This window comes from Dermochelys coriacea, chromosome 27 (genome assembly GCF_009764565.3).
Source record: "Dermochelys coriacea isolate rDerCor1 chromosome 27, rDerCor1.pri.v4, whole genome shotgun sequence".
Taxonomy (NCBI): domain Eukaryota; kingdom Metazoa; phylum Chordata; order Testudines; family Dermochelyidae; genus Dermochelys; species Dermochelys coriacea.
In genome coordinates, this window is record NC_050094.1 from 2411605 (window position 1) to 2526610 (window position 115006).

The 115006-nt window shown below is 50.0% G+C and overlaps 5 protein-coding genes across 6 annotated transcripts in view; 2 read left to right on the top strand and 3 right to left on the bottom strand.

The window, feature by feature from the left end:
• The window catches only part of LOC119848900 (glial fibrillary acidic protein), a 25262-nt gene extending 24298 nt beyond the window's left edge, over positions 1–964 (top strand). Inside the window, exon 9 of the mRNA XM_038385265.2 lies at positions 711–964. Within this exon, the coding sequence (XP_038241193.1) occupies positions 711–746 (36 nt within the window). The 3' untranslated portion in view covers positions 747–964. The remainder of the gene's footprint in view (positions 1–710) is intronic.
• An 8574-nt stretch (positions 965–9538) lies between these two features.
• Positions 9539–16283, bottom strand: FAM187A (family with sequence similarity 187 member A). The gene is given in 5 exon segments (XM_038385266.2): positions 9539–9989; positions 9991–10407; positions 10409–10588; positions 10591–11029; positions 16212–16283. Coding segments are annotated over 4 exon segments (1245 nt in total). The 5' UTR covers positions 10924–11029; positions 16212–16283; the 3' UTR covers positions 9539–9674.
• On the bottom strand, positions 15295–48639 carry CCDC103 (coiled-coil domain containing 103). Its single transcript, XM_038385267.2, has 4 exons — positions 48511–48639; positions 35125–35276; positions 17762–17894; positions 15295–16314 (listed from the first exon to the last, which is right to left on the bottom strand). Exons 2-4 carry the CDS (start codon positions 35265–35267, stop codon positions 15814–15816), a joined length of 777 nt encoding a protein of 258 aa, XP_038241195.1. The 5' UTR covers positions 35268–35276; positions 48511–48639; the 3' UTR covers positions 15295–15813.
• Positions 48640–48665: 26 nt separating this feature from the next.
• EFTUD2 (elongation factor Tu GTP binding domain containing 2) lies at positions 48666–85463 on the top strand. Of its 2 annotated transcripts, none has more exons than XM_038385264.2 (28): positions 48666–48805; positions 50249–50357; positions 51940–52105; positions 52525–52603; positions 56892–56967; positions 61818–61883; positions 62166–62201; positions 63815–63905; positions 65423–65505; positions 66015–66181; positions 67263–67387; positions 69141–69204; positions 69843–69933; positions 70461–70596; positions 71346–71473; positions 72816–73009; positions 74022–74133; positions 74496–74636; positions 75216–75317; positions 77005–77087; positions 77837–77923; positions 79312–79438; positions 79978–80065; positions 81560–81678; positions 82308–82402; positions 82803–82956; positions 84304–84411; positions 84688–85463. In XM_038385264.2, the coding sequence occupies exons 2-28, from the start codon at positions 50253–50255 to the stop codon at positions 84781–84783; spliced, it is 2919 nt and encodes a 972-aa protein (XP_038241192.1). In that variant the 5' UTR covers positions 48666–48805; positions 50249–50252; the 3' UTR covers positions 84784–85463. The 2 variants fall into 2 exon arrangements, with proteins under 2 accessions (XP_038241192.1, XP_043359472.1); XM_043503537.1 differs by having other exon boundaries at positions 48755–48805; positions 50249–50444; positions 50550–52105.
• Positions 85464–88100: 2637 nt separating this feature from the next.
• On the bottom strand, positions 88101–91980 carry HIGD1B (HIG1 hypoxia inducible domain family member 1B). The gene is made up of 4 exons (XM_038385724.2): positions 91846–91980; positions 90414–90517; positions 89715–89849; positions 88101–88314 (listed from the first exon to the last, which is right to left on the bottom strand). Exons 2-4 carry the CDS (start codon positions 90508–90510, stop codon positions 88250–88252), a joined length of 297 nt encoding a protein of 98 aa, XP_038241652.1. The 5' UTR covers positions 90511–90517; positions 91846–91980; the 3' UTR covers positions 88101–88249.
• Between the last annotated feature and the right edge of the window lie 23026 nt (positions 91981–115006).

Consider the following 115006-nt stretch of genomic DNA (forward strand, 5'->3'; position numbering starts at 1 on the left):
GGCAGAGGGAGCATGTCCAGGGGGGCGCCTGCTGGGGGTGTGAACTGTCTCTGGTTACAGTGAGTCCACTCTACCCCCTAGGACACGGGCACATTCCGGCTTGCCAGATAACTGCCCCACACAGACCCACAGAGCCGGTGTCTTGGAGCCTACAATGCCACACCCAGCAGCCTGGGGCTGCACTTTGTTTCCCAGACACTCGGTGAGCCTCGCTGAAGGACAGGAGGAATTTTCAAGCCCCACAGGCCAGACCCACCCTTGCTCTGTGGCGTAGCAGGTACAGATGGACCATGGGGCTGGTGGAAGGACCCCACTGATGGAGTTCACCAGCGCAGGGGCCTCTCCACCAGCTTTGCACTGCCCACACAGTAGCTCTGGGGGCAGGCCAGGGAGACAGGGAGTAAACCTAGTGCAGGCAGTGCTGTGCACAGCGATTCTGCACTGCTGCTAGCCCCCGGGTGCCATGGCGGCAGGGCCCGGGTTCAGGGAGCCCCGAGGTGTATGTGCTAACCCACCACCCCATCCACGTGCAGCCCTGGTTCCACACAGGGACAAACCCCTGACAGGAGAATGGGGCTTGCTAGGGACTTGCCTCCTGGCCTCCCAGGGGTTGGGGGCCCCTTGGCTGGCTCCGAGCCAAGGAAATCCCACCAGTGGAGGGGGGCAGTGACTGGCCATGACGGTAACATTCACCCTCTGTTTGCCCACAGGTGACCAAGGAATCCACCCAGGAGCACAAGGACTAAGGCGGGTGGAACGCGAGGGTCGGCTAGCGTGTAGCTGTAGATCACTAGCAGCGTAGATCCCGTCTGACACTTGGCCCCTCTGATGTGGAACTAGGAGGCCCAGCTGCTGCGAGGGACCCACACGGAGGGAGCGTGTTTCGCTTGCCAGGGAGCGGAGCTAACGCGCCTAACTGAGGAGCTAGAGTAATCAGTGCCCCTTAGAACTGCTGCACACTGTTCCGGTGGAGGCCACAGGCTAGCGCTTCGGCCGAGCCCCATCTCTGCCTCCCACTGCCCCTGCCCCGTCTCCCATCTGCCTTGGTCCGCGGCAGTCACGCCTCTGTGGGAGAGGCCTGCTGAGCTGCTCCAGAGCCTGGTGGTGTTTGAGGCCCTGCTGAGGCTGCCAGAGCTCACCTAGGGATAGGGCTGTGCTGGGCCCACCCAGAAACCCACGAACGCCGGCTCCCTTGGGCGGGCTCTGCAGGAGGCCGTCTGCGTGGGGAAGGCAAAGCAATGGAAGGCCCAGCTCATGCCCACAGAAAGGGGCAAATCCCCAGCCCGGGGGCTGCAGAGTTTCCATGGCCTACTGGAGCCAAGGGGTGGGATTTGGCTGCACCCCACCACCTGCCCCAGATCTCAAAGCCCCTAGGATGGCTGAGGCCCTGACCCTGGATCAGGCCAGGCACCCCCAGGAGAGGTAGGAGAGGCCCTGAGTGTGAGTCTGCCCAGGGGTAATGCTGACAGCGCCCAGGATCTGGCCCAGGGAGACCCCCATGGAGTTGTAGGGGGGTGATGCTGTGGAGAGCAGCTCTCCTTCAGCACAGCCCCTCAGTCCCCCACCAGCCTCCTGGAGATCAGGCTGAAGGGCTTCCAGGGCGGGAGATGCTGCTGCCCTCCCTGTGATGGGCTTGGGCCCAAAGGAGCAGGGTTTCTGCTCCCTGGCCCCTGCAGTGGGATGGTGCAGCAGCACCTGCTCCCCAGTGCACCGGCGGTGGGCCTGGGGGAGGCAAAGGCACTAGGCAGCCGCGCTGCACCGAACGCCCTGGCCGGCCCAGGAGCTGCGGCTGGGCTAATACGGAGGAGAGCTGATTGAAACTGGAGGCAGGAGCCCTGAACACAGGGGGAGGGGCGGCGGGGGGGGCTGGGCTGGGCTGGCTGATGTCCCCCACTTTGTGCTGCGGGCTTGGAACTGATGTTTCCTGCTCACTGAGCACCAGGCAGATTAGCCAGAGGAGCGGAGGGGACGGGAGGGACAGAGCCTCACAGCGAAACAGCCTCTGGGGCCGGGAAGCCTCTGCAGGGGGCACTGAGGACATCAGACCCATCGTGGGGGGAGGGGTGCGGGCCGTAGCCTCCTGGCAGCTTTGTGGTTTAATCCAGGCCTGTTCCCAGACCCCGGGCTGGCCAGCTGCGAGGGGCATGAGCGGCGGGGCCCTGCCGAGCAGTGAGGCACAGGGTTTGCCCTGCTTGGCGATGGCAGCATCCAGCCCTCGCTGTCATGGCCCCTCCAAGCGGCATGGCAGAGCCAGGGAGCTGGTGAGCTGACTGTGCCCTGCTTGGCTACAGCCTGGGCCAAGGCCAGCCAGGTCAGGGGCCCAGGAGCTCCGGACTGGGTCAGGCGCTCCCTGCCATTGGCTCCCCTGGGAGCAGAGTAGGCCATTAGCTCCCCCATCTTTGGGGGGGGGGTATTTCCCTCCCTCCCAGACAGGCTGAGGGGAGCTCACTGGTGTTTGGGAGGGGGCAGAGCCATCACAGAGCAGGCCCTATGGCAGGACGGGCTGGTGGCATGAGTTAAAGCCCAGGAGGGTCCCTGCACCCTCCCAGTGCAAAGGGTTTGTTACTGGGTCCCCTTGTCTCCCTGTTTCCTATGGGGTTGCTCTAACACGCTTACTCTGTGGGGCAGTGCCAGCAGAGGGTGCCTGGCTCAGGGAGGTACTGCTGTGGCTCGGGAGGGTGGCAGAATCTGGCTCTATGTCGAATTCTCTCTATGGATTGTTCTCAGTGTGTCCTGAACTGTTGGACAGTGGTGTGTGCCGGTGAACAGCTGCCACCTTCTGCCCCAGAGGTGGCTGCATTGCAGCTGGGGTGAATACAGTGCAGGGATGTGATTATGGGTGTAGAGCCAGCAAGGTGGCTGATCTCAACCAGCCAGTGCTTCTTCCCCCAGTTGGACATTTCTAATGCATGTGAAAATGGAGAGGGTGGAGAGAAAGGGACTGGAGGGTGAGAGAGGAGCCGGATGGGGCCAGCCTGTCTGGGAGCCCCATTGTGTGTTCAGGGGCAGAAGATGCTCCTAGTGACCACAGCTGCACTGGGGAGGAAGGGGGCTCCACTGTCACTCCAGCCCCAGCTGCGCTGCAGCCCCCGATGGGCCATGCTCTGCCTGTGATCTACGTGCCAACACTTCCCCAAGTGTCTGCCACCCTGCAGCCTCACGCGGAGATGAGCGGGGGGTGGGGGGACGGCAGCAGGACCAGAGTTTACATATTCTGTGTCCCATAGGAGCCCAGTCAGCTAGGACTGCCTGGCAAAGACCCTGCCAGCCATCACATGTGGGCAGCAAATCCTGCGAGTGCTAGCGCACCCATGCGTGGGGTGGAAGGGTCAGCCCCGCTCCACTGTCCTGAACCTGCGGGACTCCGCTATACACACAGTTTCCAGCCAAGCCAATGTGAGCCAGCCACCCCGCAGGGCAGGACGGTCATAACTCATCAAAGAGCTGCTCAGAATGACCTCCCCAGTGCTCAGCCTGCTAGACTGGGCCTGCCCACTCCTGACCCAGGGCTGCCATATCTAGCTGCATCCTGATGCTAGGAGCCCTCTGCCCCATTTCCCTTGTGCATGGTTGGTTTAGGAGCGAAGATCTAATGGCTGCTTCCAGGAGCAGTTAGTGCCATTCATCTGCCCATCTGCTAGCTCCACTGCTCGCAGGCTCTGAGTGCAGGTTATCACCATGAATCCACGCAACCTTGCAGCTCCCCTGGAGGCAGGGGCGTATTATCATCCCGTACGTGCAGTTGGGCCAGCTGAGGCAGAGAGAGGTGTGACGTGCCCAAGTTCACCCAGCAAGGCAGTGGCAGAGCCAGCGTAGCCCCTAGCTATCCTAGCTCCCAAGCCTGTGCCCTAACCACTAGACAACACTCTCCTTGTAGAGTCTCCACAAGAGCATCCCAAAGCATTGAAGGGATGGTGGCACTGACGTGGCCTTGCAAGGTATCTGCAGCAGCCGTGCTGGGCCCTGGAGTGACTCTCCCAGCCGAGTGCCAACCTGTTCAGAAGAGATCAGAGATTCTGGGCAGCTCAGGTTTTGGGGATCTGGGGGATTTTCAGAGATGGGTGCCCAGCATTTCTTAAAACCAGAACCCTTCAAAGTGTCTCCACATGGGCCCCCAAAATGGAGCCCTGACCCAACTCATTCATCATTTATGGAGCAGGCCCTTTGGCCTCAGAACCTCTGTTTCCAGAGCCCAGACCCTAATCCAGCTGCAGGGAGGGGCAGGGTCAAACCAGAGACAGAGTCCCCAGAGTTGCAGGAATTGGCTGCCCTGGGCTGTTCCTGGAAAGCCTGGGGGGGGCGTGTGGGGCCCAGGGAGGAGGGGGCCTGGGGCGCACCAGGGAGCAGGTGTGTTGTGTGTCGTTTGCATAGAACCCTCGCTCTGCGCTCTGATACGGTAGTGAGCAATCTCCCGCTGGAGTGTCTGCATTGCGTGTGGCTACTGAATTCATATGCTAATAGCCGCAGCAGCCTGAGTCGAGAAATAAAGCTAAAGCAAGCACTGCATTCGTGCTGGTTGGATAAATCTCCCTGCGCCGCACCAGGGGAGGCTGCTTTCAGCGCTCAGAGAAATGAGCAGTTGGTTGTATCTGCAAGAAACTAGTGTGGGCAGCTCCTGGGCAAGCTTAGCTCTACCAGTGCTCCCCAGTCCCAGCTGGCATCCCCCCAACCCTCTGCTCTGCCAGTGCCCCCCACACCCAATCCCCCCTGCTATTCCAGGCCTGCTGTCCCACCCAGCTTTTGTCAATGCAGCTCAATCCTGACCTGAAACTTAGCCTATGCCAGGTCCGGCTCCCAGCTCCAGCATCTTTGCTGAGTTTCAGAGTAGCAGCCGTGTTAGTCAGTATTCGCAAAAAGAAAAGGAGGACTCGTGGTACCTTAGAGACTAACAAATTTATTTGAGCATAAGCTTTTGTGAGTTAGTCTCTAAGGTGCCACAAGTACTCCTTTTCATCTTTGCTGAGTGTCTCCATGGGCAGCTCAGCAATCCCTGCTATAGTTCTCCCATGACAGTTCTGCCAATGCACTTCAGCCCCATCCATAACACCCCAGATGTTCTACTTCTGAGCTGCCAATACCCAGCCATGCTGTGGCGCCATGAGAGGTACTTGTGAGAGGAACTCAGATGCAGAAGGGGAAATAGGCAGTGGATACCAATTGGCTCCAAGATAATATGGCAACTTTCCCAAACGGGAGGACAGGCACACGAATGCTGTAGGTGTGAACCTCGTGTGGAATACAGCAGCCAGGCAGCACTATCTGGACAGAGCAGGGAAGAGATCCCCTCATGCCTCAGGAGAGAGAAAGAAGGATTGAACCTGGGTACTTTAGCAGCAAAAGCACAGGCTTGAGCTGCAGGGAGGAGCTGGGACAAAGGCAATTTTCAGCATTGTACCCCAACGTCCCAGGCCTAGAAAAGGGAGTGAGCGGGGAGGTGGTAACATCTGCAGCTGACACCAAGTTCCCTTGACTTGAGAAGAAGGTCAGGAAAGTCAGAGGCACCCAAACAATCAGGGTGAACTGGTAACACAATGGCAAATGAAACTCAGTGTTTCGATTGCAAGGAAAAGCCATTGGAAGGAATAATCCAACCTAGTGATGCCCATTGTTCAGGTTCCAAATTAACCGCAATCCCTCAGGAAATAGCCACGTGCTCAATGTGCAGTAAGTAAGCAGAAAAGCAAACAACCACCCAGATCGCTAACTGGTGTGAACCAACACACACCACAGATGGGGACTGATGTGAACTGACACACACCATGGGTGGGACTGGTGTGAACCAATCCACACCACCGGTGGGTCTGGTGTGAACTGACACACACCGTCAGAGGACTTGGTGTGAAAAGACACACATCGCCAGTGAGACTGGTGTGAACCAACACACACCACTGGAGGGTCTGGCAGACAGTGTTAAAATGCACAAAGACTGGGATGGTAAGTAACACTGCAAATCTTCTAATGCTTTTATATAGATCAGTGATTCACCCTCACCTGGACTAATGTGTCCAGTGTTGGTAACCCTGTCTCAGAAAGGACTTAGCAGCACAAGTGAGGTTCAGAGACAGGTGACAAAAGAGATCAGAGGCCTGGAGCGATTTCTATATGGGGAGAGTTTGAAAAGACCAGTCCTCTTTAGTTTAGAGAACATGACAGTGAGATCCAAACTAAGGTAAATCAACTGCTTCTCTCTACCTTGTCTCAGGGGACATCCAGAGACACTCAAAGGCAGCTCCTTGAGAGGTGACAAAAGGAAACGCTTTTTTCACACAATATGGTTAGCTTGTGGAACTCATTGCCACAGCCTGCCACTGAGACAGGAGCTTGGTGGAATGTCAATGGCTAATTAGTGAGACCATCCACAGTTACATGAGAGGGGCAAAAAAGTGGATATAAAACCTCCTGCTTCAGAGAATAAACCAACCACTGAGAGGGCTACGCAGACACATCCCTTAAGGACAGGTTATTCCACATTGTCCAGGAGGGGGTTCTTGCACTTTCCTCTGAAGCAGCTGGTGATGGCCATGGCTGGAGACTGGGCCAACTGGACGACTGGATTCTTTGCCTGAACTGGCATGGCACCCCGTGTGGCCAGTCTCCTACAGACAACAAGCATCTTCTCCACTAGCACGGTTTGCAACACCCAGTGCTGCAGTGCTCAAGGCGCTTGACCCATTCCAATGTAGCACTCCAGTACCTACGCACTGGTTACCCTGGCCTTGCCAGACTCCGGGCAGGCTCCAAAAGAGAAGTGGACGGATGGAGTTAGCACCAGGGGAGAGCAATCGGGCACTGACAAGGCTGGCAGCTGGAAGAGAGGCACCACAGATGGCAGGGCCTGCAGTGTCCTCTATGCCCCGGGATCCTCTCCAGAGAGCGCTCTCATCCCCGCCAATTAGTTTTATTTTATAATTCATTAGCTCTATGGCAGCAGCACCCCTAGAAGCCCCAGCTAAGGTCAGGGGACTGTCCTGCCGGGTGCTGCACAGACTGAGTGAGAGACAGGCCCTGCCCCAAAGACATGGGGCGTAACGTGACACACTGGTGCACATGGGTTACAGGGCCTGGCGCACAGCCTGAGCTTGGCACAGTATTTAGGCAGGTTTAGCAGCTCACACATTTAGCTGTGGAAGTCCCTGGCCCAAGTGTGCTGACCAGCCGACGTCACCCCATTAACACCTGCCTTACCCCTTACACAGGAAAAGGGGAGCAAGATGGACAGCGCCCCCATCTGGCCTAGGGCCTCAGGATTTAAAGGGCTGCTGCTGCTGGAAGGTGGCAGCTGCTGCTCCTGTGGACAAGGCACCCTGACCTTACCGGGCCTAGGCTGGTTAGGTTAAAACTTCGGCTTTAACTCCACCAGCTGCCTCTGGTTAAAGTCCCACTGCTGATCTCCGTGTGCTAATCCACCCTTTGAGTCCTCATCTAGACACAGCCTGGAGGGCAGCAGCGGTGACCCTCATGCTGTGCTCTGACAGCGAACAACCCTGAGCTGGGCAGATGGCCAGAGCGCAGGCCCCTCACCCAGACACTGGCCATCTCCCAGGAGCAGCGTCACCAGCCCTTGCAACTTCTTCACCACCACGTGGGTTTGCTGCCAATGCCAGCCCTGCCTGGGGGAAACCCCCTCTGATTGGCTGCCTTCCCCACTGCCCTGCCTATTGGGAAAGAACAGCCAATCATGGGTGCTGCAGGAAGCTGGCAGCACTCTACCCCCTCAGGAGCCAAGAACCCAGTTCTCACAGGAAGGGAGGGAAAAGGAGCAGAGAGTCAGCAGCTCAGGGCAGATCTGCTCCCTCCATTCACCTCCTCCTGTGAGCAAAGGGGACAGGACAGGGCCTCTGCCCCATTGCCCTTCCCTCAGCAGGACACACCTGGGAAGGGGGCTGAAGAGCCTCTGGAGTCACACACACCAAGCCTGGAATGGGCAGAGGGGACCCTACTGCAGCCCCCGCAAGCCTGGGAGAGGGAGGTGAAGAGCCCCTCAAGGAACAGAGCTGAGAGGGTGCAGAGCAGAATTGATATGGGGCAGATTAGTTGCTGGACCAGGGTGGGCAGACATGAGGGTGGGTGCTGCTGAAACAGGGGCCAGAATCACAGTAATATCAGTGCTGTAAAATGAGTGCTGGCTGCACTGATCATAACCCACATCCTTGTGCAGGTCGAGCCATCTACAGTCAAAGACAGACCAAAACCACAATATCATGGTCTTTTAAATCACATGATTTTGGGCCAGTCTCCTGAGTCTGGAGTCTGACTCATGACTTTTGAACCTGTGGGGTTGGCCATGCTGCAGGAGGCTCCTGGTCTTAGCTGCACAGACTGGGTGCTCTCCTGGGGACTCTGCAGCTGCCTCCTTTGGATAGCATTGGCATCACCAAGGCATGCCCCAGAATGCATTGCAGGCCCCAGAAAAGGGAGCCCACTGAGGTTGGAGAGAGATAAGGAACCTACCTGTGCCTAGGGTGACCAGACAGCAAGTGTGAAAAATTGGGATGGGGTGGGGGATAATAGGTGTCTATATAAGACAAAGCCCCAAATATCGGGACAGTCCCTATAAAATCGGGACATCTGGCCACCCTACCTGTGCCTCACCCTGAGGCCTGAGGGTTTAGGCTGGAGATTCTCCCCGCAGGGCACCCTGTGGTTCTGGGTGTGTACGTAAGAGAGAAGAACCGAGGGTAACTTTTTCCAAGCACAGGGGAGGCGATTAGAATGGGGGAGCTCAGCAGCAGGAACCCTTCATGAGGAGCCTACAAACAGGTGCTCTCGGGAGGGGCTGAACTGACTTGCTGCTGGAGCCATCAGACTAGAGCCAGAATTTCCAAGGGCTCAACACCTGCAACTGGGGGCAGCGTTCCAAAGAGCTCAGCTCCCCTTTAGATGCCAAGATAAATAGTTGGACTTTCAGAAGAGCCCCACTCTTTCAGAAGAGCCCAACACGCACTGTGGTGCATGTTGGCTGCTAAGCCCTTGAAAAGCTGACCCCTTGTGCCTCAGTTTCCCACCTGTACAATGGGGATAATAGTAAGATACTTAACCATCTTCATACAATGCTTTGAGACCCTTGGCTAGGAAAAATAAAGCCTTGTCTACATTACCACTTACTTTGGTGTAACTTATGTCACTCAGGAGTGTGAATAAGCCACCCCCCGAGTGACGTAGGTTGCAACGACCTAAGTGCCGGTGTGGACAGCGCTTCTCCCACCAACATAGCTACCACTTTCGGCGGAGGTGGAGTTATGCTGTTGGGAGAGCTCCCCCAGGGGTATAGAGCATCTTCACCAGACGTGCCACAGCAGCACAGCTGTGCTGATGTAGTACTTCTAGTGTAGACTAGCCCTAAGTAAGTGCAAAATATTACTATTATTTTACTGAGTGACTTGCCCAAAGTCACTCAGCAGGTCAGTGGCACAGCCAGGAACAGACCCCAGAAGTCCTGGTTCCCAGACTCTGTCCCTAACAAGCTGAATCCAGTTCTCATTATGGTTCAGTTCTCTCTTTCTCCACAATGAAAGGAAATTAATGAACATGCACTGGGAGCATTTTGCTTGCATTTATTGCTAACGTGCATTAGAAAAATTCCCAATAGCCCAAGCAAAAATGTTCCAAGACATAATCACAAACAAACAAGAGAAATAATTTCCCTTGCCTGCAGCCAGCACTCGTCAGTGAGGCTACCCCATGGGAGTGCATCTGAACGCTAACAGCAGAGCGGCTGACGTGGATGCCGACGAAACACCATGGTGATGAGAGACATAGCTTGTGAGGATGGCCTTGATGGCATATCTCGTCTCAGGGTCATCAAGGGTTCGCTTATGGTCACCTTGGAACCCCACGGAAAGCCGGAAGCCAGCAACCATTTGCCCCTCACGCCAGCAGTAGTAAGTGCCCCTGTCATCCAGCTGGGTAAATCGAATGTGCAGGTGGTTGCCATGGTCAATGAAGACCCGCATGCTTTTGTTGACCCCAGTGAGGAAGCTGGTGCGGTTACAGTCGAGTCGAATCTTTGTCCCACGCCACTGCATGCTCTGGCCTGGCCCCGGGGCAAGCAATTATCAGACCACTGCCAAGGTACTGCTTGTGGAACTGAATGGGGACTTTGGGCAGCCAGGGTTTCTGGCTAACCTTTGCAATGAGATTGGAGATGGACAGCACTCCTTCCTCAGGGTCCTTTCTCTTTACACAAGGCATCAGGCAGCTTCGGATGATAACCTCAGGTTTCCTGAGACGGATGGTGCCCTGGAAGCGCCCGGGGACAGATCTTGAGCCACAGGACACCACGCCTGTCGGGACTGTACGGTACCTGGGGTAGAGGTAGGCGCTTTTCACGTAGCAGAGGCCAATTCTCCGTTGCTCGCCTCTCACCCCACAGCGGTCACACTTGGTCCAGTCCCAGAAGGTGGTGAAACACGCTGAAATGCCTCTCTGTATAATCCTTCTGTGGGTGCTGGTTCCTGTCCTCAAAGGCCACAGTGATGGCCTTGGAGGGCTGCACATCCACATCATAGCCATAGAAGAAGTCCCCTTCCTTGGTACTACAGAGATAGTGGCCTGAATCCTCCACCTGGGCCCGGAAGACTGATGAGGACTGAACATCCTAATGCTGAAGCGCTTCAGCATGTGGCTGCCCATGCGGATGTGGCCTGAGTCCAAGAACATGGTTCCATCAAAGTCTGTTAAGACCTTGGTCTGCTGGCTGCCCCTGCTCTTCTGGAAGTACCACACTACTGAGGTGACCTCCTCTGGCTTGCACTTACAAGGGAGCTCAAAACTCATGTCAGCCAAGTAGGCAGCATTGTCAAACATCAGGAAGGCCGGGCAGGGTGTTTTCCTGAATACATCTTCCTTCTCCATGATTGCAAAAGCATGGAGAACATCTGCCATCCCAAGGAGAATGGCAATTCCAACCAGCCTCATCTCCATTAGCCAGTCTAGATCCTCAATCAAGCAGTGTAATGAAACTGCATCAAACCATCTCAAGATCCTTACTGATCCTCTCGTCACTAAGGTTAACAGCCAGAGAACAGCGCTGGGGCATAGATGATTTTAATACGTTTCACTATATAAGCATGGGTTTTGTAGTTGAATTCAGCAGTAGACTCTCCCCTCTGGAACTGCTTTGGTTGATGGGAGAAGGTGGACAGCAGTTGGGATTACCTCATCACAGCCAAATGCTTGCTGGGGAAGCTATTGTAAAAGGTGAGTGTACTGTTTGAAAGAACTTCATGTTTGTCCTGAGCTGAAGGTTCAAGGTTATCGACTGGGTGCTCAGAGACATTAACTCTAGAACCTTCTATTTTTGTCTCACGTCGGTTCTAGAATGTGAACACCGCCCTGAGAATGGGCGTCTCAGGAAAGAAACAAGCCCTGGCAGCCCAAAGCATGTTACAGGCATGTACACAAAGGCACCACAGAAATGCAGACGCCTCTGAGTGGAAGGCAACAGTCGTATAAATCACTGGCACACAGCACAACTGTGGGGTGTGGCAGGGCACCTCCCACGTCTCACCGGCCTCTGCATTACTCCCGGGCAATGGGGGCCTGGAATAAACCAGTCTGACTCTGGAAGGTTTTCCTCTTCACTCCTGTTCTATTTTCCCTTCTTATACGGTGGGCCTCACAGTAGGCCCAAGAATCCCTTTCAGCAAAACAACAGAACTCCCCAATGCAAACAGAAAAGCTTTCCCTGCCTCTTCTTCCTGGGTGCTACCCTACTACACGGGATCCTACTAGCCAGTGTTTCCCCAAGCAGCGTTATCTTCGTTTCTTTCCCTATAGGGAGGGGAGACGCTTTCCAGCCAGAGGAAGCTTTTCCTTCCTCCTTCCCCTGCCCTTGCCCTGGCTGCAGCTGTCTCTCATCTCTCCCCTCCCCTCTCTCACCAGAAAAGGGGGGTTTTAAAGGTCACTAGCAGCCCTTAACTGGGCCCAGGTGTCTCTAGTAACTTGAGGTCATCCTTTTCAGCTCGTAGGGAACAGGGCCTTCATCATTTTAGGGCTGATAGATCTGCCCTCCACCACTCTATCCTGCCCAGAATATCAGGGCAAACATTGGTTGTGAACACTGATGCAGCACAGACAAGACTTCCATTGTTTAAGGTTTTGGTTGACAAGCTGCATGGGATCCCATGTATCCCTCTGGGAGAGATGGATGGGGAGGGCCTCAGCACGTCTGCATTGACCCCATGGTTCCAGGGGGTCTTGGGATTTCAAACCAGACACTTAGGCCATTAAGCCCTCCCTGCCTTCACCTTTCCAAAAGCTAGAGCTTGGGGCACTGGATTTCATAGAGTCATAGATTAGGGTTGGAAGGGATCTCAGGAAGTCATCTAGTCCAATCTCCTTCTCAAAGCAGGAACAATTCCCAACTAAATCATCCCAGCCAGGGCTTTGTCAAGCCTGACCTTAAAAACCTCTAAGGAAGGAGATTCCACTACCTCCCTAGGTAATGCATTCCAGTGCTTCACCACTCTCCCAGTGAAATAGTTTTTTCTAATATCCAACCTAGACCTCCCCCACTGCAACTTGAGACCATCACTCCTTGTTCTGTCGTCTGCCACCACTGAGAACAGCCGAGCTCCATCCTCGCTGGAACCCCCCCTTCACGTAGTTGAAGGCTGCTATCAAATCCCCCCTCACTCTTCTCTTCTGCAGACCAAACAAGCCCAGTTCCTTCAGCCTCTCCTCGTAAGTCATATGCCCCATTCCCCTGATAATTTTCGTTGCCCTCCGCTGGACTCTCTCCAATTTGTCCATATCCTTTCTGTAGTGGGGGACCCAAAACTAGACGCAATACTCCAGATGTGCCAAATAGAGAGGAATAATTACTTCCCTCATCTGCTGTCAATGCCCCTACTAATGCAGACCAATATGCTATTAGCATACAGAGTACGGGACTTGGGAAGACCGGGCTGGCGGCTCCCACCTGAGCAGAGCTCAGCTGCTTGCCCCGGCTGGTCTGGTTAGGACGGGACTTCCTCTTCCTCTGCACAGCATCTAAGGCCAGGTCAGACCCACCCCCAGATTTCCACCCCAGCTCCAGGAAGCTCTGCAAACTCCCCACCCCGCAACTCCCCACTTCCTGCACCCATCGCACCTCAGCTGCAGGGGGAGGGATGACTGTATGGGTAGCTGCTCCCCCATCCATCCCACCCCTATGCATCCAGACCCCCTCATACCCAGACTCCCCCCCGCACCGAACCTCACACCCTATGATGTTATTGACAGGAACTGTGACCGTACAGATCATTGTTGCAACAAGGGTCCTATGGGTGGAGGAGGAGATCCAGTGGGGTGTCTATGGAAAGGTTATAGTTTGCTGGTTATGATTATGCTGTCTGTGTATCATTTTTGTATTCAAAGTTATGAATATTGGCTATGCACTTGTTTGATTCTAAGTAGCCTCAGTGAAGCATTTTCTCAGCTTCTTGAGAAAGGACTATTCTCAGTAAGTGCCCAATCAAGAAATACTTAACAGACAATGGACTTTGGGAAACGCCAATCCACATCTGAGCTTTCCTGGGAATGTTCAAACTAACATGTAAAGAGTGGCATGGGCCTGCAAAAAAACTCAGTCATGCATGGACATCTGACTTGCCCAAGTGGCTACAGACTCCATCTTGTTGTTGTGATTTTGCACAGGAGAACAGAGGGGTTTCCACCCACAAGAGACAGAATATAAAAGGCCCTGGAAACCCCTCCATTTTGTCTTCAGGTGGCTCAGAAGATAGCCTCTCCACCCCAAAGAGATGCCTGAAAGAAACTGGAACAAAGGACAGTAACTATGGAGGTGTCAGTGATTGCTGGACCCAGACTAGGAAGGAGTCTAGTCTGTGAAAGAAGCTTATTGGAACATCTCTGAGCGTGAGATTTACCTGCATTTAGTTTCCTATTGTATTAGGCTTAGACTTGCGTGTTTTTGTTTTATTTTGTTTGGTAATTTACTTTGTTCTGTCTGTTATTACTTGGAACCACTTAAATCCTACTTTTTTATATTTAATAAAATCACTTTTTGCTTATTAACCCAGAGCAACTAATTAATACCTGGGGGCGCAAACAGCTGTGCATATCTCTTTATCAGTGTTATAGAGGGTGAACAATTTATGAGTTTGCCCTGTATAAGCTTTATACAGAATAAAATGAAAAGGAGTACTTGTGGCACCTTAGAGACTAACAAATTTATTAGAGCATAAGCTTTCGTGAGCTACAGCTCACTTCATCAAATGCATCCGATGAAGTGAGCTGTAGCTCACGAAAGCTTATGCTCTAATAAATTTGTTAGTCTCTAAGGTGCCACAAGTACTCCCTTTCTTTTTGCGAATACAGACTAACACGGCTGCTACTCTGAAACAGAATAAAATGGATTTTCTGGGGTTTGGTCCCCATTGGGAGCTGGGTATCTGGGTGGTGGAGACAGGAGCATTTCTTAAGCTGTTTTCAGTTAAGTCTGCAGCTTGCGGGGGACATGGTTCAGACCTGGGTCTGTGTTTACGGCAGGCTAGTGTGTCTGGCTCAACAAGCCAGGATACTGAAGTCCCAAGCTGCCAGGGAAAATGGGCTCAGAGATAGTCCCAGCACATCAGGTGACAGTCCGAAGGAGGTTTCTGTGACCCAACCCATCACACACCCCCAGAACCCCACCTGCCAAGCCCCACTCCCCCTGAACATGGACCACCCCAATGAGTCACCTGAAGCCGGATCCCTTCCCCACCGAGTCCCAACTAGCTACACCTGGATCCCCACCCCACTGAGCCCCACTCCCCCCAGCATCTGGACCCCCACACCAGACCCACATGCCAAGCTTTATCCCACCCACACCCAGACACCCCCCCCCGCTGAGCCCCAATCACCTTCATCTGGACCCCCCTGCAGAGTCCCATTACTGTTGCACCCAGAACCCCCAACAAACCCCTGTGCCTCCAGATCCCCCCCACAACCAGATCCCCCACTGAGCTGCCCGCACCCAGATTGCCTCATACAGAACTCTCTCAATCCACACATGGATCCCCCCACACTGAGCCCCTCCACACTTGGATTCTGCTGGGCTGAGCCTGCCTGCCCACACTTGGTGCACCTGGCATGGAGAGGCAGGGCCCTGGGGTGTTTCTGGGGCAGGCCCAGTCCTGGCACTGTGTCCCAGGGGGAGCTGCAGAGTGATCTCCCACCTCTGTGCAGCCAGTGGCCTGTGCTCCCCAATGCCATGCTGGAGCCTCCACATTATCTGACAATAAATTTGCAGAATTTTTAATTTTTTGGCGCAGAATGCCTTCAGGAGTATGACTGCAGAAATTAACAATGTACATTCAATGTATTTATCCCAGGTTCTATTTAAGGAGGGGGTCAGATCAGTCCTAGATATGGCTGTACACATGAACCCATTCCACACGTGGCAGTTACCTGTTTAACTATTATAATACAGATGCTTATGTTTCTAAAATCCCCTGTTGACCAAGAACACGTGGCCAGAGAAAAGAAAAGAGGGGAATTCATCTTCTCCCACTAATACTAGAGTGATATTTCCCATCCCCAAACAATATATTCAATACAGTACTACTGATTAACAGCAAGTGTTGTCTCCTGTGTGATGGCCCCTCCCATAAGATAATCCTTTTGGTGACTAATATTTATTTGTACCAGGCCATTCTTCTAGGTAGGTGAAGCAGGTACAAAGTAAAACTCAATCAACAACTTTCTGTAGAAAAAGGGTCTCTCACTGTCCCTCCATCTTTGATAGAGCAGTACAGGAAAGATCCCTCCTGGCCATCAGCTCCTAGTAATCCTGGTGGAGTGCGAGCTGTAGCAGGAGCCTGTGCTCCTTCAGCTAACGCAGTAACATTTCACCAGCTCTTTAATTAGTCTGTCGTCTGCCTCCTTTTGCTGGCCAGCCCCCCTCAGATGGGTTTCTCTCTTAGCCTCATTCTGCTCTTCCTGCAAAGCAGCTGTACCTGCTTCAACTGTGCCCTCGGGAAGGCCATCAGCACCACAATTCCTGCCCATGCGCTGTAGTTTCCCAAACAAGTCCCTGCAGCTATCCTTCTCCACCTGGCTCAGGAGAGCCACATTTAGTCCAAAGCGCTTGGTCCCTGAAAGGCTCTGTAATATCTGAAGGACAGCTTCTCTGTCTTCCCTACAGGCATGCTCGGCCAGCACCACAAGAAATTCACCCAGGAGGCCAAAGCCAACATCAGCTTGAAAGATTCGGCCCAGGTCCTTACCGCCAAGCTGAAACAGGAACTGGTATCTTTCCTGTCCACTTTTCAAGTATCTGCGCCAATATCTGTAAAAGTCTGCAGATGTTTCAGGGAGTCCATCCCATCCCTGGATGAAAAAGATGGTCAATAACAGTTACATAAAACAGGTGCAGAATCCCACCAGCTGGTGGGGTTGGGAGCAGAATTCCCTCTGGACAGGTCATTCCATAACTGTTAACTGAAAGGCTGTGCTATCACTGAGTTTAATTCGTAAAGTCAAAATGGCTTTGCCACTCAAGTTTATGGTTTTATGGTAAGTATGAGTGAGAGTGGGTGAGGGTTGTGTGTTGTGCTGGTAGATTTTTTGACTTGTGCAGCAGGTGAATGAGAGGTATGGGCTGTGGTGAGGGGCTATGTGTGTTCGGGGTTATTGTGTGTGCTGGTTGTGATGTTGTGTGTGGTTGTGGCTGGAGGAATTGTGTTGGGAATTTGTGTTGATTTGTATTTGAGGAGTGGTGCAGGGAGATTTGTGTTGAACTGTGTCTGGCAGAGTGCTGGGAGATGTGTGTTGATTTGTGTAGGTAGCAAATGAGGGGTTGTATGCTGCGGTGAGTGTGGCGCTATGTGTTTGGGGTTGTTGTGTTGATTTGTGCGTGGATGATGCTGGGAGATTTGTGTTGATTTGTCTGGGTATGTGTGTTATGGTGGAGAGTTTGCATAGATTTGTTGGGGGAATTTATGTAAAGTTATATGGGTGGCAATTCAACCTTTGAAGAATTGTGGCAAACTGGTCCAAGTAATTCACCATCTGTGCAGTCTCCCTTATATCACTCATTGCAACCAATGAAACTGCTGTATGCAAATTACATGTAGCGTAAGGGTACTGATTGGTTGAGTTAGCTCTGATATCACAATGGCTAGAACTCTTGGCATGGCATAGACAGATGCATGCCTTGCTGTCACATGGGTGTAATTCGTAGCATCAGAATGGCTGAGGACTAAAAAACTGGAGAGTAACAGACCAGCAATCCGAGGGATGACTGAACAAGCTGATATTCTAAACAAAAAGAGCTTTCAACCATGCTTGTGGCTGTTTCCATCATTTCACACTGACTCAGAAGACATTCTACGCTTCAGAGTGACACCCAGATGAATCCTGGAATATTATTATATTGATTGTTCCCTAGGGGCTGCTTTGCACTTTCCTCTGATGTAGCTGGTCCTGGCCATTGTCAGAGATAAGATGTAGGACTAGATGTACCGTTGGTCTGATCTGCTGTGGTGATTCTGGAGATTTCTTTTATTGCTTGTCTACACATTTGCTAAAGCTATTGTGCTTTAAAATTCACTCCCGTCCTTAATCCGAATTAACTTTTAAGTGTAGACAAGCCTCATCAGCTCAATCCACTTTGGAAGTAGATTAAATTAAAGCAGAACAAGGCACTCTTATTCTGAAATAGGTGTCCATACATGGAATTGTTCTGGAATAGCTATTGCATTTTAAATTCACACTCTACATTAATTTGAATTAACTTTCGTGTGTAGACAAACACTAATGGAGTTTTCCTCCTCACCTGGGCTAGCTCCATCTCTCTGTCCTGCTTGCCATTAGCTTGGGTAGCATAGGAATTCCAAAGAAGGTTTTTCTTTTTTCCCATTTTGTCCTTTTTCTCTAGAGGTGTCAGGTGTGATGCTAGCACAATATCCCTGCAGGAAATATAAAGGGAGCAGTAAACCCAGCAAGAGCAAATATTCTCTTGAAATTAGCGCCATTTCCAGTTTGATTCCTCTCTGTGAGACCGGCACAGTCACTGAGTTTGTGGTGCAAAGTTCTACCATGTAAAAGATCTGGGTTCAAATCAAGATCACAAAATCTCTTATGGCCAGATTACATGTTCCCAGTTACTGCTTACTACCACACTAACATGCAAGAGATCTGATTCCACTTCTCAAGTCTGATCTCTCATCCCAGAATGAAAAGGGGCTAAGGGCATAGTGACAGAGAGTCTGGACTTCTGTCCCTAACTGATAGTTCCTAACGGGAGAAAGAGAGAGAGAGAGACAGGGTGTGTATGTCAGAGACCTGCATACTGGTCTGTGAAATGAGGTTTCAAAGTGATAGTTAAGCCTTTGGAAAGGAAGCTATTACTCATCCTTACAGATCTTTGTATCCTCATTGGGCCATCTCTAAGGTCAGGTCTACACTACAGAAGTAAGTCGATGCAAGACAGCTTACATCAACCTAACTATGGAAGTGTCTCCACTTAAATTTCACTCCTGCTGATTTAACAGCCCTGGTCCGTCGACTTAATAACTCCACCTCTGCGAGTGGCATAGAGTCAAAGTCGATGTAGTTAGGTTGATGCAGTGTCAGCGTAGACACTTTTCAGAGCAGCAGCCGTGTTAGTCTGTATCTGCAAAAAAGAAAAGGAGTACTTGTGGCACCTTAGAGACTAACAAATTTATTTGAGCATAAGCTTTTGTGAGCTACGTGCATCCGATGAAGTGAGCTGTAGCTCACGAAAGCTTATGCTCAAATACATTTGTTAGTGTAGACACTGTATTGCTTACGTTGACTGTTACTGGCTGTGAAACGCTGTCCCACAATGCCTCACACTGACAGTACAATCGATACAAGCACTCCTGGTGAGGATGCACATTGCCGACACAAGAAGCAAAGTGTAACACGCACAAGTGATGTAATTACTGCAGCAGCTGTATGGTGACATAAGTTAGGTCCACTTAAATTTGTAGTGCAGATATGGCCTTAGAGAAAGCAGCAACCTTGAGCCCTTATTGCATGCATAGAGACTTGTCTACACTCCACAGTTTTGTCAACAAAAGTCAGCTTTCGTCGACAAAACAGTGGAGGTGTACACACTGCAATGTTCCTCCTGCCGATGTAACTCCCCTGCTGCGCCAACATAATAAAACCAACTGAACAAGAGGCATAGGGCTTTTTGCAACATGGTTAGAGTGACACAGCGTCAGTGTAGGTCCTGTGCTTGCTTGCGTTGCCCTAATTGGCCTCCAGGAGGTTTCCCACAATGCCCATCATGACCACTCTGGTCAGCAGTTTGAACTCCACTGCCCTGAAGGTACACATGTATGCACCCCTCCTGCATTTAAAGGCCCTGGAATTTTTGAAATTCCTCTTCCTGTTTGCTCGGTGTGGACAGTTCACACAGCATCTTCCCAGTTGACCATGCCGGCTTTCCACAGTAAACACGCTCCTGCATGGAAGACACCAGAACTATTGGATCTGCTGGATCTGTGGGGAGAGGAGGCTGTGCAGTGGCAGCTTTGCTCCAGCGTAGGAACTTTGATATCTAGTACAATTAACGTTCAGAAAGCAAACACCACAGGGGTCATTCAAGGCAGCAAGTAAACATTGCCTGGCCGAACGCATCACTTAAAGACACATTCCTGGGAATAATTGTCAAAATGCTCCTTCAAAGCCTCCCTAATTTGAATACTCCCCCGGCTGTGCCCCTCTTATTACCCTGGTATCTGGCTGCTCAAAATCAGCAGCCAGATGATCTACCTCAGTGCTCCACCCCGAGGAAACTTTTCCCCCTTTGATTTGCAAATGTTATGCAGCACAAAACAGGCTGCAATAAGCATCAGAATATTTTCCTCATTGAGGTCTAACCTGATAAAAAGGCAGCACCAGCGACCTTTTAATCAGCCAAGGCACATTCAACGATCATTCGGCATCTGCTGAACTTGTTATTGAAGCACTCCTTGCTGCTGTTTAGGTTCCCAGTGTAAGGCTTTGTGAGCCATGGGACCAAGGGCAGGCCGGGTCTCCCAAGATCCCTATGGGAACTTCCACATCCCCCAATTGAATCTTCTGGTCTGGAAAGTCCCAGAATGCAGCTTTCTATACAGTTTAGTGTTTCTAAAGTTGTGAGCATCATGCAGCTTCCCTGACCACCCTGCACTGATGTCAGTGAAACAGCCCCGGTGATCCACCAGCACCTGCAAGACCCTGGAGAAGTAGCCCTTCCGGTTCACATACTCTGTCACAAGATGGTCTAGGGCGAAAACTGGTATATACATTCCATCTATCACTCCACCGCAGTTAGGGAATCCCATTGCCTCAAAGCCATCAAGTATTTCCTGCATGCACATTACTGAGAGTCACAGTCCTTTGCAGCAGAAGGTGATTAATGGTCCTGCACACTTGCATTATCACAACCCTCACGGTGGACTTTCCAACTCCAAACTGATTCACGACGGACCGGTAGCAGTCTGGAGTTGTCAGCTTCCACACAGTGATTACCACTCGCTTTTCTACAGTGAAAGCAGCTCTCATTTTGGTGTCCTTGCACCGGAATGCTGGGGCAAGCTCCACACACAATCCCAGGAAGGTAGATTTATGCATCCAAAAGCTCTGCAGCCACTGCTCATCATCCCAGACCTACGTAACAATGCAATCCCACCACTCAGTGCTTGTTTCCTGAGCCCAGTACTGAAGGTCCATGTGCAGCTGCTCCATGAATGCCAGCAGCAATCCTGAATTATTTCTTTCCATGGCACACAGCAGGGCAGGTACCACCAATTCACTTTCTGATTCACAGCTTATGAAATACTGCAGGACCAGCTGTATTGTGTTCATAACACTCATTACCAGAGGGGTGAGCAGTTCAGGATCCATGCTTTCAGGCAGAGATGAAGAGCACACAGTTAACAAGGGCTGTTGAAAAATGTCATGAAACAAAGTTGGAAGCCCATGGAATGATAGGACAGAAAGAACTGCATCATGGGATGGTAAGCATGTCCCCAGGATGCATCACAATCTGTTCCCGGAGCTCCCAGAGGCAGAGAGGGGTGAATTGCACAGTGGGATAGCCTACCAACAATGCAACGCTCTCTCTGTTGATGCAAGAGCACTAACTGTGGACATACTCTGCTGACACAAGGAGCGTTGTGTGGACATGCCAACCAAAGCGGCTTATTATCATCAATGTAACTTAAGTCAACTTAACTCGTAGTGTAGACATGGCCTAGGTAACTGGAGAAAACTGATTTGGAGAACAGGGGTGGGTGCCCAAGATCAGGGGAGGTGTATGCAGGTATGCCAGCTGGTCCAGATGGAGGGTATTGATAATAAAAATCTCCAGACACAGCAGGGCCTTGGTAACTAGTCATAGACTTTAAGGTCAGAAGGGACCATTATGATAGTCTAGTCTGACTTGACTGCACAATGCAGGCCACAGAATCTCACCCACCCACTCCTGTAACAAACCCCTAACCTACGTCTGAGCTATTGAAGTCCTCAAATCATGGTTTAAAGACTTCAAGGTGCAGAGAATCCTCCAGCAAGTGACCTGTGCCAAACTGCAGAGGAAGGCGAAAAACCCACAGAGCCTCTGCCAATCTGCCCTGGAGGAAAATTCCTTCCCGACCCCAAATATGGCGATCAGCTAAACCCTGAGCATGTGGGCAAGACTCACCAGCCAGACACCCAGGAAAGAATTCTCTGTAGTAACTCAGATCCCACCCCATCTAACATCCCACCACAGGCCATTGGGCATATTTACCGCTTATAGTCAAAGATCAATTAATTGCCAAAATTAGGCTATCCCATCATACCATCCCCTCCATAAACTTATCAGCCAGATATGTCTTTTGCCCCCATTGCTCCCCTTGGAAGGCTGTTCCAGAACTTCACTCCTCTGATAGTTAGAAACCTTCGTCTAATTTCAAGTCTAAACTTCCTGATGGCCAGTTATGGCTCTTGGGGGTGGGGGTCTCTGCCAAAAATGCCATGCAGTTCTTTGTAAAAGAGGGATGTATGCGGCTCCACACCAGAGAGACTGTTGGCCTCTCTTGCCTTCTGGTACACCTGCCGCACTTCCTTGGCTTTCATGTGCCTCTACTGAGGGTTCCCCTTTTAGCCCTTCTCCACCATATCCCAAGTGATCTGCTCATAGATATCCATGTTTTCATGGCTGCAGCACAGCTCTGATCCACAGCCTCTTCTCCCCACAGTCCTGGGAGATCCATCACCTCCTGGGTACTCCAGGCAGGAGGGGAGCTGCAGCATAGTCAGCTGCTAGGTGAGCTCTCCATGCTGAACAAACAGGAAATGGAATTTCAAAAATTTGCAGGGATTTAGAGGGGAGAGGCATATACCTGTGTACCTAGCCACAGGGCAGTTGAGTTCAAAATGGTGACCATAGCAGTCATGGTGGGGCATTGTGGGACATCTCTTGGAGACCATTAAAGTTGACATAAGTAACGCAGTGTCTACACTGACACTGTGTCTTACCTAACTACATTGACCTAAGCACTAGGCCTCTTGCAGAGGTGGAGTTATTAAGTCGGTGTACTGGGCGATCTACTCAGTGGAAGCAACATTTTAGTGTAGCTGCTTACAAACTTAGGTGGACGTAAGCTGCCTTATGTTGACCTAACTCTGTAGTGTAGACCAGGCCTGACTCTCCCATGAAAACAGCGACTTCAACAGTGGTGCTGGAATCAGAGTACAGGGCAACTGCTGACTGCTAGAGGAAGCTTTGGACAGTAGCATAGCAGAAACTGAGAACTAGATCTGATGTGAATTCGTGGAAGTGATTCTGAGAAAGATTAAAAAGAGGAAAACTACAATGTAGCTTGTCAGGGTTCCCTCTCCACTCTGAACTCTAGGGTATAGATGTGGGGACCCGCATGAAAGACCCCCCCAAGCTTATTTCTACCAGCTTAGGTTAAAAACTTCCCCAAGGCACAAATCCTTCCTTATCCTTGGATGGGTACTGCTGCCACCCCCAAGTGAGTTAGACAAAGATTCAGGAAAAGGTCCATTTGGAGTTCCTGGTTCCTAAAATATCCCCCCAAACCCCTTCATTCACCTTTCCTGGGGAGGTTTGAGAATAATATACCAACCAAATAGGTAAACCAGATTCTTAAAAAACAGAACTTTATTATAGAGAAAAAAAAGTAAAAGAAGCATCTCTGTAAAATCAGGATGGAAGGTAACTTTACAGGGTAATCAGATTAAAAACACAGAAGATTACCCTCTAGACAAAATTTTAAAGTTACAAAAAAACAGGGATAAACCTCCCTGTCAGCACAGGGAAAATTCACAAGCTAAAAACAAAAGATAATCTAACGCGCCTTGCCTTATTTACTTACTCTTTTTGCAATATTGAGACTCATTTTAGGATGATTTTAGGAGAAGGAGTTTTCTGACGTGATGCTTCTCTGCTTCCCCAGAGAACACACAAAAACAAAGAGCACAAACAAAGCCTCCCCTCCCCCCCACCATTTGAAAGTATCTTCTTTCCCCATTGGTCCTTTTGGTCAGGTGTCAACCAGGTTATTTGAGCTTCTTAACCCCTTACAGATAAGGAAAAAGAAAAGGAGTACTTGTGGCACCTTAGAGACTAACCAATTTATTTGAGCATAAGATTTTGTGAGCTACAGCTCACTTCATCGGTAGCTCATGAAAGCTTATGCTCAAATAAATTGGTTAGTCTCTAAGGTGCCACAAGTACTCCTTTTCTTTTTGCAAATACAGACTAACACGGCTTCTACTCTGAAACTACAGATAAGGAGGAATTCTAGGCTACGCTTAGCTGTATGGTTATGACATAGCTGGATACAGATGGATGAATAAATGGAAAGGAAGGAGGATGTACAAACACTTCTGGGGTCTAACATGGATATGTTTAACAGCATGGGAATTGGTGGATAGCATTGGCAGGCTATCTGATCATGAGCACAGCAACATGTACTTTAGCTACATCCTCACTCTAAAGTGGGTGGGCAGAGACATGCACTACAGTGGGCCACAGGCTTGTACCTATGCCCCCAGACAAGCTAGGAAGCTCATGTTCTGATGACATACAGACACATGTCTGGGGGTTTATATGTGGATGGTGGGGAGAAGGGGGTGGGGCTTCAACATGTGTCAGACCTGCTGTGTAGACATGCCCTAAAGGGAAGCAAAGACTTACCTTATTCAACTGAAGCTTCAGGAGCAATTTAGGGAAATTGAATTTAATTACCCAAAACATAATTTGATCAAGGCATGAGTTAGCACTGTTACTGTGAAAGTGTCACAGGATCTTTAATCACCCTAGGTGATCAGGGTCTCAGTTTTATGTCTTCTGCAAAAGTTAGCACCTCCAACAGCCCAGTGACCTTTGACACAATGCTGGAGCAGTAGTCTCATAGTACCAATAAGAGTGCCATCTCTATCTCCTTCTGCACCCAAAGAATCTCCTTGAGGTCTCTCATCTAAGTACTGACCCACCAAACCCCTACTTAATTTCCCAAAACCGACAGGATGCCAGTGAAAGATGCAATTGTGTCACTGCAGGACATTCATTTGATCACTTTTCCCTTGTAGGAAAGAAGGGCCTAAAAGCCAGATGCGAAGTGACCAAAGGGAGCTAGCAAACAGGGAACTTTGTAGGAGGGAGAAAGAATAAACTCAGCATGGTTCGGAAAGGCCACATCGCCAATGCTGACACTGCTCCTGGCTCCTCCACCTGCTCCTGCGTCCAGACAAGACAACCCAGCCATGGATGTCTCTACCCAGGTCCTAGGGCGGAATTGCAGAGACTGTGGCCTGCATTTCCCCATCACAGAAAGCCAGGCTGGGCGGGACCATCCAGTGTGAGCTGGGCCTACTGGTACAATCTCTCAGGAAGCAGAGCTTAGGGAGGAGGAGGCTAGGTTGAGGAGCATCCATGCATATGAGGAATTAATTGAAAATATTCATATGGAAACATCCAAGCTTGAGGCAGCAATCCAGCTGGTCAGGACTGCAGGAGCACCACCAGGGGAGGAGAAAATGGCTTCTTCACAGGGAGGAAGCTGGCTGCTGGTTACTTCTTGCAGCAGGCAGTGCTCCCCATCCCTGCCCCACTCCCAAACCACTATCTAGAAAGATAAAAAAACTGGTATGCTACCCTGGCAACAAGGGATGAGGAATTTCCCCAAGGGTGGAGGGGGAGAAGCTATGCATCCCAAAGGTTGGGAGGATCATGGCCACCACTCCCAGGAAGAAACTAAGGGTGGTGGTGGTCGGTAATTCCCTTCTAAAGATGATGAAGGCATCCATCTGCCAGCCTGACATGGCATCCTGGGAGGAGTGCTGCCTGCCAGTGGCCCATATCCAAGACATTATGGAAGGACTGCCAAGGATTATCCAGCCCTCTGACTACTACCCTATGCTGGTCATCCATGTGGGCACTAATGATAATGCAAAGTCTCACCCTGAGCAGATTAGAAGTGACTACAGGGTTCTGGGAGTGAGGGTGAAGGAGTCGGGGGCATAGGTGGTGTTCTCATCATTCCTTCTGGTCAAGGGTAGGGGCCCAGGCAGAGACAGATATCCTGGAAATGAATATATGGCTGCACTGATGGTGTCGCCAGGAGGGCTTCCGTTTCCTAGACCATGAGATGCTGCTCTGAGAAGAAGGACTGCTGAGCAGAGATAGGGTCCATCTATCAAGGGGAAGTATATCTTTGGATACAGACTAGCTAACCTAGTGAGATGGGCTTTAAATTAGGTTCGATGGGGGCAGGAGACAAAAGCCCACATGTAAGTCCAAAACAGAAACCTGGGTGAAGGGTCAGAATCTTAGGGAAACATGGGCATGTATACTAATGCAAGATGTATGGGGAATAAACAGGAAGAACTAGAAATACTAGTGAATAATCACATTTACGACATAACTGGCATCATAGAGATTTGGTTGGATAATTCACGTGACTGCAATATTGGTATAGAAGGGTACAGCTTGTTCAGGAAAGACAGGCAGGGAAAAGAAAGGAGGAGGTGTTGCCTTGTATGTCAAAGATGTATATACTTGCACTGAAGTTGAGATAGAAGTGAGAAGCAGACCTGTTGACAGTCTCTGGATAATGATTAAAGGGGTAAAAAACAAGGGTGATGTCATGGAAGGGTCTACTACAGACCACCTACCTAAGAAGAAAAGGTAGATGAGGCTTTTTTTAAATTAACAAAATAATCCAAAACACAGGACTTGGTGGGGATGAGACACTTCAACTTCCCATACACCTGTTGGGAAAATAGCATAGCAGGGCAAAGATTATCCAACAAGTCCTTGGAATGCATTGGAGACAAGTTTTTATTGCAGAAGGTGGAGAAAGCAACTAGGGGAGAGGGTGTTCTAGATTTGATTCTGACAAATAGGGAGCAATTTGAAGGTGAGTGGCAGCTTGGATGAAAGTGATCATGAAATTATAAGAGTTCATGATTCTAATGAATGGTAGGAGGGAAACGTGCAGAATAAAGACAATGGAATAAAGACAAACATCCTGTTAGAAGCAAGTTTAAGGGGAAAAAAGAGTTCAGGAGAGCTGGCAGTTTTTAAGAGGCATTATTAAAGACACAAGAGCAAACTATCCCAATGCATAGGAAAGACAGGAAGTATGGTAACCTGGAGATCTCCATCCTGAAATTCAAAAAAGAATCACAGAAAAAGTGGAAACTAGGTAAAATTACGAAGAAACATGTAGGGACAAACATGTTTGTCGAGAGACTGAGGATTTTCTGGACCAAACTCAGGATAGCCTTCTAGGGGCACAAAGCTCTAAAGATATAGAGCAGGTTGCACAGAGGAGCCAAGAGGCCAGTGAAGAAGCTTGGCAACATGTGACCTCCAGAAGAGGTAAGCGGAATGTCCGGGTTCCAGTAACACAGACACAGGTAACTAACCGCTTTCATGTTCTCTCCACAGGTACCAATGCGGAGAGTGGACCAGATGATATGTCTGGGGGGAGAAAGCAGAAGGAGACTCCGCTGGTTGGGAGGCATGAGATGCGATGTCCTGAGGTTGGGGGTTCCACGACCACCACTCCCAAGAGGAGAAGGCGGGTGGTGGTGGTCGGGGACTCTCTCCTCCGGGGGACTGAGTCATCTATCTGCCGCCCTGACCGGGGAAAACCGAGAAGTCTGCTGCTTGCCAGGGGCTAAGATTCGTGATGTGACGGAGAGACTGCCGAGACTCATCAAGCCCTCGGATCGCTACCCCTTCCTGCTTCTCCACGTGGGCACCAATGATACTGCCAAGAATGACCTTGAGCAGATCACTGCGGACTACGTGGCTCTGGGAAGAAGGATAAAGGAGTTGGAGGCGCAAGTGGTGTTCTCGTCCATCCTCCCGTGGAAGGAAAAGGCCTGGGTAGGGACCGTCGAATCGTGGAGGTCAACGAATGGCTACGCAGGTGGTGTCGGAGAGAAGGCTTTGGATTCTTTGACCATGGGATGGTGTTCCATGAAGGAGGAGTGCTGGGCAGAGACGGGCTCCATCTTACGAAGAGAGGGAAGAACATCTTTGCCAGCAGGCTGGCTAACCTAGTGAGGAGGGCTTTAAACTAGGTTCACCGGGGGAAGGAGACCAAAGCCCTGAGGTAAGTGGGAAAGCGGGATACCGGGAGGAAGCACAGGCAGGAATGTCTGTGAGGGGAGGGCTCCTGCCTCTTACTGGGAATGAGGGGCGATCAACAGGTTATCTCAAGTGCTTATATACAAATGCACAAAGCCTTGGAAACAAGCAGGGAGAACTGGAGGTCCTGGTGATGTCAAGGAATTATGACGTGATTGGAATAACAGAGACTTGGTGGGATAACTCACATGACTGGAGTACAGTCATGGATGGTTATAAACTGTTCAGGAAGGACAGGCAGGGCAGAAAAGGTGGGGGAGTAGCACTGTATGTAAGGGAACAGTATGACTGCTCAGAGCTCCGGTACGAAACTGTGGAAAAACCTGAGTGTCTCTGGATTAAGTTTAGAAGTGTGTGCAACAAGAGTGATGTCATGGTGGGAGTCTGCTATAGACCACCGGACCAGGGGGATGAGGTGGATGAGGCTTTCTTCCGGCAACTCACGGAAGCTACTAGATCGCATGCCCTGATTCTCATGGGTGACTTTAATTTTCCTGATATCTGCTGGGAGAGCAATACAGCGGTGCATAGACAATCCAGGAAGTTTTTGGAAAGCGTAGGGGACAATTTCCTGGTGCAAGTGCTAGGGGAGCCAACTAGGGGGAGCGCTTTTCTTGACCTGCTGCTCACAAACCGGGTAGAATTAGTGGGGGAAGCAAAAGTGGATGGGAATCTGGGGGCAGTGACCATGAGTTGGTTGAGTTCAGGATCCTGACGCAGGGAAGAAAGGTAAGCAGCAGGATACGGACCCTGGACTTCAGGAAAGCAGACTTTGACTCCCTCAGGGAACAGATGGCCAGGATCCCCTGGGGGACTAACATGAAAGGGAAGGGAGTCCAGGAGAGCTGGCTGTATTTCAAGGAATCCCTGTTGAGGTTACAGGGACAAACCATCCCGATGAGTCGAAAGAATAGTAAATATGGCAGGCGACCAGCTTGGCTTAATGGTGAAATCCTAGCGGATCTTAAACATAAAAAAGAAGCTTACAAGAAGTGGAAGGTTGGACATATGACCAGGGAAGAGTATAAAAATATTGCTCGGGCATGTAGGAAAGATATCAGGAGGGCCAAATCGCACCTGGAGCTGCAGCTAGCAAGAGATGTCAAGAGTAACAAGAAGGGTTTCTTCAGGTATGTTGGCAACAAGAAGAAAGCCAAGGAAAGTGTGGGCCCCTTACTGAATGAGGAAGGCAAGCTAGTGACAGAGGATGTGGAAAAAGCTAATGTACTCAATGCTTTTTTTGCCTCTGTTTTCACTAACAAGGTCAGCTCCCAGACTGCTGTGCTGGGCATCACAAAATGGGGAAGAGATGGCCAGCCCTCTGTAGAGATAGAGGTGGTTAGGGACTATTTAGAAAAGCTGGACGTGCCCAAGTCCATGGGGCCGGACGAATTGCATCCGAGAGTGCTGAAGGAATTGGCGGCTGTGATTGCAGAGCCCTTGGCCATTATCTTTGAAAACTCGTGGCGAACGGGGGAAGTCCTGGATGACTGGAAAAAGGCTAATGTAGTGCCCATCTTTAAAAAAGGGAAGAAGGAGGATCCTGGGAACTACAGGCCAGTCAGCCTCACCTCAGTCCCTGGAAAAATCATGGAGCAGGTCCTCAAAGAATCAATCCTGAAGCACTTAGAGGAGAGGAAAGTGATCAGGAACAGTCAGCATGGATTCACCAAGGGAAGGTCATGCCTGACTAATCTAATCGCCTTTTATGATGAGATTACTGGTTCTGTGGATGAAGGGAAAGCAGTGGATGTATTGTTTCTTGACTTTAGCAAAGCTTTTGACACGGTCTCCCACAGCATTCTTGTCAGCAAGTTAAGGAAGTATGGGCCGGATGAATGCACTATAAGGTGGGTAGAAAGCTGGCTAGATTGTCGGGCTCAACGGGTAGTGATCAATGGCTCCATGTCTAGTTGGCAGCCGGTGTCAAGTGGAGTGCCCCAGGGGTCGGTCCTGGGGCCCGTTTTGTTCAATATCTTCATAAATGATCTGGAGGATGGTGTGGATTGCACTCTCAGCAAATTTGCGGATGATACTAAACTGGGAGGAGTGGTAGATACGCTGGAGGGGAGGGATAGGATACAGAAGGACCTAGACAAATTGGAGGATTGGGCCAAAAGAAATCTAATGAGGTTCAATAAGGATAAGTGCAGGGTCCTGCACTTAGGATGGAAGAATCCAATGCACCGCTACAGACTAGGGACCGAATGGCTCGGCAGCAGTTCTGCGGAAAAGGACCTAGGGGTGACAGTGGACGAGAAGCTGGATATGAGTCAGCAGTGTGCCCTTGTTGCCAAGAAGGCCAATGGCATTTTGGGATGTATAAGTAGGGGCATAGCGAGCAGATCGAGGGACGTGATCGTTCCCCTCTATTCGACACTGGTGAGGCCTCATCTGGAGTACTGTGTCCAGTTTTGGGCCCCACACTACAAGAAGGATGTGGATAAATTGGAAAGAGTACAGCGAAGGGCAACATAAATGATTAGGGGTCTAGAGCACATGACTTACGAGGAGAGGCTGAGGGAGCTGGGATTGTTTAGTCTGCGGAAGAGAAGAATGAGGGGGGATTTGATAGCTGCTTTCAACTACCTGAAAGGGGGTTTCAAAGAGGATGGCTCTAGACTGTTCTCAATGGTAGCAGATGACAGAACGAGGAGTAATGGTCTCAAGTTGCAATGGGGGAGGTTTAGATTGGATATTAGGAAAAACTTTTTCACTAAGAGGGTGGTGAAACACTGGAATGCGTTACCTAGGGAGGTGGTAGAATCTCCTTCCTTAGAGGTTTTTAAGGTCAGGCTTGACAAAGCCCTGGCTAGGATGATTTAACTGGGACTTGGTCCTGCTTTGAGCAGGGGGTTGGACTAGATGACCTTCTGGGGTCCCTTCCAACCCTGATATTCTATGATTCTATGATTCTATGTAGGGACAAAATTAGAAAGGCCAAGGCACAAAACAATATTAAACTGGCTACAGACATAGAGGGTATTAAGAAAACATTTTACAAATACAGTACAAACAAGAGGAAGACTAAGGACTGGGTAGGCCCATAACTCAATGAAGCGGAACAGACAATAACAGAAAAGGAAGCAACAGCCAAAGTTTTAAATGCCTTTTTTGCTTCAGTTTTCACCAGAAAGGTTAGAGTGATCGTGCAACTAACATAGTGAAAATCAGTGTAAATGAAGTAGGATCGGAGGCTAACATAGGGAAAGAACAAGTTGAGAAGGGCTCAGGCTATGTCTACACTACGAAGCTTTTAGCGACACGGCTGCGCCTCTACAGCCATGCTGCTAAAAGGCGCACAGTGTAGCCACTGTTTGTCAGCAGGAGAGCTCTCCCGCCAAAAAACTTCCACCCCAGCTAGCAATGTTAGCGTTGTCGGCAGGAGAGTGCTCCTGCCGACAACGCGCTGTTCACACCGGTGCTTGTCATCAGCACAACTTTTGTCATTTGGGGGCTGTTTTTTTAACACCTCTGAACGACAAAAGTTTTGACTTTCACTTCCCAGGGTAGACAAAGCCTTAGACAAGTCAGATGTCTTTATGTCAGCAGAGCCTGATGAAATACATCCTAAAAGACTCAAAGAGCTGACTGAGGAGATATCTGAGACATTAGCAATTATCTCTGAAAACTCATGGAAGACAGGAGAGATCCCAGAGAACTGGAAAAGGGCAAATATAATATCTAGCTATAAAAAGGAGAATTAAGGACAATCCAGGGAATTATAGACAAGTTTTTACTCCTGGGAGAATTCCATGCCACTGTGTATACGCAGAATTCATGTCCCCCACAGAAAAATGACTTTCTGACAGGGAAGCTGCAAGAGCAGTCACACACCACTCCCTAGCTACACAAATACATTGTTTCAGGCAGCCGGCAGAGAGGTAAATCACCGCAGGGCTGGGGACACCCTGCCAGTGGCTCCTATCCTGAGCCAGGATCAGCTGCTAGTCCTGGCTGAGCTGGAGGCAGGAGAGGATGGGACTTCCTCTTCCCCTGCAAGCAGTGGCTGGGGCTGTGTCAGAACCACCACCAGAAATCTCTCCCAGCTGCAGGAAGCTCAGCATCCTCCCCTGCTTCCTCAGCTATGGGGGGAGCTGCTCCCCCATACACCCAACCCTTGTGCATCTGGACCTCTCCTACTCAGACACCCCTGCCAAGCCTCACCCAGTACACCCAGAACCCCCCAGCCCTTCATACCCAAACCCCACCCCACTGAACCTCAATCCCTGCATCTGGAGCCTCCCTGCACCCAGATCCCCTGCCTCCGGCCCCCCACCCCCCACACCCAGACCATCTCCCACTGCACTCAAACTCCCACCCACTGCACCACCCTGAGCCCCCACATTCATACCCCCATGCCATTGACCTTCCAACTAGCTGCACCCAGACCCCCACTCCACCAAGCCCCACTCCCCAGCACACAGACCCCTCCGCTGAGCCCCAACCACCTTCACCTGGAAGCCCCTGCAGAGTCCCATTGCCTCTGCACCTGGAACCCGCCCCCCCAACGAGCCTCTGTGCATCCAGATCCCCCCACAGCTAGACCCCCCACTGAGCTGCCTGCACCTAGATTGTCCCACACAGAATCCTCTCACTCCACACCTGGATCCCTCTATACTGAGCCCCTCTACACTTGAATCCTGCCTAGTTGAGCCTGCCTGCCCCCCACACCTGGTGCGCCTGGCACAGCGGGGCAAGATCCCACGGTGTTTCTGGGGCAGGCCCAGACCTTGTGCTGTGTCTGAGTCAGCTGAGTCCATGTCCTAGGAGTGGGGGAGCTGCTAGGTGATCTCCCACCTTTGTGCAGCCAGTGGTCCGTGTTCCCCACTGCCATGCTGGAGCCTCTGCATTTATTTAATGACAGATAACACTTGCAGAATTTTAAAATATTGTGCGCAGAATTTTTAACTTTTTGGCGCAGAATGCCCTCAGGAGTAACAAAGTCAGCTTAACTTTGTTATCCAGGAAGCTAATGGAGCAAAAATAATCAATCAATCCATTTGTAAGCACCTAGAAGATAATAAGGAGATACGCAACAGTCAAAATGGATTTGTCAAGAACAAATCATGTAAAACCAATCTAGTATCCTTCTTTGACAGAGTAACAAGCCTTGTGGATGAGGGGACACAGTAGATATGATATATCTCAACTTTAGTGAGACTTTTGATACTGTCTCACATGACCTTCTCATAAATAAAGTACAGAAATATAGCCTAGATCGGGGCGGGCAAACTTTTTGGCCCAAGGGCCACATCGGGGCACGAAACTGTATGGAGGGCCGGATAGGGAAGGCTATGCTCCCCAAACAGCCTGGCCCCCGCCCCATATCCGCCCCCCCCCACTTCCTGCCCCCTGACTGTCCCCCTCAGAACCTCCGACCCGTCCAACCCCCCCTGCTCCTTGTCCCTTGACCACCCCCTCCCGGCACTCCCTGCCTCAACTGGCCCCCCCCCATCTAACCCCCCCCGCTCCCCTATCCAACCCCTATCCACACCCCCACCCCCTGACCGGCCCCCCAGGTCTCCCACACCTATCCAACCCCCCCTGCTCCCTGTCCCTGGACTGCCCCAACCCCTATCCACACCCCCGCTCTCTGACAGGACCCCCGGAACTCCCATGCCTTATCCAACCCGTCCTGTTCCCCGACCCCGACCACCCCTCCTCCCCGAACCTCTGCCCCATCCAACTCCTCCCTGTCCCCTCATTCCCCCCCGGGACTCCCTACCCGACACCCGCCGCCCCCTTTCCATGCCGCTCAGAATGGCAGGAGCTCACAGCCCCGCTGCCCGGATGGAGCCAGATGTGCTGCCCATGTAGCGGCGTAACTACGGGGGGAGGGGGGAGCAGCAGGGATAGGGGTGGGGCTGGTGGCTAGCCTCCCCGGCCAGGAGCTCAAGGGCCAGGCAGGATGGTCCCGTGGGCTGCATGTGGCCCGCAGGTTGTAGTTTGCCTAGCTCTGGCCTAGACAAACCTATATAAGATGGATGATAACTGGTTGGAAAAATATACTCAGAGAGTAGTCACAGTCAAGCTAGAAGGGCATATCGAGTGGGGTCTCACAGGGATCTGTCCTGGGTCTGGTTCTGTTCAGTATCTTCACAAATTATTTGGATAATGGCATAGTGAGTACACTTATACAATTGGCATATGATGCCAAGCTGGGAGGGGTTGCAAGTGCTTTGGAGGACAGGTTTAGAATTCAAAATAATCTTGACAAACTGAAGAAATGGTCTGAAGTGAACAGGATGAAATTCAGTAAGGACAAATGCAAAGTAATACACTTAGGAAGGAATAATCAGTTGCACAAATACAAAATGGGAAATGACTGCCTTGGAAGGAGTATTGCAGAAAAGAAAAAAGTGAACATCATTCTGGGATATATTAGCAGGAGCGTTGCAACAAGACACCAAAAGTAATTCTTCCAGTCTAGTCAGCACTGATAAGGCCCCAACTGAAGTATTGTGTCCAGTTCTGGGCACTGCACTTCAGGAAAGATGTTGAGAAATTGGAGAAAGTCCAGAGGAGAGGAATAAAAATGACTAAAAGCCTAGAAAATAAGGCCTACAAGGAAAGATAGAAAAAATTGGGTTTGTTTAGTCTGGAGAAGAAAAGACTGATGGGGGACATGATAACAGTCTTCAATTACGTAAAAGGTTGTTTTAAAGAGGAGGTTGCTTTAAAGAGGATAAATTGTTCTCAATCACTGAGGACAGGACAAAAAGTAATGGTCTTAAATTGTAAGAAGGGAGAAGAGTAGACATTAGGAAAAACTGCCTACGTATATAGGTAGTTAAGCACTGGAACAAATTATGTAGGGAGGTTGTGGAATCTCTGTCATTGGAGGTTTTTAAGAACAGGTCAGACAAACACCTGTCAGGGATGATCTAGATCAGGGGTGGCCAGCCTGAGGAGGAGCCAGAATTTACCAATGTACATTGCCAAAGAGCCACAGTAATACGTCAGCAGCCCCACATCAGCCCCACCCCCTGCTCCCAACGCCTCCTGCCCACTGGCAGCTCCGCCAATCAGCACCTCCTCCTCCCTCCCCACACCTCCTGATCAGCTGTTTCGTGCTGTGCAGGAGGCTCGGGGAGGAGCGAGGGCATGGCAGGCTCAAAGGAGGGGGCAGGAAGGGGTGGAGTGGGGACAGGGCCTGTGGCAGAGCCAGGGTTTGAGCAGCGAGCACCCCCCCCGGCACACTGGAAAGTTAGCGCCTGTAGCTCTAGCCCCAGAGTTGGTGCCTATACAAGGAGCTGCATATTAACTTCTGAAGAGCCGCATGTGGCTCAGGAGCCACAGGCTGGCCACCCCTGATCTAGATAAAAGTAACTCCTGCCTCAGCACAAGGGACTACTATACTAGATGACCTATCAAGCTACCGTCCAGTCCTACATTTCTCTGATTCTCTGATTATCTAATATTAAATTTTCATCCTGATGAAAGAAACATTTGATTGTTATATTCCCAATTTTGTGATTCTCCATAGAAAACAAAATCCTGCAAACCTGAATTCTTCATAGGATGCCACCTTCTGGTGAATGGCTCGGAACTTGGCATCATTTTCTCTTTGATACTTTTCATCAGCAGCAACAGCAGCCTGCAGTTCTCTCTCTAAAGCACAAAAATCTATTGCTCCAGTTTCCTCCATTTCAAAAACCTAAGAGCAACACATATAACCATGAGAGTGACTTTAGGTGCATAAGCATCATACAAGAGATACTCCTCACTCTTTCCCATCTATCCATTTCATCACTAGAGTTCTTGTTAGACTCACTATAAGTAACTAATAATACAGCGTGTCATGAGTCAATGATCCCACCTCAGCCTGGCAAACTCCTGTCTTAAATAATCCCTTCAAAGTATGCCATAGGTGCTGGAACTAAGGGTCTTGGGGGTGCTGCAGCACCCCGACTTGAAGTGGTTTCCATTATATACAGGGTTTACAGTTTGGATCAATGGGTCTCAGCACCCCCACTATACAAATTGTTCCAGCACCCCTGAAGTTTGCCCAAATTTTCCAGTGCAATTTTGTTTAACCTGTAGTTAAAGATCAGCCTCTACTACACAAATGTTTTTATTCTGGACTCCCATTTAGTCACTGAAAACAGGCATCATTGTATATCACTATCATCAGACACCCTAAACGTTGACTTAAGACTGCCAGGATATAAACTTTGCTAAAAATACAGACTAAGAATGTTACAGTTAATAAAGCCTAAGGGTCAAAAAGAATGGCAAGGGTCACGTTCCCATAAAGTATAAAAAAAAATTACAGTTCACACATACTCTTAACAATATTCAGGGTCAGATACAGACACTGAAAATAAAAACACTATGTGCCAGTAAGGCAGGCTTCCTCATGTTGAGTAGCATGTTACCCTTTATTTCAATGGCAGTACTCATGGAGTAAGGTACTTTTCAAAGTGCATAAGGGTGTGGCACCCTGTGTTTTATTTTCAAAGTGCTGAAGAAAAGCTCTGTGTAGCTCAAAAGCTTGTCTCTTTCACTAACAGAAGCTAGAGAGACAAGGTGGGTAAGGTAATATCTTTTATTGGACCAGCTTCTGTTGCTGAGAGACAAGCTTTCAAGCTACACAGAGCTCTTCCTCGGGTTGGGAGGTACTCAGAGTGTCACAGGTAAATAAAAGATTAAACAGATACTTATGCTAAATAACGAGGAGTCCTTGTGGCACCTTAGAGACTAACAGTTAGGCCTGAATAAAGACTTGGAGTGGATGGGTCACTACAAAAAGTAATAACAGGTTTCAGAGTAGCAGTCGTGTTAGTCTGTATTCGCAAAAAAGAAAAGGAGTACTTGTGGCACCTTAGAGACTAACAAATTTATTTGAGCATGCAGTGTATTTTCCATCGAATGCATCCGATGAAGTGAGCTGTAGCTCACGAAAGCTTATGCTCTAATAAATTTGTTAGTCTCTAAGGTGCCACCGGTACTCCTTTTCTTTTTGCGAATACAGACTAACACGGCTGCTACTCTGAAACCTTAGAATAAGTGCTAACTGTTTAGCATAATGACAGGTTTCAGAGGGGTAGCTGTGTGAGTCTGTATCAACAAAAACAATGAGGAGTCCTTGGGGCACCTTACAGACTAACAAATTTATTTGGGCATAAGCTTTCGTGGGCTAAAACCTACTTCATCAAATGCATGAAGTGAAAAATACAGTAAGAAGAATATATATTATAGCACATGAAAAGATGGGAGTTTCCTTATGAAGTGGGGGGTCAGTGCTAACGAGCCAATTCAATTAAGGTGGAAGTAACCAATTCTCAACAGTTGACAAGAAGGGGTGAATATCAAGGGAGGTAAAATTACTTTTGTAGTGCTAATGAGGCCAATGCAATCAAGGTGGCCCATTTCCAGCAGTTGACTGGAAGGTGTGAGTATCAGCAGAGGGAAAATTACTTTTTGTAAAAAAGAAAAGGAGGACTTGTGGCACCTTAGAGACTAACAAATTTATTTGAGCATAATGGATGCATCGGATGTAGCTCACGAAAGCTTATGCTCTAATAAATTTGTTAGTCTCTAAGGTGCCACCGGTACTCCTTTTCTTTTCACTTATTCTAAGGGGCCATTAAAGGTAAAGGATTCAGAGTAGCAGCCGTGTTAGTCTGTATTCGCAAAAAGAAAAGGAGGACTTGTGGCACCTTAGAGACTAACAAATTTATTAGAGCATAAGCTTTCGTGAGCTACAGCTCACTTCATCGGATGCATTTGGTGGAAAAAACAGAGGAGAGATTTATATACACACACACAGAGAACATGAAACAATGGGTTTATCATACACACTGTAAGGAGAGTGATCACTTAAGATAAGCCATCACCAACAGCAGGGGGGGGAAGGAGGAAAACCTTTCATGGTGACAAGCAGGTAGGCTAATTCCAGCAGTTAACAAGAATATCAGAGGAACAGTGGGGGGTGGGGTGGGAGGGAGAAATACCATGGGGAAATAGTTTTACTTTGTGTAATGACTCATCCATTCCCAGTCTCTATTCAAGCCTAAGTTAATTGTATCCAGTTTGCAAATTAATTCCAATTCAGCAGTCTCTCGTTGGAGTCTGTTTTTGAAGCTTTTTTGTTGAAGGATAGCCACTCTTAGGTCTGTGATCGAGTGACCAGAGAGATTGAAGTGTTCTCCAACTGGTTTTTGAATGTTATAATTCTTGACGTCTGATTTGTGTCCATTCATTCTTTTACGTAGAGACTGTCCAGTTTGGCCAATGTACATGGCAGAGGGGCATTGCTGGCACATGATGGCATATATCACATTGGTAGATGCGCAGGTGAACGAGCCTCTGATAGTGTGGCTGATGTGATTAGGCCCTATGATGGTATCCCCTGAATAGATATGTGGACAGAGTTGGCAACGGGCTTTGTTGCAAGGATAGGTTCCTGGGTTAGTGGTTCTGTTGTGTGGTGTGTGGTTGCTGGTGAGTATTTGCTTCAGATTGGGGGGCTGTCTGTAAGCAAGGACTGGTCTGTCTCCCAAGATCTGAGAGAGCGATGGCTCGTCCTTCAGGATAGGTTGTAGATCCTTGATGATGCGTTGGAGGGGTTTTAGTTGGGGGCTGAAGGTGATGGCTAGTGGCGTTCTGTTGTTTTCTTTGTTGGGCCTGTCCTGTAGTAGGTGACTTCTGGGTACTCTTCTGGCTCTGTCAATCTGTTTCTTCACTTCAGCAGGTGGGTATTGTAGTTGTAGGAATGCATGATAGAGATCTTGTAGGTGTTTGTCTCTGTCTGAGGGGTTGGAGCAAATGCGGTTATATCGTAGCGCTTGGCTGTAGACAATGGATCGAGTGGTATGATCTGGATGAAAGCTAGAGGCATGTAGGTAGGAATAGCGGTCAGTAGGTTTCCGATATAGGGTGGTGTTTATGTGACCATCGCTTATTAGCACCGTAGTGTCCAGGAAGTGGATCTCTTGTGTGGACTGGTCCAGGCTGAGGTTGATGGTGGGATGGAAATTGTTGAAATCATGGTGGAATTCCTCAAGAGCTTCTTTTCCATGGGTCCAGATGATGAAGATGTCATCAATGTAGCGCAAGTAGAGTAGGGGCATTAGGGAACGAGAGCTGAGGAAGCGTTGTTCTAAGTCAGCCATAAAAATGTTGGCATACTGTGGGGCCATGCGGGTACCCATCGCAGTGCCGCTGATTTGAAGGTATACATTGTCACCAAATGTGAAATAGTTATGGGTCAGGACAAAGTCACAAAGTTCTGCCACCAGGTTAGCCGTGACAGTATCGGGGATACTGTTCCTGACGGCTTGTAGTCCATCTTTGTGTGGAATGTTGGTGTAGAGGTTTCTACATCCATAGTGGCTAGGATGGTGTTTTTAGGAAGATCACCAATGGATTGTAGTTTCCTCAGGAAGTCAGTGGTGTCTCGAAGACAGCTGGGAGTGCTGGTAACGAAGGGCCTGAGGAGGGAGTCTACATAGCCAGACAATCCTGCTGTCAGGGTGCCAATGCCTGAGATGATGGGGCGTCCAGGATTTCCAGGTTTATGGATCTTGGGTAGCAGATAGAATACCCCAGGTCCTGGCTCCAGGGGTGTGTCTGTGCGGATTTGTTCTTGTGCTTTTTCAGGGAGTTTCTTGAGCAAATGGTGTAGTTTCTTTTGACAGGTTTCAGAGTAGCAGCCGTGTTAGTCTGTATTCGCAAAAAGAAAAGGAGTACTTGTGGCACCTTAGAGACTAACAAATTTATTAGAGCATAAGCTTTCGTGAGCTACAGCTCACTTCATCGAATGCATCCGATGAAGTGAGCTGTAGCTCACGAAAGCTTATGCTCTAATAAATTTGTTAGTCTCTAAGGTGCCACAAGTACTCAGTTTCTTTTGGTAACTCTCAGTGGGATCAGAGGGTAATGGCTTGTAGAAAGTGGTGTTGGAGAGCTGCCTAGTAGCCTCTTGTTCATACTCTGACCTATTCATGATGACGACAGCACCTCCTTTGTCAGCCATTTTGATTATGATGTCAGAGTTGTTTCTGAGGCTGTGGATGGCACTGTGTTCTGCATGGCTGAGGTTATGGGGTAAGCGATGCTGCTTTTCCACAATTTCAGCTCGTGCACGTCGGCGGAAGCAGTCTATGTAGAAATCCAGGCTGCTGTTTCGACCTTCAGGAGGAGTCCACCCAGAATCCTTCTTTTTGTAGTGTTGGCAGGAAGGTCTCTGTGGGTTAATATGTTGGTCAGAGGTGTGTTGGAAATATTCCTTGAGTCTGAGATGTCGAAAATAGGATTCTAGGTCACCACAGAACTGTATCATGTTCGTGGGGGTGGAGGGGCAAAAGGAGAGGCCCCGAGATAGGACAGATTCTTCCGCTGGGTTAAGAGTATAGTTGGATAGATTAACAATATTGCTGGGTGGGTTACGGGAACCATTGTTGTGGCCCCTTGTGGCATATAGTAGTTTAGATAGCTTAGTGTCCTTTTTCTTTTGTAGGGAATCAAAGTGTGTTTTGTAAATGGCTTGTCTAGTTTTTGTAAAGTCCAGCCACGAGGAAGTTTGTGTGGAAGGTTGGTTCTTTATGAGAGTATCCAGTTTTGAGAGCTCATTCTTAATCTTTCCCTGTTTGCTGTAGAGGATATTGATCAGGTGGTTCCGCAGTTTCCTTGAGAGTGTGTGGCACAAGCTGTCAGCATAGTCTGTGTGGTATGTAGATTGTAATGGATTTTTTACCTTCAGTCCTTTCGGTATGATGTCCATCTGTTTGCATTTGGAGAGGAAGATGATGTCTGTCTGTATCTGTGCGAGTTTTTTCATGAAGTTGACAGATTTCCACTCTATACGGCTAAATTCAGTGCCTTGCATAATCACAGGTTTCAGAGTAGCAGCCGTGAAACACCTACAAGATCTCTATCATGCATTCCTACAACTACAGTACCCACCTGCTGAAGTGAAGAAACAGATTGACAGAGCCAGAAGAGTACCCAGAAATCACCTACTACAGGACAGGCCCAACAAAGAAAACAACAGAACGCCACTAGCCATCACCTTCAGCCCCCAACTAAAACCCCTCCAACGCATCATCAAGGATCTACAACCTATCCTGAAGGACGAGCCATCGCTCTCTCAGATCTTGGGAGACAGACCAGTCCTTGCTTACAGACAGCCCCCCAATCTGAAGCAAATACTCACCAGCAACCACACACCACACAACAGAACCACTAACCCAGGAACCTATCCTTGCAACAAAGCCCGTTGCCAACTCTGTCCACATATCTATTCAGGGGATACCATCATAGGGCCTAATCACATCAGCCACACTATCAGAGGCTCGTTCACCTGCGCATCTACCAATGTGATATATGCCATCATGTGCCAGCAATGCCCCCCTGCCATGTACATTGGCCAAACTGGACAGTCTCTACGTAAAAGAATGAATGGACACAAATCAGACGTCAAGAATTATAACATTCAAAAACCAGTTGGAGAACACTTCAATCTCTCTGGTCACTCGATCACAGACCTAAGAGTGGCTATACTTCAACAAAAAAGCTTCAAAAACAGACTCCAAAGAGAGACTGCTGAATTGGAATTAATTTGCAAACTGGATACAATTAACTTAGGCTTGAATAGAGACTGGGAATGGATGAGTCATTACACAAAGTAAAACTATTTCCCCATGGTATTTCTCCCCCCCATCCCACCCCCCACTGTTCCTCTGATATTCTTGGTTTCAGAGTAGCAGCCGTGTTAGTCTGTATTCGCAAAAAGAAAAGGAGTACTTGTGGCACCTTAGAGACTAACAAATTTATTAGAGCATAAGCTTTCGTGCTGACAGCTTGTGCCACACACTCTCAAGGAAACTGCGGAACCACCTGATCAACATCCTCTACAGCAAACAGGGAAAGATTAAGAATGAGCTCTCAAACTGGATACTCTCATAAAGAACCAACCTTCCACACAAACTTCCTCGTGGCTGGACTTTACAAAAACTAGACAAGCCATTTACAAAACACACTTTGATTCTCTACAAAAGAAAAGGACACTAAGCTATCTAAACTACTATATGCCACAAGGGGCCACAACAATGGTTCCCGTAACCCACCCAGCAATATTGTTAATCTATCCAACTATACTCTTAGCCCAGCGGAAGAATCTGTCCTATCTCGGGGCCTCTCCTTTTGCCCCTCCACCCCCACGAACATGATACAGTTCTGTGGTGACCTAGATCCTATTTTCGACGTCTCAGACTCAAGGAATATTTCCAACACACCTCTGACCAACATATTAACCCACAGAGACCTTCCTGCCAACACTACAAAAAGAAGGATTCTAGGTGGACTCCTCCTGAAGGTCGAAACAGCAGCCTGGATTTCTACATAGACTGCTTCCGCCGACGTGCACGAGCTGAAATTGTGGAAAAGCAGCATCGCTTACCCCATAACCTCAGCCATGCAGAACACAGTGCCATCCACAGCCTCAGAAACAACTCTGACATCATAATCAAAAAGGCTGACAAAGGAGGTGCTGTCGTCATCATGAATAGGTCAGAGTATGAACAAGAGGCTACTAGGCAGCTCTCCAACACCACTTTCTACAAGCCATTACCCTCTGATCCCACTGAGAGTTACCAAAAGAAACTACAGCATTTGCTCAAGAAACTCCCTGAAAAAGCACAAGAACAAATCCGCACAGACACACCCCTGAGCCAGGACCTGGGGTATTCTATCTGCTACCCCAGATCCATAAACCTGGAAATCCTGGACGCCCCATCATCTCAGGCATTGGCACCCTGACAGCAGGATTGTCTGGCTATGTAGACTCCCTCCTCAGGCCCTTCGTTACCAGCACTCCCAGCTATCTTCGAGACACCACCGATTTCCTGAGGAAACTACAGTCCATTGGTGATCTTCCTAAAAACACCATCCTAGCCACTATGGATGTAGAAGCCCTCTACACCAACATTCCACACAAAGATGGACTACAAGCCGTCAGGAACAGTATCCCCGATACTGTCACGGCTAACCTGGTGGCAGAACTTTGTGACTTTGTCCTGACCCATAACTATTTCACATTTGGTGACAATGTATACCTTCAAATCAGCGGCACTGCGATGGGTACCCGCATGGCCCCACAGTATGCCAACATTTTTATGGCTGACTTAGAACAACGCTTCCTCAGCTCTCGTTCCCTAATGCCCCTACTCTACTTGCGCTACATTGATGACATCTTCATCATCTGGACCCATGGAAAAGAAGCTCTTGAGGAATTCCACCATGATTTCAACAATTTCCATCCCACCATCAACCTCAGCCTGGACCAGTCCACACAAGAGATCCACTTCCTGGACACTACGGTGCTAATAAGCGATGGTCACATAAACACCACCCTATATCGGAAACCTACTGACCGCTATTCCTACCTACATGCCTCTAGCTTTCATCCAGATCATACCACTCGATCCATTGTCTACAGCCAAGCGCTACGATATAACCGCATTTGCTCCAACCCCTCAGACAGAGACAAACACCTACAAGATCTCTATCATGCATTCCTACAACTACAGTACCCACCTGCTGAAGTGAAGAAACAGATTGACAGAGCCAGAAGAGTACCCAGAAGTCACCTACTACAGGACAGGCCCAACAAAGAAACAACAGAACGCCACTAGCCATCACCTTCAGCCCCCAACTAAAACCCCTCCAACGCATCATCAAGGATCTACAACCTATCCTGAAGGACGAGCCATCGCTCTCTCAGATCTTGGGAGACAGACCAGTCCTTGCTTACAGACAGCCCCCCAATCTGAAGCAAATACTCACCAGCAACCACACACCACACAACAGAACCACTAACCCAGGAACCTATCCTTGCAACAAAGCCCGTTGCCAACTCTGTCCACATATCTATTCAGGGGATACCATCATAGGGCCTAATCACATCAGCCACACTATCAGAGGCTCGTTCACCTGTGCATCTACCAATGTGATATATGCCATCATGTGCCAGCAATGCCCCTCTGCCATGTACATTGGCCAAACTGGACAGTCTCTACGTAAAAGAATGAATGGACACAAATCAGACGTCAAGAATTATAACATTCAAAACCAGTTGGAGAACACTTCAATCTCTCTGGTCACTCGATCACAGACCTAAGAGTGGCTATACTTCAACAAAAAGCTTCAAAAACAGACTCCAAAGAGAGACTGCTGAATTGGAATTAATTTGCAAACTGGATACAATTAACTTAGGCTTGAATAGAGACTGGGAATGGATGAGTCATTACACAAAGTAAAACTATTTCCCCATGGTATTTCTCCCCCCCATCCCACCCCCCACTGTTCCTCTGATATTCTTGGTTTCAGAGTAGCAGCCGTGTTAGTCTGTATTCGCAAAAAGAAAGGAGTACTTGTGGCACCTTAGAGACTAACAAATTTATTAGAGCATAAGCTTTCGTGCTGACAGCTTGTGCCACACACTCTCAAGGAAACTGCGGAACCACCTGATCAACATCCTCTACAGCAAACAGGGAAAGATTAAGAATGAGCTCTCAAAACTGGATACTCTCATAAAGAACCAACCTTCCACACAAACTTCCTCGTGGCTGGACTTTACAAAAACTAGACAAGCCATTTACAAAACACACTTTGATTCTCTACAAAAGAAAAAGGACACTAAGCTATCTAAACTACTATATGCCACAAGGGGCCACAACAATGGTTCCCGTAACCCACCCAGCAATATTGTTAATCTATCCAACTATACTCTTAGCCCAGCGGAAGAATCTGTCCTATCTCGGGCCTCTCCTTTTGCCCCTCCACCCCCACGAACATGATACAGTTCTGTGGTGACCTAGAATCCTATTTTCGACGTCTCAGACTCAAGGAATATTTCCAACACACCTCTGACCAACATATTAACCCACAGAGACCTTCCTGCCAACACTACAAAAGAAGGATTCTAGGTGGACTCCTCCTGAAGGTCGAAACAGCAGCCTGGATTTCTACATAGAGTGCTTCCGCCGACGTGCACGAGCTGAAATTGTGGAAAAGCAGCATCGCTTACCCATAACCTCAGCCATGCAGAACACAGTGCCATCCACAGCCTCAGAAACAACTCTGACATCATAATCAAAAAGGCTGACAAAGGAGGTGCTGTCGTCATCATGAATAGGTCAGAGTATGAACAAGAGGCTACTAGGCAGCTCTCCAACACCACTTTCTACAAGCCATTACCCTCTGATCCCACTGAGAGTTACCAAAGAAACTACAGCATTTGCTCAAGAAACTCCCTGAAAAAGCACAAGAACAAATCCGCACAGACACACCCCTGGAGCCAGGACCTGGGGTATTCTATCTGCTACCCAAGATCCATAAACCTGGAAATCCTGGACGCCCCATCATCTCAGGCATTGGCACCCTGACAGCAGGATTGTCTGGCTATGTAGACTCCCTCCTCAGGCCCTTCGTTACCAGCACTCCCAGCTATCTCGAGACACCACCGATTTCCTGAGGAAACTACAGTCCATTGGTGATCTTCCTAAAAACACCATCCTAGCCACTATGGATGTAGAAGCCCTCTACACCAACATTCCACACAAAGATGGACTACAAGCCGTCAGGAACAGTATCCCCGATACTGTCACGGCTAACCTGGTGGCAGAACTTTGTGACTTTGTCCTGACCCATAACTATTTCACATTTGGTGACAATGTATACCTTCAAATCAGCGGCACTGCGATGGGTACCCGCATGGCCCCACAGTATGCCAACATTTTATGGCTGACTTAGAACAACGCTTCCTCAGCTCTCGTTCCCTAATGCCCCTACTCTACTTGCGCTACATTGATGACATCTTCATCATCTGGACCCATGGAAAAGAAGCTCTTGAGGAATTCCACCATGATTTCAACAATTTCCATCCCACCATCAACCTCAGCCTGGACCAGTCCACACAAGAGATCCACTTCCTGGACACTACGGTGCTAATAAGCGATGGTCACATAAACACCACCCTATATCGGAAACCTACTGACCGCTATTCCTACCTACATGCCTCTAGCTTTCATCCAGATCATACCACTCGATCCATTGTCTACAGCCAAGCGCTACGATATAACCGCATTTGCTCCAACCCCTCAGACAGAGACAAACACCTACAAGATCTCTATCATGCATTCCTACAACTACAGTACCCACCTGCTGAAGTGAAGAAACAGATTGACAGAGCCAGAAGAGTACCCAGAAGTCACCTACTACAGGACAGGCCCAACAAAGAAAACAACAGAACGCCACTAGCCATCACCTTCAGCCCCCAACTAAAACCCCTCCAACGCATCATCAAGGATCTACAACCTATCCTGAAGGACGAGCCATCGCTCTCTCAGATCTTGGGAGACAGACCAGTCCTTGCTTACAGACAGCCCCCCAATCTGAAGCAAATACTCACCAGCAACCACACACCACACAACAGAACCACTAACCCAGGAACCTATCCTTGCAACAAAGCCCGTTGCCAACTCTGTCCACATATCTATTCAGGGGATACCATCATAGGGCCTAATCACATCAGCCACACTATCAGAGGCTCGTTCACCTGTGCATCTACCAATGTGATATATGCCATCATGTGCCAGCAATGCCCCTCTGCCATGTACATTGGCCAAACTGGACAGTCTCTACGTAAAAGAATGAATGGACACAAATCAGACGTCAAGAATTATAACATTCAAAAACCAGTTGGAGAACACTTCAATCTCTCTGGTCACTCGATCACAGACCTAAGAGTGGCTATACTTCAACAAAAAAGCTTCAAAAACAGACTCCAACGAGAGACTGCTGAATTGGAATTAATTTGCAAACTGGATACAATTAACTTAGGCTTGAATAGAGACTGGGAATGGATGAGTCATTACACAAAGTAAAACTATTTCCCCATGGTATTTCTCCCTCCCACCCCACCCCCCACTGTTCCTCTGATATTCTTGTTAACTGCTGGAATTAGCCTACCTGCTTGTCACCATGAAAGGTTTTCCTCCTTTCCCCCCCCTGCTGCTGGTGATGGCTTATCTTAAGTGATCACTCTCCTTACAGTGTGTATGATAAACCCATTGTTTCATGTTCTCTGTGTGTGTGTATATAAATCTCTCCTCTGTTTTTTCCACCAAATGCATCCGATGAAGTGAGCTGTAGCTCACGAAAGCTTATGCTCTAATAAATTTGTTAGTCTCTAAGGTGCCACAAGTACTCCTTTTCTTTTTATTAAAGGTAAAGTGGCCCATTAACATTCCTTTGCCTTAGGACACCCCCTTTGTGTAGGTTTCAGAGTAACAGCCTTCTTAGTAAGAAGAAAAGGAGTACCGGTGGCACCTTAGAGACTAACAAATTTATTAGAGCATAAGCTTTCGTGAGCTACAGCTCACTTCATCGGATGCATTCGATGAAGTGAGCTGTAGCTCACGAAAGCTTATGCTCTAATAAATTTGTTAGTCTCTAAGGTGCCACCGGTACTCCTTTTCTTTTTGCGAATACAGACTAACACGGCTGCTACTCTGAAACCTGTGATTATGCGAGCCTTCTTAGTCTGTATCTGCAAAAAGAACAGGAGTACTTGTGGCACCTTAGAGACTAACAAATTTATTAGAGCACAAGTTTCATGGGCTGCAGCCCACTTCATCGGGTTGTAGCCCACGAAAGCTTATGATCTAATAAATTTGTTAGTCCCTGTGTGTAGGCTTCCCACACAATAACTATAGCTAGGGTGGTCCCGGCAGGGAGGCGGGGGCTCTAGACCAAGAGTGGGCAAACTACCGCCCGCAAGCAAGATCCGGCCCTCAAGCCGTTTTAAGCTGGCCCTCGAGCTCCCACTGGGTAGTGGGGTCTGGGGCTTGCCCCACTCTGGCGCTCCACCCAGGGCACAGGGTCAGGGGCTGCTCCACGCAGCTCCTGGAAACCACAGCATGGCCTCCCTATGGTGCACCGGCCAGGAAGCAGGGTTGGGGGCCACTCCACAAGGCTCCCAGAAGCTGCAGCATGACCCCCTCAGGCTCCTACATGCTCCAATGGCCCCCTCCCATACTCCAATGGGAGCTGCAGGGGTGGTGCCTGCGGACAGGGCAGCGCGCAGAGCCGTGCCTCCTGTAGAAGCCCGAGAAGAGACATGCTGCTGCTTCCAAGAGCCTGCACCCCTGAGCCTTCCCCCTTCCCCTACCCCACGACCCTGCCCTGATCCACTTCCCGCCCTCCGAATCCCTCAGAGCACCCTCCCCAGCCCAAATCCCCAGCCCGAAGCGCCCTCCTACTCCCCAAACTCCTCATTCCCAGCCCCACCCCAGAGCCCACACCACCCAGCCGGAGCCCTCTTCCCCACCCCACTCCAGCCCGGCGCCCCCCCCACACCTTGAACTCCTCATTTCTGGCCCCACCCCGGAGCCCGCGCCCCAACCCCAATTTTCTAGGCATTCCTGGCCCGCCATACAATTTCTATTCCCAGATGTGGCCCTCGGGCCGAAAAGTTTGCCCTCCCCCGCTTAGCTCCGGCTCTACGATTCCAACGGTGCCCCCAGTCCCAGGATTTCCAGGGAGCAGCCAGGGGACGGCTGCGGTGATGGCGCGCCCCCGCCCCCGCCGTGCGGGATCACAGCGGCCCAGCGAAGGGAGCAGGGGCCCCGGCCACACTGGGGCTAGTCCCGGCTTCGCCCCGGGCCGGCGGGGGCCCTGGGCTAGTCCTGCAACGGGGGCGCAGAGCTGGGCAGGACTGTTCCCGCCGGGACAGGTCAGCGCAGGGGGCCGCCCCGGCTCGGGGTCGGGGTCGGGGTCGGGGTCGGGGCCAGGCCCAGGCCCCCGTGGAGCTGAGCCCACCTAGCCCCCGGGGACCCCTGCGCCGCCCCCGGACCCCAACGCGCCAGCCAGGCGCGCGGCCTCACCTGCCGTCTCCATAACAACGGCCGCGCCGCGAGGCCGAGGCCCCCGGTTAGAGGTGTCCTTGCCAAACGCCTGATCAGAACCGACTGCACAGCCGAGACGGTCCGGCCCCCGGGGCCGTGGACCCAGCTGGGCCTACACCTCCGAACTCCCCGCCCCGGCCGCGGCGCTGGCCGCAACGGGGTTTGAAGCGGCCATTAGGCAGTCGTACCGCTAGCCCTGGGGTCCTTCCGTGCTGGGGTCGCACTGTCGCCGGCAGCGGCCGCCGGAACGGAAGGCGCGGAGCGCGAGCGTTGGGTGAGGCGTGCGGGCCCGGCCTGAGCTGGGGCCATGGGGCCTCTTGGGAGGGGATGTGGGGCTGCGTGCTGCTGATGGGACGTTGGTGTGGGGGGACGCTGGGGGCTCTGGACGAGGTGATGTGGAGGGGGGATGCAGGGGGCTGGCTGGGGGGTGATGTGGGGGGAAGTTGGGAGATGTGGGGAGACGCAGGAGGTTCTGAGAGAGGGGATGTGGGGGACTGGCTGGGGTGATGTGGGGGGAAGCTGGGGGTGCGGTGATGTGGGGAGACGCTGGGGGGATGTGGGGAGATGCTGGGGGCTCTGGACGAGGTGATGTGGAGGGGGGATGCAGGGGGCTGGCTGGGGGGTGATGTGGGGGGAAGTTGGGAGATGTGGGGAGACGCAGGAGGTTCTGAGAGAGGGGATGTGGGGGACTGGCTGGGGTGATGTGGGGGGAAGCTGGGGGGTGCGGTGATGTGGGGAGACGCTGGGGGGATGTGGGGAGATGCTGGGGGCTCTGGACGAGGTGATGTGGAGGGGGGATGCAGGGGGCTGGCTGGGGGGTGATGTGGGGGGAAGTTGGGAGATGTGGGGAGACGCAGGAGGTTCTGAGAGAGGGGATGTGGGGGACTGGCTGGGGTGATGTGGGGGGAAGCTGGGGTGCGGTGATGTGGGGAGACGCTGGGGGGATGTGGGGAGATGCTGGGGGCTCTGGACGAGGTGATGTGGAGGCGGGATGCAGGGGGCTGGCTGGGGGGTGATGTGGGGGGAAGTTGGGAGATGTGGGAAGACGCAGGAGGTTCTGAGAGAGGGGATGTGGGGGACTGGCTGGGGGTGATGTGGGGGGAAGCTGGGGGGTGCGGTGATGTTGGGGAATGCAGGGGGCTCTGGACAAGGTGATGTGGAGGGGGTGACGTGGGGGACTGGCAGAGGGGCTTTGGAGGGAGTGATGTGCTGGGGCTTGGTAATGTAGGGGGTGCTGGTGATTGGGGCTCGGAAGGGTGTTGGAGTGCTGGGGTCTGATGGAAGGGGTTCTGGAGGGGGTGATGTGGAGGACTTGGCAGAGAGGGGTTATCCGGGGGGCACACTGGGTGCTTGTGCTGGGGGCTTTGGGGAGGATGACGTTTGCCAGCGATGCTGGATGCTGGCAGAGGGGACTCTAGGGAGGATGATGTGGGGGTGATATGCTGGGCGTGGCAGGGGTGCAATGTAGGATGGGCTTTGGTTGCTGATTAACCAGAGGCTCTAGAGGGGGTGATGTGGGATGGGTGCTGGTGAAGGGGGGGCCATGGGGGGAGCACTGGGTGATGGCGGAGAGAGTCAGTTATCAAATGTGTTTAATAAATAAACTTAAATGACAGGGTGGAGGGATGGGGGCGGGATGCAGCTTCATCCATGGTGCAGGAAAACAGTTGCCCCGATTATTCTAATTACACATGGCTTTGTCTCTCTTGGTACTTAGCATCATGGACACAGACCTTTATGATGAGTTTGGGAACTACATCGGGCCAGAGCTCGACTCTGATGATGATGATGATGAACTGGGCAGAGAGGCCAAGGATCTTGATGAGGTGCAGTGAGACTTGCGCAAAAAAATCTTAATTTGTATTTTCACCAAAATAACATAATACTGAAATGAAGGTTATTCATGTCTTAAAGTAGCAGCCGTGTTAGTCTGTATTCGCAAAAAGAAAAGGAGTACTTGTGGCACCTTAGAGACTAACAAAACAAGTACTCCTTTTCTTTTTGATTCATGTCTTAAGTTTTCCTCCTCCTGCTCTAACCTGTTTCTCCTGAATTTTAATCCTGACTACAGTTATCAATCGATCTCTGGTGCAAGCTGAAAAGTAACTATTCCTTCTGTGTCATTGTCTCCTGTCCCCAGAAAATGATTTCTCTCGCTCACAAAAAAAAAAAAAAAACAACACACCACAGCCAACTTACTTAATGTTTTCAAGGAAAACTTTGATGTACTATTAAATATTCTGATTTAGTAGATTTCTAAAAACAAAGTATCTAAAAATATAATAAACATTAAAAATCTAATAAAAAGCTACCTCTTGATAGTAAGAAAAAAACAAGGAAATTCAGCTTCCACTTGAATATGTGAAAAAATAAGGAACTTTCTCTGTTTTAAGTGAGTTTCCTTGCTGTTGTATGCATTCAAATAGGAGCTCCATATCTTGTGTTTTAAATAAGATCCTTACACTGAGTCCCTCATTATTTTACTCATATTTTCTGGTGTCTCCCATTAAGAGATGTTAACACCAACACATGACACTATTAGTCATGTTTAATGCATGACTGGAAGGTGTTCAGAGATTATGATGATGAGCTTGGTGTAAGAACATAGAATAGAGGACTATGAGTAGTATTTATATTTATGAAAACAGAAACAGCCACTGATATGTTTAGGAATGGTGTTGAAAATTGCTCTTTCACTGTGAATTCTTTGGTAGATCTTTAGTGATCTAAGAAATTGGAACTAATCACTGGGTTGTTCCTTTAAAGAAGTAGAGCTCCTAATGGTGCCAGTATTTATATGTATATGCAAAATAATCATTATTGTACTAGTGAAATCATAACTCACACACATGGGGTTTTGGGGTTTAATGCACAAGGTTTGGTAGCTGAACTTTGATGCAGAAGGGGTCCACTGTGTCTCACTACTTGTACTGCCAGCCTTGGGTATGTTGTGCACATGGATAAAGGGTACTGGTATCAATTGCTTGCTATGCAAGCATCACTTGCATGTGGCATTGGTATCTGTTTTAAAGATGACCTGCTGTTCATTGTGGCTATCTGGAATGGATTCAAGGTGGAAAAATGGCCTCCAAACTGAAAGTAGGGGAGCCCATCAGAACGTTTTTCTGGACCTCACTTTGATCGGTGCCTGATACAGCAAGACTGGGATCTGCACTGCAGTTGCATATAATCTAGATTCTAGTAGTAGTTATGAAGGTCAGATTCTTTTCCAGCTGTGTCAATGACTTGAAGTGTGACCATCAGCAAATCACCTACCCACTTACTGCCTCCAGTTTCCTAACTGTAAAATAGGGATGATAATACTGTGGAGTTTAATGTTTGTATAGTGCTTTGAGATCCTTGGATGGAAAGCTCTAAAGAATAGCAAAGTATCGTTCTTGGTTTCAGCTTGATGATGATGATGATGACGATGATATAGGAGATCATGATGAAGATCATCCTGGAATGGAGGTGGTACTGCATGAGGATAAGAAATACTATCCGACTGCTGAAGAGGTTTACGGGCCTGAGGTAGAGACCATAGTGCAGGAGGAAGATACACAGCCTCTCACTGGTGAGTAATGATAGGTTAGTAAATCGTGGGTGCGATCAGGGAGGGTTTCTTAAAACAAACTTGTAAGGGAGAAGGAAAATAAAGTCTTGCTGCTGGCAGTATCATTAGTTTCCTCTCTTCAGAATTCTTTCTGGTTAGTGTTTTGTTTGTCATTTTAACAGAAGTTCTATTGAGATAGTTAACAAAGAAGAATTTTGTTCATGAGTTACTTTAAAGATGGCAAATTAAAACTTATTTCAGTTTAGTTTCTGATCCTCTGCACATACAAGAGTTAAAGGGATGCCATCAACTTGAAAATCACATTGCCAGCTTAAAGTTTTGTCTACTATTTATTACAGTTCTCTTCTAAAATTAGAGAGAATGCTGGGGCCAAGGGGTACTAGGGAATACCTTTCTATTTTTCTTTGGTTTGTTTTCAGAGCCTATTATTAAACCTGTGAAAACCAAGAAATTCTCCCTGATGGAGCAGACGTTGCCTGTCACCGTGTATGAGATGGAGTGAGTACTGTGTAGCTTTCTTTTTCTTTCAGAAGTTCGTATTTGGTTCAAGTCATTCATACAGTGTACCCTTCGCTTTCCCATGTTCACAGCCTGAGGGGAGGTAAGAGAGATTGGTATGTACCACTCGGAGGAAAAAACTGCTCTAGAGTGGAAGTGAAAACGTCTTGTGTTCCAGATTTCCAAAACAGCAGCAGTTTGGCCTTTCATTGGCATAGGGATACCATCAGCAGAACTGCAAGAGCAGCTGGTTTTCCTTTTTCTAGCTAGAGGGGAGAAGGAAGAAGGTACAAAAGGAATTGAAGCTTAAAAATGCGTTCCACTCACTGCGCTGCACAGCACACAGTGTCCTTGCTTCACTAACTTCAGAACCCTAGTTTTCACCATCCTCCCCAGTTAATGTGGAGTTTGTCAGTCAGAAACCCACACCTTGAATTCACTTAAAACATACCTATTTTCTTGAGTGACTCAGAAAAAATGCAGAGAGAGTCCGGAATTCTGGGTGCTAGTTACAGCTGTCCTACTGACCGTATGAGGCACTTTGTAGATTGTAAGGCCAGAAAGGACCATTGTGGTCTTTGACATCCTATATAATGCAGTATGAGGCATTAAGCAGATCTTTTAGAAAAACATTCAATCTCAATTAAAATATGTCCAGTGATGGAGAATCCATCAAAGCCCCTGATAAATAACTGAAGAGAAACAGTCAAAGGAAAGAGTCCCATTCGGTTACATCACATAAAGGCAAACGACTAAATACTGACAAATTTTATAAGAGCTTGTATACAAATGCAAGAAATTTAAATACTAAGATGGGTGAACTTGAGCGCCTGGTATTAAATGAGGATATTGCTTTAGCAGGCATCACAAAAGCTTGGTGGAATGATAACCAATGGGACATGGTAATACCAGGGTACAAAATATACTGGAATAACAGAGTAGGTCGCACTGGTAGGGGACTCGCACTATATATGAAAGAAAACATAGAGTCAAATACAGTAAAAATCTTAAATGGATCAAACTGTACCATAGAATCTCGATGGATAGAAATTCCGTGCTTGAATAATAATATAGCTGTAGGAATATACTACTGACCACATGACCAGGATGGAGATGGTGACTATCCCTATATTGACTGGGTATATGTCATCTCAGGCCAGGATGCAGAGATAAAATTTCTAGACACCATTAATCCTGCTTCTTGGAGGAGTTAGTCCTGAGCCTTCAAGGGGAGAGGCTATTTTGATTTAATCCGAAGTGGAGCACAGGATCTGTCCAAGAGGTGAATATAGCTGAACCACTCAGTAATAGTGACCATAATGTAATGTAATGAAATTGAACATCCTTGTAGGGGGGAAAATACCAAAGAAACCCACCACAGTAGCATTTATCTTCAAAAAAGGGGACTCCACAAACATGAGGAGGCTAGTTAAACAGAAATTAAAAGGAATGGTCACAAGAGTGAAATGCCTGCACATTACTTGGAAACTTTTTTAAAACACCATAATAGATATAGTTTCAGCTTCTATGCCTCAAATAAAAAAGAGGAAAAAAACAGAAGACCAAAAAAAGCCACCATAGCTAAACAACTGAATAAAAAAGGCAGAGACAAAAGGCATTCTTTAAAAATCGGAAGTCAAATCCTAGTGAGGAATATGGAAAGGAACATAAACTCTAGCAAGCCAAGTGTAAAAGTATAATTAGGCAGGCCAAAAGAAGAATTTGAAGAGTAACTAGCAAAAGACACACAAACGTAACAATCTGAAGCAGGAAGCTTACCAAACAATCAGTGGAGCCACTGGACGATTGAGGTGCTAAGGGAGCACTCAAGGAAGACAAGGCAACTGTGGAGAAGCTAAATTAAGCTAAATGAATTTTTTGCATCTGTCTTCACTGCAGAGGATCTGAGGGGAGATTCAGACTCCTTCGTTGTTCTTTTTAGGTGATAGATCTGAGGAACGGTATCAGATTGAGGTGTCAGTTGAGGAGGTGAATAGGAATGTTCCCCAAGGATCTGTACTGGGAACTGTGCTGTTCAACATATTCATAAATAAGGCTTAGATTTAGGCACGGGTATTTTTAGTAAAAAGTCATGGATGGGTCACGGGCAATAAACAAAAAAATTCACGGCCCCTGATCTGTCCATAATTTTTACTATAAATGCCCCTGACTAAATTTTAGCTGCTTTGGAAAAATGGGTAAACAGTGAGGTGGCAAAGTGTGCAGATGATAATAAACTACTCCAGAGAGTTAAATCCAAAGCAGATTGTGAAGAGTTATAAAAGGATCTCATTAAACTGGGTGACTGGGCAACAAAATGGAAGATGAAATTCAATGTTGATAAATGCAAACTAATGCCCATTAGAAAACATAATCCCAACTATACATACAAAATGATGTCTAAATTTGCTGTTACTACTCAAGAAAGAGTTCTCTGAAAACATCTGCTCAGTGTGCTGCAGTACTCAGACAAGCTAGCAGAATGTTAGGAACCATTAAGAAGATAGTGGCATGATATTTTCTATGTAAATGCATGGTACCCCACACCTTGAATACGGCATGGAGTTCTGGTCCTTCAATCTCAAAAATAAATAAATAAATTAAATAAAATAAAATTAGAGTTGGAAAAAGTACAGAGAAGGGCAACAAAAACGATCAGGGGTATGGAACAGCTTCCACATGAGGAGAGATTAAAAGGTTGAGACTGTTCAGCTTGGAAAAGAGACGACTGGGGGGATATGACAAAGGTCTATAAAATCATGACTGGTGTGGAGAAAGTGAATAGGGGAGTATTATTTACCTCTTCACATAACAGTCAAATCAGGGGTCACCCTATGAAATTAGTATGCAGCAGGTTTAAAACAAACATAAGGAAATACTTCTTCACACAACACACAGTCAACCTGGGAAACTTGTTGCCAGAGGATTTTGTGAAGGCCAAAAGTATAACTGGGTTAAAAAAAGATTAGATAAGTTCCTGGAGGATAGGTCCATCAGTGGCTATTAGCCAAAATGGGCAGTGGTGCAACCCCATGCTTCAGGTGTCCCTAAACCTCTGACTGCTAGAATCTGGGAATGAATGACAAGGAATGGATCACTCAGTAAATTGCCCTGATCGATCACTCCCTCTGAAGCATCTAGCACTGGCCACCTTCAAAAAACCAACATATTGGGCTACAAGGGCCATTGTCCATTTTTATGTTCTTATGTTAAAGTTGTTACAGTGGTTAATTATCCTCACTGTTAAAAATGTGTGCCTTATTTCTGGTCTGAATTTGTTTAGCTTCAGTTTCCAGCCATTGGATCTTGTTATATCTGTCTGCTTAATCGAAGAGTCCTTTATTACACTTCTGTTCCCCACATAGGTCCTTATAGACTATGATCAAGTTATCCCTTAACCTTCTGTTGGATAAACTAAATAGAGTTCGCTCCTCAAGTCTATCACTAGACAGTATTTTGTCAAATCCTTTAATCGTTGTCATGGCTCCTCTCTGAACCCTCTCCAATTTATCAACATCCTTCTTGAATTGTCCAGAACTGGACACAGTATTCCAGCAGTAGTTGAAGGGACTATAAATTAATTTGATAATATTTTCCATAAATCCATGTTACTTGGCATTAATTATATTAATCTCCTTTAATTCTTCTTGAGCCCTATATCAGCCATTTCATTATCTTGTCAAGGTGACGGGTCTCTATAATTAACTGGGTCATCCCCTTTTTAAATGTTGGCACAACATTAGCTTTCTTGCAGTCTTTTAGAACTTCCACAGTGTTCCAAGAGTTACTGAAAATCAACATTAATGGGCCAGCAAGCTTCTTGGCCAGATCTTTTAAAACTCTTGGATCCAAGTTCTCTGGATCTTCTGATTTAAAAATGTCTAGCTTTAGTAGCTGCTGTTTAGCGTCCTCCATAGTTACCGTTGGAATGGAAGGTGTATATCATCATCATATGATATAAATATATCATCTGTTTTTCCCAAAGTACAGAACAGAAATATTTATTGAACACTTCCATCTTTTCAGCACTATTATTGACAGTTCTACCATTTTATCAAGTAATGGATCGATACCATTGGTCCAATACTTTAATCTCTGTGGGTCAGCTTCCCAGTCTGTGAATTGAAGATGTTTACGTACCTGGCAGGGAGCTAGGAGAATGAATGTTCTAAAGCACTTCAAGACCCTGGGTTGAAAGGTGCAACTGAAGTGCCAGGTCTTACTGGGGGATCGTACTCTGGGCAGAATAGAAACACCTAACTGTCATTTGTTTCTTCCCTTTCTCTAGTTTCCTGGCAGATCTGATGGACAACTCTGAGCTGATTCGGAATGTGACCCTATGTGGGCATCTCCACCATGGCAAGGTAGAATGAATACAGGGCTGTGCCTAGCTGAGGACAGAGGGTATCTTCTGTGTTAATGAATCAGCTGGTGCTGTTGAAAGATAACAGCACACTTGTGCAAGGACATGCCTTGCTAATAGCATCTATGTAAGAGCACACTGGCTCACAGTAGTGACTGTTTTTTTATTAGGAGGCCAAGCTGATTGTTGATAGTCTCTCAGTGGTTAAAGTAGTAAGCCAGAAGCTAGTTTACACATTCAGTTCTGTGTTCTCTAGCTAATGCATGTGTAGTTATGTAACTCTGCTTTAAGAAGTGATGTGTATGCATCAGCTCAGGAGTGTTTGCTAGTATAGATCAGTACAATATGTAAATCTAACCGATTGGGGGAGAGGGGAGCAATACCCTTACCATGGCCTTGTCAAGGCTGCCTTCTGCTGTGATGCCTGCAAAACCAGGCCTGCTCCTCATGGCTGAGTGTGACAGTCCCTCTTTCCTTCCCTCCTTTGCTCTTACTAACTCCCACATTTTCCCTTCTACTCCCAATGAATAAAGAAAGGGAAAAAAAACCCAAATGTAACTAGTCATCCTGTAAAAAGAAAAGGAGTACTTGTGGCACCTTAGAGACTAACAAATTGATTAGAGCATAAGCTTTCGTGAGCTACAGCTCACTTCATCGGATGCATTTGTGCATCCGATGAAGTGAGCTGTAGCTCACGAAAGCTTATGCTCTAATCAATTTGTTAGTCTCTAAGGTGCCACAAGTACTCCTTTTCTTTTTGCGAATACAGACTAACACGGCTGCTACTCTGAAACTAGTCATCCTGTGTACATTCTTCATAGTGTTCATCTACTTGTATGTTCTTTCCCTGTTAAACATCAGAACGGCCATACTGGGTCAGACCAAAGGTCCGTCTAGCCCAGTGTCCTGTCTTCCGACAGTGCCCAGTGCCAGATGCCCCAAAGCAAATGAACAGAACAGAGAATCATCAAGTGATCCATCCCCTGTTGCCCATTTCTAGCTTCTGGCAAACAGAGACTAGGGACACCTTCCCTGCTCATCCTGGCTAATAGCCATTGATGGACCTGTCCTCCATAAATTTATCTAGTTCTTTTTTGAACCCTGGTAGTGTCTTGGCCTTCACAACATCCTCTGGCAAGGAGTTCCACAGGTTGACTGTGCATTGTGTGGAAAAAATACTTCCTTTTGTTTGTTTTAAACCTTCTGCCTGTTAATTTCATTTGGTGGCCCCTAGTTCTTGTGTTATGAGGAGTAAACAACACTTCCTTATTTACTTTCTCCACACTAGTCATGATTTTATAGACCTCTATCATATCGCCCTTTAGTTGTCTCCTTTTCCGAGCTGGCAAGTCCCAGTCTTATTAATCTTGCCTCTTACGGCAGCCGTTCCATACCCCTAATCATTTTTGTTGCCCTTTTCTGAACCTTTTCCAAGTCCAATATATCTTTTTTGAGATGAGGTAACCACATCTACACCCAGTATTCAAGATGTTGGGCGTACGGTGGATTTATATAGAGGCAATGTGATTTATTCTGTCTTCTTATCTATCCCTGTTTTAATGATTCCCAACATTCTGTTCACTTTTTTGACTGCCACTTCACATTGAGTGGATATTTTCAGAGAACTATCCACAATGACTCCAAGATCTCTTTCTGGAATGCTGAAGCATGTGTACCAAGAAAGGCCACTATGCATGGTCGGGAAGGAATTTTCCTCCAGGGCAGATTGGAGAGGCCCTGGAGGTTTTTTGCCTTCCTCTGTAGCATGGGACATGGGTCATTTGAGGGAGGCTTCTCTGCTCCTTGAATTCTTTAAACCACGATTTGAGGACTTCAAGAGCTCAGACATAGGTGAGAGGTTTTTCGTAGGAGTGGGTGGGTGAGATTCTGTGGCCTGCGCTGTGCAGGAGGTCGGACTAGATGATCAGAATGGTCCCTTCTGACCTTAGTATCTATGAATCTATTTGGCAATCACTTGGTAACCAAAACAGCCAATTTAACCCCGATCATTTTATATGTATAGTTGGGATTATGTTTTCCAATGTGTATTACTTTGCATTTATCAACATGGAATTTCATCTGCCATTTTGTTGCCCAGTCACGCAGTTTTGTGGGATCCTTTTGTAGCTCTTCGCAGTCTGCCTGGGACTTGACTATCTTGAGTAGTTTTGTATCCTCTGCAAATTTTGCCACTTCGCTGTTTACCCCTTTTTTCAGATCATGTCTGAATATGTTGAATAGGACTGAGCCCAGTACAGACCCCAGGAGGACACCACTATTTACCTCTTTCCATTCTGAAAACTGACCATTTATTCCTACCTTTGTTTCCTGTCTTTTAACCAGTTACCAATCCATGAGAGAGCCTTCCCTCTTATCCCATGACTGCTTACTTTGCTTAAGAGCCTTTGGTAGGGACCTTGTCAAAGGCTTTCTGAAAATCTAAATACACTGGATCCCTCTTGTCCACATGCTTGTTGACCCCCTCAGAGAATTCTAGTAGATTGGTGAGGCATGATTTCCCTTTACAAAAACCATGTTGATTATTCCCCAAGAAATTATGTTCATCTATGTGTCTGACAATTTTGTTCTTCACTATAGTTTCAACCAGTTTGCCAGGTACTGAAGTCAGGTTTACCAACCTGTAATTCCTGGGGTCTCCTCTGGAGCCCTTTTTAAAAATTAGTGTCATATTAGCTATCCTTCAGTCATTTGGTACAGAAGATGATTTAAATTATAGATACAGACAACAGTTAGTAGTCCTGCAATTTCACATTTGAGTTCCTTCAGAACTCTTGGGGGAATACCATCTGGTCCTGGTGACTTATTACTGTTTAGTTTATCAATTTGTTCCAAAACCTCCTCTAATGACACCTCAATCTGGGACAGTTCCTCAGATTTGTCATCTAAAAAGAATGGCTCAGGTTTGGGAATCTCCCTCACACCCTCAGCCGTGAAGACTGATGCAAAGAATTCATTTAGTTTCTTCGCAATGGCCTTCTCGTCCTTGAGTGCTCCTTTAGCATCTCGATCGTCCAGTGACCCCACTGGTTGTTTAGCAGGCTTCCTGCTTCTGATGTACTTAAAAACAGAAAAATTGCTATAACTTTTTGAGTCTTTGGCTAGCTGTTCTTCAAAAAAAAAAAAAAAGTTTGGCCTTCCTAATTATATTTTTACACTTCATTTGCCAGAGTTTATGCTCCTTTCTATTTTCCTCACTAAGCTTTAACTTCCACTTTTTAAAGGATGCCTTTTTGCCTCACTGCTTCTTTTACTTTGTTGTTTAACCATGGTGGCTCTTTTTTGGTTCTCTAACTATTTTTTTTAATTTGGGGTATACATTTAAGTTGAGCCTCTATTATGGTGTCTTTAAAAGTTTCCATGCAGCTTGCAGAGATTTTACTTTTGGCGCTGTACCTTTTAATTTTTGTTTAACTAACCTCCTCATTTTTGTGTAGTTCCCCTTTCTGAAATTAAATGCTACAGTGTTGGGCTGCTGTGGTGTTTTCCCCACCACAGAGATGTTAAATTGAATTATATTATGGTCACTATTACCAAGCAGTCTAGCTATATTCACCTCTTGGACCAAATCCTGTGCTCCACTTAGGACCAAATCAAGAATTGCCCCTCCTCTTGTGAGTTCCAGGACTAGCTGCTCCAAGAAGCAGTCATTTTAAGGTGTCAAGAAACTTTATCTCAGCACCAGTGAATGCTGAAGCATGTGTACCAAGAAAGGCCACTATGCATTTGGCAATCGCTTGGTAACCAAAAGCTTCAGTGGCACAATAAGGTGATCATCACAAACCCAGCTATCTATGTTTCTAATGATCGAATCGCCCATTACTAATACCTGTCTCTTCCTAATAACTGGAGTTCCCTCCTCCGGAGAGGTATCCTTAGTGCGAGAGGATACCACAACATCATCTGGAAGGAGGGTCCCAACTATGGGATCGTTTCCTTCTGCTCCAGTTGGTTGTTCTTCCCTGAGACTTTCACCTGCCTCAGCAGCACAGAGGCTGTCAGACTGGGGGTGGGATCGTACTATTGTGTCCTGGAAGGTCTCATCTATGTACCTCTCTGTCTCCTTTAGCTCCTCCAGCTCAGCCACCCTGGCCTCCAAAACCCACACAAGCTCTCTGAGGGCCAGGAGCTCCTTGCACCGTATGCACACACATGCCACCTGCCTACATGCTGCATTGGGTGCAATAAACTGGGTAGCCCCCATCTGTTGCTGGACTTCTGCCTGCATTCTCTTTTTACTCCTGCCGCTGGTTCCTTTGTTGATGTTTTGTTTTTATCAGGGGATGTTTTGTAGCTTAAGTTTAAAGAAGTTTAAGAAATGTTAAGTGTATGTAGCGCCCCCATCACACTCCCCCTGTAAACTCCCTCGCAAAACTCCCCTGTTAGCTGTTCCTGTTCACTAGCTCCTCTGGTCGCTTAGGAGCGGGCTCTTTAAAGCCCTGGTCTTCCTGAGTAGCCCCACTCCACAGTTAAGGGTTGTTCCTGACCCTTCATCTCTTGTGTGTGTTTTAGATTGGAAGCCCTTCAGGGCTCAGATTATGTCTATTTATGTTTGTACTGGTGCCCAAACAATGGGGCCCCCATCCTGAGTGGGCCCATAGTAAAACTGTAGTAGTATTAATGATTTGTCAGTTACTTTATCGCTACTCTGATAGTTTTAGTCCCTTGAGAGATTGCTACCGCAGAGACTCCATTTCAGTTAACATACAATTAGCCACCAGCTGTGCTCCCTCCCGCCTCTCTGGCTAAAATGGCAAAGATTTGGTGGCCCATCTATATCTGTTTATCAGCCATAAGGTCACCTTGCTTTTTCTTGCCTTTTGCTACTTTCAGACTTGTTTTGTGGATTGCCTGATAGAGCAGACGCACCCTGAGATCAGGAAGCGATACGACCAGGATGTAAGTGGCTTTTCAATATGTTCTGATCGTTTGGGATGACAGGAAGGCAGAGGGTGCTCACATTCAAATAGAGAGATTCTGTGCATGAGGGAGAATGCAATCCAAAGGTTAGAGCCGAGAACTGGAAGTCAGGTGTCTGGGTTCTGTTCTTAGCTCTGCCATTTATTTACTGTGCTGTTTATATGTAAACAGCCATCACTTCCTAATTCAGACTTCAGAATGTTTGATATAAAGACATCTTGTTTCATGATCTGACCCTGAGAACTGTGTCTGTTTCTGCAGCTTTGCTACACTGACATACTGTTCACGGAGCAAGAGGTAAGTGCACCTTGAGATAGCAACTAATTCTGGCAAACTGCGCTCAAGCTGCAGAAAGTCATGAAAAAATTAATTGTTCACTCGTAATGCTTCCAAGTGTGACCTCTTTTGCCATGTATGTTGGGAGGAAAGTTCATTTTGATTCACTGCACCAGCTGATCTGTAAACCAGGGATCTTATTGCTTCAAGCAATGACAAGCAGACCAAACCTTATGTTCCTTCCATTACTCTTATATATAACCTTAATAGTCACGTTTAATTAAATAAAAAATATACTGAAGCTTACCACCTGTGGCAATCTGGTCAATTGTCCTTGTAGTTGAAACTGCCAAGAGTTTCTCTGATGCTGAGGCTAACTGACCAATGTAGTATTATGAAAGGGCCATTTAATATCCTGCACGTTGGAGGTAAATGTAAAATTGGTGATGGATGTATCATTTGGATGGAAGACCAGTGAATGCTGAAGTGCGTGTACCAAGAAAGGCCACTATTCATTTGGCAATCACTTGGGAACCAAAAGCTTCAGTGGCACAATAAGGTCAGATAGACACAGACTGGCCAGCCAGCCAGATCACCTTAAGAATCCGGGTGGCACTTGATCTGCAAGGAGGATTTGCCGTGATAATGATGACGGTTATAAAGTTAAATTCTTTAATTTCCGAGGCTGTCCCAGTGGCACGCGTGGGTTCAATCTGTGAAGGGAAGGCGCAGGTCAGGGGTTATTCGCTGCTGTGGCAGTGGACAGTGAACTCAGAGATCAGAATAAACAGATTCCATTTTTCATAAATCTTGGGCTTTCTGGGATTTGAACCTTTAGACTGAAACAACAAGGAGTCCGGTGGCACCGTAAAGACTAACAGATTTATTTGGGCATTAGCTTTCATGGGTAAAAAACCCACTTCTTCAGATGGCTTATGCCCAAATAAATCTGTTAGTCTTTAAAGTGCCACTCTTAAAGGGCTCTGTGTTGTTTTTGAGGATACAGACTAACACAGCTACCCTCTGATACTTACAACCTGTAGACTGAGGTCTTTGGTTATATTTAAAAACATACTGATGACACGTTGTTGGTGCAGAGTCTTGTCTGAGTCTGTTCTGTCAACTTTGTATTTCCATCCCTTCACTGTTTCTTTACACTACGTATGGGCAGAGCTCATGCCAGGGCATGACCTGGTGGCAGCAGCGAGAAGGGAGGCAGAAGGAATTAATTCTCCCTTGTACAGCACTGCATCGTTAGCCGAGTGCAGTATTCAGGAGATTTCTCCTTCCTCGGATGACCTGGGTGTTAGCTACTGCTCAAGCAGGTTTACTGGGTGTCTGGATCAGCAGCCCAATCCAGTATGGCAGGAGAATGGGACCTTGGGATGGATGGGCGATTTCCTGTGTCTTGTCTGATGAATTCCCCTTCCATGGTTGACTGCCGCTTCCTTCAGTCATAGAATCATAGAATCATAGAATATCAGGGTTGGAAGGGACCCCAGAAGGTCATCTAGTCCAACCCCCTGCTCAAAGCAGGACCAAGTCCCAGTTAAATCATCCCAGCCAGGGCTTTGTCAAGCGAATGTCATGTTGCACTGTAATTTATCTGCTAATCCTGACTTCATTTCTTTCAGAGGGGTGTTGGAATCAAGAGCACCCCGGTAACTGTTGTTCTACCGGACACCAAGGGGAAATCCTTTCTCTTCAACATCATGGATACGCCAGGTGTGTTGAGCTGATCCAGACACTAACAATTTGTGGGCTTAATCCTGGCAATCCTGCTTGTGAGTTAGTCTCAGTAAAGCCAGTGGTGCTATTGGTGTGAGTAAGAAATGCACGTTTCAGTAAGGCTTCCACAAATGGGCCCCAGTTCATAAAACGTATAGGTCTTCTGAGGAAGGTGCATAGACATAGGAATATTAAAAATATAAACCACTGTCTGACAAAGGAGGGTGTGAGGGGGGCTTTGGTGCTAGGGCATATGCGCCAAAACATGGGTTTTGCGCCAAACCAGTTTACATTTTCTCAAATCCAGTGTCTATTTAAATCTCACAGACCAGTTATTCAGTTTAGACTTTATAAAGTGCAACGACACTCTGAAAAGTTTCCCTTCAAAGATGACCTCCTGGGGTTTCATGTTTACTCTTAGTGATTCCATTTCAGCCCTAACAGAGCTTCAGATCTGACCTTCCAGCTGGCTGCACTCCGCTTCTGATAACACTACCAGCTATAGAGAGATTTTGCAGCTGGAATTTAGCTGGTAGTTTTTTGTTTCTGATACTTAAGGCAGCATAGGCTTCAGCTCATGCTCTCTTAGCTCGACTGGTTCCTTCGCAGCTAATAGGACTGAGAAGATTGCTCTCTCACTTTTTCGAGGTCAGACAAGATGATCAGAATGGTCCCTTATTGGCCTTGGAACATATGAATCCTGTTTGTGTATGAGCTGAATCAGCAGAGGTGACTTAAATATATGGGAAGTAGATGTGTGGCCAGATTTTCAAGGTCTTGGCACCCACATTTGGGCCAGATTCTTCCAAAGTGCGATTGTGAGACTTACGCTTAGGTTTTCAGAAGAACTTGGTACCTGCTGTACTGAGCTCTTTTGAACACATGGTCCATTTGGGCAAGAAAGTGAAATGCATTCATTCCTGCTCTAACCAGAGCCACACTTCTACTTGTTATGTATGGAGTTACAAAACAGCCTGGGACTGGAGACTGATACAGCGCATTACAAAATAACACCCCTGTTGTGTCCAAAGAGCTTTCAGTTGAAGCCAAGGAGAGACAAGCACAGAAGACACCAGAAGAGGGAGGAGGGTTTTGCAGGGATTATGCTGGTTGCTGCCCAACTCTGCTCCTTAACTTAATTTATTCACCTCTCTGAAAGTACTACTTTAATTACCACCTTTCCACAGGCATTTGCACAAAGATCTGGAGATAGAGTTACAGTTGCAAACAGATGACTATTAAAAACAACATTAGTAGCATGCTGTAGTCTCAAAAATCAGCATAAGACAGTGTGGAAGGTCCGTATTATACACAATGCTGGCAACAGTGCCCTGGCTAGATTAACGGAGGTGCTTTCTGCAAGGCAAAGGAACACCATTCTTCTCACCCCTGCCCTCTGGAGTGCAAGCTTGTGACCAATGACAGGTTATCAGAGCTGAGGGCAGCTTTCCCCACTCCAGTGAGTCATTTCTGTGAACTGGTCTCACTGAGCTTTAATTGCTTTTGTTTTGAAGGCCATGTGAACTTTTCTGATGAGGTTACTGCCGGCCTTCGAATTTCGGACGGAGTTGTGCTTTTCATTGATGCGGCCGAGGGGGTAAGTGTTAGTCTCTTTTACCTCCTGTGGATGTATTTCAGAATCTCTTGAGCTCCTTGATCCTGACTTTAATCTAGCTGAAGCAATCTGTGTAGAGTTCATTTGCATTAGTGATGGGGCTCTTTGGAGGCTGATTCAGAACGGGTAGCATTTTCTAGCTATTGAAGCAGAGAGTCATGGATCCTGGGTTCTATTTCCAGGTATGACACTGATGCACTGTGACTTTGGACTACTCGCTTCAATACTTTGTACCTCCATTTCCCCCCCCCCCCCCCAAAATAAAGATGATTATTTATATCAGAGGTGTCAGAAGGGATGGCTTAAAGGAATGCTGTTGGGTCAAACACATACTTCTAATATTCAAACTATTAGCAGGTCACTGGTGGCTGAGCTAGACTTTTCTACAGGCTGCTGGCTAGTGGATAAGGGTCACTGCTTTGTCTGTCACGCCCCATAGAGCATGTTATCAAGGCTTTAGCTCGTCTGGTAATACTCCTTGTTTTCCGCAGGTTATGCTGAACACAGAGAGGCTGATCAAGCATGCAGTGCAGGAGAGGCTGGCAGTGACCGTGTGCATTAATAAGATAGATCGGCTGATCCTGGAGCTGAAGCTTCCCCCCACTGATGCCTATTACAAACTCCGACACATAGTAGATGAGGTCAATGGCTTGATCAGGTACAGATTTGTGAGGGGGGTGGTCATTGGAGCATTGTATTCTTGGCCCACTGAATCCATCTTGGAGTCTGTGTTTTGAGCATCACTCATGCTAAAATCAAAAGTATATGTCATTACAGTTGCATGTCATAGAACCGTTCTCCACCCATGGCAAGTGCACTCACTAGATACGTAACTTGGAATGGATTTGTTCACTTAACACACACTTGTTGGAGAGGACTTCACTGTTCTACAGTGTGTGCATGTAAATTTTTTGGGTGGGGGGAGCCCTGGCCCTGGCCATTATCTGGTGTTTTGGCAGGGCTAGCCTGTCCCATGGTGGATGTCCTCAAAATGGTATGAAGCCCTAGATAATTTTTTTTAGAGCCTGGGCTGAGATTTTTTTCAAAGCTGATCAAGGGATTTGAGTTTCCAATTTCCATTAAAAGGTAATGAGACTTGGGCATCCCAATCTGCTAAATCCCCTGTGAAGTACTGCTATCTCTCAAGCATCCCTGTGTATGGCTGTGCCCCTAGTGCAGAGGGACCCTTCCTGAACAGGGCAGAGGGGAGGAAGGCAGCATTTCACTGCTGTCCATACACACCATGTGTTACTGCCCGCTGCTTTAACAGGCGCCCTACAAAACAGCACTGGCAGTTGGGATGGTGGCATGTTGCAAATTCATGTTTTCATTTTATTCCATCCCTGCTTTGTTTGTCCTCTGTTGGTCTCTTCCCCTCAATTGTCCAAAAGTTTTTTTTCCTTCTCCATTTGTTTAATGTGTTTTAAAAAGAGTAAACAATAGTTAATTAAACTGCAAAACACCTCTGGATGAAGTGTGTGTGGCAACCAACCCTAAAACACAGCTCCTTAGTGCTGGAGCCCTCTTGTAGTGTGTGTGTGTGGGGGGGGGGGCAACCAACCCTAAAACACAGCTCCTTAGTGCTGGAGCCCTCTTGTAGGCCCCTGGGGGCAGTGCAGAGTTCCTCCAATGGATTGGCTTTTGTTTCTGGGTTTAGGTTCATTGACAGTGTCTTCCTCTGTTTATATCTCCATCACTCTATAGAGTTATGCTGTACATAAAAGCTCTCTCTGTTTCAGCATGTATTCCACCGACGAGAACCTGATCCTCTCCCCTCTTCTGGGGAATGTCTGCTTCTCCAGTTCCCAGTATAGCATTTGCTTCACGCTTGGCTCCTTTGCAAAGATTTATGCAGACACATTTGGTAAGACTCACCAAAAACCATGCACACATCAACGTCTCAAGTCCTGTTAATTTCTGTGGAGCCCTTTCAAGTATTTAAGCAGCTCAGAGTCTTTGCTGGCTTGTGTATGCACTTATATGCTAGCACATGCACTCGGAAACATTTAGGGAGCTGAGAGTTATTGCAGAGCCCGGTTTACTGCCACTTTCTGGTTGTTGAGGAAACAGGAATCCCAGTGAGGAACATTGTTGGATAAATATTTTCTCTTGTAATTCTTTATCTTGTAAATATTGGAATGGGTGGAAGCCACTTTATGGTACGTACATCTATAATGGAGAAAACCCACTGTCGCTGTTCTAGATAAAGAGTTACATATGTGTTGCCCTCTGCATAGGGTAACAAAATGGTTCAGAGCTGAAAGGGTTAAGAATCTTTCAGCATAGCCATGAGGAAAGCCCTGTTCTCTGGAGTGGAGTCTCCACTGTATCCAGGCTGAAGCTTGCCCCTGGGGGATCTTGCCCTCTTGCTGCCCCCTGGATCTTTTTTATGTAACTGTCCTGGCTGTGGTTTGAATCTCTGCTCCCTCGATGCCAGCCTGAGGCAATCTGTCTGGTTTGAAAGAGCAGGCAGTAAAAGAATAGCCATGTGCTTAGCCTGGCCAGCTAGAACTTGGCAAGTCCCAGGTTCAGAATGTTCCACGGGGCTGCAGTTGTGGTGAAGTTGGGATATAGGAGGTGCTGCCAGGCAGCTGGCCCAACTTTGGGGGCTTGGGCATGAAAAGCAGCCTTTGTTCAGAGATCAGGGGGCTGATGGTCTCATGCACCATAAGAAGGAATAAACAAGATCCTCTTTCATTGTGGCATCCTTTGGTGCCCGGCCTGAGGTTTTCCCGACTCTCAAGCTAATTTAGCATGCGAGCAGCGGTTGGTGAGGCACACTAATGGACTGTGCATTTAGTGACAGGTTTCAGAGTAGCAGCCGTGTTAGGCTGTATTCGCAAAAAGAAAAGGAGTACTTGTGGCACCTTAGAGACTAACAAATTTATTAGAGCATCAGCTTGATGAAGTGAGCTGTAGCTCAAGAAAGCTTATGCTCTAATAAATTCGTTAGTCTCTAAGGTGCCACAAGTACTCCTTTTCTTTTTGAGCATTTAGTGGAAGTGGTGTGAGTGGATGCTGATGTCTTATCACTTGTAAACTCAGCATGACTTGAAATCTAGAACTACGGTCCCGCCTATTCCCTGGGCATTTGAGGAGGGATATTCATGTTTGGACTTAATACACGATCTAAAAGCTAGGGAAGGGAGGTAGTGGGGATGCTGAGAGATACTCGTAGGCAGAAAATATTGTAATGAGCATGGGCGGAAGGTGGAGATCATGCTATGCCAGCTGCCCTCCAGTGCTTAGTTTGAGACGTTAAGTCAGTTGGAGAAGTGAGTGGATCCCGTAGGTCGGCTCTTTTCAGTCATAATTTTTTGGAAAGAGTTCCAGTGTCCCTTGGAACTGAACAAAGTCCCTGGGCCCTGACTGATCCCCTTGTCAGCAGTCAGGTCACAGACACTGCACTCCCTTCTCACCCCTGTGTGGTTTTTCAAGTTAGTGCTGAGGATAGGTGTCAGGGAATCTTGCTCTGCAGCTGCCTGAATTTCAGCCTCAGAGCGGTCGAGCCAGCGCCGTTCTGGAGCTCTGAACTCCCTTGATCATTTACAAAGAAAACAGTGGAGAGAGGTATTTCGTCAGGTGATAGCTGAGGTTATTTCTTTATTCCCTTGTAGGAGACATCAATTACCAGGAGTTTGCAAAGCGGCTTTGGGGTGACATCTACTTCAACCCCAAGACGTACGTAGTGTTTTTAATTATCTTTGTTCACCAGCTTTATTACTGTCCAAGCTGCATCTCTTGTCCTCTCCCCCATCCTGTAGAACAACAGAGGAGTTGGAAGAGGCTGAGTTGAGCCTACTAGGTGTGAATCCACATTGCTGAGTGTCCTGCCTGTTGGTGGCACAGCGATTATATTCCTCTGCACGCATGGCTAGTTGTCATTGCTGGGCTTACCCTGGGGCATAGACATGCCTGCTCTAACTCACCGGGATTATGCAGAGGGATTTTGAAAGGGGATGCGGAATGGCATGTGGCTAGACTTCCTGTTTTTCTGAGTGGTTGTGGGTACCTTGGAGGGGTTGCAGGTTCAATTCCTAGGGACCTAAATGCCCTACTAGCATTCCTACTAAATGCCCATGGTGCATTGGAGTCTGTTTTTTTAATAACGTGTATAGCTCCATAGGAGTGCACAGAGCTCCCCAGGACAGGTCAGGTCAGAGTCCCTGCCTCACAGATCTTACACTCTGCATAGGGGGAAGGGGGAAATACGAATATCCAGGCATGCAGGGGCTAGTGTACATATCACAGAGGTCGTGGTGCTTTTGGGTGGCAGAGCACTTTCCATTCACATCTTTCCTCTTGGCTTTCCTTTACAGACGAAAGTTCACTAAAAAGGCCCCGACCAGCAGTTCCCAGCGGAGCTTTGTGGAGTTTGTCCTAGAACCCCTGTACAAGATCCTGGCTCAGGTACATGCTTGCTTTCCCCTTCCCTTTGACGTGAGTGCAGTGCCAAGTGATTGAAGCCTGTAGTATCTGTCACTGAGAATTTAAAGACTGAACACTAGATGGTGCTACACATGAAATCTGTCTGCTGTCCTGTTAGGAAAATTCCATAATCACAAATGTTTGTGTCTGAGGGGCAGCCCTTTCTCTTCCAGCACCTGTTCTGCTCCTCATTCCAAATACGCCCTCCGTTCGTGGTGCTCTCCTCAGCAGGACCTGCACTAGGTGCATTGGATCTGGGATGTGTCCCAGTGGCCACCAAGTACTAACTTTAAATTACCCAACCAGTTTCATAGCAGAAACTAAACTGATCTGAACCCAGCTCTCCCAGGGTAAAAGGCCAGATGTTAGCCTGCAGGCCCCCCAGTCCTTTCACACTAGTGTCCTGTCCCATTGCCATTTGAATGGCTCGGATCTACCATTGTTTGCACACGGGAGTCAATGGCAGTGAATCTCTCAGTAACTGTGACGGTCGCGGTGCCATCCCACAGGTGGTTGGTGATGTGGACACCACCCTCCCACGCACTCTGGATGAGCTGGGCATCCACCTGACCAAAGAGGAGCTGAAGCTAAACATTCGACCCCTGCTAAGGCTTGTCTGCAAGAAGTTCTTTGGGGAGTTCACAGGTAAGTCCTTTTTCTCCCCTGCCCTCACTGCTGGACTCCTGTAGCTGTGCAGTGCTCTCGCCAGCACTCTGGGTGGGTAGCTGGATGCCCCGGCTGCCAGTTTACCCTGCTGTGGGCAGAGCATTAGGGCTCCGTTTTCAGTGGTGATGTCCCCATGTTGCAGGTTCCCTCACTTCTTAGCTGGTGCTGGTGGTGCCCATTGCTACACGAGTCGGGCTGCTTATTTCGGTGCCTACATTTGGATTTAGAGACAAATTGTAGGTTCCTGGCTTTTAACGGTCTTGGCCTTTGCACCTAAACTCAGTTGACCGAGTTGGAGGAAGTGAGACTTAGGTGTCCAGAAGCTCTGGTTTAGTTTCCAGGCCGTACATTGTACATGACATTGATTTGCACTGGGCTCAATATGCCAGTAAGTCCCTGAAAATAATTCATTTGCACACACATGCCCTCAACTCTGCCTTTAGCATGTTCTTCTGAAAGGCTGCCCCTGAATGCCCCAATGTGCAATGTAAAACCAGTAGGCTGGCATCCTATGGAGATTCACTGATCCTTCGCCAGCAGCACAGTGTCGTCTGTTGGCAGTTCCAGTATAAGATGTCCACTCCCAAGTGAGTTATCACCTAGGACTGTAGACTGACTTGTCCTCCGGGTTAAAGATGTCGTGTTTTATTCAAGCCCGCTCAACTGCTCAAAGCTGTACTCTGGATTCCTCCACTTAGCAACATTCTCATGAAGCTCTGCTCTCCTAGGCTTTGTGGATATGTGTGTGCAGCACATTCCCTCCCCAAAGGTGGGAGCCAAGACCAAAATCGAGCACACCTACACTGGCGGCGTCGACTCAGATCTGGGGGAGGCCATGAGCGAGTGTGACCCTGATGTAAGGACCCCTTTCACTTACCATTACCTCTCCAAAAGCAGCATGGGGTAGCAGAGAAGTCCTCCTTTCCTGGGGTCACCAAGGCAGCCTCCTCCTAGAGAGGCATCCAGCAGCATTTCACAATCTCTTATCTGCTACTGAAGCGAATCTCTCTGCTCTGAGAAATTCAGCAGCCTGCCAGGGCAGCCGTAAAGAGAGGGGGTTATTGGAGAATGTGCAGGGAAAGGCAGAGATCAGGACTGAACTTCCCAACAGTTGAGAACTGCACTGTGATGGCTGGATGTTTGGGGCCTTTTGTGGACAATTATTTTGCCATTTTAGATGAAGGTAGATCTCTGCATGAAAGTCTGACCTGAAAAATTGGTTTGAGCTAGCCTGAGCAGAGTATCTGCCTTTACAGTGTCCTTTGTACTAAAGGGATCACTTCTTTAAATGCAGCTTCCTCTGGGGTGGCACTCGGCAGCTGTTTAACAGTCCCACCAATGCTAGACAGCAGCTTAGGAAGTGAAGAATTGACCTGTAAATAGTAGATCATCACCTTTAAACCGCTGAGAAAGAGAATGCCTTGGCCCATTTAAGGTCTGTGTAACTGTCGAAAATTATCAGAAGGGTAGCCATGTTAGTCTGGATCTGTAAAAGTGGCAAAGAGTCCTGTAGCACCTTATAGACTAACAGACGTATTGGAGCATAAGCTTTCGTGGGTGAATACCCACTTTGTTGGATGCATGTGACGAAGTGAGTATTCACCCACGAAAGCTTATGCTCCAAAACGTCTGTTAGTCTATAAGGTGCCACAGGACTCTTTGCTGCTTTTAGCAAAAATTAATTACCCAAGCAGATTTACCAGTGCAAACTGTCAAGGGACCTGGACACGACCTGGGTTTTGTGTCTCATCTGAAATATGGGACCTCCAGCAGCACAGAATTTCTAGCACTGGGTCTTAGGCTAAAGAGTGACTTGGCAGTTCAGCAATGGCATTCTTCTCTCCAAGCCCCCTTTCTAAAGTGGTCCATCCAGGTAGAGGCCTGGCCCAAACTTCTCAGTTTGCAATGTCTGGGATCGTATTGTGAGGTAGCACAGCTACAGGCTTACGTGGTGGTGTTTACATGAGGAAAGCAGCAATTTGCCTCTGTATTCATTTGAGAAATGCACTTAACCATGCTCTTTCCAGGAGTCTGGCCAATGGGGAGGGAATTCCAGGCAGAGGAAGAAAATTGAGGACCCGAAAACTGTTCCTTGTGGATTTTCAGACAGAGTTCCTGATAATCCCACATGGGTCTAATATCTGCTTTGTGAGTTTGTTTTGGGAGTGACTTACTTTGATTTCTTTTTTGGGGGGAAGGGTCCACTAATGTGTCACACCACGAAAATGTACAGCACAGACGATGGGGTTCAGTTCCACGCCTTTGGCAGGGTGCTGAGTGGGACCATCCATGCAGGGCAGCCTGTGAAGGTACTGGGAGAAAATTACACATTGGAGGATGAAGAGGATTCCCAGATCTGCACTGTGGGACGGCTCTGGATCTCAGTGGCAAGGTACCAGGGTATCAGTGAAGAGGACAAACCTCGGCAGTCTGGGAGAGGAGTCCCCACTCATTGCTGCTGTTCTTGATGCTGCAATGTGAGGGAGAAAAGCTCAGGGCTTTGGAGGCGGGGAGGGGTGCATTTAGTGTGGTGAAAAGTACCAGAGTGACAGACTGGATTGAGGCTACATTGAGTTTACGAAATTGAGCCAAAATACCCATTGAGCCCCAAAGATCTTGCAATGGGAGAGGATAAGTGACATTCAAAGGGTGCAGAGAAGGATATGATCAGTACAGCTATAGATGTGTTTGCATTCTCTTTTACCATTATCCGATAGACCAGTGGGTCCCAAACTTTTTACTAAGTGACCTCCAACTGAATGCTACCATCGTCACAGATATTCGCCTTCCACTCCAGCATCACAACACTAATCCTGGCCAAGTGCAGAGGGGCGGCTCTGGTGGGGTGCAGGAGGGCTGGAGACTGAGCATGTAGGGTGGTCCTATCTTGTAGGGCTGGGCCCAGCATTGGTCACCGCATCGCTCAGGTTTGAAGGGCTGGCCAAACCTGAGTGGTGCTGCGACCCCCCCCCCCCCCATACACCACGTTGTGACACCTGAAGCAGGGAGTCAGGCCCAGCCCCCTGCAGGACAGGAGCTGCCACCACAAGGTGAGTGTGAGGCACGCTCACTCTCCAGCCCTTCCCATCCCCTCCTGGCCAGGAGAAGTATATGTTTGCCTAGGTTAATCAGCCCTAGACATAACCACCCATCTAGAACCTTGTTGGAGCCCTATCAGCATTGTCTGCATGCTTGGAGTTGCAGCAGAAGAGAGGTTTGCAGAAGAAGAGGGCAGCCAATCTCCTGTTCAGCACAGGGGCATTGTTCCACAGGGAACAGGCAGCATGGAAGAAGGTGCAGACATATTTGTCTGAGAACCAGGGGGTGAGAGGGCAGATGAACAGAGAAGGACAGCATGGGGACAGCGGTGACTAATGGGTGTGCTATCCCATTCTGTACCTCAGATACCATATAGAGGTGAACCGGGTCCCTGCTGGCAACTGGATCCTAATAGAGGGGGTGGACCAGCCCATTGTGAAGACTGCAACCATCACAGAGCCTAGAGGCAATGAGGAGGTACTGTGCGTGACTCAGCATCCTTCCCAGTAGGGGAGTGTGAGGGAGTCTGCTGACTGTCTAGGATGGTCAGGTTGGGGGCAGTGATTTCCTCCAACCAGAATGTTACTTTCTCCCATGAGCAAGGCAGCCCCGTTGTGGATTACCAGTTTTCAGAGTGCCAGGCTGTGCCTGTCAATACAATAAAACCCACTATGAATGCAGGTGGCCTCCTACTAGCCTGCACTTGGTCCATGGTGCTGTCCCAGCAATGACAGGGGCATGTACTGTGGCTGACTTCAGGCTCCAAGGGATGGTCGTCCTACAAAGCAGAGATTTCCCTTGTCACCCGAATCTTACTGATGGTTCTGATTTGGTTTCAGGCTCAGATCTTCCGTCCCTTGAAGTTCAACACCACGTCTGTCATCAAAATAGCCGTGGAGCCAGTCAACCCTTCAGAGCTCCCTAAAATGCTGGATGGCCTGCGGAAAGTTAACAAGAGTTACCCATCGCTCACCACCAAGGTGTGTGTGGCTGTGGCGAGGCTGATCCAGGTGCCCCCGGTTAGGCTGCTCCCAGGCCCTGCCCTGTTCTTTGGGCCCCCTTGTGCTGTCTTCATTTAACGCTTTAAATGGTCAAAACCAATCCATTTTTGGCTTTGCCGTTCTCTTCCCTGAAACTCACTTGCTATTAGTCTGCATGGAATAGCTGACCTTGATCCCTCCAAGGGGTGAACCCTACGTCATTCCCTAGAGCATCTTTTGCTGCAGGGGGCTAGGCCAGATGAAGGTACAAGTTTCCCACAGAGCCTGTATCTCCAGCAAGAAGAGGCTGGAAGCAGAGTAACTGTGTGCTCCCTCACAGCCAAACAGTTCTGCAGCACATCCTGCAGTGTCCCTTGGTGGGAACCTAGGGCTGGGGCTGCTCTTCCTTCTCAGCAAGCCAGGAGCTGGGTCCACTTGCCTTGTTGATTAGACTCAGGAGCCGGGACCTTTCCCTCTAGGTTCTCTGACTGTAATAAGTTTACCTTGGCCTTGTGGACAAAGCTGGAAGGGGCTAGGTCAGAAGGAATGCGGTGCTGTAGCTTGGGCCATCTGTTTCAGGTGGAAGAATCTGGGGAGCATGTGATCCTGGGGACGGGGGAGCTGTACCTGGACTGTGTGATGCATGACTTACGGAAGATGTATTCAGAGATTGATATCAAGGTGAGAAAGCAAAATGAACCTTTCCTGTGGTCATTACTGGGGGTACATAAAACAGGACTTCCTCTCCCTTGGGAATGTGGCAATCAGCTGCTGCCCCCAGCCTATTGTTCCAGAGGGTCTCATGACTGCAGCTCCTGAGGTGTAGAGAGACTGCTGTCTGCTGAGACAGAGCGCGGTGCTATTCCTACCTCTGCCACTGACTTGCTGCGTGACCTTGGACGAGCCACTTACCTTCTGTAGGCTTCACTTTATCCCTCTGTGAAACATGCTTACATACCTCGCAGGACGGGTGAGATTTGGGATGTCTGAGATCCTCAGATGACAGGCACTAGAGAAGAGCAAAGAATTGTTATTCCCTTTCCGGAGTTTCAGGGACATGGGGAGAAGTTGCCCTTTATTTCTTAATTTCAAAGAAAGCAAATACATCCCTCCAGACAGCCAGGGCCCTGTGCGTCCCTTGGCACAGAATCATGCCTCAGAATCTCAGCTTCATGTTTTTAAAATTGAGCTTCTAGCCCTTATGGCTGCAAAGATAACTTTGAAAACCTGAACGGAGTGTAACCAATGCAGGTCTGACTGCAGAGAGCCTCAGTGGCTGGCTCAGAGAGGAGTGAACAGCCTGGATCCTGTCATCTCCACGGTTCCTGAGTTTTGCTGTTTGGTGTTTTTCCAAGATGCCATAGAATCCAGCATTTTTGCTGCAGAAGTTACTGTTTCGCCAGATGCAGGCACCCGGCGTTTTGTTTCCTGCCGAGACCTACTGTAGCTCTCGAACTTCTGTTCCGCGGAGCTGGGCAGCAGGGAGTGGGAGCTGCAGAGCCAGAAGTGTAGGCTGGGTAGTTATGCTACCTGTGGAACAGCCAAGGCCTGAGAACTGACATGAACCACCGAAGCTCACTACAAGCTCCCCTTTCCTCTGACATACATGGGGGAAAGGCCATTCTGAGCCAGGCTGCCCAGATGGCACCATGACAACTGAGACCCACAGAGCTGGGCTGCCTGGAGAACACAGAGAAAAAATCCATTGTCAGAAATAGCCATTGCTGTAAACAATCCCCACTGCATAGTAGGTCACTGAGCACTTTCAGCCCTGAGGCCCAGTTGGGGGCAGGTGTTTAGGGAGAGGAGGGGAGAAGTGGGAATGAAGAGTATTTCATGGAGCTGCAGTACGTTCACATTAGGGATGTTTGCTGAAGAATTCGGTCCCATGGTGCTGCAGAGTGCATGGGGCTCAGAGTATAACCTAGGGAGCCAGTCTCCTGGATCCAGGTGCCTTAAAGGGACACTGTCAAGTTGAAATCCAGTCAATTTCAAACCCTGAGAACTGTTTTCAGAGCTACCCCTGCCCAGAGCCCCTTGTGGCCTCACGATCACACTTCCTTGGTTTTTAAATGTTTTTCTCTCCCTTGCTGCTGTGAAAGACCCACAACTGTCCAGGGCAGCCTAACTAGCTGAGACGAGTGGGGATGCTGACTCAACACCCAGTGCTGCCAGTTGCCCAAAGGAAATACTGAACAAAACAGGCACCTGATTTTTCTCTCGTTGCTTTTGATTATAGTGATCTCAGGCATTGCTGGTAACAATGGGAGATTTAGAAGGTTTCAGACAGTCCCTGTGTAAAGTGTGTTTGTGAAGTTGAAAGGTTCAAAGAAAAGGCACAAACTGCTGCTGTTGTTTGTTTTTAAAGGTTGCTGATCCGGTTGTGACGTTCTGTGAGACTGTTGTGGAAACTTCCTCCCTGAAGTGTTTTGCTGAGACCCCCAATAAGAAGTAAGGCTTAATGACCCGACAGAGCAACTCTGAAATGGTATCCCCATGGGAGACAGTGGGAACCCCTTCCCCTGGACTGAAGCCAGTCTCTGTTGTGGTTAGGAGGATGAGGGAAGGGGCACATTATACCACACCAGCACTTTCCTCTGCAGCACCTGGCACTGGCAGCTGTTGGAGGTAGGGTACTGGGCTAGATGGACCTTGCATGTGATCAGGTCTGGCAACCCCTCTTTCCAGCCCTCTGTAGTGTACAAGAGGGCACAGTCCTACACCGACCTCAGGAAGGGACCTAACAGGAGTTTCTGTGAACTGGAATTTCTGTTTTGATATGTGCTTCCCACTGTCCAGGGCTCATTCTAATCAAATTCCACTGCACATCATCATCTGCAAATCTTCTGACTGCTGAGCTCCAGGTTCTGCCATTCCCATGTTAGAACTCTGGGTCTCCTGGTTTTCCAAGAGCTGTGAGCGAGTCAGTCCTGGAAATATAAACAGGCAGTAAACTGACACATGTGTGGCTAGCTTTATCTCCCTAGCCATGTTCCAGACGTTATACTGTGCATGCAGCTGTTGTAAAAACACAGTGGTTTCCCACAGAACAAAAGGGGAAAAGTATTTTTCCACTGTAACTTTCTCTGGGTTCCTCATCCCCTTTCACTTCAGTCTGTTGCTGCTAACTGTGTAGCTTGCCCTCTGGGAAAGCTCCCATCTCTGCGACTAGCTGATTGGCATCGTCTCTCTCTGCACAGGAACAAGATCACAATGATTGCTGAGCCACTGGAGAAGGGACTCGCGGAGGACATTGAGAATGAGGTGGTCCAGATCACCTGGAACAGGTCTGGCTAATTTGGAGAGCAGAGGCTTTGTGGGTGTGTGTAGAAGAACTGGAGGGAAATGTACGGCTCTGGAAGTCGCACAACATCAGTGTATAGCCCTGAGGAAGAGGAACCTAATAGGGACGGTGTCTTTAAATGTGCTACCCTGCCAGTCCATGAGCAGCCCTAGTACGGCCCGTGGGTCACCCTGAGGCTAAAGCTATGTCACACTACAAACCTAAGTCAACCTATATTAGGTCAACTTACATCCACTGCAGTAATTGCTGTGGTGGCACGTGCCACGCTATCCTCCTTGGGTGGAGGATAGTGGTGCGTGGCCTCACCAGGAGCGCTTCCACCAACCTAAAAGGGGCAGTCTGGGGAGCTGAGAGTCCGGTCTCTTAGCTCTGCTAGCAGCTCCCTGCCAGGAGCCTGGCTGCCCCACAGACTCCCAGACTCCTGCTGGCTACCCCCTCTCCCCGCCCTCCGTTCCCCTCAGGGAGTGGGGAAAGCTACCCACTCTTGTTCCCCACCAGGAGCAGGGGCTTCACACCTCACCCCCCCCCCATTCCCCACTGGATATGAAGGAAGCCACCCAGGGCTTCTCCCCTACCTGTTCCCCACTGGGAGCAGGAGTTAAACGGTCGAGGCTTCTTCACCCCCTCCAGGAGCTGGGAGAAGCTTGCCCGGGGCTCCTCCCCACTGGACAGTGGGGTCCAGCTGCCCTGGCTTCTTGGCCCCGCCCCCTGCTGTAATCTGGGCAGCCTTGTCAATTTCAGGGCTCACCCAGCTTGAAATTGACAAGGCTACCAGGCTCCATGCAGGGAGTGGGCAGGGGGCTGCCCCTGACTTCTCACCCAGGCTCCCAGCTAGGACTGGGGTCCAAAGCTGACCCGGCTCTTAGCAAGGAGCAGGGTCCAGCCTCCCATCTCTCCAGGGGAGTGGGGGCTTTCTTGTCAATATCACAGCTCAATGAAATTGACAAGACCGCCAATGTAAGGGGCACAGTGTCTACAATGCATCCGATGAAGTGAGCTGTAGCTCACGAAAGCTTATGCTCTAATAAATGTGTTAGTCTCTAAGGTGCCACAAGTCCTCCTTTTCTTTTTGCGAATACAGACTAACACGGCTGCTACTCTGAAACGTGTCTACACAAACACTGTGTCGCCTTAACTACACCAACATAAGCCTTTGCCTCTCATGGAGGTAGAGTTATGATGTCGGTGTAGTAGAGCACTTACATCGGTGGGAGGAAGGCTGCAGCTGCCTTACGTCGACCTAACTGTGTAATGTAGACCCGCCCTAAGAGCAGGAGGAGCTATGAGCCTGCTTTGTGCCTGCATGTCTCTACTCAGTGAGTCAGGATCTGGGCTGTCTAACGTTTTCCCTGTCTGTTCCCTTCCCATCAGGAAGAAGCTGGGCGAGTTCTTTCAGACCAAGTATGACTGGGATTTGTTGGCTGCCCGCTCCATCTGGGCCTTTGGGCCAGACGCTACTGGCCCAAACATTCTAGTAGATGACACGCTGCCCTCGGAGGTGAGGAACTGCAGCCCTGAGGAAAGAAGTTAGATGTGAGGAGCACAGTCACACTGCAGTGACTTGGGGCAACTTTGTCTACCCTGCAGTGTTCAGCGGCGACATGTTTTCCCCAGGCCTTGGCAGGAGGGGTCTGGAGCTGTAATTTTGCAAGAGTGCTGTCTTACTGGTTAGAACAGCGGGCTAACAGGGCATCTATGGGCTAGTCCCAGCTTTGTCACTGACTTGCCTTGACTTTGGGCCCAGCCACTTGTGGCTTAAGTGCCCTATGATCCAGAGTTGCTTAGCTCCCGCATATGTCAAGCCACTTTGATTTATGGATCAAGTTGCCAAATTTTGAAATGTTGACTCTGAGCTCTTTGCCTTATTGTTACCCCTCTGTCAAAGGAAGAGACTATCTGCATCATGATTGGAATGCCCTTAGAAGTGCAAAGCAATGCTGCTACTCTAAGAATTCACTCTTGAGAATGGTCCCTCTCTTTCCCTTGCTGCGGCTGGATGCAGCAGCACTGATTTGTAATGTGTCTGTTTCTGTGTAGGTGGATAAGGCCCTGCTGGGCTCTGTGAAGGACAGCATCGTACAGGGGTTCCAGTGGGGCACAAGGGAAGGGCCCCTCTGTGATGAGTGTAAGTAAGATAACTTGGGGCAGATGCAAATAATAAAACAAGAAGAATTAATTCTCCTCCCCTTTGGCAGCCAAATTATCTGTCTATGATATGCCCCAGGGCAAAAGGTCTTCTCTGGTTTAACCACCAGGTGTGTTGCTGTCCAAACAGGACTCGCTGGGTGAGCTCTGTGGTCTGTTATACAGAGTGTTGGACTAGATGTCTAACAATGCAGAAAAGGCAGAAGTATTCAATAAATATTTCTGTTTTGTGTTTGGGGAAAAATCAGATGTCATATGCTGCTGAAATACTTTCCATTCCAACAGTAAGGAGGATGTTAAACAGCAGCTACTAGAGCTAGACATTTTTAAATCAGCAGATCCAGAGAACTTGCCTCCAAAAGTTTTAAAAGAGCTGGCCAAGGAGAAGGTTAAGGGATGACTTGATCACAGTCTATAAGTAAGGCTATGTTTTAGTCACGGGTATTTTAGTAAAAGTCATGGACAGGTCACTGGCAGTAAACAAAAATTCACAGCCCATGACTTGTACTATATACCCCTGACTAAATCTTGGGGAGGGGGGTGGCCCAGGGAGGTACCACGGGTGCTCGGGGGGAGGGGAGTGGGAGTGGCATGTGGCCTGGGACCCACGTTGGTGCTGGGTGGCGGGGCTGGCAGGCTCCCTACCCTGCTCCGCGCCTTCCCGAAAATGACAACATTCCTAGGCAGAAGCGCAGCCATGCGGCTCTGCACACTGCCTCCTCCCCGAGCACCAGCTCTGCAGCTCCCATTGACCAGGAATTGCGGCCAATGGGAATTGCAGGGGCAGTGCCTGCAGGCGGAGGCAGCGCGCAGAGCCCCCTGGCCATGCCTCCCCTAGGAGCGGAGGGATTACGCTGCTTCCGGGGAACTGCCCTGAGGTAAGCACCGTCCAGAACTCTAATCGCCTCGTGCGCCCCAGCCCTGAGCCCCCCACCTAAACTCCTGTGGCTGCTGGGGGTGGGACAGCGATGGCCACTGCAGATGTCACGGAAAGACACAGAAACTGTGACCTCCGTGACAAACTTGCAGCCTTATCTATTAGTACCTACATGGGGAACAAAACTTTGAAGAGTCCATTATCAGTCCATCAGACAAAGGTGTAACAAGTTCCAATGGCTAGAAGTTAAAGGTAGTCAAATTTACACTAGAAATAATGGATTCTTCATCACTGGATACTTTTAAACCAAGATTGGCTGTTTTCCTAAAACATGCGCTCTAGTTCAAACAGGAATTAAGGCCGAGATGTTCTGTGGCCTGTATTACACAGAAAGTCAGACTAGATGATCACAGTGGTCCCTTCTGGCCTTTCCCCTGTTCCTGTGAAACCAAGCTCTGTGTCTGCGCTGGGCGTGATGATCCCTGAGTATGTGCGGTTTGGGCTGGTCTTTGCGGAAGGGTTAGCCTTCCACTCTTAATGGGACTTCCTCCAGCCACGGCATCAGTCGCTCCCTACTCTCTTCCTTCCCACGCTCAGTGATCCGCAATGTGAAGTTTAAGATCCTGGACGCTGTGATTGCTCAAGAGCCGCTGCACCGGGGAGGAGGGCAGATTATCCCAACTGCAAGGAGGGTTGTGTACTCCGCCTTCCTCATGGTAAGGCCTGTGCTGGGCAGGGTGAGGCCAGGGCCTAACACAGCTTCTGTCTCCTTCAGGGGCAGTGTGGAACTGTGGGGTTTGTGTGGGTGGTAAGTACCGTGGAGGTGCGTGGTGAATTCCTGCCCTGAGACATTTTCAGCCTAAATCAACTCATCATCAATTAGTCTTCCCAGTCCCCAGAGAAGGAGGCAGGCGCAGCGATAACAGTGTCATGCCTGTGCTACAGAGTAAACCCAGTCTGTTTGGAAACCTGCGAGAATCTGCTCCATCTCCAGGTCCATTACTGTGTTTGGCCTGCTGAGACCAGGAGGGAGCAGCCTGGATGCTTTGAGCCAAGACGAGAGATCCTCCCTCTGTGGATTTGCTCTGGGATGGTCGTAGAACAAACCAGACGTCTGCAGCAGCTCCACAAGGTTCTGTTTATCTGCTGCAAGGCATTCAGCAGGTCAGGAGCCTGGCCAGCGGGGTCAGGATCCCTCCTCTAGTAACTCTTGGTCCTTCCTGTATGTGCCCACAGTGCTGTCCGTCTCCAGTTCACACATGTGTGCTGCCTCCTGGCCTATAGGAACACCTGGGGCCTGGGCTCGGTCTGTGCCTGGCATCTTATTTCCCATTCCTTTTCCCAGGCCACTCCTCGGCTGATGGAACCGTACTACTTTGTGGAGGTCCAGGCCCCTGCTGATTGTGTGTCTGCAGTGTACACTGTGCTGGCCCGGCGGAGGTAAGCTGTAGGGAGACCATGGCTCCGTGGGATGCCGTCGTGGGTGTGTTTGCAAAGTGGCGACTCTGCCCAAAGTGATGTCCCCTTGGGATTGCAGGCCACGTGAGGAAATCAGAGCTGCAATATGTGCAGTCATGATGTTCATTTTCCAGTGGCATTGCATGAAACCTTCTCTGGCAGATCTCAACTGCTCCCCAATGCAGGGGCGAGTGTGTTTCGGGGAGCCCCCACTTCAGCCATAGGGGGTGCTCGAGATCCGATTCAGTCCGTTGTGTATGTGGTTCTCTCCTGCAGTGCTCACAATGGTGGGGTGAACAGAGGTAATGTCAATGGGATGTTTTAACAGATGATGCCTAAAAGGAAGATGTGGGAGGGTTAATTCTTTGTGACTTTTCACCAGAGGTCATGTGACTCAGGACGCTCCAATCCCAGGCTCCCCGCTTTACACCATCAAAGCCTTTATCCCAGCCATTGATTCGTTTGGGTTTGAGACTGACTTGAGGACTCACACGCAGGGACAAGCTTTCTCTCTGTCCGTCTTCCACCATTGGCAGGTGAGTGTCTCCACCGTCTGAGCCGTGGGGGGGGGCATTTTGTGTTCAAGGCCTGTGCCCCACCAGCCTCGCTGTGTACCACGAGCAAAGGGCATGGATGATTTCAGGCCCTCGGGGGTCGGGAGGAGCCTCTGCTCCCTTCCCGTTTGTATGTTAGCTGTAAATTTACTGCTGCTAGCCAGATGACCAGTCCCATAGTGCAGCTTCCCCCTGGATGAGGTGGTCTGGATGGGCTCCCTTTCACTGCTGCTTAATGGGCACTAATGGGTCTTTCATTGGTGACACAGGAAGCTGCCTCAGTGGCACTCCCAGCCCTTCAACTCAGGGAGCAAGAAACCATGGCCAGGAACTGGGATCCAGGTTTCTGCAGTGCAGGGCACTAGCCCTTGAGCCCACAGGCTCTGCCTCAGCCGTTAACTATTAAAGAACTTGTTTCAGTGCCTCTGTACTCTGTGAAAGTGCCGGCTGAGCTGTGGGCCTCAGACCGTACTGGCATGGTAGAGATGCCTAAAACACTGGGGCTGCAAGTCCCCCCTCGGCAGGAGCAGGCAATAGTTCCCTACTAATGGGCACCTGAGACATTAGACTACTAGGCTGGACTGTAATTCCTTGGCTTGGAAATTCCCATTAGAATGAACCCTGAGCCAGCACCTCCATTCAAGTGGGAGCTGCCAGCAGGCGGCCGTATCTCTGCGATGATGAGTAAATTCCTCATGCATGGCATGCACGTTACAGAAGGTCCTGGGGCCTAGGCTCAGGATCTGGCCTCCACGCTTGTGAGACGGGTTACACACCTTGGGTTTCAGAAAACAAAACCCTTCCTGGTTTTGACTGAATCATAGAATCCTAGAATATCAGGGTTGGAAGGGACATCAGGAGGTGTCTAGTCCAACCCCCTGCTCAAAGCAGGACCAACCCCAACTAAATCAGCAACAAGTCGGCTCATGTATACCTTCCTAAAGCTGATTGTGACGCTTTGGAACCAATACGCAGCTTAGTGCATTCTGCAAACACCTCTTCTCCACTGGCTGTCACCGTGGCAGTGCTCAAACCGAAAGAGGTAGAATATAGCCAAGATTAACCCGTCAGGGACTGTTGGTGGCAATAACTGAGCGAGCCTGCAGCTGTGTAGCTATGATACCCATAGGCACAGTTAGTGATGCTGTGGAAGATTAAATTGCCTAGCCCCACACGGGGAACAGGCAGACTGGCTGTCAGCGGCAGTGACGGCAGTCACCAGGACTCGGATTTACTAGGCTTTCGCCCAGTTTGCTCTAGTTGAGGGTTGCTCCCAGGATCCTTCCGGGGCTCTTCTCTCCCATGCTGACTTCCTGGCCCGTGTTTCAGATCGTGCCTGGAGACCCCTTGGACAAGAGTATTGTCATCCGGCCCTTGGAGCCCCAGCCAGCACCTCACCTGGCCAGAGAGTTCATGATCAAGACCAGGCGCAGAAAGGTAAGGCCAGCAGCAGCCTCGCCCACTCTGCTGACTCTTCTCCCCTATCTGCACAGTTCACAGGGCCCAACTTGCCCCTTGCACCACAGCTGTGCTTTGGACTCAGTATGCTGCCCTATGCACAGAGCCATCCCTTGCACTGCTGCTGGAATGGCTGCGCTGTTTCCCAGGGTCTTTCAGCAGGGCTTTGAACGCATCAGGGTGGGCTGCTCGGATCTCTGGGAGCTCTGCTGGCTCTTACCTCTCCAGTTCACGCTGCTGCTTCTCCTTCCGCAGGGCTTGAGCGAGGACGTGAGCATCAGCAAGTTCTTCGACGACCCTATGTTGCTGGAGCTAGCCAAGCAGGATGTTGTTCTGAACTACCCCATGTGACCGTGTTGCCGCAGAGGCTAACCAGAGACTGCTCCAGTGTCTGCCGGCCCAGCTCTTTCCCCCTCCTCCTCATCGTCCTGCAAACGTCTCCTCCCTTGCAGTCTGGCTGCCCTGGTACTGCATGTGCTAAGGCCTCAGAAGTAGCCTTACCCATGAGCTTACAGGCTGTGTGTGTTCAGTTCCTCCCTAGGCCAGGAGTCTGCACTCAAGACCGACACAATATGGACATGGCTGATATCACTCTTGGTCCCCTGCACCGTCACTTCCATTGCTGTGTACAAGTGAATTTTGTAGCCGCGTGTGGCAGTTCCAGGCCCAAAGGGGTTAATCCACACCCCTGTTCCCCCAGTGAACATGGTGTTAGGGTTACCAGGGACAAACTGAAGTTTTGTGCAGGGGTTTCGTGCTGGGTTCAGCCGTCCGCCTGTGCCTCTGATAAAGCTGGGAGCTGCCACCAAGCTCCTGCAGCCAGTGACGTGCGTAGGCTTCCTGGGGGGGAGACAGAGCCTTTCCTGGGGTGCCCAGGAAGGGGGATGGCCTGTGTCTGGGGGGTTGTTAGTGACCTTGCAGGGAACGGGTGGCGGGAGTCTGGACCTCCTGACAGTCTGGATTGTTATTTCTATTTTGTACGAGTTTATTTTTGAGCTTTGTAAAGACTGAATAAAACCCCTCTCCCCTGGCATGTGTCTCTGTCCCGGGGGTCCCATTGCCCAGAGGGAGAGATGCTTGGCTCAGAGCCCACATCGTGACCCCTGGAGCCAGTAGCCAGCACAGAAGCAAGGACCCTCTGACCGTTGCTTCTCTACTGTGAGCTGCAGCCATCCTCTGGTCCATCTGCCTCTTGGGGGAGGTGTGTGCTGGGTTCAGCAGTTTTCAGTGCAGCCCCCATGTGGATTCTCCAACAAGCAGGATGCGCTAGTGTGAATCACCCCTGCTGCGTGGCCGGGTCACTGCTCCCATCTCTGCAGCTTGTGGCTCACGGGCTGGGGGATCACCGGTACGCTGGCTTGGTGCTGCCTGAGCTTTAAGCCTCTCTCAGCAGCCCTGTGGCTGTTGCCTCATACGTACTGTGCAGTGCCTGTGCTCTCGTGTTTGCCTTCCAACGTAGCTCTGCAAATCAAAATGTCCCCTTCCCCCAGATCACACTCCACTCTCCCGCTTCCAGCCAGCCCGCACTCTCTCCGGGCTAGCCAGCAGTGGCACAGTAATGGTCCCATCTCCTGTCAGTCTCTGAAGAGGCCACTCCCTGAATGGCCCATGGTGGACACTGACCGTTTCCCCTCAGCCCTAGTGCTGCCCCCTCTAGGTCAGTGTTGGGAAGCCGGCACTGCCCCTGCCCAGGCCGTACCTCTTCTCCGCATACCCTGGGACCTTTGCTCGGGGCTGCCTCTGTTCACCCTCCAGCTTGCTGGGTTTGGTCTCGTGGAGCAAACACTGTGCTGGTCCCTGATCTCTTTCCAGCTCCATGTGACTGCCGGGCTGCCCCTAGCCATGGCCCCTCCAGAGTCCCATCCTCATCCCTGTCTGCAGCTCCCAGGGCTTTCTGGAGCCAGCCGGAGCTGAGCACCTGCTTTATTCACTCATGTGGGTCTTGCTGGCCTGAGCTGAGGCAAGGTGGAAAGTCCTAGGGATGTCAGGCCTCTGGCGGCAGCAATGAGCTCCTGTCCTCTGGGCAGGCACCTGTGCACTGTGCCAGGCTGTGAACATGGCCCTTGGCCCTATGCTGGCTGGGAGAGCAGGGCTGCCTAACAGAGCAGGTCTTTGTCTTACGGCTACCTGGGGCTGGACGAGGGGGCTCGGCTCCAAGGAGACCAGTTTGGCCTGGGTTCAGTGCATGTTGGTAACAAGCCTGTGGGGGCCCAGAGCCCTGTTCTCTCTCCATGGAGATCTCTGTCGCATGGCTTGGCTCTGGCCCAGGACCCTGCCACGCACCTCTCCCAGCCCTGCAGCAGTCCTTTGTTGGCACAGCTCCGCCCCAGACCACAAGCGGGCCAAAGGAGAGGAGATGGGGTGGTTACCCCGTTTCAGAGCTGGGGGAACTGCCAGTGCCAGGTTTACAATGGCGCCATGGAGCCGGGCCCATGCTCAGAAGGGGCCCTAGCCTGCTCTGCTTGCCCTGTGCTCTGAGACCCGGCCAGTCTACCTGCCACACCCCACCCCACCCACCACTTGCTCCTCTTCATCCCCTGGCCCCACCCGCTGGCTTTTCTCTGACCCAGCCAGACCCCAGTGCACCTCCAGCTCCAGACAGCCTCTGCTTCCCACCACCCATGGGGCCCCACCTGTCTCCCTGGAGCTGAGCCACCTGCGACTGGTGCAGAAGCCTGGCCAGTCTCAGCCAGTTGGGTGGGGGGAGGGCTTGACTGGGCCCCTCCAGACAAGTGGGCCCTGAGGGAGCCTGGCCAGGGCAGGCCCTGGCCTGGCTGATTGCACCACTCCCGAGGGGCTGGAGCAATTCCCCGCCCCAGGACCAGCCCTGGCTGCGCTGCTGGCTCAGCCCGGCAAACGGTCACCTCCCGGCAGGGCCGGGGAGTGTGGCCGGGAGGCAGGGTGTGGGGGAGGAGGTGTCTGGGGGGCAGTGGGTGCTGGGCTGTGAGGGGGTGGGGAAGAGCTGTGGGTGCTGGGACGCTAGGGAGTGGGGTTCTGTGGGGGGTGCTGGGCAGTTGTGGGGCTGTGGGCAGGGGGGTACTTGGCAGGGGTAGTGGTGTGCAGGGTGCTGTGCACTTGTGGCAGGATCGGGGGAGCGCTGGCCATAGGGAATTGAAGAGCTGTTCCAGTGTTGGGTGTGGGGGGCTGTGTGGCGCGGCATGGACCCACCCCCAAGGGGAAGGGACATGCTGGCAGCACAGGGCCGGGCAGGCCACTGTGCCTCTGGCAACTGCCGGTTTGTAAATAGTGCCCTGCACTGGGCTGGGTGGAGCGTGGCCATCCCTGCCATGCTATGCCCCTGGCCAGCCCCTCGCTCCAGGGACTGACCCCACTGCACCATGCTCCATTGCCCCCATGGGGGCCCACAAAAGGTTAATCCGGCTCTGGGAACTGCAGCTTGGAGACACTAGTGCCAGGCCACCCAGGTGCAGAGCAGGGCATGGAGTGCAGGCCCTGGCCTTCGCCACACAGGCACCGTTCATCCATCATGCAGCCGTCTGAGCCCTCGCACCCTGCCACGCGCTCTCCCTCCGAGCTGGGAATAGAACCCAGGCGTCCTGCCCCCCAGAGCCCTGCACTTCCTGCCTGCCTTCCTGACCAGCTCAGAAAGTGCTGCCTGCACCTCCCCTGCACCAGCTCCAAGTGTGTTCCAAGAATTGGGCTGAGCCTCCCTTTGCCTGTAACTTTATAAACTGCAAAAGTAGGATTTGTTCCATACACAACCGCAGCCCCAGGGAGCGCGGGGCTGCAGGGACCTAGGTTCCCCAAAGGGAAGGTTGCTGCGCTGTGGCCTGCAGATGCTGCAGCTTCCGCTTGTCTATTTCCGGGCCCTGTCCGCGGCCGGTTTCAGCAGATAGTCTTTGTACACAGCGTAGGTTGTTCCTGCAAGAGAGACAGTGACATCAGCGCAGGCCCGAAAGGGAAAGGGACAGTGGCACCAGGAATGTGCCAGATAAATAACTTGTATTTCTAGAGCGTTGTCTGCCCTGGAGCTCTGGTTTCAGAGTAGCAGCCGTGTTAGTCTGTATTCGCAAAAAGAAAAGGAGGACTTGTGGCACCTTAGAGACTAACAAATTTATTTGAGCATAAGCTTTCGTGAGCTACAGCTCAATGCATCCGATGAAGTGATCTGTAGCTCACGAAAGCTTATGCTCAAATAAATTTGTTAGTCTCTAAGATGCCACAAGTCCTCCTTTTCTTTCTGGAGCTCTGGGGATCCCTTCACCCACTCCCGAGGAGCAGACAGCCTAACCCGTGGGGGCAACTGGGAACAGAAGCTTGTAAAGTGCGAACCGCGAGGGCACTTAGCTACCAATGCAGCTACCCCCGGGCTGCGGGCGATTCGCCTTCGCTCAGGTGTCTCTAAAACCTGCTTGAGTTCAGCTGCCCCCAGTTGGCCTCGCTGCAGGCAGCGCTGGCTGAAACGCTCCGGCTGGGGCCATGCAGGAGGGCAGGCTGGATGGGCACAACGCTCCCTTCCAGCCCCCAAATCAAATTGCCCAAGTCTCGCTGCAAGGGCTGGCAGTATAAATGAGAGTCAGGCCCAGCGAACTGCTGCAGGATCGCAGAGCTGGAGTCTGGCCAGGGGGCAGGGCCTTAGCATCAGGAGAGCTTTTCCAAGCGGCTGTGGCCTCGGCCCTGCGTCTGGGCTGACACACTCGCCTGCTGGAAGCTGCTAACTGCGCGGTCCAGAGAGCTCACTGGGGCCCATCGGCTTTCCGCACCACTTTCCTCGCCCGGCTGATGTTCCCCCGCTGCCTGGCCCCCCTGCCCGCTGGCCCCTCCACACATCTTGGCAGAGAGGGGCTGTGTTGTCTCAAGCTGTGGCTCGGCACTTGGTGGGAAAGGGGAGGAAGGCAGGTTTCTCCAGCAGGGTGGAGGAAAGGAGACGCCGCTTGCAGACGCAGCCCCATTACTGTATGGGTGATTCAGGTGCACAAGGTGATATTCAGCAGCCGCCCTGGGTGTGGACAAAGCTTCTCCCTTTGTACTTGAGGGCAGGGACCTTGGACTTCATGGCCCAATTCTGTGTGTGACAAAGGAGTCCCTTCGATCTGGCACCAACCCCTCCGATTGAGTGACCCCCCCTTCCTCTGCGTGACTCAGGCCGTGGCCCCAAGGAGAGGTGGCCAGTGCCAACGCACCATCCAGCTGCTGCAGAATCCACCACCCTGGCGGGGGTTTCGGTGCCTAGCAGAATGCAGCCCCCGTCTGTGGTCCCAGCTTGCCTAAACTACAGCCCATGTACATCTTGGCCCCAGCATACCCCAGCCCTCACTTACCCAGCGTGATGGCTCCAACCACACAGGCTTGGGCAGCCATGCGGGTGTGGATCAGGTGCACAGACACCTTCATCTTTCCTCTGGCCTTCAGTCTGTAGAGGCCATAAGCGACCACAAGGGCAAAGCCCCCAATGCCTGTGGGAGAGCACATGGCAGCTGGGTCACTGGGAGGCTCTCCGGGGCACACAGCAGGCATTGCGGAGGCTGATGCTGTGACGTGAGCTGCTGGCCAAGGGCCTCCCTGGTACTTTTGGTTTGTTTTATTCTTCCTGGCTTCTGTGCTACCCTGCTCCCGTCGGCAGCCCCTGCCCGTAGCACCGTCCGTGCTGTGGTTCCCCCTGCGGGGGCCGGTCAGCACACAGGCCCGGTAGTTACTAGCTTTTCCCCTCCCTTGGGCTCGGAGGATGGGTCCATTTCACATGCCAGCCAGCGCTCTGCACCCAGCGATTGTGGGAAGCCAGGAGCTGCCCTGGCTCGGCTGGGGAAGGGCTTTTCACACCTCTCGTGGCCACACAGCTTGTGGGGCAGGTGCTATAAAAGCTCCCGCAGCTCAGATCTGACCTGCCACAGCTCTGCTATTCCAGTCCTGCCACCCCCGTCCATCCCCACCCAGTCTCCAGGAGCAGCTCCTGAGGCCATCCTCTCACTGGGTCCCAGGGCACACTGCCCTCCCAGCAGCACCCCTTCGCCCCCACTCACCAACAGGCACGAACGGGGCCGCATCCGCCTTCTGCAGGAGCTTGGTGGAGACGGTGCCTTCACGCTCAGGGACCCACTGGCTTTCATCCATAACCATCCTGCCCCTGCAGCCAAACAGGCTCCATGAGCCAGCTTTCCAAACCCAGCAGTCAGTGACTCCCCTCCTCCAGTGTCCCCTTTGCCCCCACCCTACCCCATAGAGCTGTACCCTGGGGTCTGCCTGGTGCCCCCAGCCAGGGCTTTGCACTAGCACAATTTCCTCGTGCTTCCTAGTGTCTTACCACAGGAACAACCCACGCCCCCTCCGTCTCCCCACTTTACAGCTGGGGCCTGGAGAGGGGCGGATGTCTGTCACCCATGGTCACAGAGCAAGTCGGTGGCAAGGCCAGGGGCAGAACCCAGGAATCCTGCCTCCCTGGGGCCTGTCCAGGGGCTGCCCAGCTAAGGCATGTGAATGGCTGGGCCACTGCTAGCCACTTGTTCCCCCTGGGGCAGGGGGAGGTTCCTAGAGCAGAACCCACTCGGTCTGTGCTGTGTCCTGCTGCCCCCAGCAATGGGCTCGTGAGGCTGAGATGCCAGCGGGGCTCCGGTGCCTCACTCCTGCGTCGCTCCGTTGGGCTCCGGGCGTTGTGGACAGGTGCAACTGGGTCTGCAGTGCAGGGGACATGGCATTCGCACCAGCCAGCCCAAGGCCAGGCTGTGCCTGGGGCCTGTCTGGTGCCAGCACCAACCTGAGGCCACTGTCAGCCCCCGAGACAGACCCTGAGCCAGCGGGACAATTCCCAGGTAACCGGGATGCTGGTCATGTGCCACAAGCCAGGGATAAGCTGTAGCTACAGTCAGTGACGGGCCTGTGAGCATGACACCATGAAGGGCCATGTTTGTCCTAAAGCAGGGCAGTCTGAGTTCACGGTGGGGAGCAAGCGTCAGGGTCCCAGTGTGCAGTAAAATACCTGTAGCTGGTACATCCTGTGAGGGGGTGAGGTCCTGACGTCCCTCTGCTAGAGAACCCGCCTCCCTCTATACAGGAGCCGCCATCCCCTGGTCCATGCCCAGGTGCGCAGGGGATGGGGCTGGAGCAGATTTCCTGCTGCTAATGCTCAGCAGCTCTGCAGCCGTTACCTGCCCAGGGCCGCTGGGCACCAGTACGGCATGGTCAGGCTTCCCAGTGATGGATATTTCCAAACCCCTCATCCCTGGGCTGCTTCCCCAGCGCCAACAGCTCTGCCAAGTGGCCGAGAAAGCTGCAGGCTCAACCCAGCCGAGAGCCGAGCGAAGCGCCGTGACCTGAGACACTGAACCTCCCTCCTTGCACAAGCAGGCAGGGCACCGAGCCTCTGGCAAGGCTGCTGGCTCCTGGGCGCTGTCCAGCACTCACCGGGTCCCATCCAAAGGACCCAGAGCCATGTGCCAGGGGTCTGCTGGCACTTACCTGCTCTCAGTGTTGCCGGGCTAGGTCTGCAGGCTGCCCGGGCTGGATCTCCTCTCCCCGTCCACACCAGGGACATTTCCCAGCCCCTCACGTTAGGGTTACAGCAAAGTCACCGGCTGGGGAGGGGGAGAGAGCAGAGAGGGGGCTGGTAACTTGGCACCAGTTCCAGGGACCTTAACCCTTTGTCTGCTGGACTCCAGCTCCTCTCCCAGAGGAAAGGGTCTCCGGTGAAATCAAGACCGCACCCACTGGCTGAGCACCCAGGCCTCCGGCTTTGCCCAGGATTCCCTGAGCCATGAGAAACAGACGGGAAAAGTCCCAGCTCCATCAGCACCTCAGGGTGTCCACCAGCCTCCTGTCCCTCCCTGTCTCCCAGCCACCCCCCGCAGTCGTAGCTCACAGCCCCCAGACTCCCCACCCCCACCCCAGGATGGGCTCTGCCTTCCTCCTGCTAACAAGCCTTTGAGCTCTCTGCCCTGCCTTTGCTGCCAGCCCCGTTAACCACGGGGCTCCCATCCCTTGGGCCCCCTTACACGGCCCCAAGCCTCTGCCCTCTGCCCCCCATGGGTAGGCAGTGACACTGGCCGTGCCCGGCCCCTCATGCCCGAGGGATGGGGGAAGTGGTGGGACTAGAAGATCCCCTAGGGGCAGGTGGTGCTGGGCAGTGGCAGGATGGTGGCAGGAATTACACAGCCCCACACACTAACATTAGTACAGAGGGAAGAGCCCAGCCCCCCCCAACCCCCACGAGGAAGGCCGGGTTGTCTGCTTAGGAGAGAAAGCAGGGGCTGGGAGTCAGGACTCCTGGGTTCTGCACCAGGTCTGGCACTGATTCATTGGGCAAGTCATTTCCCCTCCTGGGGCCTCAGTTTGAACATGTGTAAACCGAGGACACTAATATCTGCCGACATGGGGGCTGTGCGGCCAAGTGACCAGTCACCGGTAAAGTGCTTGGAGATCCTCTTGTGGGCGGTGTCACCGACATGCCCATGGCATTGTTTGATGTTGCCCACTGGCCATGTCCCAGTGAGCCTGGGGAAGAGGGTTCAGCACTGGTGCTTTGTGAAAATCAGAGACTTCGGCCGGGAGGCAGGGCCTCCGAATCACCATGTTCTCTGCTGGATTTAGACCAGTCTAGGGAACATCACCATCAAGCATTGCCTGCGTGCTGCTCCCGCACAGCCATTCTGCAGCAAACGATGTATGGGCTCTGTATGAAATCCATGGCAGAGGCTTTCCAGGGCTTCTCTTCCAGGTTAGCAGAGGCTTTAGCCATAAAAGCATCTTTTCTTTCCAAGGGCTTTACAGATTTGGCATAGACCTTCCATCACCCTATGGAGCTGATAAATGGAAGGCTGCTGCAGAGAGTGATCCATGCCTGGTCTGTCCAGCTGCATCATTAATGTGGAGAATAGCTGTCTTGGATGATCATGAAGTGTTAAGGTAATCTCCGATAAACCAGGTCTCAAGCCATTAATTTGAAGCGAAAGCCGATATATATAAAAAACCAAAACAATAGATACCAAATGGAAAAAGGGGGCAGTTGATAGCAATGAATATAAATTAGAAGCTAGGAATGACAGAAAATTGATAAGAGAAACACACACAAAAGGACACAAGGAGGCATTTATGGCCAGGACAGTTAAGGACGATAAGAAGAGAGGTTTTTAAGTATATTAGGAACCAAAGGAATCCTAGAAATGGTATTGGTCCATTACTAAATAGAAATGGTAGCATTGCAGACAAAGCAGAAGTGTTTAATAAATATTCCTCGTCTGTATTTGGGAAAAAGACAGATGATCTAGGTATATCATAAGATGATGAAGAAATACTTTCCATTCCAACAGTAACTCAGGAGGATGTTAAATAGTAGCTACTAAAGTTGGAGATTTTTAAATCAATAGGTTCGGAGAACTTGCAACCAAGAGTTTAAAAAGAGCTGGCTGACGAACAATTTGGAATGTTAAAGTTGATTTTTCCATAACTTTTGGAACACTAGGGAAAATCCAGAGGACTGGAAGAAAGCTAATAGTGTGCCAATATTTAAGAAGGGAAATGGAACAAGGTGGGTAGTTACTGGCCTGTCAGCCTGAAATCAATCCTGGGCAAAATAATGGAGCAGCTGATCCACTCGTCAGTTAATAAAGAATTAAAGGAGGGTAACATAATTAATATCAATCAACATGGGTTTGTGGAAAATAGATCATGACAAACTAACTTGATATCTCTTTTTGATGATATTCATTGTTTGGTTGACAAAGGTATAATATAATTAGACTTCTGCAAGGCATTTGAGTCGATACTGCACAATATTTTGATTAAAAAACTAGAATATAAAATGAACCTGGCCCACATTACATGGATTAAAAGCTGACTAAATGTAACTGTTTACAGGGAATCATCATTGAGCAGGTGTGTTTCCAGTGGAGTCCTGCAGGGAGCGGCTCTTGGCCCTTCGCTATTTCACAGTTTGATTAATGACCTAGACCCAAATCAGAAATCATCTTCGGGAAACTGTGCAGGTGACACACAGTTTGGGGGAGGGATGAGTGGGGAGGAAGCCAGGTCCCTGGATCGCTTCAGAACGTGGGCAACGCAAAGGCTGTTGCCAGTTCATAGGGCTTTGTGGGTTAGGAGCAGCCCTTTGAAGCAGCAGACAAGCTTTTAAGGGTCTCGGAGGAGGCCCAAGGCCTGAGTTTGGCCCCTCAGTGCCCAGTCCATCGCCGTCTTGGCCAAGACCCAAGGGATTGCACTGGGGCTATCCAGGGCTCAACACTGGAGTCTCTACAGCTGGTGCGCCCGAGGCCAGGGTGTGGCTAACCTCCACTGTGGCAGATGGTGACACACCCTGACCAGGGGGCTAAGCTGCCTGAGAAGACCTGGGGAGCAGCCAGTCCCCGTCCTGCCAGGACACATCCAGCATCTGGCTAGTGTTCAACGTCCCATGCAAAGGGGCTCCCAGCACTTCCCGGGGGAAAGGATTCTGTCCCAGTGGATCTCGGAGCCAGGCAGCTTTCCCTGCTCGTCCGCCCCATTTCCCTCTCTCTTAATCTAGTTCTGCCTGCCCCCCAGGATGTGCTGAGTCCCCCCACCCCATGGGACCCCCGCTAGCCTGGATCCATCACCCCACATGCAGCTCCCACAGCCCCCTGCAAGAGGCAGGCAGTATCTGCTTGCCCATAGTTGAGGAAGAGGGTTTGAGAAATGTGAGAGGGGATAAACTGGGATACACTGGGGCAAGCCCCTGCCTTGGCTTAGCAGCAGCGTGCCCACCTGGGACATTGGCACCCTGGCTGCTGCTTCCCAGCTGCAGTGATTTATCCCCCACCAGTAATAAAGCAGCTGGGAGGTGGGGGAGGGCAGCCCCAGCTGGGGTGCAACAGCCCCTGAACCCTGCCGTGCAGCACTAAGGCCCCAGTTCTGCATGCAGCCAAAGATGGCAAACTTGTCAGCGCATGTTCCCCAGGGTGCCGAGCCCAAAGCCCCATTAGGTTTGCCATGTGCTCCTTGCTTCTGGAGCATGTGGCCATCTTGCCAGAGTGACGGGGAGAGACGGGGCAGAGGCTGTGTTCTGTGCCCTTCCACAGTTCCTTAGGAATTCTCCAGTGTACGCGAGATCAGGCAGTTCCCCCTAGAGCCGCCCTGAGGATCTCAGAGAGCCGTGCAAAGGCGGTCAGTGTCAGTGTCCTGTCCCCATTCTAACTGGGGGAAACTGAGGCACGGAGCAGGGAAATGACTTGTTCAAGGTCACCCAGCAGGCTAGAGCTAGGAATAAACCCCAGTCTTCTGAGTCCCAGGTCTGTGTGCCACCCACTGGGCTATAGTGCTTCTTGAGACCTTGTTCTAGCACCTGTCACCGTGGTATCTGGCCCACTGATTTCAGCCAGCAAAGTCAGTTGAGTTACTCTGGACTCACAGGGATGAGAAGTGAGGCGCCATGAGCCAGCCTCTGAGCCGGGGCCAGCTGGGAGGGAGGTTCTGGCAGTGGGAGAGTGTGACAGACGCGTCCCCACCCGTTCCCATTGCTGCTGTTCCCACCAGGCTGGGGACGGGATTGTTTCTCATGAGGGATGTTTACAGAGGGACCCGGGTCAGAGCCTTGTGGCCCAGCTGCAGCCACCAACATCCTGTTCCCTCCCTCACCGCAGGGAGCTCGAGTGGAAAACACTGACCCCTCCTTAGATCAAAGGGCTGGAGCCAGGCCCCAGCCCCTGTGAATTCCAGGGGCGAAAGGGAGAGAGATAAACAGCCCTTTCCCAAGCCGGCTGTGTGAGCTCCCACGTGCTCCCAGGGTGCATCAACGGGGTCAGGAGGGAGGGCGGCACGGCCCTGCTTCTTCCTCTCGCTGGAGCCCAGAGCTGCTTCCAGCCATGCCGCCACTTTGGCTCTGTCAGGTTGTCTCTGAGCAGAGCCGGGGGCAGGAACCCATCAGGACAACCCCTGCAGCCTGCACCTGGCAATGCCCCCCTCCTCCCCATACACAAGTGTCTGCTGTCACACTCTTTTCCTGGCACCAACACCCAGCTGCTTCCCTCGTGCAGAGAGCTCCTGGGCAGGGGGACGGACCCTGCTCATGTGCCCCCTGGCTGTGCATGGCTGGAGCCCAGACATCAGCCCGGACCACGTGTGGTCCCAGGCTGGTTGATTGGCCACGCTAGCTGTCCCCATCGAAATAACAACCCCAGGGGGAAGCTCCCACTCTGGGACCAGCAGCTGGAGAGGGTGAGCCCTGGGACTCACCCTGCAGGGAAGGGGACATGTAAAATGGGAGCCAAGCTCACCCTGCTGCTGTGGGCTCTAGAGCCGCAGGAAAGCTGGCAGGTCAGGGCCTGGCACTCTCCAGAGCAAGGAGACTAGCGGGAGCTGCACCGCTCTGGCAGCGTGGCCAGGGCCGTGTGGGGCTGTCTAAGCAGGCCCCTGGCCTGGGATGGTTTGGAGCTATTCTCCTGGTCCCCTTCTGGCAACTGACCCGCCTGGGAAATGCTGGGCTCGCTCCAAAGCAAGCTCTTCCCTCCCTGAAGCTGCTTCAGCTGCTAGCAAATGGTGCTGGCCTGGCAGCCCCTATTTACCCACAGAGCAGGAAAGCTCAGGCAGCAGGAGGGCCAGCTTCCCCCATATGCCTCCCTGGCTGATGTGCCACAGCCCCCAGGGCGGGGGAGGGGAGTTGGGGGCTCTCCGACGCTCTGCCTCCAGCCCATGAGGGCCAGTTAGTGCATTTGTGAAAGTGGATTCCTGGGTCCGCAGCCGTCTGTCCCCCTGCTCCTTCCCAGCAAGAGAGGGTGTGCGACCGAGCGGCCCAGGGCTGGCCCACGCAGCATCTCTGTTGAGGCTTGGGCAGGAGACTATCTGGGCCAGAGTGTGGGGAGAGGCAGCTCGGGAGCTTGTAATGGTTCACTTCATTAAGCTAATTGGCTTTTCATGCATCCAGGACCTCACATTGTTTTGCTGGGGGGTCCTGTCTTTCCTTTGGAGCATGGCAAACCAGTCTGGTAAGTGCCCGTGTGTCCTTTGTCTAACAGCTGGCCAGGCTCTGGGAAAGCAGCAGGAAGGAACTGGAGCTTTTGTTTGCAGGCTCAGCTGGGTCTCTGGGTGGCGGGGCTGGTTCGGACAGACGCTGAGTGGCTGTGCAGGCCTCTCAAGTGCAGTTGGCGGGCGGCTTGCAGCCGGGTTAACGAGTGCATTCCTTCAGGGTGCCAGGGCAGGGCATGTCGGTGCTTCCCCGCCCTCCACTGAGATGCAGGCTAAGGGCCCCCGAGACACCGGCTGGAGTGGAACATTTAATGGGATTGACAATAAGTATTGTCCTTATTTACTTGAAGCAGCGAGAGACCCTGCCCCAGTTCAGGGCCCTCCTGAGCTGGGTGCTGCACGGACCCAGAGTAAGAAATGGTCCCAGCCCCACAGGGCTCCACAGGATGGGAGAACAGGAGCATCTTTCTTCTCAGATGGGAAACTGAGGCACTGACTGACTTGCCCACGGTCACACAGGCTGTGGCAGAGCAGGGAACTGAGCCCAGCTATCCCAAGTCCCAGGCTAGAGCCCTGACCACTGGGCCAGCCTCCCTCCAGTTGTAACACTTGCTTTGTACAGCCCCGTTCCTCCCACTTCCCGAATGGAGCCTGTTCGCACTGCCTGGTCTCTGCCCCGCCTGTGTCTCCAGGGGAGCTAGCCAGGTGGGGCAGGGCACGGCCCCTTGCGTTTATCCCACTAACCCTTATCCTGGGACTCCATCTCCCTCCCTGCTCCCAGAGCAGCTTCAAACACCGTCCCTGCCTGCTCCTCACAAGGGGCAATTCGCTCCCTGCTCCCTCCCCAACCCCATACCACTCCTCAGCCCAGCTGGACAAGACAGGAAATGCTAGCTTGGCTAACGTGCAATGTCTGGAAGCAGACTGAAGGGGGCACCATATACTGATGGGAGGGAGTTTCTTCCCCCCACCCCTCCACTGCAGCACCTGCCTCCAGTGTGGCCACTTACTTGGGCCTAGGAAACTGACTGGCCCCTTTAGAAGAGTCTGCGTTTGGAGCCCAAAAATGATTAGCCACTTTGGGAAATCTCAGCCTTGGCTCCTGTGTGCATTGAGCCACTACGGGAGCCCGGAGATGGAGAAACGCCTCCCACAGGGGCTGGCGGCTTCGGAAAGCGCTTGGGTGACCCTCCCATCGATGGGCTGGAGGGGGCAAAAGCAGGTCGGGAGGAGGCACTGAAGCATCTCATCTGCTGAGTCTGGGTGGAGTCCACCGAGATGCTCCGTGCAGGGGTGCCAGAGCCGGGGGGCCCAGGGGGGCCATGGCCTGCTCTCTCAGAGCAAGTGCCCAGGTGCTGGATTCCTGTGAAAGCCGGGTGTATCTGCTGGTGACAGCTGGGGTTGGCTGTATCCCTCAAAGACTGGTGTCAGGGAGAGATATAATAACTACAATACAACTTGTCTTGGGCGTGCGGATCTCAAAGCTGTTCACATATAAGAATAAAATAAACCTCACAGCCCCCCGGGGGGAGAAGAGCAATATGGTGATTGACATTTGACAGATGGGGAAACTGAGGCATGGAGCGGGGCAGAGACTTGGGAAGCATCAGGGACAGAGCTACCCATCTCTTGATTCACACGCCTGTGCTTTGCCCTCATTCCAGGTGGGAGGGGTCAGATGAAGAGCTTGGCACCGTTAGCATTGAGACTGCCATTTCCAAAGGGCTGACGGAAGCTAGCCATTCTGAGCCCATGGGAGTTGGTGCCTGAGCCCGAAGGTATTTAGGTGCCTAACTCCCATTGGTGATCTGTGCCTGACTCCCTGAGGCCCAGGGAGTTTTGTCTAGTCTGAGGAAGTGAATGACAACGGCTTTAATGAGCCTTTGCAACTCTGCAAGTGGTTCTGTGAACAAACCCAGGGCCCCTCTGACAATGCAGGTCCCTGTGGTGCCCATCCCCTTCCTCGCCGACTGGAGCCCAACTGGGATGGCTCTGACGAGCCTTGTGCTGAAGGGTGCTGGGAGTTCACACCTGGCCCCGGATACTCTGCCCTGTTTCCAGAGAGGCTTTGAGCTTCCCCCAGTGCTGAGCCCACAATACAATGCAATGCACAGAGAGGAGCAAGGCTTCGGAAGTTAACTGGGTGTCAGGAAGCCTTAATATTAGCTGCCAAGTCTGGTTAGGATGTGGCATCGCGGGGACGGGGAAGGACAGCGGAGGTCAAACCCTAGGACGCAGAGCCATTGTTAGTCTCAAAAAAACCCAAACTGGTGACTTGTCACTAACAAGGTCCAACGAGCATTTGTGTCATTCAGCCCGCCAGCTGCATTCATCACTGCAAATAAACCACCCTCGGAGCGGGGAGATGCTCTGAATAAAAAGAGAAGGCGCGGAGGAAATTTGAAAGCCCTCCAACTTCCCCAAAGTGAGCCCGACAAGGCGCTAATGAGGGAACTGGGACACTGAAGTTAACAGGAACGGAGTGCTGGGGCTTTGTATTCCTCCTCCCAACGCGGAGCATGAATGCACCTTGAACACAGAACCTATGTCCTTGGCGCTAGCTAGTGCTAGTGGATTTGTGCGAGATTCTTTGGTAATACCTGCTTGGATCCTGACCCACAGCCGTGCTCCTGGGGACCCGGCCTTGCAAACATCTCAAGGGGGAATGGCCGTACATTGTTCTGACACTCCCCTTTGAGTGGAGACAGGGGGATTTGGGGGGTGAAGAAGAATGGTCATTGGTGGCTATTCTCCTGCTTTAAAAAGTTCCATCCACCCAGTCAGAAAGCAGACGTGATACCAAGTGACGAATGACACTCCGCAAAGAGCCAACGGTCCAACTGAACAGCTCTAGGGATGGGATCGGCTTGACACTGGCCAGTAAATAGCTACAAAGAAGGGAGCCATCTGCAAAGCTCAGGGTGGGTTTGTGAGCAGAAAGAAGAAGGTGGCATCTCAGCCACTGCGAGCACTAGTGCAGACCCGCTTGCAGCCCAGGCCATCTCCACAACGACGGGGGCTGATCAGAGTTTGTCCAAGTGGAGGTTGGAGAATCGAGAACCCCAGTTACCCAACCAGCCTTCCCTCTTGTGCGTGTAAGAACTTGCTGAGGGCACCAGGATTGCTAGGTTGGACAGTGCAGTCACCACGCTGTAGATTCACAGAGTTTGAGGATGGACGGACCCATTAGATCACCTGGTTGGAACTCTGGTAAATTGCAATTCAGAGTTTCCCCGTCACCCCTGTACAGTCCAGTAGCTTGTTTGGCCAAAGCATCTTCCCGAAAGCCTTCAGCCTGGCTCTGAAGACTCCCTTGGTGTTTGGTCCAGCAGTTAGTCGCCCTCCCTGTTAATGGTGCCATTTCCAGCGTTTGACTTGGGGCTCTGCTAATGAATATTCACCTCAAATATGACGGGGGCTGCTGTTTTTCAAGGTCACCCAGTGAGTCAGTGCAGAGACCAGCTCTCCTGACTTGCACTCCTACCGGCTGGTCTCAGCTCTGCCCAGGGCAGGCAGAATGCTTTGGGGCCCAGGATCTGGGCTGCTACAGCCCCACGCTCGGCCCATCTGCGTTATCCCAGGGCAGGAGTAGGGTTGCCAAGTGTCTGATTTTCGACTGGAACACCCGGTCGAAAAGGGACCCTGGCAGCTCCAGTCAGCACCACCGACCGGGCCATTAGAAGTCCGGTCAGCAGTGCTGCAGGGCGAAGGCAGGCTAGTACTGCACCCCAGAAGCATCCAGCAGATCTGGCTCCTAGGCGGGGGGACCACAGTCTCCGCGTGTTGCCCCCGCCCCAAGCACCAGCTCCACACTCCCAATGGCTGGGAACCGCAGCCAATGGGAGATGGGGCGGAGCCTGTGGGTGAGAGCCGTACATGGTGCCTCCTGCCCCCCACCACCTAAGAGCCGGACCTGCCAGCCGCTTCTAGGGCACAGTGCGGTGCCAGGACAGGTAGGGACTAGCCTGCCATAGCCCTGCAGCACTGCTGACTAGGAGCTGCCCGAGGTAAGTCCACGCCCCAACCCTGAGCCCCAACCCCCTGTCCCAACCCTGAGCCCCCCTCCAAACCTGGAGCCCACTCCTGCACCCCAAACCCGTCATCCCCAGCCCCACCCCAGAGCCTGTACCCCCTCCTGCACCCCAACTCCCTGCCTCAACCTGCAGCCCCCTCCTGCACTCCAAATCCCTTGGCTCCACCCCCCAGCCTGGAGCCCCCTCCTGCACCCCAAACCCCTCATCCCCAGCCCCACCCCCAGCTGGAGCCCTCACCCTCTCCGGCACCCCAATTCCCTGCTCCAGCCCAGTGAAAGTGAGTGAGGTGGGGGAAAGTGAACCACTGAGGGAGGGGCAATGTAGTGAGTGGGGGGCGGGACATCGGGGAAGGGGTGGGAAGGGGCAGGGCCTCGGGGCAGGGGCAGGGCTGGGCGGGGTGTTTAGTTTTGTGCAATTGGAAAGTTGCCAACCCTAGGCAGGAGTAGGGTGAATGGTGCCGGGCCATGGACAAAATGTGCCCGGCACACAGATTCCCGTCCCAAATGGTCACAGTGTGAGGGCCCTACCACGCCATACGCTCGGGAACAAACCCCGCGGGGCCTGGGATCGTCCCGTTGGTGGTGTGAGGTGGGGCGGGTTTGAAGGAGGCAGGGCAGGCCCTTGGCCAGCACTCATCAGGATGCTGTGGCGAGTGCGCAGAGTAACGGGGACACAGCTATGGGGTGGATGGAGACAAAGGGAGAGGCTGGGCCAAAACCGGGGCTGAAGCCTAGGGAGGGAGGGGTAACATTTTACCCCAGTCCGGTTCTAGGGCAGAGCTGAGACGGGGCCACAGGCTCAGCAGATGGTCTCCTGGCCAAGGCAGAGGGCTAGACTTGGGTTCTGTTCCCCCTTCCTGAGTGACTGTGAGCAGGTCCCTCTGTGACCCACCTGCCCAGTGGGGATGGGACGTACTACACAGGGCGTGAGCCTCAGGGCATCAGGGCTTCCAAGGGCCGTGGAGGTTCCTGGATGGAGGGGGCAGCATCCTGATCGAGTCACTGCGCTGGCTGAGTCAGTGTGTGGCTCTTCCTGGAGGGGAAGGGCAGGGCCCCCAGCCGTGTCCTGAGAGGAAGCAGGGGAGGGGATGCTTCCTGCTCGGAGACAGGGGCAGCGTTTTGGCGTCAGCCCCCTGCGGGGAGCTGGCTCTATCCCTCTGCCAGTAATAAACGCAGGTTCTGCTGTTCCTGGGTCACCACGCCAGGGACTCTGCCCGCATCTGCCAGCCCATCAGGAGGCCGTGAGGTCACCTACGCTTTGTGTGAGGAAGCAGGGAGGCCATCCCAGGAACCTCACAGCCTTGGCCTTCCAGCACGGGCTGTGGGGAGGAGAATTATGGCTGCCAGAGTCCAGGGAGAGAGGCTCTTTGCCAGGCGGTGGGAGCCTAGCATACTGTGCCACCTTCAGCTCCACAAAGGCGCATTTGCCAGGGCCCAATGTGATGTCCCTTCCCCTCAGAGCCAGCGCCTGGGGTGTGGCCAGAGCCTGGCACTGCTGTGGGGAAGGGGTGCAGGGGGCTCTGCTCAGGGGCCCCACCCACAGAGACAGATTTCCTTTAAGGGCTGAGGGTGCCAGCCCTTGAGTGCACATTGCTCTTGATCAGAGCTTCCTTGTGGCCTCCACGGAAACCTTTCCCTGGCAAACCGCAAGGCCCTGGCATCCCTGTCTTGTCTCTGCCACCCCGTGTTTCCACTCAGCCACATTGTGCAAGACCCTGTGGCTACAACTTTGGAGCATCTGTCAGTGTCTCACTGTCAGCCAGTGACACACAAAAGCAAGAGACCCTGAGATGTGATCAGCAGCTAGGCAGGGGCAGGGCCTGTGGAGAGCAGGCGGCATCCTGGGGATTTTCTCTCTGGCCTGTGGGCAAGGGGCACGTGGATGGCCATCACCTGCAAGAGGAAAGAAGAGTCGGGAGAGGCCAGGGCCCTCACAAGTCTCTCCCACTCCCTCGCCTCACTGCACTCAGCTCTGCAGCAGCTAACAGCTGGAGCCTTGTGATCACGGCAGGGAAGCACCCCCGGGGGGAGCGTGTGTGACAGCGGAGATTTGGCTTGTTTTAGAATCCCCCTCCTAGCAATGCAGAGCGGGAGAAGAGAAGAAAAGATGCACAAAATTAGGCAATGGAGACACCGGTAAGTACTGCCATGACGCCTGTCGGAGGAAGCTGAGCTGTGGGCCCTGAGTTCCAGGCCACCCCTCCAGTAGCCGCAGCCAGGCACAGACGCACACAGGTGAGGAGCATTGCCCATGTCCCCTCGCCAAACCTGCCCCCCGCAAGGACTTAATCGATTACCTTTTGCTTTTGTTTTATTTAACCACTGGCTCTCCAGGCCATGCTGTCAGCTGGGAGGGTTCCTGGCTGACCCTGCGTCTGCAGCCTGGCTGGAGCAATGGAAGCAGATCTGATGGCAGCCTGGAGCTGGCAGCGCAAGCTGCGGCGCTGAGCTATAAATAGACAGCTAGGAAATCGCAGCGGAGAAAGTAAAAAAAGACAGCATTGCTTCAGTCTGCATCATGGTGGCCGGCACTACTTACCTGCCTTGGTGAGCACTTTGAGAGACTCAGGTCAAAAGCATCTTATTAAAGTATCATTAGAGAGGTTGGCTAGTGATAAATGTGTATTTGGGCAAGGCCCCTTTTTCAGATAAAATATAAAATGTATAGTCATATTTTTCTCTTCCATAGCAACTGTCATGTGAGGATCACAAATGTTAATAAATTAAACTTCACAACATCTATGTGAGGTGTATCCCAATTACACACAAAAAACTCTGTTAAAAGAACAGCATCCAATTTGAAAGTCCCCCACTCAGAAGTCAGGAAATGCCAGAACGAAGGCTGCCTGTGCAATGTCTGAATATCTAGTAACCCAGCTACTTCTGTTGTGGTCAACAGCACTGAGCTTTCACCATGGTTGAACTGACCACTGCTTGAGCTCTTGGGCGGGGGTCTCCCTGGATACAAACAAAAGGGCTGACATCAGAACTGAAAACGTCTCTGTCCAAGCCCAACCTCCAAACAGTAAAGACTGTACCCTTTTTCCTACAGCTGTTACCACTCCATACAGCCACCTCCCGTTTCTGCACTTCTCGAACGCACAGTACATTTGGAATGATATTCTGGACCATAGTACTGTACAGATCTTTCTCTTTCCTTGGACTAGATCCTTTCTTTGTAGCCGGGGTCTGGTTGCTGCTTGGCCTTGCAGCAGCATCGTGATCTTGGGTTTTTAGACTCGTGGCAGGGCAGCTTTTAGCTTCAGCCGGCTGATGTCCCTCCTTGCTCAAGCCATCTGCCTGTCTTAGTGACCTCGCCCTGCACGGTTCCAGCTCTTCATTCTTAGCCATGTTGGACTTCAACCCTGGCTGGAGCTTAGTCAGCTCCCTGGGCAGCAGCAAACACTCCTGTTCCCTGGTCTCTTTTTCAGCGTTGAGGAGCGTCACTCCTACTTTTGCTTTACAGCCTTCACTATGATCCTTTCCCAAGAAGAGCACATCACTTCCAGCTCCTGCCAATACTCAGCCAATTGCATCTGCAGCTCCAAGATTTCAGCCTGGTTCCTGTCAGATGTAACAGCCTTCTCCTCCAGCTCGCTCCAGTCTCTTACTGTAGAAGTCTGCTGTGTAGCTGAGACAGCTGTTGCTATTATCACAGCTTCTGTTGTGCATAGGATCTTGGTGTCTGTGCCATGGGACATCCAGTCCTTCGTCAAACAGTCGACTGCTCCTCTCAGAAAGCCTTTCTGGAGGCCTAGCATGTCAGTCAACCCCAATGTATCAACACACGCCTCCTGGTAATCCATTTCTGCACTCACCATCTTATTGCATGTCTTGACATGGCTGCAGCGCCCTGGTCCCACACTCCTACTCAGCACTGCCTTTTCTGCCGGAATGCGTAGGGTGACTGCCTCAAAGGCCACTGTCGGGAGTTCATTAGTGTTTATCTCCAGCTGTTTCACCGTCTTGGCAACCTGCTGCTCTAAGGTAGACTTGACATTCTCTAGCTCCAGGCGCTCAGTCTCAGGACCCCACTGGAATAGATGGAGGATGAGAAGAAGCACTTAACGGAGCAGATGTTTGGAGGAGCCAAGCGAAACCCAAATATTGAGACAGAGCCTCTCTGACCCAAAAGAGAGACAGAAGAAATGGGACTAGCTGCTTGGTTTGAGGAGGAAACACTCTGCCTACTCCAGAGACCTGTGGGAATGTCCTGAGATGTTTTGCCAGTAAGTCCTACCTCACCTGCAGTTGGGCTCCCAGGTCCACCAGTTTATCTATTGGCTTAATTGACTGACGTAACACAAAACCCTCTTGCTGGGGTTCTGCCTTATTAAAGCCAAAGAGCCTTGAACTAAAGCCTGTCCCTTGGACTCACACAGTACTGCTCCTTGGGGTCTGCGCTCTCTGGGAGCTCCTCTCTCTTCCAAGAGCTTGTCTCCTTCTCAGCATCTCCTGTCACTGTACCCTGATGGCCTTTGATCAGATCTGGGTGCTTATTGTCCAATTAACTGCCAAATGGACTCCTTAAATAAGGTAACCACAGGCAGGCCGAGCCCAGACTCCCCTTAAAGGGACCAGCAATCCCATGAGATGGACACATCCCCTTCTGCTCATTCCCACTGACCTTGACCCCTTCTGCCTCACCCCCTCCAACTGGTGCTTGTCCCAGTACTGTCTCTTCCCCACCCCTGGTTTCTCATCCCAATCCTGTTTTCCTTGCCTATCCAGACCTAGTCTCTAGTCCTCTGGCTTCTCATTCCAGTCCCAGTCTCTTTGCCCAGTACTTCTGTCTCCTCATCTGATCTGTAGCTCTCCCCACCCTGACCTCAAGTCCACACACCACATTCTTCATATCCACTGGCTCCAGGGGTGAAAGTAATATGAAACATTTAGCAGTACAGGGGCCCGGCTCTGGGCCCCTGGAAGGGGCGGAGCTTCAGGTAGAAGGGGTGGAGTATCATGGAAGGGGCGGGACTGGGGGTCAGCCTCCCCCAGCCAGCCCATCCACACTGCCTGGCCCATGCCGCCCGGGGCTCTGGTGGTGATTTAAAATGGCCCAGAGCTCCTGGCTGCTGTGCGCCGGCCCAGGGACAGCTGCCCCTTTTGCCCCACCCTGTTGTGGTTTAGATCAAATTACTAAAAGAGTTAAAAACATTACTCAACACAGTTAATATGAACAACAAGAGGAAAGGAAGGCAAGCCAAAATAGGGACAGAACAGGTTAAAGAATATTTAGATAAGTTAGATAAGTTAGATGTATTAAAGTCAGCAGGGCCTGATGAAATTTATCCTAGGGGACTTAAGGAACTAGCTGAAGAAATCATGGGACCGTTGGCAATTATCTTTGAGAACTCATGGAGGACAGATGAGATCCCAGAGGACTGGAGAAGGCAAAACACAGTACCTATCTTTAAAAGGGGGAATAAAGAGGACCCAGGAATTATAAACCAGTCAGTTTAACTTCAATACCGAGAAAGATATGGAGCAAATTATTAAACAATCAGTTTGTAAGCACCTAGATGATTATAGGGTTATAAGGAATAGCCAGCATGGATTTGTCAAAAACAAATCTGGCCAAACCAACCTTATTTCCATCTTTGACAGAGTCACTGGCCTAGTGGGTAGGGAGGAACCAGTAGGCGTCATATATGTTGATTTTAGTGAGGCTTTTGACACAGTTTCACATGACATTCTCATAAGCAAACTAGGGACACGTTGTCTAGATGAAATCACTACAAGGTGGGTGCATAACAAGTTGAAAGACCATACTCAAAGAGTAGTTATCAGTGGTTCGCTGTGAAACTGGGAGGTTGTATCTAGTGGGTTCCCAGAGGGGTCAGTTCTCGGTCCAGTAATATTCAGTATTTTAATTAATGACTTGGATAATGGAGTGGAGAGTACATTTATAAAATTTGAAGATGACACCAAACTGACACACACTTGCACTTGCACACACTTTTGAGGACAGGATTAGAATTCAAAACAAACCTGACATATTGGCGGATTGGTCTAAAATCAACAAGATGAAATTCAATAGAGATAAGTGCAAAGTAGAATCATAGAATCATAGGACTGGAAGGGATCTCAACAAGTCATCTACTCCAGTCCCCTGCACACAAAGCAGGATTATGTAATAACTAGGCCGTTCGTGACAGGTGTTTGTCTAACCTGTTCTTAAAAACTTCAAATGATGAAGATTGCACAACCTCCCCAGGGAATTTGTTCAAGTACTTAACTAAGCTGATGGTGAGGAAGATTTTCCGAGCATCCAACCTAAACCTCCCTTGCTGCAATTTAAGACCATTTCTTCTTGTCCTGTCCTCAGAGGTTAATGAGAACAATTTACTTCCCTCCTCCTTGTAATAATTTTTGTGTACTAGAAAACTGTTATGTCCCCACTCAGTCTTCTCTTCTCCTGACTAAACAAACCCATTTTTTTCAATCTTTCCTCATAGGTCAGGTTTTCTAGATCTTATCTATCTTTAATCATTTTTGTTGCTCTTCTCTGGACTTCCTTCAATTTGTCCACATCTTCCCTGAAATGTGGCACCCAGAACTGGACACAATACTCCAGTTGAGGCCTAATCAGTGTGGAGTAGAGTGGAAGAATTACTCCTCGTGTCTTGCTTACAACACTCCTGCTAATACATCCCAGAATGATGTTTGCTTTTTTTGCAACAGTGTGGCACTATTGACTCATATTTAGCTTGTGATCCACTATAACCTCCAGATCCCTTTCTGCAGTTCTCCTTCCTAGGCAGTCATTTCCCATTTTGTACGTGTGCAACTCATTGTTCCTTCCTAAATGGAGTACTTTGCATTTGTCCGTATTGAATTTCATCCTACAGTATATACTTCAGATCATTTCTCCAGTTTGTCCAGATCATGTTGAATTTTAATCCTGTCCTCCAAAGTACTTGCAACCCCTCCCAGCTTGGTATTGTCCGCAAACTGTATAAATATACTCTCTATGCCATTATCTAAATCCTTTATGAAAATATTGAACAGAACTGGACCCACAACCAATTCCTGCGGAACCCCACTCAATACGCCCTTCCAGCTAAACTGTGAACCACTGATAAATACTCTGGGAACAGTTTTCCAATCAGTTATGTACACACCTTATAGTAGCTCCATCTAGGTTGTATTTCCCTAGTTTGTTTAGGAGAAGGTCATGCGAGACAGTATCAAAAGCCTTACTAAAGTCAAGATATACCACATCTATAGCTTCCTTCCTATCCACAAGGCTTGTTACCCTGTAAAAGAAAGCTATTTGGTTGGTTTGACATGATTTGTTTTTCTCAAATCCATGCTGTTACTTATCACCTTATTATCTTCTAGGTGTTTGCAAATGATTGCTTGATTATTTGCTCCATTATCTTTCCGGGTACAGAAGTTAAGCTGACTGGTCTGTAATTCCCCAGGTTGTCCTTATTCCCCTTTTTATAGGTGGCCACTATATTTTCCCTCTTCAATCCTCTGGAATCTCTCCTGGCTTCCATGACTTTCTGAAGATAATCGTGAATGGCTCAGATATCTCCTCAGTCAACTACTTGAGTATTTAGGGTGGATTTCATCAGGCCCTAGTGACTTGAAGACATCTAACTTGTCTAAATAATTTTTAACTTGTTAGTTCCCTATTTTAGCCTCTGATCCTACTTCATTTTCACGGGTGATCACTATATAAAATGTCTGATCACTACTAATCTTTTTTGGGAAAACTGAAACAAAAAAGTCATTTAGCACTTCAGCCATTTCCACATTTGTTGTTATTGTCTTTCCCCCCTCATTGAGTAACAGGCCTACTCTGTTCTTCGTCTTCCTCTTGCTTCTTAGGAAGGAAAAATCAAATCACACCAACAAACTGGAGAGGTGGCAGTACTGCTGAAAGGCTCTGGGTGTTCGAGTGGATCACAAATTAAATATAAGCCAACAATCTGATGCAGCTGCAAAAAGGCTAATAGTATTCTGGGGTGTATTGACAGGTGTGTCGTATGTAAGACACAGGAAGTAACTGATGTTCCCTCTAACTTTTTTCATCCATGTGTGGAATGAATTTTGTTATGTGCACCAATATCGAGGTAATGTGTGGATGTGCGCCACCAATAGAAACAAAAAACCTAGATATAAATCTCCCTTACATATGATATAGTATAGTTTAGCCCAACCGTTTTTTTAATTAATGGTAAGGCAGCAATTTTAAACTAGGGCCAAAGTCTGTGCTCCTCACTTGAGCAGAAAGCCCTTGGGAGCTTTGCTTAACTAACGATGGCAGAATTTGGCCCTGGAGGTGAATACTTTCAAAAATCTACAGTCAGCAGCATATTTAAACCTGGATTGTTACCTTCAAGTTCAACACATTTAAAAATTCAGTCCACCCACTGTCTGGCAACATCAAATATTCAATCTGTCAGTTTGAAAACAAAACATGTGGAGTATAATTGTGCAGTGAAGTATTTGTACACAGTATTCTATTCATGTGAAACCTGAAAACAAAATTCAAATCTTTATGTACAAGCTTCATAGCTGAGACCTGCTAGCAATGCATGCAACCTGAAAATTAGAATCCCTATTAGTCTTCCTTAAAGTGAGTTCCACACACAGAACATATATTTGAAAGGAAATTACTCCAGTTCTAATAGCCGTACATGCACCATTAAAGTGTTCTCCTCATATTAAAAAATGCATAGTACATTTATATTCAAAAGGAGAAAATTACCTGATTCTAACACAGTGGGTTGTGAAACTACATGGAGCTTATAGAAATGCAGTACTGATTGTTACATTATCTCAGTGGGTTACTATTTCTACATATTAAACTGATGGTCAATATTTGCCAATGTATTCAGCACATCAGAGTTCATCGGAGTTTTTGCAACAGGAGCAGGAGTTAGCATACAATGAAGGGCCCAAATAGATTAATACCAAACCCATTTATTTAGGAAGTGTTTTGAGCAAAGTTTAAAGAGTCAAAATCAAACAACATATGTACCACAAAGATCAGGCTTTCCCTTCAAAAATTCAAAAGAAACCACTTTCTTTGATGTGCAAGATGTTTATCTAGATCAGGGGTGACCAAACTATGGCTCATGAGCTGCATGTGACTCTTTTACAATTGAAGTGTGGCTCTCTGAGTCCCCCATGCCTTCCCCCCACCATTCTTTGCCTACCAGACTGTTTTGGGGAGCTCGGGGCATAAGTGCCAACTCCATGGGTGCTTCGGGGCTGGAGCACCCAAGGGGAAAGCTCCTCTCCCCACCCCAGCCCACTGCCCCAGCTCACCTTCGCCTGTGCGCCGCCTCCTCCCCTGAGCGCGCAGTGTCCCCGCTTTTCCCCCTAGCTCCCAGCACTTGCCGCCGTGAAACACCTGTTTTGCAGCAGCAAGCACTGGGAGGGAGGGGGAAGGAGGAGGAATGTAGCATGCTCGGGGAAGATTTGGAAAAGGAGTCCAATGGGGCAGGGACGGGGTGGGGACTTTGGGGAAGGGGTGGGAATGGGGGAGGGGGTGGAGCAGGGTGGATTCGGGGTGGAACCAGGGCGGGGGCGGTTCGAATACCCACCAGTGCTGGGAAAAGTCAGTGCCTATGGCTTGGGGCTTCAGCCCTGCAGCAGAGGCGGGGGCTAGGGGCTTCAGCCTGAGACCTCCTGACTCTGCAGGGCAGAAGCCCCTAACCCCGCCACAGGCATGTACCGGCTCTCGAACTTTTGAAGATTGTCGTATGTGGATCAGAGGGTCAGTAAGTTTGGCCATCCCTGATCTAGACTCTTGAAGATTATCTACAGGGTAGCCCTTAATTAGTTTCCAAGTGGACACTTGCAACTATACAGCAAAGGGCATCTTCAGTTTCTTTTTTTCCTTGTAATTCTTTATCTTTTTTTTTTAAAAAACCCCTAATTACATGGTTTTAAAAAAGCACAGACTTGTGCTACTAAAATCTACGCAGAAAATAACGGCTGTTTTTTTGGAGAAGCAACAGATGATTCATCATTTCTTTTTTAGACTATGTTGCAGCCGAATACCTGATAAAGTGGATTGATTGATTTATAGCAACTTTTTTTTTTAAAGTACTTGATAACAACTAGGATGTCTCTCTAAGGAATTGCATGAACTTTAAAAGAAAAAGAAAGAGAGAAAGACGGTTGAGGGAACAACGCAGTGTCCAGAGTTGAAGTGCAATTAAAATTTTGCCTTAAAAAAAACCCCATCCCTAGCTATTTCAGCACCTTTCCTCCACTTCTGCAGAGTGCAAACAGCTTGGTAGCCCAGAATCAGACCCATGCCTTTGTGCCCAGAGAAGTCACCCACTGTCTCCCAGATCCAATACCCGAGCCCAGGTTTCCCAGTTTGGATTCCCTCGTGTGTCCCAGTCACATGGTTGCCCAGGGTTTTGAAGCAGACCCAGAAGTTGCTGGTGCGACTTGTGACATTCTATACCTTGGGGAGACAGAGTCCTGGAACCCCTAATTCCGCATTTTTGTACTATCGTGATCTCACATATAAAGCAGGCCTTGTAAGGTATCAGGGGAAACGTTCTGACCTGCTGAAAGTCATTTCTCTATCCATAGATGTGTATCATTCATGCAGATGAAGTTATAAGTGTGTCGTATGGTGGTCACTTAAACATGCTGTAAATTGGGGAATCAGCCAGATATTGGCTCCCCAGAGGCAACAGCAAGGAAAGTTGCCAACACCCAGGCGGGGTGTCAAACAACCCATCAACAGCCATTGTCCAGCAAGGGAGCTACGATGCAATGACTCACCTGCATGAGGCCACACCAGGGGAATTGCTCAACCTTGCCCGGAGACTCAACAATGCCCCCAGACATGCCTGGATTTGTGTTCTCCAAGCACATGGACAGAGGGTATAAAACAGACACAATGGCCACATGCTGGGCCTTTCTCCTTCACCCAGGACACTGCAAGCAACAAGGACACTCTGAAGCCAACTGTGGGGACTGGCCCTGATTTCAAGGGTGAAATCTGTGTCCTATGACTAGTTGTTGCCCAGTCTAATAGGGTTGAGAGGTTAGACTGCATGTTGATATTTTATTTCTTTTGGTAACTAACTCTGACTTTTTGCCTATCACTTAATATAACTTAAAATCTATATTCTGCAGTCAATAAATTTGTTTTACTGTTTATCTTTACCAGTGAGTTTGTATGACGTGTGTGGCAAATCTGCTCAGGTTGTGCAAAGGCTGGTGTATGCCCACTTTCCACTGATGAAGTGGTGAACCAATTAGTAAATCTGCATTGCTCATCTTGAGCAGCGCAAGACAGTATATTGCTGGGGTGCAGTGCTGGGAGCTGGGGGGATTTGGCTGGTGCCTTTTTCTGTGTGATTCGTGAGTGGCTCTGGGAGCATTCGTGCAACCTAGCTGGGTGTGGGGCTCCACATGCTGTGGTGCTGAGTGGAGGGGGTTGCTGCTTGTCACTAGCAAGGCGTTGTGAGAGGCCGCCCAGGCTGGAGAGAGTTAAGGGGGCACAGCAGTCTCATAGTCCCAAGCTGCACCCCGGGGATCCCAACACACTACTCACTTGGGGTTGCAGCTGCGCTAAGCACAGCCCAGGAGGCTCAGTCACCTGTCTCCTGATCCCTTTGTTACTGCCCTGAACTCCCAGCCACTTCACAGCCATTCACAACTTCAAGCCTCTGCTCTCGCTGGTTCCTTCTCAGCGAGGGCCCAGGGAGAGAAGATCATACCCATCCCAGCAATGCAGCACCGCCCGGGGCAGGAGGATGTGAGGGTGTTATGCAAAAATCAGAGGGCAGGGCTATGCAGCAGCCCCGCGAGTCCCGGGGTGGGGGCCCACCTGGCGCTGAGCCTACCCTGCTGCGGGGAGAGGTGCCCCACCACTGCCACCTTGCCATGAGCCCAGTTTCCCTCCAGCTGCCCAGCCCCAGCTGGTCCCCTACCCTCCGCTCCACAGCAGCGCCTGCCGCTGTTCTCCAGTCCTGCCATCGCTGAGGATGTGCAAGCATGCATGGCACTTGATGGTGTGCTATGTGGCCACACAGGCACGCAGCTTAGAGGGAACACAGGAGGTAACTGTCCTGCTCTACTCAGCACTGGTAAGGCCTCAGCTGGAGTACTGTGTATTCTGGGTGCCACACTTTAGGAAAGATGTGGACAAATTGGAGAGAGTCCAGAGGACAGCAACAAAAATACTACAGGGTTTGGAAATCCTGACCTATGAGGAACGTTTAAAAAAACCGGAAATGTTTAGTCTTGAGAAAGAAGATAGAGGGATCTGATAACAGTCTTCAAATATATTAAGGGCTGTTATAAAGTGGATGAGGATCAAATGTTCTCCATCATCACTGAAGGTAGGACAAAAAGTAATGTAGTTAATCTATAGCAAGGGAGAATTTAGGTTAGATATTAGGAAAAACTTCCTGACTATTACGGTAGCTAAGCCCTGGAATAGGCTGTTACCTGGGGTGCCTGGGGCAGCCCTGACTGGATATATGAAAGTCAGGGCAGGGTGCAGAAGGGAGAGCAGACACTCTGCAAACTGGTGGCTAACAGTAAAGATAAACTCACTGCCCAGTCACAAACTGAGCTCCTGATTCCCCACACTAGTTATCAAGAAGCTGAAAAAGGAATCATACCGCCCCCTTTATTGCATTCCAGTTCTCTGGCTCCCAATTAGCACATAGGTCCAGTAAAGTAAGGAGTTATTTAAAACTCTGCTCACTTATACAAAATGTTCGTTACCAGGTCAGTATTAATTTGGATCTTACCCGAAATACCACACTGGCAGCCAATCCTTTAGTTTCAAAACTAATGGTTTATTATGAAGAAAAAAAGAATGAACAAGAAGAGAGCTGTTAAATGATAAAGCAGTCAGATACATACAGAGACTTCAAAGTCCATATATCAGGTTCTGAGCAGTATTGGTGAGTTTGCTGGCTTGAAAGTTCCTCTGAAACACATCCACAGCTTGGATAGGTTGTTCATCCCTTTGTTCAGAGCTTTGTAGAAAAGTTACTCCAGAGGTAAGAAGCAGGAATAGAGACAAAATGGAGATGATGCAGCTGCCTTTTATATTCTTTTGCCATGTGGCATGTACTTCCTTTGTTCCAAAAACAAGCTGCCCAGCACATAGCAGAAAAAGGGCTTAGAGTTCTCTATCCACAGGCATGCCACATGCCTTGCTGACACATAAGATGTATCCCCTAGTTCCTTTTCAATGGGTTCATTGTATAGTTGATGACCCTTGATAGGCCATTAAATAGGCTAGGCAGTGCTGGTGTGAAGCTGTCTGGGGGTGTCACCTAGAAACACAGCACAAGTTTGAAATACAGATATACCATACATACCTATAACTCACAGTACAAAGGTGATACAAACATATAAACAAGATCATCATACTTGGCAAATCATAACAGTTTCATAGATACCTTACATGGCATATCTGGTCAGATTCCTTGCAATTTTATATATCAGTATCACTAATATTATAAATGGTCTCCCATGTTCCATACAACGTCATAGGCTTCCAAGGGAGGTATTTGTGCTATCTTTGGGTTACACCAATACCTGTCTGGGATGGTCTTAGTTTACTTGGTCCTGCTTCAGTGTAGTGGGCTAGCTTGATGACCTCTTGAGGCCCCTTCCAGCCCAACGTCTCTATGAGTCTGTGTTTCATAG

Coding starts and splice junctions, on each gene's coding strand:
- CCDC103 (XM_038385267.2), bottom strand. CDS start 35,267: ATGGAGGAAACTGGAGCAATAGATTTTTGTGCTTTAGAGAGAGAACTG. Junction 17,895..35,124: donor GCATCCTATGAAGAATTCAG/GTTTGCAGGATT, acceptor TATTTCCTGCAG/GGATATTGTGCTAGCATCAC. Junction 16,315..17,761: donor GAGAGATGGAGCTAGCCCAG/GTGAGGAGGAAA, acceptor TTTTTCATCCAG/GGATGGGATGGACTCCCTGA.
- EFTUD2 (XM_038385264.2), top strand. CDS start 50,253: ATGGACACAGACCTTTATGATGAGTTTGGGAACTACATCGGGCCAGAG. Junction 62,202..63,814: donor TACTGTTCACGGAGCAAGAG/GTAAGTGCACCT, acceptor CATTTCTTTCAG/AGGGGTGTTGGAATCAAGAG. Junction 82,403..82,802: donor ACTGTGCTGGCCCGGCGGAG/GTAAGCTGTAGG, acceptor ACTTTTCACCAG/AGGTCATGTGACTCAGGACG.
- HIGD1B (XM_038385724.2), bottom strand. CDS start 90,510: ATGGTTATGGATGAAAGCCAGTGGGTCCCTGAGCGTGAAGGCACCGTC. Junction 89,850..90,413: donor GGCCCCGTTCGTGCCTGTTG/GTGAGTGGGGGC, acceptor GCTCTCCCACAG/GCATTGGGGGCTTTGCCCTT. Junction 88,315..89,714: donor GGTTGGAGCCATCACGCTGG/GTAAGTGAGGGC, acceptor TCTCTCTTGCAG/GAACAACCTACGCTGTGTAC.